This window comes from Paroedura picta, chromosome 1 (genome assembly GCF_049243985.1).
Source record: "Paroedura picta isolate Pp20150507F chromosome 1, Ppicta_v3.0, whole genome shotgun sequence".
Lineage (NCBI taxonomy): Eukaryota > Metazoa > Chordata > Lepidosauria > Squamata > Gekkonidae > Paroedura > Paroedura picta.
This window is the reverse complement of record NC_135369.1, coordinates 67,218,235-67,362,413: the sequence shown is the minus strand read 5'-3', so window position 1 is coordinate 67,362,413 and position 144,179 is coordinate 67,218,235. Positions and strand designations below refer to the sequence as shown.

Below are 144,179 nucleotides of genomic sequence, written 5' to 3'. Positions count from 1 at the left end.
CTTTGGGCAACTCTTCACACCTGGAGTACTGTGTGCAGTTCTGGAGGCCTCACTTCAAGAAGAACGTAGATAAAATTGAAAGGGTACAGAGGAGAGCGACGAAGATGATCTGGGGCCAAGGGACCAAGCCCTATGAAGATAGGTTGAGGGACTTGGGAATGTTCAGCCTGGAGAAAAGGAGGTTGAGAGGGGACATGATAGCCCTCTTTAAGTATTTGAAAGGTTGTCACTTGGAGGAGGGCAGGATGCTGTTTCTGCTGGCTGCAGAGGAGAGGACACGCAGTAATGGGTTTAAACTTCAAGTACAACGATATAGGCTAGATATCAGGAAAAAGTTTTTCACAGTCAGAGTAGTTCAGCAGTGGAATAGGCTGCCTAAGGAGGTGGTGAGCTCCCCCTCACTGGAAGTCTTCAAGCAAAGGTTGGATACACACTTTTCTTGGATGCTTTAGGATGCTTAGGGCTAATCCTGCGTTGAGCAGGGGGTTGGACTAGATGGCCTGTATGGCCCCTTCCAACTCTATGATTCTATGATTCTATGATTCTATGATTCTTCTACTGGGAAGGTGTTCCTGTGAAAGTGTCTCCCCCCTCCACATATCCCCAATGGCCTCATGGTGCTTCTTTGCCCCATTTACAATTTTCCCATCTTCCACGTTACTGGTCTCAAATCTTCTTTGTTGTGATGATCTTGGAACAACTGCAGTAAGCTCAAGGTGGCACCCATATGGAAAAGGAAAGTCTACATCTCTTCAGTCCTAGCCACATCAGCATTATTTTCCCTCCTGCAATTGCCTGTGATGGTTATGCCCAAACATCCCTACCTTGTCAATTTGCAAATTGCAAATCTCACATGACTTACTCATGAGTAAATATTACCAGGACAGAGGCTTTGCCTGGCTGCCCTGGGTCCCAGAAGGCTGGAAGGGGGGGGGGGTTGTTTCTGGGCCTCCTACAGCCCACTTCCAGAAGGCCTACAGAGGTTGTGCCAGGAGGTGGCTCCCCCCATGCCTGCCAAATTGAGAGAGTTAAAATTGAGTTAACAGTTTTATGCAAATTAACCTGTAGAATTGGCTGCTGTGTAGGTACAGAACAATTTGATATGACATTTAATTTGTACATCAAACAAATGCATCAAGGTGATCAGGTGAAAGGCTCTACTCACGTGTAAATGAATAGGTTGACCACATTGCATTTTAATGTCTTGTTACATTCATTTTAAAAATCTCAGCATTCTGGATTACTATACGAGTTCAATGGTCATTCATGAGCCTTGACTAATGACAGAATGTAACAAACTGGTGAGAGAGCCAGTTTGGTGTAGTGGTTAGGAGTGCGGACTTCTAATCTGGCATGCCAGGTTCGATTCTGTGCTCCCCCACATGCAGCCAGCTGGGTGACCTGGGGCTCGCCACAGCCCTGATAAAGCTGTTCTGACCGAGTGATATCAGGGCTCTCTCAGCCTCACCCACCCCACAGGGTGTCTGTTGTGGGGAGAGGAAAGGGAAGGTGACTGTAAGCCGCTTTCAGCCTCCTTCGGGTAGGGGAAAGCGGCATATAAGAACCAACTCTTCTTCTTCTTCAAAAGAACACTATGAACTTAGGGCCTGAAATGAGGTGAAACATAAATTTGAGTGCTGCCTGGTTCAGCTGAAAAGAAAATGGGATACAAGGGGACACCACAGACCGAATGAGTCCTTTGTACATCTAAAGTGGTTGACAGGTTAACTGTGTACAGCTCAACAAAGTTTTTTTTAATCAAAATTTGAGACACAGTCCTCTTTTTCAACCAAAAATATTCACATCCAGAGGCTTCTAAATATAAAAACTACCTGCCATCATGGAACCCATTCCCTGCATTGCTTCATGACAGAGTGATCTTGCCATACCTTCTTCTCAGAAGATAGAATCATAGAATCATAGAATCATAGAGTTGGAAGGGGCCATACAGGCCATCTAGTCCAACCCCCTGCTCAACGCAGGATTAGCCCTAAGCATCCTAAAGCATCCAAGAAAAGTGTGTATCCAACCTTTGCTTGAAGACTGCCAGTGAGGGGGAGCTCACCACCTCCTTAGGCAGCCTATTCCACTGCTGAACTACTCTGACTGTGAATTTTTCCCCCCTGATATCTAGCCTATATCGTTGTACTTGAAGTTTAAACCCATTACTGTGTGTCCTCTCCTCTGCAGCCAACAGAAACAGCATCCTGCCCTCCTCCAAGTGACAACCTTTCAAATACTTAAAGAGGGCTATTGTGTCCCCTCTCAACCTCTTTTTCTCCAGGCTGAACATTCCCAAGTCCCTCAACCTATCTTCATAGGGCTTGGTCCCTTGGCCCCAGATCATCTTTGTCGCTCTCCTCTGTACCCTTTCAATTTTATCTAAGTCCTTCTTGAAGTGAGGCCTCCAGAACTGCACACAGTACTCCAGGTGTGGTCTGAACAGTGCTGTATACAATGGGACTATGACATTTTGTGATTTTGATGTGATGCCTCTGTTGATACAGCCCAAAATGGCATTTGCCTTTTTTACCGCTGCATCACACTGCCTGCTCATGTTTAGTTTACAATTCACAAGTACCCCAAGGTCTCGTTCACACACTGTGTTACCTAGAAGCGTATCCCCCATCCAGTAGGCATGCTTTTCATTTTTCTGACCCAGATGCAGAACTTTACATTTATCTTTATTAAATTGCATCTTGTTCTCATTTGCCCATTTTTCCATTGTGTTCAGATCTCGTTGAACTCTGTCTCTATCTACCGGAGTATTTGCCAGTCCTCCCAATTTGGTGTCATCTGCAAACTTGATGAGTAGTCCCTCCACCCCCTCATCTAGATCATTAATAAATATGTTAAAAAGTACCGGGCCAAGCACCGAGCCCTGAGGTACCCCGCTACTCACCTCTCTCCAGTCTGATGAAACACCATTGACAACAACTCTTTGAGTGCAGTTCTCTGACCAATTCCCTATCCACCTGACTATCTGAAAATCCAGATTGCAGTCCTTCAACTTATCCATCAGAACATCATGGGGAACCTTGTCAAAAGCTTTACTAAAATCCAAGTAAACGACATCAACCGAATTTCCCCAATCCAGCAAACCTGTTACTTGGTCAAAAAAGGAAACCAGGTTGGTCTGGCAGGACCTGTTGGAGACAAATCCATGCTGACTTCCTTGGATCACCAAATTGTCCTCCAGATGTTTGCAGATCGCTCCCTTTAATATCTGCTCCATTATCTTCCCCACAACAGAGGTCAGACTCACTGGTCTGTAGTTTCCTGGGTCATCCTTCCTCCCTTTTTTGAAGATCGGAAAAACATTTGCTCTCTTCCAGTCCTCCGGGACATCTCCAGTCCTTAAAGAGGTTCCGAAGATGATGGACAAGGGCTGTGCAAGTTCTCTGGAAAGTTCTTTGAGCACTCTCGGGTGCATTTCATCCGGACCAGGGGATTTGAACTCATCCAGTGCAGCTAAATGCCTCTCGACAACCTCTCTATCCATGTTAACCTGCCACCCAGGCACTATACTTTGGCTACGGCCATCTCTAGATGTGCCTAAACACTTTGACCTGTGGGGAAAAACAGATGTAAAATAGGCACTAAGCCTTTCTGCTTTCTCTGCATCTTCCGTTAGAGTTTGTCCATCTGCACCCAACAGCGGGCCTATTGCCTCCTTTACTTTACGTTTGCTCCTCACGTAACTGAAAAATCTTTTCTTGTTACAATGGGCTTCCCTGGCCTATCTTAGCTCACTCTCAGCTTTGGCCTTTCTGATGATTGATCTACAGTGCTTAGTAACCTGTAGGTACTGTTCTTTAGAGCTCTGTCCTTCCTTCCATTTCCTGAACATTTTCATTTTCTTTCTTAGTTCCTCTTGAAGATGGTAAGCCCAGAGCAAGTATATGCACTGATGTAATGAGAAGTGCCTTATCATGGTTGAAAATATTGTATAAAGGATTATGGATGCGCATTTTGATATACTCAGTACAAAAATACAAGCACAAAATGCCTTATTGGTGTTTTGGAGGTCCATTTGAGATCCAGATATATATGAGAAGGATTCCACAATCTTTCTGAGGCTATGGGCACCTTGAGAATTTCCAGAGGGAGCGGTGAGTGCCACCCCAACATTGCTTTGGTGGGAAACAGAGCCAACCCCAACATGTGTTCCCAGGAAGCCTTCCTCTCCCTCCCTCCCTATACCTTTTGGGAAGATGGAAATCCGGAAGAAGAATGAAACTACACATTCACTAACAAAAGCCCAGCTGCTCTCCAGTCCTTTCCAGTCCTCCAGTTTATTCCCAAATATATGATAGGATCGATGGGTAATATGCATTTTGTAATCCTTATGAAGTTTTCTTCTATGCATTGCAGTAAAATAATTATCAAGATTTTTTTCTATTAATTTTATATCCTGTGAGGGATCCAAATTCTTCTATATGTTTCATTGTTTGCTACTTTGATTCTTGAGGATCCAAAATTGTTAAATCATGTTTTCTGTGTAACTTTTCATTTTAATTTCGGTGTCATCCACCTTTATTGTTTGTTTTCAGCCTGGAGAAAAGGAGGTTGAGAGGGGACATGATAGCCCTCTTTAAGTATTTGAAAGGTTGTCACTTGGAGGAGGGCAGGATGCTGTTTCTGTTGGCTGCAGAGGAAAGGACACGCAGTAATGGGTTTAAACTTCAAGTACAACGATATAGGCTAGATATCAGGAAAAAATGTTCACAGTCAGAGTAGTTCAGCAGTGGAATAGGCTGCCTAAGGAGGTGGTGAGCTCCCCCTCACTGGCAGTCTTCAAGCAAAGGTTGGATATACACTTATCTTGGATGCTTTAGGACAGTGGTCCGCAACCTTTTTATCACCGGGGACCACTCAACGCCGGGGACCACTCAACGCCTTTTACTGAGGCCCGGTGGGGGGGGGGGTAGTTCTCTACTCTCAACCACTGCCCTAATGCTCTCTGATCGCTATGGTAATGTTTAAACATCCTTTCAAAATAAGATACAGACACGCCACAACAATGAACATAAGGAACATTTTATTTTCATGGAAATTTTAACTCATGACAATGACAAATCAATGGGAACTCTGAGCTTTTTTCTCTGCAACGAGATAGTCCCATCTGGGAGTGATGGGAGACAATGACACCGGAAGTGTGCTGTAAAGGGCCGGGGGGGATGAAGTAGAGGGCCGGGGGGGGGGGAAGAAGGCGTCCTTCTGGGCCCACCTCCAATTAGTCGAAGGACCACATGTGGTCTGCAACCCACAGGTTGGGGATCGCTACTTTAGGATACTTAGGGCTGATCCTGCGTTGAGCAGGGGGTTGGACTAGATGGCCTGTATGGCCCCTTCCAACTCTATGATTCTGTGATTCTGTATTTTGTCTTATTTTTGTAACTAAAAATCCCAAGCTAAACAGTGATGGTGATGAGGGGCAGCCCTGGTATGTTCCTTTTTTTTTATTTGAAATTTTCCCATCAATTTTCCATTCATTAATATATTTTTGCTTGTTGTTTTCAGTATATGCCTTGCATCCCATTCAAAAATTCTGGGCCATAGTACATATTCTAAAGTGCAGTCAGTAAAAAGGGCCAAGTTTCTGACCTGCCTGGCTGACAATTTCATTTATCAAATGGTAGATGAACCCACAAGAGGTTCAGCCATACTGGACTTAATACTGACCAACAGGCAAGAGTTGGTGGATGAGGTGAAGGAGGTGGGGACCCTAGGGGAAAGTGACCATGTCCTCATAGAATTCCTTTTGAGATGGGGAGCCAAGGAAGTTTGTAGCCAGACGCGGATGTTGGATTTTCGTAGGGAAAACTTTAATAAACTCAGAGACATGATGAGTGTCATACCATGGACGAGAATGCTGGAAGCGAAGGGAGCATGTGAAGGGTGGGCGCTACTCAAACAAGAGCTATTGCATGCTCAATCAATGACTATCCCAGAAAGATGAAAACACTGCAGGAGCTCTAAGAAGCCTATGTGGATGAACAGAGAACTTCAAGAGGAACTAAGAAAAAAAAGGAAAATGTTCAGGAAATGGAGGGAAGGACAGAGCTCTAAAGAAGAGTACCTACAGGTTACTAGGCACTGTAGATGCTTAGGGCTGATCCTGCGTTGAGCAGGGGGTTGGACTAGATGGCCTGTATGGCCCCTTCCAACTCTATGATTCTATGATTCTATGATTCTAAGTCATATTATCAAAGACTTTTTCTACATCCAAAAATAAAAATGCCGCTTTTTTCTTTTTTTCTTATTCACAAATTCAGTTGCATTTATTATATATCATATATTGTCTTTCATGTGCTTCTTTGATACAAATGCTGTTTGATAATTATATATTAAATCTGGAATGCACTTTCTTAGCCTTTCTGTCATTATTGAAGCAAATATTTTGTAGTCTACATTCAATAGTAATATTGGTCTATATCAGTGGTCCCCAACCTCCAGTCTGGAGACTGGTATCGGTCCATAGATCAGTTTGTACTGGGCCACAACTCCCCCTCATCCTCCTCCCTGGCTGCTGCCTCAGGGGCTGCCCCGCCACTCTGCTGCTAGCTCACCTTTGGAGCTCTCCAGTGGCCACCATGGCTGGGGCTCCCCCTTGGCATGGCACTGTGCAGCTGCTGATTGCAGTGCCCCCCAGCGGGTGGTGGGGAGTCAGGGGCACTGGCGGGAAAGCAAGCGGAGCAGGGGTTCAGGGGCTCAGGCGCCCCCCCGGGCCTCAGTAAAATTGTCAAGCGTTGACCAGTCCCCAGTGATAAAAAGGTTGGGGACCACTGGTCTATATGACTAGGGTGATGTTGCTTTGGTGCCTTCTTATGTACGCCTCTTGCCACATAGTAGATATTGTCTTTTCTTCTTTTATCCCATTCATTATCTTCTGTAGTGGTATCATTAATCCTTCTTTGAAGTGTTCATAACACATTGCTTTTAGTCCATCTAGACCTAGTGCCTTGTCTCTTTTCTTTTTTTTTGCTTCAGAAATTTCCTGAATTGTTATTGATTTAAAATTCTTCTGAGTTCTGCTGTGAACTTTGTAACTGGGATGTCTTGTAGATATTCTCTTATTTCATTTTTAGAATCTGCTTTCTTTTTATATAATCCTATTAAAGCATTAACAGATAGTTCATATATTTATTTTTCTATGTATGTAACTTGGTCTCCTTTTCCCTTTCTTTACGCATGTTATTGCTCTTTTTTTCTTTCTCTTTCTTGAGACGGTAAGGCAGATACCATCCAAGTTTATCTGCATGTTCAAAATGTGTCTGCTTTTTTCTCTTCAGTCTCTAATATATCTGATTGATTTTAATTGTCTTATTTTTACAAATATAACTTTAAGATTCTTTTAATTCTCTTGCCCCAATTTTTCAAATTAATTGTTTTATTTATCCTGCTCTTTCTCTTTTCTTCTTTTCAGCAACTACTATGAGAATTCCTCTTACAGAAGCTTTATTTGCTTCCTAGATTGTGGATGAGAGCATTCCTTCTGTATTACTTTTTAAAAATTCTTCCATATTTTATTTGCATTTATTTTTTATTTCATCTTGTAACTAGTTGTAGAGCCCGCTGCATGCAAAAATGCAGCGGGCACATGCGGGAGGAAGTTTTGGGGGAGGAAGGACTGTGGACATGTGGAGAGGCCTTCCGGCCACTTGCCACCCCCACCTCCCAAGGCGGTGGGTCAAGGGTGTGTCAGGCGTAGTGCTGGCGGGCCCTAGGCTGGCTGCAGGTGACCAGGCGATGACGTGGCATGCGGCTGCACAGCCACCTCTTCAGTGGCACTGCTGCCGCTACCTCCTTCTCGCTGTTGCTGGCGGCTCCTTCTCTCCACAGCTGCCAGGTGGGTGAAGCAGTGGGACAGCAGAGATGCATTGGCTCCAGCAGCCAGGCTCATCTGCAGCCATGCTGCTGGAGAGACGAGCATAGAATAGTACAGATGCACTGGGAAACCAATATGGCAATAAAAAATATCCAAATTGGACTTATATAGAGTCATCTCTCTTCAGTTTCAGTTATTCTTTAATTCTTTTTCACACAAGTCCCGACGCGTTTCGCCTAGAGCTTTTTCAAGGGACGGTTTTTATATTTAAGGACCAACTTCAACTAATTAAGAAATCTCTTGAGAGAGTATAAGGTCATACAATAGCTAAACTTAGCTTGTGGCGTTTCAGAGAGATGAGCAGGCAGCTAGGGAGGGCAGTTGGCATAGGGGCCAGTGCACTCAGAGTGTGGCCAGCAAAGCTGCCCACACCCTGATTGGGCTGGATTCAAGTCCGGACACTGTCTGGAGGGCAGACACGCTCCCCAGGCAGTTTTCCAAAGATTAAGATGAACCATGGATAAGGATAACAGGGTGTCATTTTGACTCCATCTTCATCTTATCTTTTGTTTCACTGCCAATATGTGTGTTTACTAGATTTCTGATTTAACTAAATTTATTATTAGGCTTTATGATATCCAATACATATCAATTCTTATTTAGTTCTTATCTTTGAAACAGAAGAAGTGAAAAAATGCATGATTAAATGGATGCAAAATTTTAGAGAGCAAATATCTATGTCACAATGGAAACAGCTATGGGAGAAATAAATCATGTTTACAGCCAGTCATGCATGAAGAGACAACTAGTATAAAGTGTTTTTTGGATGGTATATCACTCCTAAGGATAATGAGAAAATGGATTAAAATTAAAATGGAAAATGTTGGAAATGTCAAGAGATAGATGGGACTTTTTATCATATGTGGTGGATTTCAAAAAAGTGGCAATTATTCTGGAAGGAAATACATGGAATAATACAAGATGTATTAATATTCAATTTTCATATGGATCCTAAGAATATGCTTTTGGGAATATTACCTAACAAACTACCAAAAGTATTGGAAGAGATATTTGAATACATGTTGACTGCTACTAGAATTATTTATGAACCAAAATGGAAAAGTACTGTCTGTCTACATTTACATGATTGGAATGCTAAAATAGCTGAATACGCAGTTATGGTTAGACTGTACATTGAAAAACAGATCAATCTCATGGTATGAGGAAAGATGGAGAGTCTACTATGATAATAGTTGTTAATCTATGAGTAACTTTTCAAAAAACTGTAACTATATATAAAATTAGAAGTTATAGCATATCCATTTAGATTTTCTTTTAAGTTTCCCTTTTGAAACAAATCATAGTGACTGTAGGCCATAACATCTTTGGGTCATAAAAAGTTCCAGCTCTTTAAAACTTCAATGGTTATTCTGAATTACAGTAAGATAATATTTTTGTTCAAAAATCAATGTTGATTTATAGAGACTACAAGGTATACATAGGAATAAGGAGTAACAATGAAAGTATGGCACAGTGGCAATATAACAATAAATTAATATAATTGCTACGTGTACAGTAATTGCTTTCTCTTCTATATGTCTATTTTTCCTTGAAATATAAAATATATGATAAAAAAATAAAAGCACCAGATTCCAATCTGGGGGACTGGGTTTGAAGTCTGGTGGGTGACCCTGGGCCAGTCACCGTTCTTTCAGAACAATCTTAGCCCCACCTTCCTCACAAAGCACCTGATATAGGCAGAGGTAGGGAAGGAGATTGTAAACTGCTTTTAGACTCCTTGGGATAGAGATTTAAATACCCACATTTCTTCCTCTACCTTACAAGTGGCCTGATCTGATTTCTGAAAGCTCAGCCAGCATCTGAAAGGGAACTACTAGTGGATGCCATGGCATCCAAGGGCACTATGCTGCAGAACTATGCATTAGAGCTGATGTAGTCAAACTGCGGCCCTCCAGATGTCCATGGACTACAATTCCCATGAGCCCCACAGGAATATGGGTTCATTCGTTGGTTCTGCTGGGTTTCTCTAACTTGGTATTGTTTTGACTGAACTGGCTGGTTTTGTTTACATTGGAGGTTTTTTGGCCAGAGCTTGTTTGTTTGTGTGTGTTCAGCTATTATTTACCTGGGAGAAAGCATGGATTTGTTTCTACTTCAGAAAACAGTGGAGGGTGGCTGAAGGATTAAGTAGGAGAGGCCAGATTTATTATTACACATAGTGTACTGGAGCTGAATTGTTATGTTGCCTGTTGCAGAAACTCTCTATAGTAAATAAATTTGTGGCTCATTATTTATCCAAATTGTTGGGACCTTTGGTCTAGACTTGGTCCTCAGTCCCTCCAGAAAAACAGAGCTGCAGAGCCTGCTTAAACAAAGGGATCTCTCAGGCCGTGTGCTCAGGATTCTTCCACTGCAATCCTAGCTGTGACCATCCAGTGTCACTAGTGAGCACATAGGTACAGTTTAGCTGCTTAAAAGATTAACAATTACCTTTCAGTTTTGACATCACCAAATTACTTGCTGATTGCACTTCCAGCACAAATACTGTTTTGGCTTTCTGTGTTTCATCAGCAATACTACTGTTTTTGTGCACTGGGTATGTCTGTGTGAGCCAATGATACCTGTTATGGAAATATTTCAGAATTATCTGCCCTAAGTAGATGGTGGTTGAAGAAGGTATGAGCAGAAAGATTCTTGGTAGGTAGGTACTTTGGAGTCACAGGAAAAATTCACATAACATACTAACAGACTCATCACAGACTGCACTCAGTTTAGGAATGACTGAACTAATAAGGCCTAAATCCTTCAAGCACAACACGGGCAAACTTAAATTAGGGTAAGTCTACTATAGGCATTCTCTCACTCAACATGGTATGGATCATGAAAGTTACCATTCCAATGAGAGCAGAGACCTATTGTTTCATTAGCTATTAGCATTCATACAATACAACATTTTCCCCAAACCTCCTTTTGTTATAGTTCAGCCTTGTAAAAGGAAAAGAAAACCCTCAATAGATTTAGAAGGCTAGATGCTTATTTAAGCTCATTAAGTCTGAAAAATTAAGCTGGAAGTTTCACAGAGCAAGCCTTTTTGTGAGATTTTCAATCATGCTAGCTGACTTTCCAATTACAGGCACTTTGCAAGCATCCATTCTACAAAACGGTCACCTGCAATGCTCAGTATTGATTTGGTCAAGACTAGGAAATTGTTTACTACATGCTCCCACATTAACTCTGACAACGTTGAGATGGCTATTGTTACGTTCCTTAGCAATATGTATGTTCCTAAGGTAGCTCTTGAGAATTCTTAGATAGAACTTGTTCCTCTTCCTAAAAAATAGGTGGAGAAAAATAACTGCAAGTGCTAAAATGGAAGACCGGATAGCATCTCAAGAAAATGTACTGAGGTTGGAGAGAGAGAAAAAAAACTACACCAGTTGCTTACCTGGAAGCCGGAAGCTGTGCTGACACAGAACTATTTGTGTTGGTCATCTGCAACCTCAACACATCATAACTGTGTTGCTGGACTACTTCATCATGAAAGTTGATGATACCAAGGGCCCTATTTCCTGAAGTTCGCACTAATATTGTGTAACACCAGATCAGTGAGGCACAGAACTGCACACCTCTATGAAATGTTGCAGGAAGAAGACATTGACCTGGCTTGCACAATGGAAACATCGTTGGAAGAAAATGATATGGTGTGTCTGTCCCAACCTAACCTCCTCCCCTGCAGTTAAACAGTCCTCCACCAACCCCATACAACTAGCCAGTGAGGGGACTTGGCTATTATCTTCTGTGACTCCTTCTACAGACTCTCAGTTCAAGCTATTATTGGATTAACCTTATGCTCCTTACATTAGCAACTAAGGATAGACTAGGGGAAACCCTCTCTGTGTCCACACAGTTATTGTTGGATGTGTTGCTGGGGTCTCCTAGGCTTATTCTTCACACATTGGATAATGCACTTTTAGTGTGCTTTTGCAGCTGGATTTAGGGGAAACCCTAATTCAACATTTCAACATTTATGCTGACAATACTTTATTGGGACTGGCTTTAATAGCTTCTTTGATTGCCTTGGGTCTCTCCCAAATTGTGACCGGCCCAACACATTAAAGAGTTCACACCTGGTCTTAATATTGTACACTGAACCTTTGACAAAATGTTTGGTGTCAGGGCAGGAAATTCCCCCTCAAGCATGATCTAACCAGTACCTTCTTAAGCCAAGGTGAATGTGACCCTGATACCCTACATGAGAGCAGGTCCAGTTAAAATTGTCTTCCCATGAAGAAAAAGAGTTGTTTTTTATACTGTACTTTTTAGTACATGAAAGATTCTTAAAGCCACATTCTCACTATGGCCCATTATGCAAGGCCGCCGAAACGGCGATTTCGGGTCACAGGGAAAATGCGGAGGGGGAAGATGTGAAGCAAACCAGTTATGCACGGGACGGGGTGTAACGGCGGCACAATCCAGAGCAGCGGGCGTCGAGGCATCAATGCGGAGCCAAGGGGAAGCGAGGCGAGCGCACCGCTGTGTCGGCAAGCGGGTGCCACATTGGAGGCAGACGCCAGGAAGGGCAGCTGCAGCCTGCACAGGCACAGCCCTGCCAGGTCCGATGGGCACAGGGGGGAGGGAGCAAGCAAGCAACTTCACTGCTGCCAGACCCTCCTCAGCACCAACGTGAGCTGCCTCCACGGATTCTGCTGTCCTGAAGCTGGACTTTGGGGGGGGGGGGTTTCTGGTGTCCGCGCATTCCCGTCCCCTTAGTTTGCTCCCAGTTCACCCCTCCCCTTGTTTGCTGCCCCGTTTCCTCTGCCCCCTAGTTCATCCCCTTTAATACTGTTTACCCCTCGCGTTTTGAGTTTGTCTTGCTGTTCACACTTGTTTGTATTACTGTTTTGCACTGTTGTATACTGTTTTACTATTTTATAAAGTTTGTCTGTTTGCATACACCCCCCTCACCTGTGCTATTGTTTGTGGTTGGGGGAGTTCGGGGATTGGTGGGTGATCGGTGCGGTGGCCTCTGTGCCATCCCTAGATAGGGACATGCTGCCCTCTGTTCCCCACCAGTGCTCTGCACCCTGGCCCGCTGCCTGTGGTGCTCCCCTGATCCCCCTCCCCTTTGGGCTCCCCAGCCACCTTTCTGTCCCTGTTCCCTTTGGTGCCCTCCTGCTTGCCGCGGCGTTCCAGCAGCCACTTCGATTGTGGCTCTGGTGCTCAACCCGGAACTCCCCAGTTATGCACACGGTGCCTTTGGCGCCGTTTCTGATTGGGCCCTGGTCGATGAAGATGAAGATCTTGAGGGATATTGTTTTCCCCACTTTTAATGGAGTTCAATCGAACCTTGCTGACTCAATAGAAAGCCTTGGGGTCATAATGAATGCATCTTTGTTATTGGAATGGCAAGTCAAAGCAGCTGCACTAAAGTTTTCCACCAACTCAGCCTAGACTATGAAATGGCTTCTTCCCTTGATATGGTTGATGTGACCATCTGAATCCGCCTGGAGCAGGCAAAATCTACAATTGTCTGTACATGTTTTTCTCTGTTTTGGCTCCTGCCTTGTGGAATAGCCTGCCCGTGGAGGTCAGGAAAGCTCCTATTCTTCTGGCCTCTGGCTTCTGCAAACTATGCAAAACTGAATTATTCAAGAGAGCTCTTCTGTGTAGGTAACAGAGTTTTACCATACAGACTGGTTCACAAAATTACCTTGATAAATGATTGGGACTTCTAAAATCTTAATACATTGGTTACTGAATGTCCCATTTTGTTGGAAGCACTGACTGACTCTGTGTCATCCACCCTGAGACCCTGTGAGAAAGGCAAACTATAAGTAGCAAAAATCAGTACATAGATATATTGTACTCTGCATTGTACCATAAAAAAAATGAAGCCCATGGCTAAACTAGTGATAAAAGGTAATATTCAGGTAATTCTTTCTGAACTGTAGGGCCTAGGATAACAGACATGTTGGATCACCAAGACGGAGCTGCACAGTCCTTTTATCCCTACATTCAAATGAGAAATGATATGATTTCCCATATGAATGATTTGAATGTGGAACTGCACCCAAGTAAGCACTTGCATTAAGAATTAACTGTTTTCTGCTTCACTTTAACCCTAGGATGTAGAAACAGAAGCAGTCAGAAGCACACTGGGAGGACATGCTGTTCAGCTGACGGCTTCTGTCAGCTCAGTGGGAATTAAAGGGTTCCATTGTGGTAGGAGGATGGCTCCTGTCATTTTACTCTTAGAAGAGCTTCCTCCTCTGCTCAAGCAACTGAAAAGAAGTTAGATTCTACACATGTACAAGTCACCACAGCTAAAGTGCATGTTCACCTCAAAAGAATTCTCTTTAAATATTGACAGTGAATCTCTTCCATATAGCAGTTGGATGAGCAAATATTTGTCAAACATTATGATGAACATCAGCGTCTGACATCCAAAGGTTTATGCTACAGCAGTCAATATCTGACAGTATTTGACATGTGAAAAGGAATATTTAACTGACAGCTGACATGCATTAGCAATCTGTGTTTAGCATTAGCTAATGAAATGTGATAATCCAATAAGTTTTATTATAAAACTTCATTCCTTTGCCAAAGCAAACTCTCAAAGTTAAGGATCAAAGGATGATTGCAAGACTTTTGACATGAAAAAAAAAACAAAATTGCACATGCACCAAATTTTGAATTTCAGTACAAATGTTTAATTAAGAACAGGCATGGAATAAAAATGAATGAAATGAAATGAGAATAAAAAGACCTGATTTTTACACCACACTTTTCACTACCTGAGTCTCAGAGCAGCTTACAATCACTTACTCTTCCTGTCCCCACAATAGACACCCTGTGAGTTGGGTGATGCTGTGAGAGCTCTGAGAGAACAGTGTCTGGCTCAAAATTACCCAGCCAGCTCCATGTGGAAGAGTGAGGAATCCATTTCTGTTCTCCAGATTACAGATCACTGTTCTTAACTACTACAACAAGATGGCTCTTTTGACTCTCAAAAGTTTATACCTTGGAAATCTATCCCAAGCCTAAGGTCTCTACTGCCAATTCACAGCCAATTAGCCCTAAGCTTAGCAGGCAGCACTGAAGGCAGTAAACAGCCTGCTTGCAGGCAATCATCCCATTGACAGATTTGCTTTCAAGGAAGTAACAATGCCTTTTTAAAACCTAAGATTGCTGACCTCTAAGTGAGGGCTGGTATTCTTCCAAAATTACACATTATCCCCAGACTACACAAATCAGTTTTCCTGGTGAAAATGGCTGCTTTGGAGTGTAGAATCTATGTCATAATACCCTTGCTGAGTTCCCTTCACTACTTAAACTCAGAGCCATTCCGCACCGGGATCCATGTTGCAAATTGTTTGCGGAATGAAAAATCGCCATTTTAAATAGTGGAATTCGTCATTATGCATACCTGCCTTTGTAGTGGAATCCAGTTGCGTTTCTATCGTTTCCCACAGGTTTCCGGTCTCGGCAAAAATTGCTAGCCAGGAAGCGATATTGCCGAGCTGTGTCCCGCCCCTGGCCGTCAAGCAGCCAATGGGTGGCCGTTATCATGCTCCCAAACAGCCCCTTTCCCTTTAAGGAAGGTTAAAAAAAAAAAAAACCACACACGTTGCAACGAATCTGCGTTGATTCGTTGCAACGGAGAGACCCATCCAGCTAGTAGGTGGTGTTTGAGCTGCCGTTTCATCGTTGCCACGCTCCCCCCCGAGTGAAAAAAAAATACCCCCCCTCACGGGCACGATTTTCGGCCGAAAATAGTGTGAAAAATAAAGGGAAAATAAATCAGCAAACAGGCCTCTATGTTGCTTGTGCTTGGTGACCTTAAACAGAGGGACTGCAGCCAGGGAAGCCTCGCTGGGTAAACGAAGGCTTGCCGTTGCGTTGATCTCCGCTCGCTCTGAGAAAAAAAAAATGGCGATCGCTTCGCCGGAAGATCAGAGGAGAGAGCCAGGGGGAGGGACTTTGCAGAAACCACAACAATGGTAATGCACAGAACTTTTCCGCTAGTGTTGCAGATTGGTTGCAGGAGTGTAGCGCTTTCCGGAGGGTGAATCCACATTTTGGGATTTCCCTGAAAGCGCTACAACGAAGCGCTTTTTGCGGATCGGTTTCAGGAGTGTTGCAGATTGTCAACAACGTTGTGCATAACGGCAAAACTGTAGCGATTTCAATTTGTAACCATTGTGCTATTTTGGACGAATGCGGAATGGCCCTCTATCATCCACAGCCAAATTTCCGGGAATTTCCCAACCCTAAGATAGCAACTTATTTTTATTTTAATTTTATTTTATCATCATTGTATTTCTATACTGCCGCTCCCAGAAACTGGCTCTCAGAGGGTCACAAAAACAGAAAAAGCAAGTTAAAAGTACCAGTTAAAAGTTATCAGTTAAAAGTACCCCCAATAAAGCAATAAAGCAATTTAAACAGGCACAAATACAAGTACAAAATGGTGGTATACTAAATTACAATCCTATACACACATACTTGGGAAGTAGGTCTCAGTGGTACCTGAGTAAGCATGCATAGGATTGTGCACTTAATAAAGACTCAGTGAATCAGAAAACTTGTTTATCCTTTCAATCTATATCTCCTTTACATCATTGATAATTCTTGAAGAACAAGTGAAGTGCCAGAAGACTAGAGGAGCGCAAATGTTCAAAAAGGGGACAAAAGAGGATCTGGGTAACTACCAACCCATCAGCTTGACATCTAGAACTATCAAAATTTTAGAATTAATAATCAAAAATTTGTCCTTGAGCAGATGGCTGTGATTACTAAATGCGAGCATGGGTCTCTCAAAAACAAGTCATGTCAGACTAACCTTGTTTCTTTTTCTGAGACTGTTACTGCCTTTCTGGATTAGGGGGATGATGTGGACATAGTTTATCTTGATTTCAGCATTTTTGATAAGGTTCCACGTAATATATTTGTTGACAAGTAGGTAAAATGTAGCATGGATCCTATTATTTTTAGGTGAATCAAAGTTTTAGGATGCTTTGGGCTGATCCTGCGTTGAGCAGGGGGTTGGACTAGATGGCTTGTATTATTAATGCTTATTAATGATTTTTCATGCTCTTGGAGAGGAATGACAAGTGGAGTGCCTCAGGAATCTGTCCTAGGCCCTGTGTTGTTCAACATATTCATAAATGAATTGGATGAAGGAATAGAGGAAATGCTTATTCAATTTGTAGATGATACTAAACTGGGAGGCACAGCAAATAGCAGAAGACATACAGGATGATCTAAACAGGCTGGAAAACTGGTCTAAAATGAATAAGATTAATTTCAATAGTTAAAAATGTAACGTTCTGCATTTAGATAGGTAAAATCATATGCATCATTATAGAATGGGTGATAACTGTCTTGGTAGTAGTATGGGCAAAAGTATCAGGGGTCTTAGCAGACCATAGACTGAACATGAGTCAGCAGTGTGGCTCAGTGGCTCAAAAGGCAAATGGGATTTGGGGCTGTATCAAAAGAATTATAGTGTCCAGATCATGCAAGGTGATGGTTCTGCTTTCCTCTGCTCTGGTCAAATCTCATTTAGAGTACTGTGTTCATTTTTCGGTACCCACAAATGAAGAAGGATGTAGACAAACTAGAACATGTCCAGAGGAGTGCAACAAAGATGGTGAAGGTTTTAGAGACCAAGTCATATGAGGAAAGTTTGAGGGGGCATGGACTGTTTAGCCTGGAGAGCAGATAAGAGGTCATATGATAACCATCTTCAAGTACTTGAAAGACTGTCATATAGAGGATGGGACAGAGTTGTTTTCTGTAGCCCCAGAGGGTCAGATCAGAACCAGTGGGTTGCAATTAATTCAAAAAAATGTTCAGCTAATTATCTGGAAGACGTTTCTGACAGAGCAGTTCCTCAGAAGAACAGGCTCTGCATACCCAGGGGAGTTCCAATAGCCACTTTGAAGTCACATGGCAAATTTCCTCCAGGCTAAATTGGCCAGGGATTCTGGTTTGGGGGGCATCATCTAGGCATGAACTTGAGGGCAGGTAGCTGTGAATTTCTTTCATTGTAAAGCGGGTTGGACTGGATGACCCTGGAGGTCCCTTCCAACTCTTTGATTTTTATGATTCTATGGTTATGTTAGTTAATTTTTATGCTTACTATAAATAATTCTGGGAAGGTGGGATTTATAGATTTGTTGGTCTACAGTGAACAGGAGATGTTTTTGAAGACATACTTTCTATAGTATAATCAATGGCCCTGTATTGTATTCGTTTGGATTTTATTCATATGTTGGATTCTTTTATTGCAAAAATAATTAATTTTAAGCGTTTTTAAAACCTGCACTGAAAAACGATTAGAGCCAAAATCCCTAGAAAGTTTTGTTTAAATTACTCTCTTCAGAAATTAACATTTTATCTCCTGTGACTTGTGATGCAATCTTAGTTATTGAGGTGCTGCTACATTCAAATAATTGATGCTTTTAAAATGCAGTCAGCTAAAGCAGTTTAAACTGCAGTTCTTTAACTAATGAATTGTCTCTTACTAGCAGTATCCAATGGAATCCATTTCCCAGACGAGGAGAGTCAACAATATTAATGAGAATGCAATGTTATCTGAATCAGTTACTTTCTACCTCCTTTCTTAGCCAATCACTTCTTGACATTTCCCATCAGTCTACAGTGATGCATTAGGAGTATAGGGAAGACTGCTCTTCTGGTTGCAAACAACCAAGATGAAAGAAATTCAAAAATCTGCTATTTAAGGCAGGCATTCCTATAATATTATAATAGAATATCACTGAATTCCAAAATAATTCCATTCTAAACATAGATAGTGGAGTCTCATTTTACAGAAGTGCCAAGCAGTGATTTGCATTGCTACAATTAAAGAACTCAGAGACCTACAAGGATTCATAGGAGACTGAATCAGACCCCCCTTCAGACCCATACAGAACCTACTCCCCACACTGTCTTCATTTTGTCTCCTTCTTTGTGTCTTGCAATCCCAACAGCATTTACTCTTTCCTTTCTTCTCTCCATCCAGTCAAAATTTCCTCTCCTTTGCTCTATTTCCCCTTTCCTCCCTCTAGCTTCATTTTCCCCTAACCTATCTTCCATAACTGTCCATCCAATTTATCCCCCACCCAATTCACCTCAGGATTCCAAATAAAATGCACCAGCCTTTTCAGGTTATCTAAGGTAAAGGTAAAGGTATCCCCTGTGCAAGCACCGAGTCATGTCTGACCCTTGGGGTGATGCCCTCTAGCGTTTTCATGGCAGACTCAATATGGAGTGGTTTGCCAGTGCCTTCCCCAGTCATCACCGTTTACCCCCCAGCAGCAAGCTGGGTACTCAGGTTATCTAGGAAACGACAAATTACGTTGGTGAAGTTGTCCACAATTGCCTAGGCAATCTGAAATGGCTAATGTGATCTCATGAAGTAATCTAATGAAATCTGAGCATTTAAAAAAATAACTCCCTCTTTTTTATTTAAGGGCTTCCCTCCTAAAAATCCCAGATTTGTAGAAACATAGCCTAAACGAGCACCTTGTCCCATTGTGTAGATTTAAGGAACTGGGGGAACCTGGGGCTATTTTACCCAAAATGCATACCCACGTGTCCCAAGACATGTGTATATTCAGCAGTAGGGAATTGCTTTGTGAGAGGTCTGGTAATGTGGCAATAAGGATTGCTTGCCAATGTTAATAAGGTGATTCCACCCTTTAGAACGAAAGGCAGAAAACAGTTGAGGTAAAATAATAACAATCTTTATTGGAAAGAAAATAATAAAAGGAAATAAGCAAGAATCTATCTAACACACTAGCAATCTAATGGATAGGAAAATAAAGTGGGAAAATGGTTGCAAGTATATTTACTTGTCTTGAAGAGGGTGGAAGCAGAGAGGGTGACACATTCAGTGCATAGGGCGTTCTGAATGGATCTGAATCAGAAGACACAATTTTGGCTTGGCAAAGCCACTGTTTATATATGTTTTTGGGAGAGGGGGCCGAGTTGTGGATGTGGCTGAACCCAGGTGGGCACATGATGGGATTTGGCATGGGGCAGGGTATTGAAAATCCAGGTTAGGAGATAGGCATTAATGGGCAACCCATAATGTCTAGCTATGTGTAGATGTTAGGGAAGTAATTTCCCTTGGCAGATAGGCTAAGAGTGGATTATAGAGGATAAACCAAGAAGCTTGCCCAAAAGCTTTTAGGCATACAGGACCCCGCCTGATCCCTTGGTCAGCACTACATTGGGGGGCAGGGGAGTGAGAGGCAAGCCGAATGTGTGCCCAACTGAAGCTGTCATTTTGAATGTGGCTGGGAAGATGGACTCTGGTCCTAGCAGGATCTTGGCAGACTTTAACAGTGCCTGGCTTTGGCATAGGCCTAGACTATAGAGGAGTGCCAATGGTTACAGGGAGACAGTATGCCATTCTATGTGGCAGGGTTTTGAGAGCCATCTTGGTATAGTGGTTAGGAGTGTGGACTTCTAATCTGGCATGTTGGGTTTGATTCCATGCTTTCCCACATACAACCAGCTGGGTAACCTTGGCCTCGCCACAGTACTGATAAAGCTGTTCTGACTTAGCAGTAATATCAGGGCTCTCTCAGCCTCACCTACCTCACAGGGTGTCTGTTGTGGGGAGAGGAAAGGGGAGGTGAATATAAGCTGCTTTGAGATTCCTTCAGGTAGAGAAAGCAGCATATAAGAACCACCACCACCACCACCACTGCTACCTCCACCTCCTCCACCTCCTCCACCTCCTCCACCTCCTCCTCCTCCTCCTCCTCCTCCTCCTTCTTCTTCTTCTTCTGTTATTAACAATAATAAATGGGAAAGAGGCACAGGACACTAGACATAAAAGCTGGAGAAATCTTGCTTCCTATGTTTGTGCCTAAATGAACCAATTGTCGCTCTGTAGCTCTTTATCCTGGGTCCAAGTCTGGCAAGTATGGCCTGGGACCAAGTCTGGCAAAAATTCCATTCATTTGTGAAGACCACCGGCAGTCCTAAATCAGATGATCTCTGTAAGTTTAAACAATTTCATGAGGTTGATGTGACAAAAAAAAATCTTGAACTCACACTGGAAGAGAATGACACTAGTCAATACAATGGTATCTTGGAAGTAGATAGATCCTCAGCTGCAGTTAGGAAGCGCACAGTCAGGCCACGAAGGACATGTTTTTGTTCATTCCCAGCATATGTTATTTAGAAATGCTCCATGCAGCTAACAAGGCACATAGCTGTTGATAAACCTTGTGGTGAAATAACAGTTCACTGCACAGGTGATGTCTATGGTATAGACCTTGAAATGCATAATTTTACCTTCCAAGGCAGGTAGAAGTCTGTAGAGCGACTCTTTTTTTTCCTAGTTAGTTCCCAGTCTTTCTTGGTGAAAAGGGCACATTAATAGTGGGTAGCCAACAAAAGAAATCTAGTGAAATTAGATAAGTAAGTTCCACATCCCAATGGCAGTATGAAGATGCCTATGGGCCTATTCTGTATTAGTCCTATCTTCCAGGAATCTAAATTTTAAATATCATATACATTATTAGCTATCATCATTATCATCTCTATGAATTAATTGTGTACATCTCTATAGGTTAAGGTGTCATCTAAATCCTTCATAGTGAGTGAATGAATGATTAATGGATCTTTTAATAAGGGATACTTGGAGAGTCTCATGTACAATAAATCAATTCATGCATTAATCATGATCTACAAGTTATACCTGCAATAAAATAGCCAGCCACTAGTTCTTTTGTTTCCGAGCATCTCCGGAATGACCTGATACATCAAGTAGACAATGGAGTTAGGCCTTGATTTTTTAGATGTCATTGTATCTATTAATCAATTTTAATTGTTTCATTAGGATAGGGAAGATATTTCTTCCTGTCCCTTGGGTGGCTTTTCCTCTGTTTCAGATGACCATAAGTGGATAGGCCCTAATGGGAACTTCCATTGTATCCATTCTATTTTGGTGCAGTTCTTCTGTATTTGCTCTGTATAGATATATTGCACTGGATGAGATCATCTGCTATAAAAAATGCTGTTGGGAGGATTTAAATTTAAGTTGAAATCAAGTTTAAACCAAACCTATCTTCTAAGCTTCAACCCTCTATCTGCATTGCCTTCTACTGCTGATATTTTCAGATGTTATGAAATTAGTTGTATATTGCCCAGAATAGGGCAAAGTACACTTCCTATGTTCCTGTCCAAAATTATTATGGCAAAAGGAAACCACACATCAGCCAGATGACATGATTCCTTCCTAAATCTGTCCTGGAAGATGTGAGCAACTGGTCACTACTGACACTATAAGGCATTACATCATTTGTCCGTACTATACAGTTCCATCCTACATATAACTGGAACATCACAGTTCAGAATCACAATGAAGTAACACCCAGTAATAGTGGAATTGGGCTATATGTATGCTGCCTGATCTTTCTTCCATATGCCCTGCCAGAAAGCTCCCTTCCTAAAAGCTTGCCTGGCACCTACTTAACTGGCATTTAAACACCAGGCAAAGGTATTTTTATTCATCTATGCTTTTAACTAGAGCTTTCTTCTCATCTCGCTTTCTTTAAGCCTGACCCATTTTCTTACCAGCTTTTATGAACAGCTTTTATGTTCATGTAGCTGAATTAAAGATTTATATTGGATGGTTATATTCAATTGTTTCATTTATTGTTTGTTTGTTTTATTCAAATAAGGGGATATTGGGGGTTGTTAGAAGATCATGAAGTGGTACAGTATACATTATCTGAATTAATAAGTAGATGAAACTGCTGTTCAAATATACACTGCTATAATACCACTAAAGAAGCATCACATCAAATGGCGCTCAAATATCCTCACCCAATCCTTTGAGAGTAAAAACTGGAAAAATTGCCCCTCTTCCATTGGTGAAAATGTCTTATGCTGGTGGAAAACAAGTTTGGGATTCAATCTAGTGTCTTTTAGAACATTCCTTCTCATCCCCCCCCCCTTACTGGAGCAGTTCACATCATAAGGATCTTAAAACAGACAACAGGTAGTGCAAGACCACTTGCAGCTCCATATTTATTTGCCTGTTTATCAGCCACTCCTGGTACAGTCTCAGGGTGGCTAAAAAACCATTCAAAACCCAGACAAAAAAATTAAAATATTAACAAGCAACTAATACCATTTTTAAAACTTGGTCTCCTTTAAAAGAATACTTCAACATGAGGTCAGAATAATCCTGGGACAGTTTTTATATCCAGGTTCTGATATTAGGGGAGGTGGAAAGGAAGAAGGCATTCTGTGCTAGCCTTGGCCTCAACCGTATGCCTTGTGAAAGAGTGCCATTTTGCAGACTGTTCAGAACTCTGACGCCTCTGTTAGGGCCTGGATCTCTACTGGCAGCTCATTTCTCCAGGCTGCAGGCAGGGCCACAAAGGCCCTGACTCTGGTCAAGACCAAACATAATTCTTTGGGGCCAATCCACCAGCATGTTGAATTTACAAAGCATAGTGCTCTTCAGGGGGTATACTTAAACCTTTTCCACATGGATACTGCCAAGGTGTGATGCCGCCTGCTTTTCAAACTGTGCACAGTTGCCATGATGTTTCTTGCTTTCTCACTGGAGTCTCTGTCTCACAACTCCCCCTGCTTTGTCCTGGATCTCTGCTTCCTGACAAGTCAGCTGATGGACCAGAAGTCATGACTTTCAGATTTTTTTTTCCTGTTTTGATAGATAGATAAAAGCCCTTTAGAAAGGCCAGTTATGTCTACAAATACCACCCTATTAAATAATTCTACACCTACAATGCAACTCTAAAAATCCAAATTATACAAAAGATATCCATTGTAATGCATCACAATAAGGCCAGAACAAATGTCAATCACTTATACAAAGAATTGCATAAAGATATTTTATCTACATATAGAATTATCTGGATTTGTCACAGACAATATTTTCTACATAAAACACCTTGGGCTGCTATTGAACAAGCATCTTTCTGTCTCCTGAGATTAGAGATGGGCTCTCTTTCTGCAACTCTCCCCTTCAGCTCCAGACACACCTCCACCTAAGCATTATTTTAACAATGCAAACATGAAGTGGACTGGGTGTAATTTAAGAGGGAAGGAAGGAAGGAAGGAAGGAAGGAAGGAAGGAAGGAAGGAAGGAAGGAAGGAAGGAAGGAAGGAAGGAAGGAAGGAAGGAAGGAAGGAAGGAAGGAGCCTCTGAAGTGCAGCTCCAGGAAGGAGGCTCCCTCGTGGACCCGGCAGAAAAGAGACTGTGGGTTTATCCACATTCCCTTATTATGGGGAATTCACCCCGTGACCAGACAAGCACTGAGCCACCAGAAATTTCTTGTGCAGAAAAGGCCTCAGAGAGGTGGTCCTTTAGGTACACAGGTCCTGGACCATATAAGGAATGGAAGCTTAACACCAGACTGCCGCTGAGCAAATGCTTTCTGCATTAATGAGTGGATGCTCACATGCACAGCATAGAAAGAACACTGGTTCTTTGCAGAAATAGATAGTCCTTTGCTTTAATTTATGCCTTGTATTTTGGAATTGTAGACCCGCAAGTCTTACAATATCCAATAAAATCATATCAACAACATTAAAACAACATAAGAATACTTAACATTTATTTCAGCTTCACATTAGCCTGAATTCCTCCCACTCCCATATTAATATTTACTGTCTAATACGCAGCCTTTGGAACTTTCCATTAGGATTTCATTTGATTCACTTAGTTTGCAACAAATTTGAATTCTTTCATTCCGAACAGTTGTCACCATTCATTAGAATTCACAGAACAAACAAGAAAAGCTAAATTGCCATAAACAAGAGTGGAGGCTAAGACAATAGCTGAAGTTTGCATGGATTGATTTTTTTTATTGTGGTTATTAATTTGAATACAAGTCAAGACTGAGATGGATGATCCAGATTTAAACTTTAGCCAAATAATCACCCCATCTCCCAAGCAGAGTATAAAAGCCAGCCTCTGGAAGCAGAGCAAAGTAATAGTGTCATTAATAGGAGAGCCAGCATAATGTAGTGGTTAAGAGCTGTAGCCTCTAATCTGGTGGAACCGGGGTTGATTCCCCACTCCTCCACATGAGTAGGAGTGGGCTAGTCACAGTACTCTTAGAGTTGTTCTCACAGGGCATTTCTCTCAGGTTCCCCCTGCCCCATCCATCTCACAGAGTGTCTGTTGTGGGGAGAGAAAGGGAAAGGTATTTGTAAGCTGCTTCAGGACTCCTTCGGGTACAGAAAAGTGGGGTGTCAAAAACCACCACTTTTCTCCTCAATGCATCAGAGGAATAAAGTCTCCTGGCTTTCCTGTCAGTTCCAGGAATCAGAACTACAGATCGGTAATAAGGCAACGAGAGACAATATTCCTGACATGGAGAACTCAAACTGTATAAAGAGGGTGTTTCTGGGTACTGAGGTACATTTTACATAAGAATCTTTATTTATTGGTGCTTCTTTGCAGAGAACAGAAACTCCCCTCCTGTCAAATTTTGGGAACAGGTTACATTAAGGTTGATTGAAGATTTAACACTTGAACTTCTATGAATGAATTTATTGCCTCCCATTTAGTATGGGTTCCTTAAGCCGCTACCCAATGGGAACTCATGGACATTTGAGCAGTCCCACCTTGCCTTCCAGCTCAGAGCAGTACTTAATATGGTCTGCACACCATGAACATAATGTGCCAAAAGATGCTGCCAATGCGCCTCAGTCCCCTGTGTTAGAGTACTGATACTTAGCTCATTGAACTACATACCAGCAAATTCAACATCTATTATCTTGTACAAAAAGGTAAATAATGACTAAACAAATTCATAAGTGCATGCTAAGGATTAAGTCATGGACCCAAAAATAGATGCTGGTGTGTATTAGCTGTATATTAAAAACTGACTATGCACAGAAGTTGTCATTTTGATCCAAAATTTGAAAAACATGACTGGGTAATTTTTTTTTAACCTCCCCACTGATTTATCCATAAACAAAGAAGTGGCATCAATGCTTCACTTCGCAAAATGCTGAAATGCATTCTGAAACTGCAGTAGGCTAGTACTGATTTGAAATACACAGTTGATATGAACCAGACTGTGGTATTGAGGAAGAGGGATATGAAGCTTCTTACTCAGCTTTCCCAAATCAAAAATTCTCACAAGCAATTTTAGCCCAAACTAGTGGCAAAACCAGTAATCTGTCCTGGGTCCCTTTTCCCCCTTCCCCTGTGGCAAAACAAGCCATCTGAAGAGGATATCTGAGAAATGATGTGAAGGACAATGACCCCCAATGCAACTGGGGCTTCCTCGCAACTGCTTTGGACAGTCAGAAGCAATGTCAGAAGTTCCACAGTAGGGATGAGAGAGTTCCCTCACAAACCTCCAGGATAAATAACCCAAAGCCGGCAAAGTGAATTGCACCAATCAGCAATTGCCATATGTCAGCACCCAATTAACTGCCATCATGTTTTGCATTTACTGAAGATACATAGCTGGATGTCAGGTTATTCGACTCTCTCTGACTATTGACCTGCAATTAATTTTGTTTGTTTTGTTTCTGTTATTTATAGTACATCTTTCTCACTGAGTCTCAAAATGGATTACACAGAATGAGTCAATACAACTAAAAGGATAGGACTTTCAATAAATAGTGAAATAGGACCAACGGGAAAATGAAAGGGGAAATAAAACAGAACTGAAGCAAAGCATAAGTGCTGCTATCATGACCCATTAGAGCAGTTGGTCCCCAACCTTTTTATCACCGGGGACCGGTCAACGCTTGACAAATTTACCGAAGCCCGGGGAGGGTAGTCTTTTGCCAAGGGATGTCGCCGCCGCCGCCTGAGCCCCTGCTCCACTTGCTTTCCTGCCAGTGTCCCTGACTTCCTGCCACCCACTGGGGGGCGCTGCCAGCAGCAGCTGCTCAGTGCCACGCTGAGGGGGAGCTCCAGCCATGGCGGGCTCTGGAGAGCACCAAAAGTGAGCCAGCGGCAGAGTAGCAGGGCAGCAGCCGGGGAGAAGGACAAAGAGGAGCTGCGGCCCAGTACCGACTGATCTACAGACCATTCATGGTCCCCGGACCGGGGATTGCGGACCACTGCATTAGAGGATGAAAAATAACATAGTAGAATCCAGTTTACAGTAAACTATACAAAGTAATATAGACCACAGTCCTTTTAATTTGTCCAAGTAACTTTGTGTATCATTTTGTATAGGGCTACCCTACTGGCAGTGTAAAAATGCCCTCTTGAATAATTCAGTTTAGTGTAGCCAGGAGTTCCTATGATGGTAGGATTGTCTGGCAGCCAGACAAGAGGCATTCAGAGGTGGTTTGCCATTGCCTGCCTCTGCATCATGACCCAAGTTTTCCTTGGAGGTCTTCCATCCAAATACTAACCAAGACTGACCCTGATTACCTTCCAAGATCTGATAAGGTCAGGCATGCCTGGATTATATCCAAGTCAGATCTAGAAAGCCGGAGCGTGGGAGCCTTTCTGACTTGCTCTGGCAGACCATTCCACAGGGTAGAGGTCACACTGGAGAAGGTACATATATGGGCAAATGGTGATTTTGCCTCTTTGTAGTGCTAGCAGTATACTATATAGCATGTGAAGATGGATGTCTTGCTTTCCACCATGAGTTCCTCTCACAGTATGAAAAGTGAAGTTGAGTCAGACTTGATCTAGCACAAGGCTTTTGAGAACCGAAGAATTCACTGTGAAAATGCATCCCTCATTTTAACAAATAGAAATTGCATGGTAACCCTCTCGCATCACCTCTGGGAGAAAAGGAAAGCATTTCCTTATTTTACCAATGGAAAATTAATCTGCCAGAAGCGAGAACTTAATCAAACATGGCACAGTGGTTTGCCAGTCAAGTCAGCATTTGAAGATCAATTTTGCAGTCTAAGTAACTTACTCTGCTGCCATTAGACATTTTCTCCTGCTGGCCATCAAATCTGGAGCATAAGCAATATTTCACAGAAATGGTAGAGATGTAGGAGACAATGGCTGGCATTTGAAGATTAAATTCACACAGCAACATATCCCTGTTCGTGTCTGCTGAATGAAATATGTTCACCTTCTAAACAACCAAGCCAAACTAAAGTGTTTAGGAAACTCACAAAATAGTTAATAGGATAATCCAGGACAGAAAAGGGCTGGAGACATCAGAAGGAAAAGGAATTAATGACTAAGTGATCATTGAATGATTTCAAACCACTTTGATAGATTTGTCCCATTTTGTGATACCTGCATATCAGTTCTGATCAAGGAGTTGACATCCTCAAAGGAAGACAGAGCTCAAATGCTTCCAAGAACAACAAAACACTCAGGTGAGATCATTTTCTTTCTTCAGTGCATCAAATGATCCCTGCTTATCCCTTTAAAGTATGCCAGTAGCTATGGCAACAAGTTAATAGAATTTTCCATTAGATATCCTTGGTTGCAAAATAAGTGGGCATACTCCTCTGACTTCTATAGAAGAACATGGGAATAAAAACTGATCCAAGTACTAGAAAGGGAGGATCATGAAGGTCATCTAATTTGCTTTGCTGTAATGGTCTTGCCATGATGGTCTTGCAGCAAGACCGAGGTGGTATCCATTTGGAAAGGGAAGGTCTACATCTTCCCAGTCCTACCCATATCAGCATTATTTTCCCTGCTGCAATTGCCTGTGATGGGTACTCCACAAAGCACTCCTCCCTTCTCTCATTGCAAATTGTATACCTCACATGACAGTTATGTGTTTGGTGTAATGGTTAGGAGTGTGGACTTCTAATCTAGCATGCTGGGTTTGATTCTGCACTCCCCCACATGCAGCCAGCTGGGTGACCTTGGGCTCGCCACAGCACTGATAAAACTGTTCTGACCAAGCAGTGATATCAGGGCTTTCTCAGCCTCACCCAAATCACAGGGTGTCTGTTGTGGGGAGTGTTGCGAGTTTGCGTTGTTTACTTGGACAGAGGTCCAACCACCAGCAGAGAAGAGATCACTCACCAACACAGCCAAGTTGTTGCAAATCATTTACAGTGATTTATTTACATCCAGCATCCAGCAATACATTCATCAGAGTTTCAGAATGTCCTGCTTAGCTCTCATTGAAGAAGGCAGACAGAATAACACAATGCACACTTCATATATACAGTTTAACAGCCAATCACAACAGTGCTGACTCACTCAGGTAATTAGCCACAGGTGCAACACCTTATTGCATCATCCCAATGCATTCCTATGGAGACTCAGGCTGACAACTAGAGACAAGCCTGGACGTGCCCGTTACATGCCTGGACATGCCCCTGGAATCCATTGCATTGACATAGCTTTATAGCATTGGCTGTATGATCAATACTTGACTGCCATATCCTGACACACCTCCTCAGGCATGTATTGATCACTCCTGGATGTGTCATTTTCCCCTTCAGCCACCATGCGCAAGGCTTTGCACAGTTGGATAAATCTATCCACACTTAGCGCCTTTGTAAAGATATCTGCCACATTGTTTTCTGATTTACAATGTTCCAACGTTACTAAGTTCTTCTTTACAGCTTCTCTTACATTCTGGTAACGAATGGTTATATGTTTACTGCGGGATTTTATCCCTTTGTCAACAGCCAGCTGGGTTGCTGCCGTACTGTCACAATACACCTTTATTGGCAATGGTGCATTAATGTCAAAATCTGTTAAGACTTGATTTAACCATTCAACCTGTAAGCACAATTCACTTAAAGCAGAAAATTCAGCCTCACATGTACTTGTGGCCACATGTGATTGTTTCAATGCTTTCCAAATTATTAGAGCACCAGACACATAAATTGCAATCCCTGATGTGGATTTTCCATTGAGGTCACCCCAACTTGCATCACTAAATGCCCACACCCTTGGATTATTATCCACACTTAGAGATAGCTTAAGGTGTACCGTACCTTTAAGATATCTAAGTATGCGTTTTGCTGCCACCCAGTCTCTCATTGTTGGACAGGAACATCGCTGACACAACAAATGAGTAGCATAGTATATATCTGGCCTACACCAAGTAGCTATATATAGCAAAGATCCCACAAGCGATTGGAAGGTTGTCACATCTTCCAACATCGCACCCTCTGGGTCTTTTAGATAGCTAGTGGTTATTGGAGAATTTACAGCCTTCGCTTCTAACATGTTAAACCTCTCCAGTAACTTTAGTATTTTCTTCCCTTGGAACATTTCATAGCCACCCTGGCCATCCTGGGATATATCAACACCTAGGTAATGCTCCACATTGCCCAGATGCTTGACCTTAAACAGTTGTTCTGTTGTTTTCACAAACCAATCAACTTGTTGCTCTGTGTTGTACAGAAATGCTAAATCATCCACGAAACACAGCAAATAGCAATTAGACCCAAACAATTGTATTTTATACATGCATACGTCACCTATACATTGTTTGAAACCCACACTGAGTAGTGCCTCATCAAGACATTTTCTCCATAAAAATGCTGATTGATGAAGTCCATACAATGCCTTGTTTATTTTTAAGACCTTGTGTTTGTCTTCCCCTTCAAAACCAGGGATCTGGGTCATAAATAAGTTTTCTGTTACCCTTGCATTCAAGTAAGCAGTAACAAAATCTGCATGATGTATTCTCATTTGATTTTGGCTTGCCTTTAGTAATGCCACTCTTAGCGTTTCTGCACGTAATGTGCTGGCAAATGTCTGGTCATAGTCTAAGTGTTTACATTGACTAAAACCACGAGCGACCAGACGGGCTTTTCTTAAGATTGTGCCGTCTGCTAACTGTTTGAGCTTGTAAATCCATCTACAAGATATCACCTTTTCCCCTGCTGGCAAACACATAGAAGTAAACACTTCATTTTCAATTAAGGATTTGTACTCAGTCTCCATTGCCTGAACCCAGGCCTCTCTCTCAGACTTGTCCAGAGACATGACTGCTTCATAATTCTCTGGTTCAGCATAGACGTTATTGATATAACCGTACCTCTGAGGTGGTTTTCCTTTTGTGGTACGCTCTGACACCCTAGGAATCACTCTTTCACCTCCTTCTGCTTGAGCAGAATCTTGCCTGTCAGCAGGAGACGAGGGAGTAGCCTCTTGCTTAATTTCAGTTTGGCCTTCAGAGCCATCTGTTAGTGGGAGAGATACCTTACCAGGGAAATCATTTGCATGAATCCTTGGCCAGCCCTCACTCTCACAAAAACCAGCTGAGCGACTGAAGCTCAAGGAATTATTTTGGTTTAGAAACCGATAGCTTTTCATACTGTTTTGGTAACCCAGAAAGGTTAGCTTCTGAGCTCTGTCCTTCCCTTTTCTACGTTTTGTTAGTGGTACATTTACCCAGGCTTTAGTGCCAAACACCCGCAGATGGTCTAGGTCTGGGTTTTTGGAGTATAAAACCCTGTACGGTATATTTTGTATACTGCTCGTCCATAGACGGTTTACCACATAGCATGCATTTTTTAATGCTTCAGCCCAATACCCCATGTTTAACCCTGAGTCCTTTATCATTGATAACATCATGGTTTGTAGGACTGCCCCACGTCTCTCAGCCAGCCCGTTTTCTTGTGGGGTTGCCACATTAGCCACCCTATGCTCTATGCCTTTGACCTTAAGCCACTTTGTGAACTCTAGTGACATAAATTCGCCTCCCATGTCTGTTTGGAATGCAGCCATTTCCAAACCCAGCTGCTTTTCAACCCTTTTAAGCCAATATTTGGTGGTCTGAAACACCTCGGATTTATGTTTCAATATATACAACCAGCTGAATCTACTATAGTCATCTGTGTAAATGACCGCGAAACGGTTTTTTGATAAACTAGGCTGATAAGGGCCGATAACGTCACAGTGCACCAGTTCCAAGGCTCTTACAGTCATTCTAGAGCTCTTTTTGGCTACGGGGAAAGCTTTAGATTTGGTTTGTTTACAGATGTCACAGTCTAAAAACACATCACATTTTTGTACATCATCCCTGCCTAACATAGCCAGTGTTTTGTTTATGACATTGAAACTGGCGTGGCCTAGGCGCCTATGAAGAAGGTGGATACAATTCTCATGGGGATTTTTGTTCAGGACCGCTTGTGCTTTGGCAGACTCATTTACAATCCTGTAAACATCATTATGCATCTCTCCTTGCACCAGAGTTTTATCACCCTTGCTTATGGTACACCTGTCCCCAAAGAACTGAACAGTGAAACCCTGCTTAGCCAATGAGGATACACTAAGAAGGTTATTTTCAAGCGAGGGTACATGCATAACGTGATCAAACACACACCCCAGGGCAGAAAATTCTACACTACCCTGGCAGCTGACTATAGAACTGCTGCCGTCCGCTAAGTTTACATGTTTGAGAGTGGAAGGCTGTACAGACTTCAAGAGCTTTTTGTCTGCACAGAAATGCTGGCTGGCGCCTGAATCAAGTAACCAAATCCCAGCAACACCACCACCCTCAGTTACCACCAAAGATGCTCCCTGCCTCTTCAAACAATCCTTACCCTTAGCCTTTTTGCTATTGTTCGGGCAATTTGCTTTTAAATGTTCCTTAGAGCCACAACCATAACAACGTCGGACCTTGTAAACACATTGTTCCTGGCTCTGCCGTTGTTTTCTCCCAGAGCTAAACTCTGGAATGCTGTCGCAGCCATTGATTCTCTGCTGCTCGCTTTTAACACCTGCGGTGCCAGGGGAAACCGTTCTTATCTCGTCCTGCCGTGCCTGTTCCTCGAGCAAACGACCCGTCACATAAACAAGAGTCAGCTTGTCTGCGTCGAGACTTTCCAAGGAAGTGATAAGCACGTTGTAATCATCATTTAACGAAGAGAGAAGAATGTAAACCTTATCTTCGTCCGGGAGCGTCTTGCCTTGTTTCTCTAGCTGCTGAAAACAGGCTGTCAATGTGTTGATGTGATTTCTCACCGACTCTCCCTTAGATAACCGGAGACGGTACATCCTCCTTGTTGTTGCTATCTTGGACCCTGCCGTTCTCCTCACGTATACTGACTGCAAGCTGTCCCACGCTGCCTTCGCCGTCGTACAGCCAGTCACGAAAATCAGCTGGTCATCTGCCACACTCAGAACGATATTCGCCAGGGCTTTCCGGTCCTTGTTGACGTCTTCTGGTGTGGGGGCTGCTGGAGGAGCTGACACACACTCCCACAGAGCCTCTCGTGTGAGATAGTGCTCCATCCGGAGTGCCCACACACTATAGTTTGTTGAGGTGAGCTTATCCACCAGCTGCGCATTCACCACGCATGCCATGCTGTCGTCTAGCCAAGACGCCTGGACTCCCTCTATGCTCACCTCCTCGGCCTTTTCCTGAGAGCCGCTGCTGCTTGCCTGGTCCGCTGTGCTATCCTCAGACTCACTGGACTTCCCTGCGTTCTGCACGTCCTCCAAGTCACTCTCGGTAGCCACAGACCTTCATCCACCTCCAGGCAACTGAGTTCTCTTTCTCTTCCAGCCTCAGTGGTGGTGCCTCCGGCCGCTAGCGCAGCGTGCTGGGCCCATAACCCTGTTGCGAGTTTGCGTTGTTTACTTGGACAGAGGTCCAACCACCAGCAGAGAAGAGATCACTCACCAACACAGCCAAGTTGTTGCAAATCATTTACAGTGATTTATTTACATCCAGCATCCAGCAATACATTCATCAGAGTTTCAGAATGTCCTGCTTAGCTCTCATTGAAGAAGGCAGACAGAATAACACAATGCACACTTCATATATACAGTTTAACAGCCAATCACAACAGTGCTGACTCACTCAGGTAATTAGCCACAGGTGCAACACCTTATTGCATCATCCCAATGCATTCCTATGGAGACTCAGGCTGACAACTAGAGACAAGCCTGGACGTGCCCGTTACATGCCTGGACATGCCCCTGGAATCCATTGCATTGACATAGCTTTATAGCATTGGCTGTATGATCAATACTTGACTGCCATATCCTGACAGGGAGAGGAAAGGGAAGGCGACTGTAAGCTGCTTTGAGCCTCCTTCGGGTAGAGAAAAGTGGCATATAAGAACCACTCTTCTTCTTCTAAACATTCCCAGGGCAGAGGCTTTTCCTCAGCACCCTGAACCCCAGAGGTCAGGAAGGGGGCTCTTTCTAGGCCTTCTGTAGCCCCCCACCTCCAGAAGGCTCACAGAAGCTGCTCCAGTCTCCTTCCCCCCTACATGTCCTCTGAGTTGAAAGAGGCCAGGAGGTTTGGACAACTTACTGGCAGCGCGGCATGCTCTGAGGCTTCCTACTCTTTCACTCAGCAAACATCTGAAGTTAGAGGTGGAGAGCTGACTCCTCTTATTATGCCCTTCTTGTCTTTGGGCTGCTTCCTGATCGGGTCTAAACTACCTGGCAGGCCATTCCTGGATTAGGGGCAATCAGGTATTTGTTGATTTGCCAGTTTGGGTTTTATAAGTTTTACTGATCATATGAAACACTGGTGTACATGCAGCAAACACGATTGTCATGTGGAATAATTGACTGAATGCTTTTTTAATGAGGTGTATACACTTTAGGCAGGTAAATATTCCATTGCCCTTCATTGTGCAGTCTTGTCATGTATGCTTATTTGTTAGCTATCATCCTGTGATTTATATGATACTAGAAAGAGAACCCACTGTAACTCAGACAGCGAGCGCTAGCGGGGCGCGGCAGTGTCGTGGCGCAGCGGGGCCGGCTTGGAGGGCGAGTGGAGAGCGGTGGCTGAAGTGGTGCCGAGTGGCAGGCAGCGGGTCACGGCCTACCTGAGGGGCTGGATGGGTCTGTCGGCAGCGGAGGTTTGCACAGGTCTGGCGGGGTGGGTGGGCGAGGTGCGGGTGGAGTGTGGGCGGGTTGGGGCTCATTGGCAGCGGAGGCCGGTTGGGGGGCGGCAGTGGTAGCGTGGGGCGGCGGCCAGTCGTGCGTTGGTGGGCGTGTGTAGGCGCGGCATGGCCGGGCTCCTGGAGGTGCATTGAAGTGCAGGGCGGCAGCAGGCGGCTGGGGGGTGGCGGGCGATCGGCTGGCGGCATGGTGACAGCAGCGGGGAGGTGGCTGTTCAGCAGCGTGTGCAGGAATGGCGGCAGCGAGCCTCGGGCGAGCAGAGTCGAGGGGGGGTGGATCGGGAGGCACAAAGCACCTCCCGATGCGTCAGTCCGGCGGCAAGGGATCAATTGTGAGCCTTGCCACCGGACTGACAATCGGAGGGCCCTTCCTCATCACGGACAGGGCCCTCCTTAGGTGCCCTTACCCGATTATTTAATCCACTCCGCAGGAGCGGTTAAAGATGTACACACACTTGGATGTCTGTACTCTTGTGTGACACTGAATGGTTATCCACTGTTTTAGTCTGATATCTGATATCTTAATACCCGGTACTGGTAACAGTGGTATTTTCTATCAATAACAAGAAGTGTTGTCTTGGGCTTTGGAGGTTCATAAGCATAAACTGATATTATGGATATTAGAGGCTATTCACTTCTGAGTTAGGTGAACAGAGGCCAGAAATCTGCATTCATGAGATTTTAAAAAAGAAATCTAATACAAAGCCTGGGAATTGTCACAGAGTCCTGAATAATCTAGAGATTTAAAATAATTTAAAGAGATATGCATAGAAAAAGAGTTGGGGGTAAAGAAATGGCTATGACCATAATTAAGAGAAAAAGGGTTTTTACTATGCATATTAAATAAACTCTTTATAAAATGGAGGTTAATACAATTTCATTCCATTATATGATTTATTTCTTTAAAATATTTCTATGCAGCCTTTTTGCCTCAATAGGGTACCCAAGGCAGCAAACATTGAGGTATTAAAGCATTAAAGCAGAATATTATTATTATTATTATTATTATTATTATTATTATTATTACTACTACTACTACTACTACTTTGAATTATAGCCCGCCACTCCCCTAAGGCTCGTGGTGGGTAACAACATATAAAACCCCTAATACATAAAAACATCCTACAAAAACAAATACACCGTCTAACCCAACCAACCCGACAGCGGCGGCATTCCCAGGGAGGAGACCAGGGAGCACTGCATATATAGCCCTGAGAGGGGAAGGGGGGAAGAGGGGCCCAATCTTACAAGGAGGCGCCAGCCTCAACCATTTTACATACATATGTAAAATATTTAACACATACAAATACAATATAAACAGGTAGGTGGACCAACAATGTTTTACTGAGGTACTCCAAATGAAAGAGAAAAATATTCATTCAGTGACAGGAAACAATGACAGAGAGACCTTATAATGTGTGTGAATATAAGTTGAGGACCCAAAGGGTAATGAGGCCTGTTGCAGAGAGCACTTGCTTTTCCTTGTTTTCCTTTCATTCTGTTCACTTATTGTCACCTCATGTCAAGCAAAAACCATGGAGATCTGGTTTCTTCTACTGGTATTCTTCATAAAGAGAGCGACTGAGAGTAAAGGAAGGCCGCAGTTGATGCAGTGGGAGGATGGGCCAAGAATGATGAGGCAGCATCTGGCCCGGGGGAATGTGTGCACCAGCTGGTGTACATGGCGCAGCATGAAAGGAGGGCTCACAAGGGCCTATTTATTTATTTACTTATTTATTTATTTACTTATTTATTTAGATTTTTATACCCCCCTTCTATACGGTTCTGGGCAGTTTACATAGAATGCCCCATGGTAATTGCATGGAACATTGTAACAAATATAACAGTCATAACGTAACATAGCGCTGGCTAATGTTTCTGGGGGAGAGTCAGGGCAGTCATCCATCAGGAGGAAGTGCTGGGTGTCATCTGCATATTGGAGGCAACCCAGCCAAAACCTCTGCACCAGCTGAACGAGAGGGCGCATAAAGATATTAAATAGAATAGATGAGAAGACTGCTCCTTGTGGGATTCCATATGTGAGCTGGTGATGATTACATTCAGGATGATAGCTAACAAATTAGATATTTAAGGTGCCTCGTGATGAAGCTCAGCCTCTCTGCCACAAGTCTGCTGCCGAGACAGCTTCCCTGTATTAAGTTTCTGATTGTTCGTATCACAGCTGTGGTGTAAAGGGGCAAGAGGGAGAGCTTTTGGTCCAGGGACTGGTTTGCATATCGGGACCCTGAGGTGCGGGCAGTCTCATTAAGAGACCAGCTAACACCGGGCCCAGCCTTACCTGGCTGGGAAGGTCAGGGGCCCAGTGCCAGGACCATGGCATGGTTGGATGAGGTGGTGTCCAGCAACTATTATACAGGCCTCCTTTCTCTGGGAGGGTTTATGGTGGCAAGAGACCTACCCTCCCAAGTGGACCCAGGGTGCTCCTGGAGCCCATAACAGCAGCTGGACAGCTCCAGGTGTTTGCTCTTCCCTCATGCCAGCCAACCCTCATTTTTACAGTTGGAATTCAATAAAGCTGTGTCCTTTTTACTGCCAAAGAAATGAATCACGTCTTGATTGGCTCTATGCCACCCTACCAGTCAACATGTAGTCCAGGGTCTTTTTTTTTTTGGGGGGGGGGGAGGTAATCAATATTCTTTTTAGGCTTTACATTACTAGTTAAGTATAGCTATCCAAAACTGTGAATCAGGAAGTCCCTGATCCAGATATTACGTGAGCTCTAAAGGTGGCTTTAAGCAAGCCAAGGTCTCTAGGATTTATACACTTACAGTGTGGTTTAGAAAGGTCTCTTGGATTTACACTCTTACAAAATTGGCTTGGAAATTTGCTGTATGAAACCCCAATCTCTGTAATGTTTTACTCAACATCAGGCAAACAACAAATAAGATCCAGTTGAGAACGAAGTATGAAAGGATATTTGAGAAATTATTAGTTTGGTAATCTGAGCTGTATCATTTATCAGCTAGTTTTCAGTGGTGCTGTGAATTCACAGTTCTGGCTCTGTAGGTTGCCAGAATCTAGTTTCTAGCACTTCATAAAAAGAAGCAAGGGCTGCAGTGCTAGACAGCCATATGTGCGGGGGAGAATCATGCATGCTGTGTGAGGTGTTTTCAAAGTTTTACTGAGGTCTATCACACAACTGCTCGGGCAAACTGGTTCTAAACTGAGAAGCAACATTCCCATTTAGTGGATAATTGCTACAGTAAAAGCCTTTAAAACCTCTCTGGCTGTACCGATGCTTCTGCTCCCATCTGAACATATGGATGTCTATATGTTTCAGAAGAATGGGTCTCTGAGCTGGATGTCTCTCATACGAAATTCCAGTTGGCATACATCCTAAGCTTTTACAGTGTAAGGAAGCTCTGATTCTTTTTATAGGAACCAAGATACCTTAGAATGATACAGTTAAAAGCAGAAGCATCCTAAAGACTAAGCATAGTTCTAAAAATGTGGTCTAAGTATGACAAAGAGATGTTTTAGAACATGTTGACGTCAAAGCACCAGGACTGGCCACAGTCCCCTGCTGGAGGCATAATGTTTTCTGTTGCAATGTGTAGAATGGCCCTAAGGAGACTTAGTTAAATTATACCACAGGGACTCAACTGATTGGAAAGGTATGTCAGCTGGAAAGGGCAATTCTTACATTGCTAAAAGCCAAAAAACATTTTTCTTTGTGAACTGTAGTCACTCGTGGTCTAGTGGCAGGATAAACATGACAGCAGAAGCCTCTGTAAAGGGGACATCAAGCTTATCAGGAGAAGAAATGAGGGCAGCCTGTATCTGACTGCCACCAGAAGAGGCCAAAGGCTTCAGGCTTCTATCTGTTCACAGCACAAGGGGCCCAGTGAGTGGCTGTGAATGACAATGGCCCTCATCAGAGAAGAATGAATGAAGACCAATAACAAAAGCAACCAGGCTCTTCATCTGGGAGCAGCACTCCCTCTTTATGCTTTTCAAAGCCATTTTTAGTTGAATGGTGGTATAGCTATATTTAACCCCAGCAAGAGGCTGCCAGGATGGCAGCTCTAGAGACTGAAAGCTTCAGCCCCCGTTTTAGAGGAGACCACAGCAATACCTGTTCCTTGCCAACCACACCCCCCCTGGAATGTATAAATAATAGGGGAACATGTTGCCCCCTCCAATTAATTTTTTTCAGTGGGAATTACAGCTGCAAAGGAATTTAATCCTGATCAAAAGATCACTTTCCATATCAGCCTCATCATAAGAATTCAAAGGATTAAAAATAGGTATGGGCCAAAAACATTTATTTTCACTTCTAAAGCTTTGTTTCCTCTTTGTTATTACACATTTATTAGTTATTATTGCAATGGTTTTCATTATCTGTAATATCTTCATTCTTTATCCACATTGGATGATGTCCTTGCGGACTATACTCCCTGTCCATGGGATCTTCTTTGTAAAGTTTCAGGGAGATGAGAAAAAATAGTCCCTGTTTTATAGAAAAATTAAACATAGATTTGTGATAGAAGAAGAAAAAGAAGAAGCTGAAGAAGAAAAACATATTGACTTGCCAGAGGGCATTTAGGCTGGAATAAGACGTGACGCACAATGTTGGGTATAACCATAGTCACAGCTTTATTATCTCCCCATGGGAGGGTATGCGCAGCATGGGAGATGGAGCCTGACCTAGCAGTCAGCAGACTGCACAAAAACCCAGAGGTGCCCTGGGAATCTGCACCATTCTCACCTGGGATAGCAGATCCCCTTGACTTCTGAAATCTGTCCTATGTGGGGGAGCCAACGGACACCTACCTCATTTGGCTATTTCCCAGCCAGCTGGCAAATGAGCCCCTGGCTGCCCAGTAGGATCAGCCACGCTCATTTACATGCCACCTCATAGTGTGACCCATACCTCAGGGAGTGCGATCACCCACAGGACTCCCTGCCAACCGGCTCCACCCTATGCAGCCCCGCAGCTGTGAAGAATTATTGACCGTGAAACAATCTCTCAAGACACAGAATAAAGCTGTATTCACATTGACATAGGGTGGGTGGGAGGGAAGCTGCTCTCCAAGGCGTCCTAGGCAAGATGCCCAGGACCCACACACATGGTGCCTTTTATAGGTATTGTGGTCTTGGATTGCCCTAGTGCCATGCGCACTGTGTTCCAGCAGTGCACCCGGCCCACAGGCTGCTTGGGCAATTGCATCCAGCTCCAGCCAGCCCTTTGTGGGCATCAACGAGTGGCAACGGTAAGCCACTTTCAGCCACTTTTTTTCTCATTCAAGGGGATTTTAGGAAAAGAATGAGCCAGGAAGGGGTGGAGCCTCTAGATGCAGAAGGGTGTAGCAGAATATGTGGAAAGCAGAAGATGTAGGTCATAGAAAGAGTAATAGCTACCTTCTATAATGTCCAGAAAGAGACAGACAGCAAGATGTTCTTAATGTGTATTGGGAGTATGGTTTTGGATTCAGGAACAGCACACACGTGGCTGTGGCCAAATATCTATGTTTAAAAACCCTATTTCATACCTGGAGGCTAAGGCCAAGCAGCTAGCCCCTAAAACAAAGGAGCTAATGCATTTATTAGGGTGAAACAAAAATGGAGACCAGGTAATTGCTCTGTCATTGTTGAGACAAAAGCCTTTGACTGAGTTACCGGTTGCTCCCATGACACTGATGGTTGCTTCAGGATGGACCCTCATATAACATAGGCATTCGAGCCTTTTGCTATGTTACCAACTTCTCACTAAGCTATTCCCCACTTCACACGTGTCCTTGACATGCACATTTTTGGTAACAATTCTACACATTGTTTAAACTCCTTACTGTGGATCCTATACTTCGTTGTCAACAGGATCCACTCCTTGCCGTCCTCCAAGTAAGTAAGAACCTTTCCAATACTTAAAGAAGGAACAGAAATGGTAGGGGTAGGGATGAATTATGGGAAAGAGTGACCACAGTTGTGAGAAAAGTACTTCAGCCTATCAAAGAAAAGCTCCCAAGTTCCATTATCCCTTCAATGACCCTTATTAATATAGGGTGAGGAAATAATCAATGGAAGAGGACCCTCATAGAAACAATAATGTTATTCTACATGCTCCAGAATTTTTCCAAATGAAGGTGGCCTCTAGCAAGAGAATGTATATTTCATTTACTGCATGAACACAAACATGGCTGGGTTAGTTTTCTGGATGAAACTGACATGTCTTGATGGATTTGTGACCAAGCAATGATTTGTTAAGAAGATGCAGGTAACATTATCCCAAGGGTGGTTTGCAAGCAGACTCCTGCTCTGCCCAACAAGAGATACCAGGGTTTGCTTTGACTCCTGTACTACCTCCCTATTTAAACATTATGCTATATTCTCAGCCTTCACATCATCATATAGGTAATATGCTCATCCCGAATATGGCTTATTATGTCCCTAATTATTGGATCTCCCACTGTCATAGCCTGCCATCTCAACCTCAGTGCATGTGGGTATTAATTCATCTCTTTATTCACGGACCTTTTCTAAAGGACAATTTTTCTCTGTTTTAGCATGCATTGTGTCCCCAGATTTCACTGCAACACTAGATCAACTGTCAGCAGGGGTGTGGTGCCTATTTGCCACGTTGTTGTCTACATATGCAGCTAGCTGGGTGACCTTGGGCTAGTCACAGTCCTGTTAGAGCTATGCTCATAAAGCAGTCCTATCAGAACTCTCTCAGCCCCACCTCACAGGGTTCCTGTGGTGGGCAGAGGAAGGGAAGGTGATTGCAGAAGGAAGAGCTTCAAAGAAATAGGCAGTATAGAAATATAAATCAATCAAGCAATCAATCAATAAATAAATTGTAAGCCACTTTGAGACTCCTTTAGGTAGTGAAAAACAGGGTATGAAAACTAGCTCTTTTTCTTCTTCATCATCATATCTTTCTGCTTCTTACAGCTTTTCAAGTCAGTGAGCTTAGATTCATGAGGACAAATTTAATCACTAAAGAAAACCCCAAGAGTTTGTTAGACAAACCATGGGCCAGCAGTTACTGTCCTGTAGATAGGCAGTTTTTGAAACTCTGGGAGGCCCTCTCCCCATAACTTGCTAAATTCATATTTTTATCTTTAAGGAGCTTGCTGGCATATTGCTACTGAAGACTCATGACTAGATTTCACCAGGGCCTCTTCTGCATGATGGATAAGCTGATGAAAACTCACTAAATACATTGTTGTTTTTCTGATCTCTGCACAGAACAGTTAATTTACTCCGCAAAACTGATTTTGCTCTGTATGGTGAACTGCCTCTTCAGTGCTTTAAGCATCTTTTAAGTGTTGCTTCTGAAAGATACTTTTCATCGATTCATTTCTCTCCTGCCTGCCTGAAACGGACTATTAGTCATGCAGAGAAGCTCCTTAGTTATGCAGATTAGTGACTGCATTAGAGAACAAAGCGGAGTTGGTAAAACTACAGGGGGCAGGGCTATGAATTGTTTCATGCAGAGAGCATTGCAACATAGTTTTTCAACAGACTATATTCAATGCAGAACAACAATTGTAATATAATAAAGCGGTCTAAACTGGTTGTTTTTTTAACTGTTTTATTTGGCTCTGTGCAGAATACCTCCAGTTCCTGTTCTAGTTAAGTGAGTTAAGAAAGCCAAATAAATCTTTAGTCTCAAACTAATTCAGGTCACTCAGCTGATTTAGTCTCTATGGGATACACACCTCAGCAGGTGAGTACTACACCTAGAAGCAATTGAAGGGAGTTAAATGTCATGTTGGCTTCTCTGGGGTATTGGGGTTTGATTTCACTGGCTTTCACTGACCACACAGAGTAAGTTATGGTGATAATGACTTTGTAATTCCAACACACACACACAACTCTTGGAACACCATCGGAAGGAAGGAGAACAAATACATGAACTGTTTGCAAGATCGTATTAAGATTATTGCACCACACAGAGAAGCAGCACAGTAAACAAAATGGTGCTTGACAGTAAACCCAACGGCATTTGACTGGTTATATGGCTTATAGTCTACAGTGAAAATTTCATTGGGAGAAAAAGATTAAGATTACAGAATATCTAATCCTGTCTCCACAGAGCTGCCAGTTCTGGGAACTTGCACAGAATCTTCTTTTTAAAAATCACACACACACACTTCCAGCTAGTAAAGAACTCCTGGAGGCTTATGACATTCTGTTATAATACAGCTATACATTATGGGTTGAACTCATTGATAATGACAAACTTTTATGCTATCTCTTGCTACATGGAGAATAGCTACTTACTTTGTACCTCACTACTCATGACAAGTCATTTCCCTGATAAAGAGGGATGATGTAAAAATCAAATGTCTTTTTGGAAGGATGATCTACAAGCTCTTTGATATAAAGTCTGCTGCTTTCTAATTTGTTACATAACTGTTGCTGACCTCCCCCTCCCCCCCCGCCCCCAAATCTGCAGCTGAAACTGATTACTGAAACTTCCAGATCACATATACTTTCTTTTCTTCCCTGGAGATGTAGATTTATTTTTATATTTCAATATACTTTTATCTAACTTTTGCCTCCTAGCTTGCTGTCTTGTACATAAATATCTGCTGATTAGTTGTTCAGTCCATGTACTTTGAAAACTACACTATGTGGTCTTGTTTGATAAGAAAGCAAAAAAGAAGTTATTTTCTGATTTAAAGATATTTTATCTCCCTTGACAGTTTTTTTGGCAGTTTTAAAAGTTTGAACAAAACAGTTGGCTTCCCCATTAGAGTGGAGATGGCAGGGGGCCCGAAAAACATGTTAAATTTTTATTACCCTACAAAAAGTTATTGGATTCTGAGGTGTAAATCCAAGCACTTTATCAGATATTAATTCTTTGGGAGACACAAAACTGAAATAAAGTGTCTTAATAATGACATAGCTTGAATTTACTAAGAACATACAGATTAACTTGGGTCCATTGCTGTTTGACATCCATTAAGATCTAAAACTAACACTGAGTCCATAAAATCAATGGCCTTTTCTTAGTCATGGGATGCTCAGTAGCCATAGATAGAAGGCTCAAATGTCCAACTGTGACAGCCAGTTCCACGGTCTCAGTGTCTATTATAACATCATTTTTTTCTAGGCTAGTCCTAGTACCAAACTAGACAAATTACAGAAGACCATGAATGGGTTCCCTGCTGTTCTTTCATACAAACAACAGCCACAAAGGGAGGTGGCTGTTCAGGTCAGGCCCTGGAAAGGGTGTTACTCTTGCCCTCCATGTTATTTTCATGAAGTATTTGCTATTTTCTTGATGCAGGAAAACATACTGGCACTTATATGTCTACCCCCGCAAAGGGTTAAATAATCTCTGGGGTCACTGAGTGTGAAAATGACAACTGAGAAAAGCTTTTCAACAACTCTGTCCTCAGCACCATGGCCCTGATCTCAAACAATGCTTCTGCTGCTGCTAGGTACAGTTTAAAGAACTGCAAGAAATCAATTCACATCATCATGTCTAGTTTGATTGTAAAATACGTTTGCATGGAGATATGTACCACTAAATTGTGCTTCAAGTTGGGGACCTTTTCCAAATCTGGATGGAACTGAACTTTCAATAGAACTGGAAGGAGACCAGAAAGAGATCTGAACTCCTGCTGCAAAACAGAAGAACATCCTCCAAGTACCCTTCTCCCATGATCTTCAGTCACTCTGTGAAACCCAGGCTTCAGTATGCTCCAAGCATGGAGCAGATGCCCTGCAAAAAGGTTGAATAAGGAGAAGCCACAGCAAATAAGTACAAAACAAGTTTAATTACAAGTGAGAGAGATGCAGAGGTCAAAACTTTTTCCATGGGCCGTAAAGCTGAGTGGAATTATGCTCTTTTTAACCCCTTCAAGCCTTCATGAGTGAAAGCAGCAGGAAAGTTGGAAACCAGATTGTAAATACATTTGTCTTGTACCTACTGGCTTGGCAATGCTGCCTGAGTTCAGCTGCCTTTGAAAATCACGCATGAGGACAACTAGTGCTGTTTCCACCCCTTGGCCAGGCCAGAAACTGCAATGGGATGGGTTCAAGTGTGATGCTTCCTGTAGGCTTGTAGCTGATCTGTTAATGCCTGCTCAATCACCTTATCTAGAAACAGCAACTATAAAACTGGGCAATAGTTAGTACTCCCACAGATCAAGCGATGGTTTCTTCAGCAGCAACCGAACCACTGCCTCCTTTAGACCCTTTGGGAATGTCTCTGAAGACAAAGACAGATTTACACTATCCTAATCCTCTCATCATCTGCCATAATGAACCATGGGAGGCAGGGATTTAAGGAACAAGTGGTTGGTCTTACTGAAGCCAGCACCCTATCCACATCAGTTCGATTTAGCCCCCTGGAGCTACCAGAAACTACTCCTCGAGATGGCCAGGGGGCCTCCAACTAATTTAATGTATCAACAGTTGGAGGGAGGTCATGGCAAAGAGCTAAGATTTCATCGGCAAAAAAGCTAGCAAAAGTCTCACAGTTAAGGGCCAGAACAATTTGAGTGCCCTCCTTCCAGGACTATAAGAGACCAAATTATTATTTTAAATAATTGAGATGGGCATGAACTAGTGGACACAATGGAAATCACTAAATACTCTACACCAAAGTGTCCTTTTTAGCCTTTTGGCTAGATTCATCATCTTCTAAGTATCTGAAATGTATCTCTTATGTCTTGGTATTCATAAAGGCACAAATCTTCATGAATCAGATTAGATGCAGTTCTCCATTCCCATCTGGTGGGCAGAGATGGTACTTGATCCTGAACTAGAGTAACTGAGAGCCCAGGAAAAAAGATCTTTTCCTTCAAGAGTTTAAAAAAAGGGGGGGGGGAAATCTATGACCAAGATGTTCAAACTAATTGCTGTATCCTTTCCTTCTATACTTAGACCATTTTTTCATGTACTACATTAAAAAGTTTTAGGGGTATCTCATGTTACAAAAGACAAAAAAATGCAAGTGTATCCCACAATCTTTGCATTATTATTTTCATATATTTGGGTATGTTTTTAGCCTCCCTGGTCAATATGGAAGTATCACTTTGGTCACTAATGCCAGGGTTTTCTCCTATCCTCCTTCTCTGTGTACAACTTACCTTCACTCCATCCCAACTCTGGATGCCAGTGAAATTGAAAAGGTAAGCTGTACAACGATAAATAGTTAAAAAGAGAACTAAAATACACACCTTTTCTAAGCCCTCTAAGACTGCACGGGTGATTCGGAACCTCGTTTCACTCATGACAGACATCTTGTTCTTGTTGGCAAAAGGGAAGCATCTCAAGAGGGATGTTTTCTCATGAAAGTTTCACTGGGGAAAGTCTAAGACAGTGGTACTCATGCATGTGTTTCTGGAGCATGGGGTGGGTGCTGTCATAAAAGCACCATGTGTTTACATGGCAAGAATGTAATTCTTCAATGCTAACCTGCCCCCCCCAATGAAAACCAGCCCGCCACGTTTACCAGGAGCTCAGAGAACACCAGTAAAGCCTGCCTCTAGGCATATACAAAGGACAAAGTTTCAGCCCTTTCTCTATGCATGTATGATTGTATAAAGGGAACACATGCAGGGAGGAACTGGAAAGTCTTCTCTCTTAAACAGGAATACTTTATTAACTACCGGTTATTGAACTAGAGCACAAAACAAGGGGAAATGATTGTCATGCTTAGTAGCTACACCAGATCTAAGGAAAGAAACAGGAGAGATCATATTACTAAACTTAACTATACAGAAGATCATATCTCATCTGGGATGTTGATAAGCAAATGCTGATCCTGACTCACATTTGCTTCACACACGGAAATCTGATTCCTAGCATTTGAACAATATTAACTGGATATCCCAGCCTTTTAACCCTTCCTGACCTAGCTTGCTGGAAGTTTCTTCTGTTCAGAATTAGGGACATGACTCTGATATGGATGGTGAACCCCTATCTTCAAATGACCTAAGGGTTACATCCCACACATCTCTATACTCAGCTCATGTTTTTACACCTGCTTTACAACTTGCAAGTAGGAAGAGTGCTTGCACTTGAAAGCTCACACCCGGAATAAATCTTTGTTGGTCTTAAAGGTGCCACCAGACTCTGATTTTATTGTGCTACTTCAGACCAACACGGCTACTCACTTGAATCCTTGCATAAATGTATCTCCACTCTTCCTGACCCCTGGTGCCTTTTATGGGTCTGTTGCCCTGGGAAAAGAAGCAACTCTCAGGGTCCCAAGAAACTCCTGATGAGCTTCAAACAGATATCTCTGTTATCATGTCAGGTGCTAAACTGGAGAATGGGGATCAGGAGAGTCACAAGTTTCTTGTCAAAGACCCACTGAGTGAGCATCACTGTTCTAAGCCTAGTTACTTCACTAGTGAGTGTAGCTCATGCTTGCAGCAGAATCCAAAATATATTTACTCAGAAGTCAACCTCACAGAATTCAATGGGACATGGTTAGGATTAAAGCCTACAATGGAGACAGCTCTGGTGATACCTTTTTTATCCAAAGGAAAAGTCTGTCCTCATTAACTCAGCTGCAAATGTAGTTCTGTGATTTCCAGCTTGTTTAGGGGCATCTTTTACCTCCAGGCATGTAATTGACAATCCACTGCTCTGTTCTGAAAATCACCCCTCCTTTCCTTTTATCTGTCCCGGTGTGTGTGTTTTTAAAAAATGTCTACAGTTTCTTTACAGAACCATTCCCCCTCCTTAACCTGTGCTCAAGCATTTGCATTGGCTGTTTATTCCCCTCCCCATGTGTCCAGCTCCTGTACCCACACACTCAGCATTTTTGACATTTTGCATTTCTATAATAGTAGACCCCAGGCTCATAGTTTTATTTTCTGTCAGGATAACACCCTTGCTTGCTTTTATCTTGTGAACTGGGGCACTGTGCATATTTAACTCATTTGCTCATTTTTAAGAACAGCCTCCGACTTGACAGTTATGCTCGCACACTTCCTTGGCTCAAGGACTGGTTTTGCCAGTATGCTCCTTTTCATTGCATATTAACGTAACCTCCAGACAATTTTCTTTCATAAAATTACCTTGCAAAATTGTTAAGTTGGCAACAGTTTGCTACATTCCTTCAACTGACTAAAAATATCTTTACAGGTTTACTTTCTTTTCTCTTTAATCTGCATGAAACTGGAACATTTCCGCAAAGCGCTGGCTGCTTTAAATTGGCACAAATGTAATAGTGTTTTACTAATCTATGCCCTTGGAGAATTCAGCCCATGTCAACTGGAAAGTCTGTGTGTATGCATTCTCTAGCTTGAGAGGAAAAGAAAAACAGAGAAAACTGCCATTCATCCATTTCAAACATTATGCAGGTGCAAATCCAAATTTGTCACTGAGTGTACACTCAACAGGATGTTGCATCCAAAAATACTACAGGTATTTACAAATAATCAGTTTTCACATTCACATCTTAGAGAGAGAGAGAGAGAAAAAGAGAGAGAGAGAGAGAGGTTCCTCTAAAATATTTCATGCATGAAATGGTAACTTAGAATGATTGATTAGAAGAACAAAATATTCCATACATTTCATATTATTGAAATCATTCAATAATATACTAAAAGGGCCAGTGTGGTAGAAGTGGCCAGACAAGGGCAAGAGCCGACACTATGGATCATGAGCTATTCACTCAACACCCAACCATCACAGAGATATGGGGCATGGCCTTGAAATGGCTGCAGTACTTTCTCCAGAGCTGGAAACAAAGGCTGTAGGTCGGGGAGAGTACCTCACAGTGGTACACCGTAATATGCGGGATTCCACAGGGAACAATTCTCTCCTTGATGTTGTTTAACATCTACATGCACCTCCTTGCCCAGCTAATCCAGAGTTTCAGGCTAGGTGCTATCAATATGCTGATGACACCCAGTTGTATCTGCTGATGGATGACCATCTGTCTACACCCACAAGTGCATTGGTCAGTTGCCTGGAAGTTGTGGCAAACTGGCTCAAGTGGAGTCAACTGAGGTTGAAACCAGCTAAGATGGAGGTCCTCTGGCTGGATCAGCATGCCCCAGGTGAGACAGCTCTCTGCTCTTGGCAGTGTCCAATTAAGACTTTCAACAAATGTCAAAAGCCTATGATCTTGGATTCCTTCCTTTTAATGGAGACCTAGTTCACAAATGCTGCCCACCAGGCTTTTTACCATCTCCTCCAGGCTCAAACCCTATTTGTTGATGCCTGACCTAGCTACTGTGATCCATGCAATGGTCACCTCTAGATTAGACAACTGCAATTCTCTTTTGTATCTGATTCAGAAACTTCAACTGGTTCAGAATGCAGCTGCCCAGTGGAGAGTGCATATTCAACCAGTGGTCTTCCAGCTGCACTGGCTGTAGATTGAAGACTGAATCAGGTTCAAAGTTCTGTTTCTTACCTTTAAGGCCCAAATGGTCTGGAATCTTTGTACTTGCAGGACTGCCTTTTCCACTAAATCCCCCAAAGTAACTTATGATTGAGCACATAAAAACTGTTCAAGATCACCAGCTCCATAGAAGTCAAATTGATCTCAGCCACAGCCACGGCTTTCTCAGCCCTAGCACCAGCCTGGTGGAATGCTCTCCTGAGCAAGATCAGGGCTGTTCCACCAGGCCTATGTTTGAGACCTAAAAATACTAATATCATAGATAAACAAGTGCTCAATATCTGTATACCATCTAGTATACAGATATACTGATTTTTTTTTGGGGGGGGGACTTTAGAGAGGCATGCTTTGTGTTACAATTCTGGGGGGAGGAGTTTTTTGTACACTTGTCCGCATGTTCGTTGTTCCAGAATGTTAGCCATTTTAAAAGAGACATTCCCATCCCCGGGAACAAGAGAGAGGTAGGCAGGTGAGAGGGTGGAATGAGGCAGCTGCCTTTAGTGTGTTTAAGCCTTCATGCCTTCCCTCTGCTGGTGGTCTGCTGGTTGCTCTCCTGTAGTTAGTGATTAATAGGTTGGGGAATCCACTTTATGTGATTCTCCAACTAGCACTTTAAAATGATGTAGCCAGCCGGTTACTGCCCAGATGCTGGATGTTGGTGACGTCATATGGAGCGGATGGAATATATGTAAGGTAAGCATTTCACTACATTTCACAGGTACAGAAATGCCTCAAGTTCTTGTTATTGTGTGTCTCTTGAAGACACACAATGTCATTCTATGCCAATACCTTTTAAGCTTCCATCCTGCAATGCTTGAGGAGAACAGTTTCAAACACTGGCTCTTTGATGCATTTGACACCTTTTCCAGTCATTAATGGCATGGACCTGTTGGAAAGAATCATTGCAAAATGTCATTTGTCCAGTTACAGGATGAGATTGTTTAACAATTGTCTTAGGTTCGAGTGGAAATTAATTGCGTTTAGCACCAAAAAAGGCCACATGATCCCACTGAACTGCCAGATCCAGACAGAACATTTGTAGTAGCCTGACAACTCTGCATTTCATGAAGAGGAACTAGAAACCCCTGTTTTTTCTGTAGGGGGCTGCAGCACCATTTTGGCTGACTACTAGGACATTGGGCTAATTCAGATGCATTAACTTCTACTCTAGAAACTCTTCTACTCTAGAAAAAGAGATTCTTTCCAAGGTTCTCTGGAGAGTTTTCCATCTATTAATTAGATGGGTTAGCTCGCCAAAAGGTAAATCCCAAACAATTTAATCAGGATGGTTTCCATTGATTCAATACCCTCTAGTTGCCTTCATTGTCTCATCCTTGGGGTCCTTTATCTGGTGATTAATAGAGAGTGAGGAAGGTTCAGTCACTCACTGAGAAGGTGAAACAAGATCAATGAGTACAGGCTCTTCTCTAGACTTTTCCCCTTCCAGTATTTGCCCAGATAGAGGAGACTTACAGTACAGCAAAAGCACTAACAAGGTGTATATTGTACCATTTGAGATGTGATACTTTAGACTATATTAAAGATAGCAGCCTTGAAAAACAAAAATAAATGTAAATGAAAAAATGAATAAAGATCCATCATGGTGTAGTGGTTAAGAGCAACAATTCCCCGCTCGTCCTCCACATGTAACCAGCTGGGTGATCTTGGGCCAGTCACAGTTCTTTCAGAGCTGTTCTCACAGAGCAGTTATTTTAAAGCTCTCTTGGCTCCACCTACCCTGCAGGATTTCTGTTGTGTGGAGAGGAAGGAAGGAGATTGTAAGCTGTTTGTGACTCCTTTGGGTACTGAAAAGCAGGATATAAAAAACAGCTCTTCTTATATGGTCCCTATAAATCAAACTTGAGACCTGTTTCACATATCACAAGTCAATTAGACATAAATTCTGGTTCAAAATAAAAACTAAAGACAGCTTTGCTTCCTATTTGGTGTTCCAGGAAATAAGTATACCATGATAAGGGAGTATATTTAAAACTATTTTAATTTTATTTATTTGTTTGTTTGTTTATTTATTTTGCAATTTATTTCCCACCACTCCCTGAAGGCTCGTGGCGGGTTACAAATGTCAGATAAAACCGAAAAAATCCCATTATAACCCCCGACATAAAAACCGTAAAATACAGCAATATCAAACAATCAAACAATATACAATAATGATGCGGCAGAAATATCATCCCATCCCTATCATCCCGAGCAATACCTCTGGGGGAGAGGAGAAGGGTAAGGAGGGGGCAGATGGAAATCGAAAGCCGCCACTCCTATAGGGGGGCCATGATCGTCCTTGCTGCCCGGCCTCAGCCATAGACCTGGCAGAAGAGCTCCGTTTTGCAGGCCCTGTGGAATGCTGAAAGCTCCCGCAGGGCCCACAGCTCCTCCTTGTTCAAAGAGAGATACCCGAAATTCACAGAATTTACACAAAAAGTCTTTCTGAGTTAGATTTTGTAGCACTGAAAGTTGAAGTTTGCCTAGTGTTGTATAGTAATGTCCGCATTAGTATACCTTCTGATTTCTCATTTAACTTCTCAGCAGCTGAAAGTTTGTTTCGCATCATAGCTCTTTAAAACACTGGAATGAAAACATGCAGGGATTTGCTGCTTTTTTGGTTGATCTGTCAGGTCATTAATTTTGGCATGGATTTTTTTTCAAGTGTCTCAGCTAATGAAAAGGTTTGGTTAGCAAACATGTTATAATCAAAAACTCCTTGATTCTCACAAGGAAGACAACCGCTAGGTGAATTAAAACCCCTTCTCCTCCTTGGTCTCTATGGAGAAGGACTTAATTATTCCACTACGGTATCACCAGAAGGAGCTGTCACATCATTGTTAAGACAGGAAGCTGCCACACGAAAATAATCATCTGACTTTATTTGGGGAGGAGTGGTGTTGCTGTTAATCAGTGATGCTCTCCTAGACCCCACGGTCCCCCTTCCTAATACTGTAAAGCGCATCCTCATAATTATGTCAGAAATAATGGTAACAAAAGTTTACAACCCTCTGTGGAGAAGCCCAAATCTAACTCAAATTAAAATAATACACTAAAATAAATAGAACAATGAGAGTTATTTAACGTAAGTTGGAAAAAGTTGCTGTTGCGGAAACTACAGCTATAGATGTGGATAAGGGTGCTCAATCTCTGCCTGTATGCCAGCTGCTGACCGAGCAGTGATATCAGGGCTCTCTCAGCCTCACCCACCCCACAGGGTGTCTGTTGTGGGGAGAGGAATGGGAAGGCGACTGTAAGCTGCTTTGAGCCTCCTTTGGGTAGGGAAAAGTGGCATATAAGAACCAACTCTTCTTTTTCTCCCCCCTCACACCCAAAGCTAGTTAGGCTACACTCAGCATTTAATCAGAATGGAAATAGAGAAAACATCCTGAAAAGAAAAGAAACTTGAGCCTATCTTAACAGCTGCCTTGAAACAAAAGGAAACCAGAGACCAAACCAGCAAGTTTGCTGTTGACTGCTATGCAGTTCTGGCCCTACCTATTTCCCTGGAATGGTGTACAGTGGAGTTCTGGCATGTCTCCTAGGATAGTGTGCAAGGGAATGTGAGGACACAGTCAGGGACTGTGGGAAATTCCAGGCTGTAGAATGCATGGAAAGGCTGATAAGATCTTTTTTATGAGAGACTGCAATGACCTTCTTCTGCTAGAGTTCACTCTTCTCCTTCTACCTCACAGAAACAGGCTCTCACCCAGGACAGAGTGAAGAAAACAGATAAGCATACATACTTTGGTGAGCTTTGTTGCTATGGGTGATCAGATGGCAGAGTAGTCCCCTTTGCGATAAAGGACAAACTCAGAGCAATGGTGGATGTCCTTCTTATACCTTGTTGCATACGTAACCATAGTTCCTCAGGATAACCATGAATAATTATAACATGGGTACATGTAATGAAGGTCTTCAGTGCAATAAAACAGACTGGATTATCCCTATTCTATCATGTGTGACTTTTGAGACATTTTTTCCAGTTGGCCACTGACCTTCCTGTTGAGCTAAGCTTGTAGTTTCTGCTATCTACAACACATATTTCTGACATCACATTTCTGAGAGACAGAATGGCATTTTGCTTTCTGAGAGAGAAAGCACTAGTAGATAGGGGAAAAGACTAGGAAAAGACAGAGATAGTTTTAATTTCTAAGGCCCTCAAGAGATCTGGCTAATCCAGTCCCTGCCCTCACTCTCCATCTGGGTAGAGCAGAAACCCCACAGAAAATGGCAAACACTGAGTTTTCAATGGAAATATAAATGTATGTAGATGTATATATGGTCAGTCAGGGTAAGAGCAAGGAAATGAACTGCATGTGAAGAGTTTTATTTTTAAAAAATGCTAGTGGCCAGTGCCCCAGTAGGAATTAATCAAGCAAATGGCACCTGCTCTAAGGATCTGTACAACTGAATCCCTTGATCCAATTTGCTTAAACCTTTGGTGGCTTTTCCATTAGAGGGAGGACTGCATCCTGTGCAAATGTGATGCCATTATTTTTATAGACAGCTGCCCCAGATCCTCCATAAATTCCCTATTGAAAGTAATGGTCTTGAAGCTCCATAACCCTCCCAAACGATGCAGATTTGAATCCCAAACTGGCACTGTCCTACACACACATAAGCAATTACGGGGGAAAGAACCCGCCCCCTCCAACCCTGGATATAAAAGTATAATAGATTTATTTTTTCTTGCTTCATTTACTTTCTCACTTCTCAGCTGACCAGCCAGGCTGGATGTCTCTCATTAATTTTAGCCCTGAGAACTAAAGATCACTCACTGCACAAGTTGCTTTTATTGGTGCTTCACTGCAGTCAATCCTGAAGTTTTCTACTATGTTTCAACTCATGTCTGAATCCTGTTGACTGGGTAAATAAGGATTGTTTAAAAAAATATCACCCGCTAGATGCTGTCTCACCCTAGGAAACACACTGTAGCTCAAGTCTGCTAGTTTATTCTATACACCAGTTTCATTTTTACAAGCAGGGAGGAAAGTGCTTAGCTTTATTACCCATGCAAAAGTCTGAAGGTCTTCTAAGAGAATTTAAACTGAACCAAGCCCCACTGGATATAATTAAGACGGTATGAAAGAACCAGTGCCCCCGTATAGGTTAGCTTCCTTGAAGAAATGTGTGACAAGATCAACTCTGTCCCTGTAACAGGGATATTATTGGCACTCCCTGTCAGGTGTGGCTAGCTGCTTCTAGAAACAACACTTGCTTTTTGCCCCACTATTACCCCAAGGCACCTTTAATCAGCATGGTCATCAGCAAGGAAGACCATGCTACCAGGTCTCATGCAGGGATTCTAACTACTCTTGAAGCAACTGCCTATGGAAGAACCATTGCAGGAGCAGCCACAGCCCTAGACCCTCATGTCATCAGTCACCTTGAAGACCTAGAGCAGGGGTAGTCAACCTATGGCCCTCCAGATTTTCATGGACTACAATTCCCATGAGCTCCTGCCAGCGCTTGCTGGCAGGGGCTCATGGGAATTGTAGTCCATGAACATCTGGAGGGCCACAGGTTGACTACCCCTGACCTAGAGGACTGAAGGGCAGGATATCAGTGTCTGGGGAAATCTTATGCAAACTTCTCTGGAAAAGCCATTGAAGACTTTATGGCTGGATCTGCACTCCCTTTTTTTCCATTGTCAATGCTGCTTAATTCACATTGATCTGAGTGAGAATCTTCCAACTTCTTTTTTCCCAACATGAGACAGACGTTGCCTTCTGCACTTAATTGTCTGGTTGCTCTCTCCTTCCCACTTGATTGAGGAAGCTAATAGTGTGTGTGTGTAGGGGGGGGGGGAGTTGTGGTTGTGTGAAGCTCCATCCAGCATCGAAGGAGCACAAGACTGGAGAGGGGTTTATTTCCTGCTTTTTGTCTCCTGACTCTACAGCAAGCTGGGAGAGGGGCAAGTGAAGCACAAGGTTGCTTGTTTATCTTTCTTTTCCTGCATGAGCGGCGGCAGGGGGAGGAGAGGCAGCAGCCTCACAGAGAATGAGGAGGGGAAAGTAAATCCAAAAGGCAGATATCTGCTCATAGAAGTGTGGGCTTTTGAAGCATAGTCACTTTAAAATGAAAATTTGGCTAAGGCATTAAAGGCTATGGCTGAGATGGAAAGTTTCTAGCTGTACATGCTGTGAAGAGAAGGTTTACTAACTGCACTGACACTGGACAGAAGCCAGTAGCCTGTTCCTTTATGCAAACTATTAGTGGGGAGAGGGATAAGTGATTTGTGGTCATGCTAGGCAATGTATCTATGAAAGTCTGCTTGCCCATGAATATCTGAGATTGAAGTAGAGTAGAGCTGACATAAAGTAATGATTAGAACAGAATGCATAAGAGAAACCACTTGCTTGAAGGAGCATGGAAAATAGCCAGAAGGAAGACAAATGGACAGGAATTGCTAAATCTTGTTGCTTCTCCTATTCACGTGAAGGAGAGACTGTTTTAAACCAATTTTGCCAGATCACACACTTGAGAGGCTATTGCTAGAAGATGGTGCCATGGATCTTTTGACATTTGCACTGATCACAATAAAGATACGTCTGACCATTCACTCAAAGAAGCACACAGGGAGAAACTCAGAAAGATAAAACCATTCTACAGGAAAGCAACTGCCACTTGTGAAAATTTAACTCCATGCTCTTCAGTAAAAATCAATCATTACTAAAATCCACGTGAGAGGTGAAATAAAATATCCACAATAAAAGTACAGTAAAATGATTCAGCAACAGTGATTGATAAAAACAGTTAAAATTAAAAGAAGTAACACAAGTAACTCTGCAAAATGCACATGAATAAAAGACTTCATATTTGGCAAACAGTTGTGAGGAGAGCATACCACACTCAAGGCACCATTACAGAAATGTCTGTTTCTGATCTCTAGTCATCTTAATTTGGAATATGGGAGACACAGAGCCAAAGCTGAGCCATATACAACATGAAGAAGAATCATGCTCTGATTTTTTATGAGGTCAGGGGTCACTGAAAATCTCTGCTTGTACTGGATTGTTGGATCTTCTATTCTGTGGTTGGGTGTTACTCTGTACAGCAACCCTATTGTCTGCACTGTCTTGTTCCACTAGCTTGGGATAAGTTTACATCTTCCTATTCCTGAGAGTCGTATAGAATCAATATCTTCATCTCTGTTCCAATTCCTTCTGTTCCAATTCTGCCTTAAATGAATTTGTTGCCAGATTTATGCAAAATACAACTATATGCATATGAGTGAACACATCTATACTTATTGATGAGGAAAAAGGGCAACTGGGAGGAAAAAAGAAAGAGGGAAAAACACAAGAAAGATTGACCTGCATCATATTAATCTTCTGAAGCTCCTGTTTACAAAGATTGTTTTGTGGTATCTGTCAGTCTTGAATTGTTAAGAAGAGTAGAGACTGGGCTGGCCTTTGCAACTCCTGCTTGTTTCTGTTAGTCTGGCATGTTACTTAGAAGGTATTTATTGAAATATTTAATTCATATCTTCCAGCAATTAAAACTGGGTTTGAGTTATGTTCCCCCCCCCCCCGATCTGGAATAAAAGCAGAGTGATAGGAAAGCCTCAGAACATTGTTTCAAGAGATGTGAGGTTTAATGGGGAATCCCACTGGGAAGATGTTCTTATTGACTTTACAGGGAAGCACTTTTAAATAAAAGATTGTCTTTTCAACTGCTGAGGTTTAAAAAGCAAAGTCTGTCAGATCAATAAGGAGACACATCTTGTATGCTGTTCCTGGAATATCCTTTCATGGTATAGAAGACCTAAAAACAAAATATTGATTTTTTCCCCCACTGGTTAGATTTTGATGGCCAAGAGAAGGTATCAGGAAATTATCAGAAGTTTCAAAGTCATGTAAAGTATGAAGGATAATTACTTATCTGGTTACAGAGAGATGTCTGCTAGCTAGAAACCAGCTACACCGAGGTGCTTAGCCCTGGTATCTTACTCTGTGTTTGAATACAGTAGTGGTTGTTATGGGAAGTGAGGTATTATTTGATCACCAGAATTGGTGAGTTCTGAAAAAAATGAAAAACCTTAAGTGTCAATCCTTATCCAAAAGGGCATGTGGTTATTCCTCTGAAAGCAGAATACAGGGTGCTGAACTGCTAGAAGTTGCATCTGATCAGGTTATGTTAAAATTTGTTAACCTTCCATAACAATGTTTTAATTAAGTGCAGAAAAAGAGAATGGAAATGTCAACATTTCAGTGGAAAGAAAGAAAAGGAGGGGAAGAGATAGAGAAAAAGAATGAAAATAAGGAGAAAGAGAAAGCAAGAGAGGAAGGAAAGAAAGACAGAAGAAAGGAAGAAAACAGAGAGGGAGAGGGGGAAGGAAGGAAGGAAGGAAGGAAGGAAGGAAGGAAGGGAGGGAGGGAGGGAGGGAGGAAGGGAGGGAGGGGATAGAGCTACAGACAAGCCATGGCCTAGATTCCAAAGTTGTTGTGGAGCTCCTCATTCATCTGCTCAGCCACCAGCTGCAGCTACCCTGCCTTATCAGTCCACCTGGCTCATCTGAGCCAATTAAGAAACCCCTGAAACATTATTCAGGGTTCAAGATACCATGGAAGTGGGATCTCCAGGTCCCAGCTGGAGGATGGTATCCCTGCCACTGTTCAGACATGCTAGCCTCCAGATGGGACTTGGAGAAGCCCCAGAATGCAGGCTGTTCTAGACTGCAGAGATCAGTTCTCCTGGAGGAAAAGGCTGCTTGGGAGGGGAAGGTCTCTGTGGTATTGAAAATACTGAATGGCAAGGAACTTACAGTGGGCATCTCAATCACTGCCTCTATGTCAGCTTTTCTCCACTGTTTTACCATTGAGAACACCATGAAACATTCTTCAGGTTTCAAGAAACCCCAGAAGTAAGATCTCCAGGTCCCAGCTGGAGGATGGCATCCCTGCCACTGTTCAGGGCCGCCAGCCTCCAGGTGGAACCCAAAGAACCTCCAGAATGAAAGCTGCTTTCCAGATTGCAGAGATCAGTTCCCCTGAAGGAAAGCACTGCTTGGGATAGTGGCTCTATATGGCACTCCCTTCTACACACACACAGAGAGAGACAGAGACAGAGAGGTTGAGAACACAGAAGCCAAAAATATTTCTTTCTTTTGAAACTGCAAACCTTCTTCACCACACAATCACCTCTCCATGTAGGAAATAACTGACTTTCTCCCTCCTTGAATTGCTCTGAGAAGCCATTGGCCAGAAGGTCCAACTTTAAAGGAAAAGAATCCCATAATAGTCAATGAGCAAATAAAAAGAGACTAACACCATCCTCCTGCAACAGCTTTTTCTGCCTGTGCTCTAGCTACATCTCTTTCAGGCAGTGGCAACATGTGCAGCTTGGTGTAGTGGTTAAGAGCAGCGGCTTCTAATGTGGTGAGCTGGATGTGATTCCCTGCTCCTCCACATGCTAGGTGACCTTGGACTCTTCACAGTCCTGTTAGAAACTGTTCTCACAGAGCTGTTTCTCTCAGAGCTCTCTCAGCCTCAGCTACCTAGAATCATAGAATCATAGAGTTGGAAGGGGCCATACAGGCCATCTAGTCCAACCCCCTGCTCAACGCAGGATCAGCCCAAAGCATCCTAAAGCATCCAAGAAAAGTGTGTATCCAACCTTTGTTTGAAGACTGCCAGTGAGGGGGAGCTCACCACCTCCTTAGGCAGCCTATTCCACTGCTGAACTACTCTGACTGTGAAAAACTTTTTCCTGATATCTAGCCTATATCGTTGTACTTGAAGTTTAAACCCATTACTGCGTGTCCTCTCCTCTGCAGCCAGCAGAAACAGCATCCTGCCCTCCTCCAAGTGACAACCTTTCAAATACTTAAAGAGGGCTATCATGTCCCCTCTCAACCTCCTTTTCTCCAGGCTGAACATTCCCAAGTCCCTCAACCTATCTTCATAGGGCTTGGTCCCTTGGCCCCAGATCATCTTCGTCACTCTCCTCTGTACCCTTTCAATTTTATCGACGTCCTTCTTGAAGTGAGGCCTCCAGAACTGCACACAGTACTCCAGGTGTGGTCTGAACAGTGCCGTATACAATGGGACTATGACATCTTGTGATTTTGATGTGATGCCCCTGTTGATACAGCCCAAAATGGCATTTGCCTTTTTTACCGCTGCATCACACTGCCTGCTCATGTTTAGTTTACAATCCACAAGTACCCCAAGGTCTCGTTCACACACAGTGCTACCTAGAAGCGTATCCCCCATCCAGTAGGCATGCTTTTCATTTTTCTGACCCAGATGCAGAACTTTACACTTATCTTTATTAAATTGCATCTTGTTCTCATTTGCCCATTTTTCCATTGTGTTCAGATCTCGTTGAACTCTGTCTCTATCTTCTGGAGCATTTGCCAGTCCTCCCAATTTGGTGTCATCTGCATACTTGATGAGTAGTCCCTCCACCCCCACATCTAGAATCTAGATCATTAATAAATATGTGAAAAAGTACCGGGCCGAGCACCGAGCCCTGAGGTACCCCGCTACTCACCTCTCTCCAGTCTGATGAAACACCATTGACAACAACTCTTTGAGTGCGGTTCTCTAACCAATTCCCTATCCACTTAACTATCTGAAAATCCAGATTGCAGTCCTTCAACTTATCCATCAGAACATCATGGGGAACCTTGTCAAAAGCTTTACTAAAATCCAAGTAAATGACATCAACCGAATTTCCCCGATCCAGCAAACCTGTTACTTGGTCAAAAAAGGAAACTAGGTTGGTCTGGCAGGACCTGTTGGAGACAAATCCATGCTGACTTCCTTGGATCACCAAATTGTCCTCCAGATGTTTGCAGATCGCTCCCTTTAATATCTGCTCCATTATCTTCCCCACAACAGAGGTCAGACTCACTGGTCTGTAGTTTCCTGGGTCATCCTTCCTCCCTTTTTTGAAGATCAGAATAACGTTTGCTCTTTTCCAGTCCTCCGGGACATCTCCAGTCCTTAAAGAGGTTCCGAAGATGATGGACAAGGGCTGTGCAAGTTCTCTGGAAAGTTCTTTGAGTACTCTCGGGTGCATTTCATCCGGACCAGGGGATTTGAACTAATCCAGTGCAGCTAAATGCCTCTCGACAACCTCTCTATCCATGTTAACCTGCCACTCAGACACTATCCTTTGGCTACGGCCATCTCTAGATGTGCCTAAACACTTTGACCTGTGGGGAAAAACAGATGTAAAATAGGCACTAAGCCTTTCTGCTTTCTCTGCATCTTTCGTTAGAGTTTGTCCATCCGCACCGAACAGTGGGCCTATTGCCTCCTTTACGTTTGCTCCTCACATAACTGAAAAATCTTTTCTTGTTACAATGGGCTTCCCTGGCCAATCTTATCTCACTCTCAGCTTTGGCCTTTCTGATGATTGATCTACAGTGCCTAGTAACCTGTAGATACTCTTCTTTAGAACTCTGTCCTTCCCTCCATTTCCTGAACATTTTCCTTTTCTTTCTTAGTTCCTCTTGAAGTTCTCTGTTCATCCAAATAGGCTTCTTAGAGCTCTTGCAGTGTTTTCGTCTTTCTGGGATAGTAATTGATTGAGCATGCAATAGCTCTTGTTTGAGTAGCGCCCACCCTTCACGTGCTCCCTTCCCTTCCAGCATTCTTGTCCATGGTATGACACTCATCATGTCTCTGAGTTTATTAAAGTTTGCCCTAAGAAAATCCAACATCCGCGTCTGGCTACAAGCTTCCTTGGCTCCCCATCTCAAAAGTAATTCTATGAGGACATGGTCACTTCCCCCTAGGGTCCCCACCTCCTTCACCTCATCCACCAACTCTTGCCTGTTGGTCAGTATTAAGTCCAGTATGGCTGAACCTCTTGTGGGTTCATCTACCATTTGATAAATGAAATTGTCAGCCAGGCAGGTCAGAAAGTTGCATGACTGAGGATGCTTCACAGAGTTTGTTTCCCAGCACACATCTGGGAAATTGAAGTCACCCATGATGACAAGGTCCTGCCGCTTGGATATTTTCTCAAGCTGCTCACAAAGTGCAGCATCCACATCCTCTCGTTGGTCAGGCGGTCGGTAGCAGACACCAACCACCACACTGTTTGTTTTCCCCTCGCTTATTTTCACCCAGATGCTTTCCACTGTAGATATGCTCTCCTTCACTAGAATTTCCTGACAGGTAAGCCCTTTCCTCACATACAGTGCCACTCCTCCACCTCGTCGATCTATTCTGTTTTTTCTGAACAGTTCATATCCATCCACCATTACATTCCAGTCATGAGAATCATTCCACCAAGTTTCTGTGATGCCTACTAGATCATACCTTTCCATCAGGATGAGAAGTTCCAGCTCTTCATTTTTATTGCCCATGCTTCGGGCGTTAGTATAAAGACACCTGAATCCTTTTACTTTTGGTTCCCTATGAGCTGGCCTTGCCGGTTGGGCTGCCTCCGATCGTTTTCCTTCCATACACTCCCTATGTTGATCGTCTCCTTCCCCTAGTGGCTTTATTTTAAAGCTCTCCTGATGAATCTCCCCAGGTTCCTGCCAAACACATTCTTCCCCAGTTTCGATAAGTGCAGTCCATCAGGTGCTAGTAGGCCTTCCTCAAGAAAGCCTATCCCATGGTCCCAGAACCAAATCTCTCCTGCCAGCACCAACTACGCAGCCAGTGATTCACCTCCATTATCTTCCTCTCCCGACGCATTCCTCTTCCCTTGACAGGCAAGATTGAAGAGAATACCACTTGTGCCCCCATTTGCTTGAGCCTCACAGAGTTTCTGTTGTGGGGGGAGGAAGGGAATGCTATTAAAAGCTACTCTGACTGATTATGCATAGGCCGGAATGCCTGTGATGGCGGCGACAGGGCTTCGGGGAAAATCCCCAATTATGCTCGATGTCACCGCCATCTGAGGCCTGACTTGACCCAGGACCTCAGAAGACCCGTGTTAACAAAACTAGTTAACCCATTGTGCAGTGGGGGTCACATGCCCCTGCCCCCCCCCACTGTCATTGTTTTTGAGAACTCCTAGCGCTGCCGGCCCTGCGTTATGTGTATGGGTCTGTTGTGCCAGGGCAGCCAGCATGTGCCAGAGAACCTCCTCCCTCTTGCATGAGCAGGGGATGGTGGGGCTTTTTGCCCTGCTTCAACAGAACAGCGGCAGCCCGGCATGGCTGCCACTATTCATTATAGATCTCTGAGACTCCTTTGGGCAATGAAAAGCAGGGTATAAAAACAACTCTCTTGTACTGGGAAGGTGCTATTGGGAAATAGTGTCTCCCCCCTCCACATGTCTCCATGGCCTCATGGTGCTTTTGTATCCCCTCTATAGTTTCCTTGTCTTCCATGACATTGGTCTCAAATTTGCTTTGTTGTGATGGTCTTGGAAAGACTGCAGCAAGACCAAGGTGGTATCCATATGGGTAGGGCAAGTCTACATCTTCCTAGTCCCACCCACATCAGCATTATATTCCCTGCTGCAGTTGCCTGTAATTGCCTGGTGCCTGTACTACCAAAACTTTCCTCCCTTCTCAGATTGCAAATTGCAAACCTCACATGCCTTACTCATGAGTAAACATTTCCAGGGCAGAGGCATTTCCTGAATCCCAGAGGGCAGGCAAAGGGCCATTTCCAAGCCTTCTACAGCCCCCCCCCCATCTCCAGAAGGCTTGCAGAGGCTGTCCCAGCCCCCCCCCCCGCCCGCCCGCCCGCCCCAATGTCCTCCAAGTTTAAAGAAGCCAGGATGCCAGGGCAACCAGGCAGCAGAGAATGCTCTGAGGCTACTCCTCTTCCACTCAGCAAACTTCTGAAACTGGCAGGAAGTTGGAGGTGGAGAGCTGTCCCATTGTTAAGCCCTTCCTATCTGAGGGCTGACTCCTGGTTGGGACTAAACTACGAGAGCAGGCCATTCCTGGATAAGGGTCAACACTTAGTAATGAGTAAACATTCCCAGGGCAGAGATATTTCCTTGGCACTCTGGATCCCAGAGGGCAGGCAGTGCGTTTCTGGGCTATCTGCAGCCCCCACTGAAAGAAGGCTCATAGAACAGTGGTTCTCAACCTTCCTAATGCTGCAACCCTTTAATACAGTTCCTCATGTTGTGGTGACCCCCAACCATAAAATTATGCAAGAAATTAAACCCAAACTTACCAATTGTGTGAAGATCCATTGTGTATGATTGTATATAAATTGGTTATTTTCCGGGTTTTCTCAGTTCTGCCTCTTGTCCCACCATGCTGATTGTGCTCTTTTCTGCTGCTCCAGGCAGGTGAACACTCTGGACCATTCTGCACCAGGATTTATGTGGCAAATTGGTTGCGGGATGAAAAAACGCCATTTTAAATTGTGGAATTCGTCGTTATGCATACCTGGCTTTCTAGTGGAATCCAGTTGCGTTTCTATCGTTTCCCACAGGTTTCCGGTCTCGGCAAAAATCGCTAGCCAGGAAGCGATATTACCGAGCTTGTCCCACCCCTGGCCGTCAAGCAGTCAATGGGCGGCCATTATCATGATCCCAAAAAGCCCCTTTACCTTTAAGGAAGTTTTAAAGAACACACACGTTGAAAGGAATCTGTGTTGATTCGTTGCAACGGAGAGACCCATCTAGGTAGCAGGTGGTGTTTGAGTTGCCGTTTCATCGTTGCCACGCACCCCCCGAGTGAAAAAAAAATTAACCCCCCCCGGCACGGGCGCGGTTTTTGGCCGAAAATACAGTGAAAAATAAAGGGAAAATAAACCAGCAAATGGGGCTGTGTGTTGTTTCGTGCTTGGTGACTTAAAACAGCTCTGCAGCTGGGTAAACGCTGGGTAAACGAAGGCTCGCCGGTGCATTGATCTCCGCTCACTTGGAGAAAAAAAATGGCGATCGCTTCACCGGAAGATCAGAGGAGAGAGTTAGGGGGAGGGACTTTGCAGAAACCGCAACAATGGTAACGCACAGAACTTTCCCGCTAGTGTTGCAGATTGGTTGCAAGAGTGTAGCGCATTCCGGAGGTGAATCCACTTTTTGGGATTTCCCTGAAAGCGCTACAATGAAGCGCTTTTTGCGGATCGGTTTCAGGAGTGTTGCAGATTGTCAACGACGTTGTGCATAACAGCAAAACTGTAGCGATTTCGATTTGTAACCATTTTGGACGAGTGCAGAATGGCCCTCTATCTTGATCTACCCTGCAAGGCTGTTGTGTGGATGGCGTTCCCCCCCCCCCAGCCAAGCTGCTTGCCCTGCCATGACCCCTGTGAAATGGTAGTTTGGCCCCCAAAGGAGTCTTGACCCCCAGGTTGAGAACCCATGTCACAGAGGCTGCCTGAGCTTACCCCCCCCCCATGTCCTCTGAGTTGAAAGAAGTCTGGATGCCAGGGCAATTTACTGGCAGCAGGGCATGCTCTGACACTGATTCTTCTTTCACCCAGCAAACTTCTGAAACTGGCAGGAAGTTGGAGAGCTAACTCCTTATTATGCCCTTCTTGGCTGTGTGCTGCTTCCTAATTAGGTCTAAACTACCCGAGTGGGTCATTCCTGGATAAGGGCCAAGCAGGTAGTGGGTGACTTGTCAGTTTGGTTTTTATAATTTTTATTGAAGATGATTAGTTATGCCTATGACTAATGAACAAAATGAGCAGATTCTTTTATTATTACTGTTGCTAACTAACAGCCAGTTAAATGTTTTGATTTGTTACAATATTTGTTTTGGATCAGAGTTATGGAGGATCAGGTACTATTCCTTGTTTTGGGGATCCTTGTGGGTCTCTGCAGCCCTGATTGCAACAAGTCTTTGAAGACACAACCTGCCAATCAGAATGCAAGCCAGAGAAGATGTAAACTGAGCAGAAGAGCTTGCAGGAACTCTGACGCAAAGAGAATGGTGGTGATTAAATTATTGTTCAACTCATTCTTCTTCCCCTAGGGAAGGCAGCTTACAGCAGGAGAGGGTAGGAAGCAGCAAGGAGGCAAGACTGGGGGCCATTCTGCATTCGTCCAAAATAGCACAATGGTTACAAATTGAAATCGCTATAACAGTTTTGCCGTTATGCACAACGTCGTTGACAATCTGCAACACTCCTGAAACCGATCCGCAAAAAGCGCTTCGTTGTAGCGCTTTCAGGGAAATCCCAAAAAGTGGATTCACCCTCCGGAAAGCGCTACACTCCTGCAACCAATCTGCAACACTAGCGGAAAAGTTCTGTGCATTACCATTGTTGCATTTTCTGCAAAGTCCCTCCCCCTGGCTCTCTCCTCTGATCTTCCGGCGAAGCGATCACCATTTTGTTTTCTCCGAGTGAGTGGAGATCAACGCACCGGCAAGCCTTTGTTTACCCAGCGAGGCTTCCCCGGCTGCAGTCCCTCGGTTTAATGTCACCAAGCACAAGCAACACAGAGGCCCGTTTGCTGGTTTATTTTCCCTTTATTTTTCACACTATTTTTGGCCAGAAATTGCACCCACGAGGGGTTTTTTTTTTTTCACTCAGGGGGAGCGTGGCAACGATGAAACGGCAGCTCAAACACAACCTGCTAGCTGGATGGGTCTCTCCGTTGCAACGAATCAATGCATATTTGTTGCAACGTGTGTGTGTTTTTTTTAACCTTCCTTAAAGGGAAAGGGGCTGTTTGGGAGCATGATAACAGCCGCCCATTGGCTGCTTGATGGCCAGGGGCAGGACACAGCTCGGCAATATTGCTTCCTGGCTAGCAATTTTTGCCGAGACCGGAAACCTGTGGGAAACGATAGAAACGCAACTGGATTCCACTACAATGGCAGGTATGCATAATGACGAATTCCACTATTTAAAATTGCGATTTTTCGTTCCGCAAAAATTTGCAACATGGATCCCGGTGCGAAATGGCCCTGGCTCTTCCCTCCACCTGCAAAACAGGCAGTGCACTTTGGCAGGCCTGGTTACCCCTCAGGTGGACTCATCAAACTTTGAACCTGCTGTTCCAAACAACAGAAACAGACAGGGCCAATGTGACTGACGAAAGAGTGACAACCCCATAAATGTCTTCACTTTTCCAAATTAATTCAGTTATACAAGGTCACAACATCTGTATTGCATTCATGAGTAAGAACCGAAGGGAAAAACCTTCTTCCAGTATTTTCTATCTGGCATCCAAAGAGAGGTTTATTAAAATATTTATTTATTTGATGTTTCTACCAGTAGACCCAGACAAGGCTAAATTAATTGTCACAGACATCTACAGAACTGACTTTTGTCTTGCGAAGTCAATCCTCTGGGATATTTGGCACAAACTCTGTAATGAACAGTGCAAACTTAGTAGACTAAACTTGAAGCATTAAAGTAGACATATATTTGCAACCCCCCCATCTTTTCCATATTCTTATACTTGATTTTTGTTAGCAAATCATAATTGAATATTCCCTTAAAGTAGATTGTAGATCAGTGTCTGCAATATCTCTCTACATTTGGAATTTGTCACTTTAGATGGGACAGTCTACATTGGATGAGGAGTGTGCAGGACAGTCAGCATTTTGCCATATCTGGCATTTAAAAGTGACATTTTGGTAGACAACCTACAATGTCAGTGAATATCAGTGCCAGATAGAAATATAGAAGTAAGACAGATAGTATAAGTTGTTAATACAAAGAGCAATAAAATATAGTCTTCATTTGTTACACTTAAACCCCCTCCATTAAGTGTCCCCTTTTAGTTAAGCTTTGAGTTTGGGTTGGGAGGCACTGTGGAGATATACTTAATAACATTGATTCAGCTTACATAGGAAATCGAAGACCCCACATTTACTGCACAATGGTATGAACTTTTGCCCAAAACTTATAAACTTTTTCACATTATGCCAATCATAATTTGAAAGACGGATTGCCCTTAGAATATAATACAGTTTATATCAATGTCCTCAATTAATTAGTCCAAAAACAGGATAATGTCAAATGTTACTATCAAGCTCCAGTTCCAAAATTCAAATGATGAATTATGAAATCAGATTCACAGAATGAAATTTAAAATTAACCTTATTTTAAAACGTTATGGAATTCCATTGTGTGGCTGTACAGCATTCAGAAGAGAAGACTGTAGCTTAAAATTATTCATTATTATTAATATCCTACTGCAATGCATAGTCAAAGGAAAGACCCGCGCATGTTACAGGCTATGCACTCAGCATAGAAAATGTGAGGTCCAGCGAGCTGCAGCAGTGCCTTGCGTAAGCTCAGTGGTCTCCCTAGAACCCCATCCAGAATGGCCTGAAAGGTGTGGAAGCTCTCTAACAAGCCAGCTAATACTGAAAGGGCTTGTTAAAGATACTTTGAAACTCCTACTCTATATCATTCATACACACACACACACACACACAATGTGTGCTATTATACAAGTCTAGGACATTACTATAACATGATGCTGCCTTTTTTCCAGTGGCTATACATTATTTGCAGGTATCCTGCAGAGAGCAATTGTATCCAAACGAGCCTGTCTGCCTCTGGCCATGCAAGGCATCATGCTGGGCTTGTCTCAGACTGAAACTGTTCTGTGCATTCATTAGCAGAAACAGAACAAATATATGTAACTGTCTTTCAAATATTCATAATGGGAAAGAACAAGAAAGGCAAGAGGAAGGAGGGGAGGAAACTACCCAGGTCCTTATTAATGAGCAGATATATTAAAGATCCAAGATTCATGTTTATAAGACAGGACAAGAAATTCTCTTCTGTGAATTCCAAAAAGCTACACACCAACTGGTGTAGTTTCCCTTGGGTTTCAACATCTCTGACAAGCTGGAAAGTGTTTAACTGAAGCATACACCTTGGATCAGTTACTTCACAAATGTGATCCACAAGCCATCCCCAAAGCATTTGGCTCCTAGAAGTCCTATTAAATCATGATTAAATATTTATTTCAGGAACAGGCCCACAGAGGACAGTCCATCAACTCCGTGCTTCAGCATGCCCAGCTGGAAGAAATAAGATGCCTCAAGTGGAAAGGTAGAAACCAGCTAAGAATAATTCAAGGGTCACTAAGAAATTTGGGGAAAAGTTGTCCATATAAAAGCTGGCTCAGACCTAAGGTACTGGCCACAGCAGTAGCAGAGGTCCAGCACGAGAGTAATGCTTGAGACCAGTGGCACCTTTAAGAAGAAGAAGAGAGTTGGTTCATATATGTCACTTTTCTCTACCCGAAGGAGTCTCAAGGTAGCTTATATTTGCCTTCCCTTTCCTCTCCCCACAACAGACACCCTGTGAGGTAGGTGAGGCTGAGAGAGCCCTGATATTACTGCTTGATCAGAACAGCTTTATCAGTGCTGTGGCGAGCCCAAAGTCACCCAGCTGGCTGCACATGGAGGAGTGGGGAATCAAACCCGGGTTGTCAGATTACAAGTCCACACTCCTGCTCTAACCAGCGTGGTGTAGTGCTTAGGAGTGCAGACTTCTAATCTGATTAGATGGGTTTGGCTTCCTGCTCCCCCAAATGCAGCCACCTGGGTGACCTTGGGCTCGCCACGGCACTGATAAAGCTGTTCTGACTGAGCAGTGATATCAGGGCTCTCCTCTCAGCCTCACCCACCTCACAGGGTGTGTGTTATAGGGAGAGGAAAGGGAAGGTGAAGTAAGATCATAGAATCATAGAGTTGGAAGGGGCCATACAGGCCATCTAGTCCAATCCCCTGCTCAATGCAGGATTAGCCCTAAAATGCTTTGAGGCTAAAATGCTAATCTTTGAGGCTAAGATTAGCCCTAAAATGCTTTGAGGCTCCTACAGGTAGAAAAACAGCATATAAGAACCAACTCTTCTTCTAAATTCCTTTTCCTTTTCCCCCTACTTTTTCACTCCAATCCCCCCTCTCTGATCTGTAATTTTGTGTAGTTTCTCATAATAATAATCAGTGGTAGTGTGTGGTAGTGGTAATGATCCATTAAGGGGCAGATCGTGGTTATACGTTTTTACTAATCTACCATTTTTTATCGTGCATGAATGCAACATGTTAGGCATTCCCACCTCCCCTGCCTTTTCTGACCTTGCCTATACTATCCTCTGACAATACTCCAGTCAAACAAACTTTGCAGATTGTATATTTTTGTGCACACTTTGTTTAAAGTGTGCACACTTTGTTTAAAGAATCGTACCATTTAGTGGGCAAATTGACAAATTAACATTATTACTCCATCTTAAATGTGCATGATACTTAACAGTGTAAAAACTGAAAAAGTCAGCAGATAGCACAGCAAAGCTCAACTCCAGCAACTTACTTAGTTTTCACTTGTTTTCCACAGCTACAACAGGAAAGGCGGAAGGCGTTTCACTCAGCAACAATGACTCGCCTGGTGATCCCTGACCCAAAAGAGGTCTGATTGCCTTCATGTTAATTGTTTCAATAATTTTAATCTGTATTTTAATCTTGTTGTGAATCATCTTGAGACAGCAGTGCCAGTAGGGCTGGCGTAGAAATCTATGGATAAATAAATAAAATAAAGTGGGGACTGGGTTTTGCTATCCTTCTGAGCCTTCTGATGCCAGAGTTGTGGGGAAAACACACCCCAAGATCTTTTGGCCTTAAGATTCTAAAGAGGAAGCTATCTTTTACTGTGAAATTAAAGAAGGATGTGCTGATTGAAAAAAGTACTCTGACCAGGAAGCGGCCTGATTTCCTGGATTCTCTGGAAAAATGTTTTAATGAACCTTCAGGGCTCTTCACCTCTTTTTGCCATAAATAATGAGTCAAGTTGGTAGGTCAATAAATAAAGCTCTTGAGATTTTCTTCACACAGTTCCTGGATGATGCGACCATGAATCAAGGAAGGAGCAATTGCCCATCTCCTTCCTCCTATAGGCAGAACTGTGTCAAGAATGCCACCTTGTTTGAATCAATCATCCTCCATCAGACCAATTTTAGATATGCTTATTTAGGTACTCCTTTCTAACATAGATTGCCTGCCTCATCCTATTATGCCCAGATCCTGAACTTCTGAACAAGTGGGAGCCTGAATCCTAAAATTGCATCAATCACATTACAACTAAAGGTCTGACTAGATTTTGAGGTTTTGGCCCAATGACATGATGGATTCTAATTCTCCATCAAATTATGTCTATAGTACACTTCTTCCACTGGTACCTGGGTAAATGCAGGTGCATAGGAAGAGCATCGCGTCTTTGTAGTTGGATTTCCTCCAGAACTATCTTCCACTGTCATCAACACAAAGTTACTAGATCTTCCTCATCAAGTAAGATCAAGTATGATTTCTTCTACTCCATTCTGTCTTCCATCCTGAAAGTAACTCTACATACCCTTGTATCCATTTACTTCTTCTATTTAGGTTCTGCATTCTGTAGTCAGGACTGGCTTGCTTTGCAGCCTGCCAATACTTTATCATTGCAAATTGGGTAATGATGCCTTTCTTGCTGTCCTAAAATTCATCCCTGCCTATTCAATAACACTGTTCAGGCAACCCATCATCCATCTTGTCTCTCTCAATTGGTTTGTTATGGCCTACCCATGTAGGTAGAACACAGTCTGCACTAAAAACAGGGCTGATCAAACAAGGCATACCTAATCATCCAGTAAACCCATGTAGTTTAGGCTCTTATATCATGTTGTTGTTGTTGTTGTTGTTGTTGTTGTTGTTAGGTGCGAAGTCGTGTCCGACCCATCGCAACCCCATGGACAATGATCCTCCAGGCCTTCCTGTCCTCTACCATTCCACGGAGTCCATTTAAGTTTGCACCTACTGCTTTAGTGACTCCATCCAGCCACCTAATTCTCTGTCGTCCCCTTCTTCTTTTGCCCTCAATCGCTCCCAGCATTAGGCTCTTCTCCAGGGAGTCCTTCCTTCTCAGGATGTGGCTAAAGTATTTGACTTACTCAGGGAACTGGACTCTGACCACAAGATGGCCTGCTGTGTTCAGTTTGCAAGAAGGATAGGGCCCTTCCCCTAGACCCAGACAGGCACTGCCAAGGCCTTGGAAGGTCATGATGAGGCTGTTTAGCTGGGGGTTGGTGTTGGCAGAGCCTTCCTGGCCCCCAGATGTGGATGGGCACCATCGAGGCCTAGAGAGGCCATGGCAGGGCACTTCAGGCTGGGAATGGGCATTGGTGGGTATTTCCTGGCCCCCTTGAATTAGATGGGCAGACCAAAGTGATCCAGTTTGCCAGGGGTGGGCTTTGGCAAAGTTTTTCTGCCTCCCCCCCTGGAAGCAGATGGGGACACTGAGGCTCCTGCAGGATGAGGCGGTTCTTTGGGGGTGTGGGGGTAGGCATTTTTGGTGGGTGGCCATTTACTGGCCTGCTGCCCCCAGCCCCAGGAGCTTTACTGCGAGGGCAGCCTTAGAAGCTGCACTGGCCTCCCTGGAGCTGTCCTGCAGGCCAGTCTTTCCCTCCCTCCTAGCCATCCTGCTCAGCTGGCTTACTTTACTGCTGTCTCTTCATGCGGATGGAGAAAAGGGGGTAAAGACAGTTGGGGGTGGGGCATCCCCTATATGATTCCAATGCATGTGATACCCTGGAGGGCCGAGGAGGAGGAGGTAGGGGATGACACAGCCTAACTGATTGGCCCTCAGGGGCATCACTCGCCCTGGAGGACTAATCAGGTAATGAGTCATCTAGGTGTAGGTTTTTTTTTTTTTGTCTTTGTTTTGCTAGAGGAAAAGCCTGTTGTACTGAGGAATACAATGGGTAATTGCACCTGTACCTGCACAGTAACGTTTCTGGATTCCAGCCTACCTCCCCTCTGCTCCCTGTGTAATCTTGGGATCCACAATGTAATCTCAAGAGCTGTGTTTGATTCCTGACCTCCTCCTCTGGAAAAAAGCTCCAATCAAAAAGTCACCACACCATGTTGGCAAGACAGTTGCTGACTGCAGAAGACTGTGAGTCATCACCAAGTGAGGACTGAGAGGCTGCTGACACCCTATATTAACTTGAGGCCAGGTGACCTGCTCCTTCTGCTGATGCCCTTAGACTGCCTGAATGAACCCTTGACTCATTGGACTGTGATAAGACAGTCAATGCATTCTGTCTGTCCTTTAGCATTCTGTTTTTGAAATACTGATTCTCTCTGCTTTCCTGGCAGCTTTTTTGTGATTCCTTCCAGTAGAGAGCTGAAACCTGAGACCAACACAGGAGGCAAAGTAAGCAGCTGGCTTCCCTCCCTTGCCTGGGGGAGATGGAGGGTGGGAAAAGGCTGAGGATGGGGCAACTTACTAGCAGAAGGACCTTTCCAAAAAGCCAGCACATCCTCCTGACAAGTAGCAGGAAGAGGAAGAAGACAGATCAGCTCCAAGATTGGCCCTCATTGGAAGAGTGCTCACTCCCTAGTGGTGGCTCAGCCACAAGGAGGGCCAATCAGATAGGAATAAATTTGCCAGCATGCACTTTGAACAGATTGGCCCTCACTGGCAGAGTACTCTCTCTCTATTGGTAGCACACCCCCAGGGAGGGCCAATCAAGTAGAGCATGAGTTGTCTGCATGCAATTTGAATGATTGCCCCTCATTAGCAGATTGCCATTTGAACCGATTGGCCCTCATTGGCAGAGTGCTCTCGCCCTATTGGAGGAACATCCCAGGTAGGGAGTGAGTTGTCTGCATGTAATTTGAACTCATTGGCCTTTACTGGCAGATTGCAATTTGAACTGACTGGCCCCCGTTGGCAAAGTGCTCTCTCCCTATTGGCAGCACATCTCTATGGGGGGGGGGGCAATCAGATATAGAGAGTTGTATGCACACAACTTCAACTTTATGATGTTTAGTGATTAGTGATGATGTGGTTTTATTAGCCAGGGTAGCGTGTTGGCCATCACAATTCTGAAAATCTGTCTATAGCAGACAGATTAATCAAAAACTAACTGTACAAACTGATCAATTGGTACTACTGGCATGATCCACATAAAAACTAGCATTCAAATTGGATTGGATGTATATGCAGTGCAAACTTATCACAACTAATATGCGAATCACAATTAATTTGGGATTCTAATCTGAAAATTGTGCTGGACATGGTTCTGCCAAGGCAATGGTCACAGAGAAGAAACTTTTGCTACTATCACTGTCATTTCATAAGCCTTCTAAGTATGATGAGATGAAGAGAAGTTCTCTGACACATTTATAGAGTCACTTGGAATTTTTCTTTTGTCACAGAAGAGGTAGATAATAATCTTGACAGATACAGCAAAGATGAGAGAGGCTGCCTAGAATGGATATGTGTAGATATGAGACATTTAAAAATTTACTACTCCAAGTACCATCACCAGGTAGGAAGAATTTACTGTCTTTGCCTTCCTTGTTCTCAAATAGCTGCCTTAAGAGATTTGAAACTCGAAATATATCTCATCTCCAGACAACCCACTTCAGACAAAAAGCTGGAGATTTTATGAAGTTATTGTTCTCTAAGGTAATTAAAACATTGATTGGATTTTTCTGAAGAGCAGAGGTACTGAAAGCAAATGGTGGGAAAATCATAATATTAAAAGAACCTCTTGCCACATCTTCAATTAGCCGTGTTGTCTCTGGCAAGTTAACTGCACGGTTCATTACTGATGAATACATGCCATTAAAGTAATGGACTAAAACCTGCAAGACAGGAATCATTCAGTGAAGGAAGGTGTAATCTCAGACCATTTGGTGGATGATGAGGGAGCAGCAAGTGGCTGTATTCTTGTCAGCTGTGACCAGTGACCAGCATGTAAGCTGAGAGCACTTGGCTCCACCTCATAAGAAGCTTTGTCTCCAGTGATAATACTATAAACATTTTTCACTGACTTTGCACTTCCAACAAAAGAAGGTATGTCAAGAAGAAAAGAAAAAGTCAACTTACATTCTGGTTAAGGTTGTAAAAAAAGTCAAAAGTTGACTGTGAGATGGATAGAGACTGGTGTAGCAGGCAGGTTCTGGCTTATGAAAGATCCAAGCATGACTGTTAAAATATAACATGCCAGATCTGTTTGCCAGAGAAGCCAATCAGATGACCTAGAAGATCAGAAGGATCAGAAACCAAAGTTTCCCTTGTACTGTCTCTAAATATGGGGTTCCATCCACCTGTAGGGCTGCTAGTCTCCTGGTGCTGTGGGAGATTTCCCACCCCTGCCTCTCATTTCACACTGCCATAGTAATATTGATGGTAGCATAATAGAACTTGAGAGTGATGACATGATGGCAACTGAGGGCCATGTGTGGTGAATGAGGGGCCAAGGGAGGCAAGGGTTACTGGAGAGGGGAACATATTATAGGTGTCTATATACCAGTGCTAGAGATCTCCAAGCCAAGATGGAAAAAGCTGGAGTGCTTGGTGTTCAATGACAATTTAGATATAGTAGGCATCTCAGAAACATGAGATATACCCATTCTTGAGTATAAGCTCCATAGACAGGTCTATAGACTGGTTGGTGCTGGTGTTTTTTTTTTTTTTTGTAATTTTATTATTTATTATTATGTAAAGCATTTACAGAAAAGTAAAAGAGGAAAAAAGCGACTAGCTGATATGGTTTGCCATCCTCTTTTAACATACATATTCAGTTCCTATCACATATTAATCCTAATCTAGAAGTTTTTACCATCTTTCTTAACGAAATGATTGTTAATACATATGAGAGTATAATCTGTTATAAGAATATATTCTATTACTAGCAAGAAAGCCCATTGCAACCAGGAATGCAATGGGCGCTAGGACCCAGGGGACACCAGGAGGTGCTTTTTTTTTCTGCTGCGTGGAGCTGTGAAAGGCTCCTACAGGGTTTTTTTTTTTCTGCTGCTTGGAGCTGGGAAAGGCTCCTACAGGGTTTTGTTTTCTGCTGCTTGGATCTGCGAAAGGCTCCTACAGGGTTTTGTTTTCTGCTGCTTGGATCTGCGAAAGGCTCCTACAGGGTTTTTTTTTTGCTGCTTGGAGCTGTGAAAGGCTCCTGCAGGGTTTTTTTTTCTGCTAGCTCTCGTGGGCGTGCCGGCTTGGAGCTCCTACAGGGGTTTTTTTTCCTGCTGCTTGGAGCTGGGAAAGGCTCCTTCAGGGTTTTGTTTTCTGCTGCTTGGATCTGCGAAAGGCTCCTACAGGGTTTTTTTTTCTGCTGCTTGGATCTGCGAAAGGCTCCTACAGGGTTTTTTTTTCTGCTGCTTGGAGCTGTGAAAGGCTCCTGCAGGGTTTTTTTTTTCTGCTAGCTCTCGTGGGCGTGCCGGCTTGGAGCTCCTACAGGGGTTTTTTTTCCTGCTGCTTGGAGCTGGGAAAGGCTCCTTCAGGGTTTTGTTTTCTGCTGCTTGGATCTGCGAAAGGCTCCTACAGGGTTTTTTTTTTCTGCTGCTTGGAGCTGTGAAAGGCTCCTGCAGGGTTTGTTTTTCCTGCTAGCTCTCGTGGGCGTGCCGGCTTGGAGCTCCTACAGGGTTTTTTTTTCTGCTGCTTGGAGCTGGGAAAGGCTCCTTCAGGGTTTTTTTTTCTGCTGCTTGGATCTGCGAAAGGCTCCTACAGGGTTTTTTTTTTCTGCTGCCTCTCGTGGGCGCGGCGGCTTGGAGCTCCTACAGGGGTTTTTTTTTCTGCTGCTTGGATCTGCGAAAGGCTCCTACAGGGTTTTTTTTTTTCTGCTGCCTCTCGTCGGCGCGGCAGCTTGGAGCTCCTACAGGGGTTTTTTTTTCTGCTGCCTCTCGTCGCGCTAGCGGCGAAAGGCTCCTCCGGGGGTGTTTCTTTTTTTTCTGCAGCTTCTCGGCGGCTGGAGTCTTGTGTTGTGTTTGCGGCGGGGGCTTCCTTGGGGCCGGCCTGACGCGGTGAGAGACGCTTCGCGCCTCTCACCACGTCAGGCCGGGAGCAACTGCGAGCCGCGCTGAGCGCGGCTCGCAGTTGCTGGGGCTGGGAATCGGAGGGACCAATCGGCAGGCGCTTCGCGCCTGCCAATTGGTCCCTCCGATTGTCTGTCGTGAGGAAGGGTCCAATTCGGACCCTTCCTCATCACGGACAGAGCCCTCCTCAAGGCCCCTTAACCATTTATTTAGTCCGTGGCGCCCGCGGCGCCACGGGCGGTGTACAGATTATCTTAAATGATATAAAGTCGGTCCCCTTCATATATTGGCCCTGACCTAAGAGTTACTGCTGCTGTCTTGTTAATACATATGAAGTATAGTTTGCCATCCTCTTTTAGCATACATATTAGCATACATATTCAGTTCCCATCACATACTGATCCAGATCTAGAAGTTATTACCATCTTTCTTAGCAGAGTAATTGTTGATACATATGAGAGTATAATCTATTATAAGAATATATTCTATTATTGTCTTAGATAATATAAAGTCAGTTCCCTTCATATATTGGCCCTGACCTAAAAGTTACTGCTGCTGTCTTTCCCACAGGAGACCAGGAGAATGCTCCACTGTTCATCACATCCTTCAGGTGGTCGCAGAAAATGAAATTGTATTTTTTCCCAAGGTGACGCCTGATGATTCCTGCATAGAGTATTTCTGGTTGTCCTTCTGTCAGGGCCAAAGAAGTCTCTTGCTTGATTCTTGCTTGCAGTCGCCTTTAAGTAGGCTCTGTATATTTTGTCAATCTGGATCTCTTCCTCTGGTCGCACAGAGATATCTCCTGATAGCTTCCTGCGTGCTGTCGCCTTTGAACAGACTCTATTTATTTTGTTGATCCAAATCACTTCCTGCTCTAAATAGACTTCCAGGTTTTCGGTGCTTTCCTTCCTTAAATCTGTTTTCCCAAGTTCTTCCAAGGTGCTTTTGATTTTTACGTCCCTAGCTCTTTCCCCCTCCTGTTCATTAACTTCCAGACATTGAATTCTCGTTTGAAGTATTGTTGGCTGAGTTGTGTTTTCATCAGCTGTTTTTTCCAAACCATCGGTTCTGTCTAAAAGCCCTTTCTTAGTCTTTTGGATTTCCTTTTCCACCTTGTTGACTGCTTTCAGTATCTTTGAGTTCCCTTCGCATAACAAATGGAAAAGCTGTGCCTTAGTTAATTTTTCCATAGTTCTAGGCAGTCACAAACTATAAACAGAAAGTCTCGTGAGGTCTCGCGGGAGCACGAGCTATCCAAAATTATCAGTTTGTCGATCTCCGTATCAAGTCAGCGTCCCTCACTGAACTCTCTCCAACAAAACTTTAAAGTCTCTCTTTTCTTTAAGCTCTCTCTTTGTTTGATTAGTAAGTGTAATTAGCTGGGAGCCTCCCACTCAACGAAAGAATTCACTTCTAAATTGGTGGAGGAGGGGGGAAGAGCTTGTGGGGGGAAAAAGGAAAAAACAGAAAACTCACAGTCTTTACTGTTGCAGACTTCGGCTCCTGTCAGTCTGGTAAAAGATGATCTGGGAAGAATGTAAGGTCAGCTGGTCATTTCAGGCTTAGAAAGTTATTTACGACAAGGGCGCCATCATGACCTTGAGCACATGCCGCGGCGATCCAGAGAACTCAGTCTCCACGGATCTGTAGGACCCTCAGGATGCCGTTCCCGGTTCCTGGGGTGACCGGCGAGCAAGATTTGCGTATCTGCTCAGGTCTACCAGGTGCGGTTGCTCCTGACCCTCAGTATGGCTTAAGAGCCGGGCAGAAGCCTAGCTAGTACGGCGCCATCTTCAGTCGTTCTCTCTGGTTGGTGCTGGTGTTGTATTGTAAATAAAAGGGGGCATAGGGAGAATCAAATGTTAGAAAACATTAGAGGAATTAACTCCCTAATAAAAACAAAATGAGAGAAAATACTGGGCCCAGCATTAAGTTGTGCATATAGAAGATACTGTCTTACCAGGGCTTCTTCTGCATGATGGATAAGCTGATGAAAACTCGCTAAATACACCGTTGCTTTTCTGATCTCTGAACAGTTGATTTACTCCACAAAACTGATTTTGCTCTGCATGGTGAACTGCCTCTTCGGTGCTTTAAGCGTCTTTTAAGCGTTGTTTCTGAAAGATGCTTTTCACCTATTCATTTCTCTCCTGTCTGCCTGAGACAAACTATTAGCCATGCAGAGAAGATCTTTAGTTATGCAAATTAGTGACTGCAAACAAAGCAGAGTTGGCAAAACTACAGGGGGCAGGGCTATGAACTGTTTCATGCAGAGAGCACTGCAACGTAGTTTTTCAACAGATTATATTCAATGCAGAACAACGATTGTAATATAATAAAGCAGTCTAAACTGGTTGTTTTTTAAACTGTTTTATTTGGCTCCATGCAGAATACTTCCAGCATCATAAATTCCACAATGCTCTTGACATTTTACAGCCAGCCAGAAAGTCATCTGCTGAATCAAGACTTGGCACTAACTTCTAGGAAACTGAATGCAGGGGAGCATCCACTCTTGTTACGGTTGTCTGCCAGTTCCTGGGAACTAGTAGCAGAGACCAGAGTTCCTCAGAGTCTTTGCCCTTCCCTTCTCATTTCAGAACACAATTCCTGAAGTGCTTATGCTGCCTTTAGCACTTGCAGTGCTAATATATACAGGCTGAACAGGCCAACAAAAAAGCTCAAAGCATCAGCAACTGTAATACAAAGGGCATTAAGCAGCATGGCTGCTTACTATGCTAATAGATGCATTGCAGATGCTTAACTCAGAGGCTTCCTGGGCAGGATGAGTTTCTGTGCAAAGTTCAGTCAGGGGATTCTGTTCCAGCTAGATCCTAGTGATTGAAGGGCAGCTTTAATGTAATGTTATCCACTCCCTCTGATGTTTTCTTTCCTCCAAATTTGAATCCATGTTATCATACTAAGCAGTAAATATATGGAGCCTCTATTAAATTATTAAAAATCAGCAGGAACCCACAAGGACTTGCAGGTAGGCTTGTGCTCCAGGGGCCTGATCCAGCCCGATTCAGCTTCAGCACCCATTAAAGTCAATGGTGTCATTGACTTTAATGGGAATTCCACCTTTCCCGGGGCCTGGGGAAGTGCGGATTTCAGTTACAGCCTCCAAACTTTCAGGGTAGCTCCAGGAAGCTCTCCCCTAACCCTCCCCCCTCTGAATTTCACTATGATTGGACCACAGGGTCCACTTCCAGGGGTTCCGAAAGAGGGACTCTCCATTGGATAGAATTACCCAGGTTATGGAAGTCAAATATTAAATTGTGCATTTTCAATTTAAACTGTATAAAATTAATTTTAGCTCTCTCTAAAATAGCAAGACAGGTTTGGGATGCTTTGGACTTTATTGCACCAAACCCAAATTATAAGGCCCAATGACATTTATTTGCCTCTATCTAATTTTGTTTTCTATGGCACCTGGTTGCATTATTGCTTAATTGATAAATATTGTTAATCTGTGAGCAATGTAAATGAGGTGAGATACTAAGGTATACTAAGAATTTCTAGCCTTTGTGAAGAAGTAGAAACTCTCCTCAAGAGCTCATTCATCCTCTCAAAACAAGTTTACAGTCTTCCATCCCTCACACCCTGCCAGGTCATAAAAATCACTCAGCCACAAATATGATGGGACTCAACTTTAGTTGCTCACCTACTTTCTTCTCTCATGAGAAGAAATACAGCAAGGGGGCAGACCACTCACCATCACAAATTGTAAGGCTGACACTCAGAATGGCTTCCATCTGCTGCATTCAAGAGCCAAGCTGCAGGTCAAACCATTTATCAAGAACTAACATTTTAAATGAAAGCTGTTTCTAGAGAGGAAAGTTTCCCAGTGCTCCACAAGAGGACTTGGATACCCCAAATACTTAAGATCATAGGGCATACTAAAAACTCCTCAAGCTTTATTTGATTCATTAAGGTATTGTCCTCTTTAGGGACAACATTTATTTTCTCTGACTGCTGTGAAAAAACTCTTGAAAAAAAACACCAAAGCAAACAAAAATAGGGTTGTTGCAAAAAAAAAAAAAATGGTGCAATAAGTGTATTCCACTCTCCCTGTATGGATCATGTAGGAAAAAAAATGACCCAGTATCCTGACATCATCCCATCATGAATTTTCTTGTCCTACAGCAGCTACCTAGTCATGTGGGACAGAGCTAGAGAAACATGCATCATGACAATGTCAGGATGTGGGCTATGGAATCATAGAATCATAGAGTTGGAAGGGCCATACAGGCCATCTAGTCCAACCCCCTGCTCAATGCAGGATCAGCCCAAAGCATCCTAAAGCATCCAAGAAAAGTGTGTATCCAACCTTTGCTTGAAGACTGCCAGTGAGGGGAGCTCACCACCTCCTTAGGCAGCCTATTCCACTGCTGAACTACTCTTGACTGTGAAATTTTTTTTCCTGATATCTAGCCTATATCGTTGTACTTGTAGTTTAAACCCATTACTGCGTGTCCTCTCCTCTGCAGCCAACAGAAACAGCATCCTGCCTTCCTCCAAGTGACAACCTTTCAAATACTTAAAGAGGGCTATCATGTCCCCTCTCAACCTCCTCTTCTCCAGGCTGAACATTCCCTATTGATTTTTGTTTTAATGAAGACTGAGAGTGCAGAGGAGTTGTTTGTTTGTTGTTTATTTATTTATATAATTTGTAGAATGACTTTCTCACTGAGGCTCTCCAACGGTTATGCAGCCTTTCTCAGAAGTTCATCAGCCACTGACATCACTGGAGCGCACTTACCCTGTTGAACTACAGGCCTACTCTCTTTCTCCACAATGGAAATGATAAGTGATTGATTGATTAATTGATTCCTGCATCTTACTTCTGTACCCCCTTCTCTGAAGGGGCATGTCACCATTTCTGGGGTTTCTAGAAACCTGAAAAAATATTTCAGGGGTTCCTCAACAGGGGTTCCTCAATATTTCAGGGGTTCAGGGATTCCCCAGTCAAAAGTTTGAAAAAGGCTGGTCTACAATCTTTATCCTTTTACCAAAGTATCTTTATGAAACATTGTGTCTTAATCCCCGGGGGCAGGGGTGGGGAGCTCTCTTGAATAGTTCTGTTTTGCATAGTTGCTATGCTGCCAAGAGGACAGTAGCGTTCCTGATCTCATTAGGCAGGCCATTCCATAGGATGAGGGCTGCCACAGAGAATCCACACATATGGGCCGTTGTTGATTTTGTGAGGGTAGCACCAGGAAAAGGCACTGCTCAGATGACTGAAGCTGGTGTGGGAGAGGTTCTGCATATGCAAGGGACCAAAACCATGAAGGTCATTGAACTGAACCTAGTAATTGATGGGCAGTCAGTTGATGATTGCAGAATGGGAGTAATGTACATGCTCTACCTAGCTACTGATGATGTTATTGCGCTATAGCTATCTAGCAATTTATTATTGCCATCATGGGGGCAAATGCTGCTCTCATGAGACTGAGGAAAGGGCTCTGTTTTTACGTTTGTGTTTTTTTAATGCTCTGGTCTATGACTGTTTAGATAAAGATTGATTGTATAGACTGAGGAAAGGAAAGGACGAGGAAAATGGTCATGGCATTTTGTTGCTACTGCAAATGCCTCCATGTTCACAACACCAATGAGAGCTACATGGGGAATCACTGCAGTCTCTGAGTCTCAGATGAATTGTAACAAAACTGAATCTAGCCTGTAGCTTAAAATCTGACACACAACATCTATTAAAATTGTCACAAGACACAGCAGCCTGGAGCCAGACAACCATCCTGTCCCCTCCCCCACCCCTTCTCCTTGTAACAAGAAAAAATGGGGGGTTGGGAATATCAAGCATCTAATAAGCTATAATGCACATCTAAGTAGGTCACACATACAAAAGGTGAACCTGAAGTAGAGGGAAACTGGGAAAACATCCACAGCTGTTGTCAGGATCAGGGCAAAGGGATCTGATTGATCTCTCTGGAATTACTCAGTGTGCAAAAAACAGCAATATTCTCTGACAGTGTTTACAATTTGCTAGAGAAATACTGAAGTATGAGTTAAGCTAATAACAAAGGACTAAAAGAATTCACATTTTATCATATGATGACCATTGAGTGAACCAGGTGTAAACCGTGATGGTGGAGTTAATCCTCTTTTCTTTCACAGCCAGTCCTGGTGATGAAAGACTTCAGTCACTCAACTGGGATGAGGTCTTTCAGGCTTGAATGATATGGGAAACCTGTCCCTGGGAATCAAGAGAAGGATAAATAACAGGATGTTCATCCATAAGGTAGGGAAAAAATTCCCTGCACAAAGAAAACTAGGTTGGAGAGAAGATTTCACCCTAAATTTCTTCTCAGTACACCAGTTTTCTATGTCAAGGGTTTAATTTTCTTGTAAGGAAGATTATTCAGTCCTGTGAACCCCTGTTGGCAATCAGTGTTGAAATTTAATTCTCCAGTGCACAGGGGCCCCAATTGAATCAGGATCACGGCATATGGGCAGTGGAAGCTTAAGCTTCCCCCATGCCATTTCCCTGATCTGAAAGGGCCCCATGGAGTCACCATTTGTTCTGCTGAGGAAACTTGTTTTTTTTAATTAAAATATTAAATTGTATTTATTTGTTTATTTAAGCTACATTAACTACATTAAGGAAACATGGTTGCAAAGGATCCACTGGCTTGACACGATCAAAGCCGATACAGGGATGACCATGAACCAACTGAAAGAGCCGATCATTGACAGAGATGTGTGGCAGAAGCTTTCCTATGGAATCGCCAAGGGTCGGACACAACTGAACTGATGACATGACATTATCTATAGACTGCCTTTCTCACTGGGACTCATGGAAATTACCGAATGTGAATCAAAACATACGACAGGATGGGACATTCAATAAGCAATGCAATCAGATTAGGATTGAAGAACCAAGCAGAAATCTAAAGTTGAAACTGAAGCAGAGTATAAGTATTAATATGACACATTAAATGATGCAAAATTACACAACAAAATCCTACCTACAGCAAGCTGTACACAGTCCTGACTCTCTAATGATTTATTCAAGTAGCTTTGTGAATCATTTTGTACAGTGCCACCCTATTGCCTACATAGTAGGGCTGTGCAAAGTCGACACACACATTCAGGCACTCTGTGAATTTGGTATTTCTAGCATACCAGGGGAACCTTCTATCCCATCATGGACTTCATTAACTGAACCAGTTACAGTATTTGCTGGCGTATAAGATACTTTTCCCCCCTGAAAAACATGCCTCCCAGTGGGGGGGGTCGACTTATACGCCGGGTGCCCTTCAGTTGGGATAGACATAGCTGCCCATAGTGGCCCATAGAACTATATTTTGAGTGGAAATGTTGAGGGGTCGTCTTATACGCCCAGTCGTCTTATACGCCGGCAAATACGTTAATTTACCTACTTAAAATTTGTAATGGTTTGTAGCTCACTAACTGGGCATACCACAAACCATCAACTGAAATGAAACACATTTTCCTGGTTTGTGCCCATCTGTAGTACATCTGAATACATCCATGCTAGGCAACCTCATGGACAGGCCTTTCTGCACACCGACTGTCCACTGAAACAAATTTATAATGGTGCTCAAAACTTATCAAAAGTCTCTGTGTATTCTCCAATTCTCCTTTTACATAAATTCAGTATCATAGTACATCATACCAATAAGAAGATTCCAGGCTATATGTTCTAAGTGTTCCAGTTATTCCGGTAGAGGTGTGAGTTTCCTTATATGACAGAAACCAGACTAATTTTATAGGCAGTTTTATACACCCCATGCTAAATAGCTAATTGGCTCAGTGTAGCACAGATGTGGCAGGTGTGTGAAATAACCACTTGGGTTTTTCCTCCTCGATTGATAGCACACAAAGTAATAAAACCCTAAAATTTACAATGTCTAAAGTTCTGCATATGAATCTGATGCATACCAAAGCCAAACGACAAATTCATTTAACTGAGTCTTACCAGAGTTCTATGTCTTGGTCCCCTGGGTCACGACACCTCTCTACATCAGCAGCACCCAGCCTTGTGAGTCCTCAAGGGTTCACTGCACATAAAGCAAATCTTTTAAAAATATATACAGATTTAATGGACCGTTTTTTAAAAAAGATATCACTATTCAGTTCTGCCTCTAGCTTAGCAATAGAGAAATAAAAGGCTAAGTTTTCTAATACATTTAGTGCTTGATATTAACATGCCTTCTTGAAGTATAAGAATTCCAGCTCAGAAGAATTCAACTCAACCTACAGAGTGCTCCAGCAACAGGTTTACTTGTGTACAAAGGCTTCCATTCCTTTAAACTGACACCGTATCAGAGATACCTTTTTACTTGAGCATCACTCAACACTGTGTGTCCTTAAAATTAAATGCACATGAATAAAGGATAAAGATGTATTTTTGAAAGCAGACCTTTGTACAATGTATAAAGTTTTATTGAGCTGTTTTTTTTAAAGGATATCATTATGCAGTACAGTCTCTATGGCTTAGCAGCAAATAAATAAAAAAGTTATTTTTTATTTAATACATGTATTTGATATTACACCTTCTTAGAGCATAACAATCCAAGGTGTAGCCAATTGTGTTCTATATGTTGTAGTCCATCATGATATAGCATAACATATCAAAGCATATTAGTATAGCACAAGCATAAAGTTAACATGGCTTCCCTCTGTCCTATAGTATTATTATAGTCTTTTTCCCACCGGTATCAGCTGGTCCTTGGGATCCTTGGATTTTTCAATGCAACTTTCCAGACAACTTGAACATCTGCTCCTAATTCCCCCCACCCACCTGATCATACAGCTGAGCACAGCTTCCAGGTATCAACTGATCACTTCTTGGCCTTGAAGCAGATAAGGATGGTATCTGCAGGAAGGCCCAAGCTATGGACAGCTGCCAACCAGAGAAGGCCTGCTAATAATCACTTTAGTCCTTGAGGAAAATCAGGGTACTTTGCCTCAAAAGTCTTTTCTGTTTTGATTGGCAATGGCTTTCCAGGGTGTTTCCAAGCTCTGTTTTCTGGGATCTTTAACTGGACTTGCCACAAAGTGAGCCTGGGATTTTCTGCTGTAAAGAGCTAGATTTGAATCCAGTATCACCTTAGAGACCAACAAGATTTTCAGGGTATGCATGTGAGGCATCACAATGGGTTTCTGCACAACTTGCAGTTCTTCAAAATCAGATTGGTGAGATTCAAAATTAGCACTCAATGAAAGGTAAGTAAAATAATAATAATAATTTATTCATCTGACAGCCTGTTGAAATTTCATTTGTTTGTTGATCATGGATTACATGGATATGTGCATACTTTTAAGAAACAATTCCATCTTTTAGAGACCACTGAAGAAGAGAGTTTAGTGGAAATGGCCTATATAATTTTTACCTGCATATTTTCTTACTTTGGTCTGTGTGATATTTTATATTTTTAATTTACATATGTACTGGGATTCTACTAGGATTGTATAATTTTTTTTGTAATAGTCCTTGCCTGTTCCACAAACTTTGTGGTTAGTCTAACTGCAGATATTAGTCAGGAGTCTGCTTCTGATCACCCACCCCCTTCAAATTTCTGTGTTGAGGAAAGCTGGGAAATAATAAAGTTAGGGATCAGAAGCTTAAGATCTCTGTTGTTTCTAAGCCTTTCCCAAGAACAGTAATGGGGGGGAGGGGAGGGGTGTGGATTGGAAACTCAATCCTAACTAAATTAAGAACAGTTTCCAACCCATCTTCCTGCTTCAAATTGCTGTGTCAGTGGAAGTCTTAAACACAGCAAAGTTAGAGATATGAAGCCTCTTCTCCCTTCACTGTGCTTCAACCTTCACATACAAATCAATTAGTGATGGAATGGATTGGAAGCCCAATCCCATTTGATCCCTCGATCAACTGAGAATCAGCTTCTGATCCCTTCTCCCCTAACAATCTTTCCCACATCACAGAAAGTTTGGCAGACATAAAATTTCTGGGATTAGGAGGTGAAAAGATGATTCTCAGCTGATTATGGAGACAGCTGGATTACAGTTTCTGTATCTTCCCCGCAAATTGCTGTCTCCTAGGAGAGTTAGACCCCAGCAATATTTCTCAAGAGGACTAGAAATCAACTTCCACTTTCTCACTATATACCTGATCCCCATGGCACTTTGCCAGCAATGAGGAAATCAGTCCTAGAGATGTAGTTCCCAGATGTCAATAGTCAACAGATTTCACTTGGGCTAATTTTATTACCACTACCTCAACAGTAGGTATGCAGTTTCCTTTTGAAACCACATATGAGCTGGAGAGATAAAATTAATTAAATAGTTTATTTGTATGTAAGTTTTATGAATAGTTAATGAGATAGCATTGTCAAAGGCATGTCTACCCACACTAGCTAGGATTTTCATCCAAGTGGTATGACCAATGGCCAGCTAACTATTTACAGAGCTGGTAACTATCAGAACAAGTACTGTGATTATGTGAAATGAAACTGTATCCAAAAGAGCTGAGCTATAATAACTCATTCAACCAAGCTGCCTCGTGTTAGTTATAATGTATTGTTCTCATAAGAACCAAAATTCTATCTAGTCCATCTATTTCCTAGAACTAGTTGCCTCTATGGTCACAGAGCATGATGGTAATTACTCTCATGATGTCATCCTCCTTCCTTTATGGATATTATTCATTATTTGCTATGCTTTAGACATCTAGTGGAAACATTTTTATTTAGCCAGACCTTTGTTGAGTCTTTTCTGGTTGTGCCACATTTCTTATCTGTTGCTTTTATAGATGTTTACTCAAAGCCCATTTTATTCTGTAATAAAATGGGCGCTAGGCCCCACTCCCCAGGGAAGCCTTTGCAGGACGAAGGCTTCCTGGGGCCTGGTGCACCGCGGCCACCCACCCGCGACCTGGGGCATTCTGGCAGCCCCAGGAACAGCCTTGCCACGTCAGCGATGCGGCGAGACTGTTCCCGGGGCCGGGAGAAGGCCAACACCCACCTGCCCGTGACCTGGGGCGTTCTCCCAGCCCCGGGAACAGGCTCGCCGTGCTGGCTGCCCTGGGAGAGACTGGCCGCTTTGGGTGCCGAAGTGCCCAACCCTAGTTCCCTGTTCTCCATGAGTCGCAGACTGTGGGGTGGGGAGGAGGGATGGTTATTCAAATCCAGGATGATTAGCCCTTCAGAGCCCTTTCCATGCTGTTGATTCCAGGAATAGAATTTACTGGCCTTGAGTGGTGGCCATTTGTGTGGTGTACTGCACACCCAGTGTACCCCTGGATGCCCTGCTAGACCTACTGGAGTCCAGTTCCCTGGACTGCTAATCGTGGGGTACTTTAATGTCCATGCAGAGCTACCATCCTCAGGAAATGGCTTTGACCTGGTGTCGGCCATGGCGATATTAGGACTCTCAAAATTTGTCACCAGTCCCACCTATCAAATAGGCCATACCCTGGATTTGATCTTCAGCATGAGACTAGAAGTGGAACTGATAGCAGCTAACCCCATTCCATAGTCAGACCACTATGCACTGAAGGCCTGGCTAAGAATACCACCTCCTCCTCAGTTGTGTACTGAGTTTGTTTTAGCACACCCAAAGAGACTTATGGACCCAAATTCATTCCCAAATGCTCTGTAGGACCCAATGACTCCCAGTGCTTCACTAAATGAGCTAGTCAGTGACTGGCATGACAGAATGCTGACTGCCACTGATGAGATCACCCCCCAATGCCCTCTCCAGTCCTGCCAAAAGCAGGCCCGCTGATATATGAAGGGGCTCCATGAAATAAAACAGGAACTGAGGCAGCTAGAGTGGGCTTGGAGGAAAGCTCATGATGAAGTATTGAAAGCATCCTACAGGACTTCCAGGAAAGCCTATGAGATGGTTGTGCAGTCAGTGAAGTCCTCAACTTCCATCTCATCCACAAATTCGCACCCAGCACAATTATTCAGGGCAGTTCAATCAATGTGGGGTGGGGAGACCAGAAGCTTAGAGTTTATACCAATGAACCTTCTCACCTCTTCATATCCATTTCCTACAGAACCTCTCAGTGCCTCCTATCCCCAATGTAAAAATATTCACCATTTATTTTATTTTTTCTTTTGACAGCCCATCGTCTCTCTCTTCTGTTATCTTTGGCCCAGCTGAGTTCCATAGAACCTTGTCTGCCCAGTTCAAAGGCACTCTTGGTCCCAGGGAACTAAAGGTAAAGGTATCCCCTGTGCAAGCACCGAGTCATGTCTGACATTTGGGGTGATGCCCTCTAGTGTTTTCATGGCAGACTCAATACGGGGTGGTTTGCCAGTGCCTTCCCCAGTCATTACCGTTTACCCCCCAGCAAGCTGGGTACTCATTTTACCAACCTCGGAAGGATGGAAGGCTGAGTCAACCTTGAGCCGGCTGCTGGGATCAAACTCCCAGCCTCATGGGCAGAGCTTTCAGACTGCACGTCTGCTGCCTTACCACTATGTAAAGCTTTTTCCTCAGCCACGCTGACCTTACATCTCCTTCATCTTATCAGAATTTCAGCAGCATTCCAGACTAATACTCATCCCTCATTAATCGGAAAGTTTGCATGCATTATATAACATCACAAAATTTGACAGATTAGTTGAAAGAAAACTATAAGTATAATTAATAATAATAACAATAAAAACTTCTGTTAGGCTTTGTGGAAAATGAAGACTCTTCATTATTTGTCTTTTGTGCACAATGCATTTTTAACACGCTGTTCTTATATTTTCAAGCTTTCCTTGGCAACCATAAGAGGTCAAAACAAAGGGAAAAAAACAAAATGATTGAGATTCTACAAGAAACCAGATCCTCCATAACAATGTTTATATTCGATTTAATTATATGCAGTGTTTTGCTTCACTTCCTGTCCTCACACACTGTGCTACTAAGGTACTTTGCAATAGATGCTGGGTTTCATGCCAGGTGTGTGCCTGCTGTTCAGTAGAGAGCAAGGCATTCCATATTCATCATTGCTACTGGGCCGTGTTGCAGACCAAGACAAGCGTATAGAATTCTGATCAAACACAAACTTCCTTTCTAAGTTGTATCTTCTCTGCACTTTTCCATGTAGTTTCCCCCAACCCCAATCCAATTTAGGATCTCTAGATTGTTGCCCAACACAGCCTTGAGCAGTTTTACCATGACAGTAATTTAACATGTACAATTTGCTCAAGGATAGAAATGCAATTATTAGGAAAGATATACCCGTTGAATTTCTTCTGCTGTTTAACCATTTAATGCACATAGGCCCCATCACAAAGGACAAATGAAACCTGATTCAAAGTCTTTTCATTCAGGGGTACATCCAGTGTTACTGTAATTTGCGAGTAGAAAGCCCCCCCCCAAAAAAAGAGAGAGAGAGAAAGAGAGAGAGAGAGAGAGAGAGAGAAAGAGAGAGAGAGAGAGAGAGAGAGAGAGTTATATTCATCACTAGAGGCAAAGCAAACTGCACCCAGGGAAACAATGGGCCCAGGGAAACACCCAGGGAAACTTGCACTGTGGCCTTCCTGGGGGCAGGCTACATGGAAAAAGCATAAATCATGGGAGGGGGAAGGAAGGAAGGAAGGAAGGAAGGAAGTCCAACCTGGGTCTCATGGGGTTGGTGGACAGCCTACTCCTTCTCCTGCCCCCCCCCCAACCCTTGAGGTCCTGCCTCCAAACTTCAAGGAACATTCCTAACCCAGGGATCATCAACCTCAAGATGTGGCCTGGAAATCTCCTTGAAATGGAGGTCATCTGCAGAGTATAGAAATCAGATCCCAAGAGAAAAATGGCTGTTTGAGAAGGGGGACTCTGCAATGACAACTCATCTTCAGGCTCCTGGAGATGAAAGGGCTGCTTGGGAGGGAGGAACTCTGTGGCACTGTGCCCCAGGGAGGTTTCCTATTCCAACTTAGACAGCTGGACACATTCCACCACCCAGGCTGTTTCACAAATATATAGAGGAACCATGGATAAGGATATGTGGAAGGAAATGTAACCACTGAAGTAGTTCACAGTTAATGGTGATTGCCTCTTCTCTTCAAGAGCTAACTCTTCCTTCTGAATTAGTAACATTTTAATATAGACATATTTTCTTAAAGAAATGATAAGTGGATGTGTAAATCAAGGACAAACTAGATGTTACAGCATCAAGAGGTCTGATCCATTGATGCCATTTTAGAAATGAATTCAGCCATTAAAAAATGCCCCATGGGCCTCTGGCACAGTGGAACCTGGTGAGATCGTCCCTACATCTTTTCAAATGCTGAAACAGCACCTTCCATGGCTTTTTAGGCACTTGAGTTTGTTGGGAGTGGACAAGATCAACTGATCTTGCTGTATCACAGGCCCTCATGGCATTTTTATATAGCCAAATTAATATCTAAAACGGCATCAGTATCCTAACTCTAACCCTGAGCTGTATGGAAGGGTAGTTTAAAAATCTGATGGACGGGACGGGACGGACAGATGGACAGATAGATAGTTTGGTCCTCAGTTAGGTACTTGGATTTTATCTGGATTCAGTGAGGCTTTTGGCAATGTTCCCCTTGATGTTCTGATGGGTAAACTGGAGGGCTCCAGACTGGATTTTCAGATGATTAAGTGGATAGGGAACTAGTTAGAAAACTGCACCTAAAGAGTAATCAATTGTATTTTATCAGATTGGAGGAAGATGAACAGTGGGGTGGCACAAGCCTCAGTACTGGGTCTAGTATTTTTCAACATTTTTATCAATAATCTGGATGAAGGGATGGAGGGACTCCTCATTATGTTTGCAGATGACTCCAAATTGGCAAACACCACACAAGATAATAAGTTCAATGAGAACTGAACGTGCTGGACAAGTGGGCAAATGAGAACAAGATGCAATTTAATAAGGAAAAGTGCAGAGTTCTACATTTGGGTCACAAAAGTGAGAAACATGCATACTGGATGGTAAGCAATGTGTGTGGATGAGATCTTGGGCTATTTGTGCACTGTAAGCTAAACATGAGCACACAGTGTGATGCAGCAGTAAAGAAGGTGAATGCAGTCTTGGGCTGCATCAACAGAGACATCACATCAAAATCATAAGATGTCATAGTCCCACTGTATACTGCATTGGTCAGACCATGCTTGGAATACTGTGTGCAGTTCTGGAGGCTTGTCAAAATGTGGACAAAATTGAGAGAATACGGAGGAGATCAATGAGGATGATCTGGAGACTAAGCCCTATGAGGAAAGTTTGAAGGACTTGGGACTGTTCAGCCTGGAGAAGAGGCGGTTGAGAGGGGACGTGATTGTTCTCTTTAAGTATCTGAAAGGAGGGCAGGGAATGGTTCCTATTGGCAGTGAGGATAGGACCTGCATTAATGAGTTTAAATTGCGTGTGTAACATTTTGGCTAAATATCATGAAAAAAATTCAGAGTAGTTCAGTAGTGGAATCGACTGCCTAATGATGTGGTGAGCTCCCCCACACTGGCAGTCTTTAAGCAGCAGCTGGACCGATACTTATCATGGATGCTTTAGGCTGATCCTCCATTGAGAAGGGGGTTGGATTAGATGGTCTGTATCAGGGAGTCTGGAGCCTCTTGTGGCACAGAGCCTCTTGTGGTGCAGAGTGGTAAGGCAGCGACATGCTGTCTGAAGCTGTCTGCCCATGAGGTTGGGAGTTCGATCCCAGCAGCCAGCTCAAGGTTGACTCAGCCTCCCATCCTTCCGAGGTCAGTAAAATGAGTACCCAGCTTGCTGGGGGGTAAACAGTAATGACTGGGGAAGACACTGGCAAACCACCCCGTATTGAGTCTGCCATGAAAACGCTATAGGGCATCACCCCAAGGGTCAGACATGATCCGGTGCTTGCACAGGGGATACCTTTATCAGGGGTAGTCAACCTGTGGTCCTTCAGATATTCATGGAATTGTAGTCCATGGACATCTGGAGGACCACAGGTTGACTATCCCTGGTCTGTATGGCCCCTGCTAACTCCATGATTGTATGATTCTACCTTCTTTCGTTGCTTCTGGATTGCAGGGTGAAGAGAAATTGCACATTTGTAATCTTATTTTTTTGGAATACATGTTCTTTTTTCACTTTATTTATGTCTGAGTGGATTTCTGTGACTCTAAACATGATAACTGGATAACTGGAAAAAGATATTATTTGTTAATGGGTGGCTTTACAACAAGGTGCACAGACACCTGTATGAATGGCAGAAGGCAGCCAGATCACCTCTCCCCTTTCCCAGTTCATTCCCCAACTCCAGAAAACAGAAAAGAGGTTGTGCTTGCTTGCTTTATTTATTTATTTTCTTATTTACTTATTTATTTGTTTATTTATTTATAATTTGATTTCTATACCACCGCTCCCAGTGAACTGACTCGCAGCGGATCACAACATATATATAAAAACATAGTTACATAGAAGTCTTGTAACAATAAAATCCCCAAAACTTAACCCAATAAAATAAAATATGGTTAAACAATAAATACAATAAAACAAGATGGCAGTTCCCAGCCTTCAATGCACTTGACTCAGTGTGCTCGAGTGGCTAGGGATATGGAATACACCAGGGCAGTTCAAACCATGGTCCATATAGGTCTAGTACCCAAGAACTAGGGGGGGGGGGAGTTTGAAATTCTCCAGTACTCATCATGCCCAATCTAAACCAAATGCCTGGCCAAAGAACTCCATCTTCCAAACCCAGCAGAACCTCAAGAGCTCTGACAGGGCCCTCAACTCTTCAGGGAGCTTGCTCCACCAGGTACGGACCAGGACTGAATAGGCCCTGGCCCTGGTTGAGGCTAGGTGTGCCTCCCAGGGCCCTGGGACCATCAGCAGATTCATACCCACAGAGTGAAATGCCCTGCGGGGTGCATAAGGAGGTAAGGGGTCCCACTGTTAGGAAGGGCCCAAGTCGCATATAGCATAAAGGTCAGTACCAGAACCTTGAACTTGATCCGGAAACAGACTGGTAGCCAATGCAGTTGCCTCAGCAGAGGCTGGACATGGGTCCTCCAAGATGATCTAGTGAGGACCCTAGCAGCTGTACTAGCTGTAATATTCTGCCTTATCCCAAAAATACCATGGACACTTTAAAGAAGATTTTATTTCAGGGGCTTTTTGCACGGCTTCAAAATCACACAATGGTTGCTAATTGGAAACGCTATTGATTTGCCTTAACGCACGACGTCGTAGACAATCTGCAACACTCCTGAAACCGATCAGCAAAAAGCGCTTCGTTGTAGCGCTTTCAGGGGAATCCCAAAAAGTGAATTCACCCTCCGGAAAGCGCTACACTCTTGCAAACAATCTGTAACACTAGCGATAAAGACCTGTGCGTCACCATTGTTGCGGTTTCTTCAAAGTCCCTCCTCCTGAGCCTGTCCTCCAAACTTCCGGCGAAGCGATCGCCATTTTTTTTTCTCCGAGCGAGCAGGGATAAACGCACCAGCGAGCCTCTTTCTGTTTAGAGGCTTCCCTGGCTTCAGTCCTTTACCTTTAGTCACTAAGCACAAACCACATAAAAACCCGTTTGCTGAAATAAAGTCCCTTTATTTTTTACACATTAATTCAGCCGAAAATCGGGCCCGTGAGAGGGGGGGGGATTTTTTTTTATCACTCGAGGCAGCGTGGCAACGATCATACGATCAAACGACAGCTCACATTAGGCAGCTGGATGGGTCTCTCCGTTGCAACGAATCTACCTAGATTCGTTGCTATGGGTCTGTTTTTTTTTTTAAACCTTTCTTAAAGGGAAAGGGGCTGTTTAGGAGCATGCTAACGGCTGCCCATTGGCTGCTTGACGGCCAGGGGCGGGACGAGCTTGGCAATAGCGCTTCCTTTCTAGCGATTTCTGCCGAGACCGGAAGCCTGTGGGAAACGCTAAAAAACGCAACTGATTCCACTACAAAGGCAGGTATGCATAACGACGAATTCCATTATTTTAAATGGCGATTTTTCATTCCGCAAACAATTTGCAACAAAGATCCCCGTGCGTAAAGGCCCTCACTTTTGACAATGTAGGTTTGTGGCCACGCTACAACACAGACCATACCATTTTAAAAAAAGACTTACTTGGAGCAGGAAATGGAGAGGGAAGGCTGGTGAGAGGGCAGGACAAAGCTGAACAGACTATCACATTTTCCCTCCTCCATAAGGTCTTATCCCTGGTTGCTCACTGGTTGCTCACTGGTGGTTCGTGCAATTTAGGGTGGTAAATCCACTTTTCTGGATTCCTTAAATCGTGACTTAAAAATGGCCAAATCACAACCCAGCTACTTGATGGCCTTGGGATGTTGGCAATTTCATGTGGAGGGAGCTCTATATGCCGCCAACATGTGAAGTTGTCCAGGAACATTTTCCTCATGCAGAAATGGCCTAAAAAAACCTATCAATATGGAAAGCTGAATTGAGAGCTTCTTCTTAGAAGTAGATTCTTGCTTGTGCCTGGCTAATATCTGGCTAAGATTCTTTTATGGATTCATATAATTGCTCCCCTTAATTATCTATGTAACAGTAATGGAGGGTATAACTTTCTGTTAGTCTGCGTTAAAATTATAAAATAGTTATGCTGTAATAAAAGATAAAATGGAATATTCTCTACCAGTACCACTAGATCTATAACATACTTAAAATATTGTTGAGGTACGCCTCTTGCCGGGAATTAAATGAGTATAGGAAAGCTAACAAGATATCCAGAGCCTCTTAAGCCCACAAATATATTTCAATCAAGCCTTACCCAAGTAATTCACAATATACCTGTGAAACTTGAATAGGCAGTGCCAAAAGTTGGTGAAGCCCTAATAATGAAAAGCCATGATACCACATCAATGGCTACACAAAGGGCATCTCTTCTATCAGTGGTGCCATATGCATCACTTCTGGCAGAATAGTCAAGAGGAAGCCTCACAACCTTGGGGAGAGGCTTTTCAAGTGAGTACTAGAGAAGAAAAGAAGGGAAGACGTTTCTCACTTATTAGTGTCTTCCACGTGCATTGCTTTTGCATAGACTCCATCACAATATCATTCCAATACAGTTTTAGATTTGCTGTTTTTTGCTGAATAGTGTGGACTATGTACCTTATTGCCAATCTTCTTACCTTTTTTTGCTACAGTTCTGTAGATTTTGAGCAGCCAGAATGGTGGTGGATGGGGCTTATAATTTCTGGAAAAAAAGAGCGAAAATCTCTTCAGAAATAGTTCCCTGTTGGCTGCTACTTAAGCAGAGATGGTAAAGTATTCTTTCTGGAAAATAATTTAATTCTCTGTCTCTACAGATATTGCTAATCACTTAAGTTTAGGAGATTTCAGAAAAAAGGTATGAAATGTCCCTTAGTGTTCTTTCAAACTGCATAATGATCTCTCTAAGAAGTAAGTGCAAAATTAAAAACTTATATCCCCTGATATTGAGTTGAATGGCTCATTAGCCAAAAAGAAAAGGCAATTGGTCTGAAATAGAAATGAGCTTAGTAGTTGTATCCCCCCTCCTCATTTGTTGCCAAAGCAATAATACTTTCAGATTTAGAATAGCCCTATGTGAGATCCCTTGATAGAACAAGATGGTGGTACAACTAGAAGGTCTCCCCAGCCTCCAATTCATTTGATTCGGTGGGCTCAAGTGGCTAGGGATAGGGTAGTTCTATATGGTCTAATACTCAAAAACAGGGGGGGGGGGTTTGAATTTCCCCAGTACTTATCGCACCCAGCCTCAACCAAATGCCTGGTGGAAAAGCTCCATTTTGCAGGCATTGTGGAACCTTGAGAGCTCTGACAGGGCCCACAGCTCTTCAGCAAGCTCATTCCACCAGGTAGGGGCCAGGATTGAAAAGGCCCTGGACCTGGTTGAGGCTAGGCATGCTTCCTAGGGCCCTGGGACCATCAGCAGATTCATACCCGCAAAGTGAAGTGCCCTGCAGGAGGCATAAGGAGGTAAGTGGTCCTGCAGGTAAGGACCCAAGCCGCATATAGCCTTAAAGGTCAAAAACAGAACCTTGAACTTGATCCGGAAACAGACTGGTAGCCAAAGCAGTTTCCTCAGTAGAGGCTGGACATGGGTCCTCCAAGATGATCTAGTGAGGACCCTAGTAGCTGCATTCTGTACCAGCTGTAATTTCCAGATCAAAGCCAAGGGTAGGCCCATGTAGAGCGAGTTAAAGAAGTCTAGCCTGGAAGTGACCATTGCATGGATCACTGTAGCCAGGTGTTCCGCTGACAGATAGGGCACTAGTAGCTGTGCCTGGTACAGATGAAAAAATGCCATCTGGGCTACCTTTGTGATCTGAGCCTCCATTGTAAGTGAGGCATAAAAGATCACCCCCAAATTCCTGGCCAGTGGTGCAGATGTTTCACGCCATCCAGGCCGGGTAATCGGGCTTCCAATTCCTGCCCTCTTCTCCCCAGCCACAGGACCTCCGTTTTGGAGGTTGACTTTTCCTGATCCATCCAGCCACTGCTTCCAAACAACTGGCAAAGGTATCTGGGGGAAGATCCAGCCGGCCATTAGGAGATAGAGCTGGGTTATCATCAGCATATTGACGATATCCTAGCCCATAACTGTGAACCAGCTGGGCCAGAGGGTGCATGTAGATGTTAAATAGTGTTGAATTATTTGTATCATTCTTGTTTTATGTAAACTGCCCTGAGCCTTCGGGGAGAGCAGTATATAAATATAATAAATAAACAATCATTTTGTACCACTCTTTGTTTGGTACCCACCCCCAGAGAATCTTGGAAACTGGAGTTTGCTGAGGATGCAGAGTATTATCCTGAAGTTCCCTCACAGAACTGTGTTTCCAAGGATTATGTGCAGTGATAGATAGATACAATGAAAGGATTAATCAAATGGGATTATTAATCAGATCAGATCTAGATATGCCTACAGATTTACTTAAACACTAAAATCCAAATCCATTCTGGAACAGATGAACAGCCTACCAGTGTCATTTTTAAGAGAGTCTAGACTCATTGACTTCAACAAACTTACATAGGTGTAAGTTTGCACTGTGCTGAATAATGCATTTTCATTTCCCTATCAACACAATCTGCTATTGGATTTTACTGAGTGGAATGGCAAAATCCACTTTCAGACAATCACTAAAGTAGACTGAAAGGGCATTATTCAGCCCTTGCAGAAGAGATTCCTTCCAGCTCTTTTACAGTTTAACATTTTTCCCTTTCATCAAGAGTTTAAGAGGATAAAACCTAGGTGTGGTGTTTGCCTCCAACCCCTGGCAACCCACACCATTTCTGCTGCCATTATGTGGTCTCTGTGCTTGAGTTATTGGTCTTTAAATAGCAAAAACCTTTCATCCCCCATGGATGCCTCTGGGATGGAGCAATGACAGCTCACATTCGGATTTAATCGTGTAAACCACATGGCCAAGCATAAAAGGGCAACGGGCGGCTTCATATACAGCATGAGAAAGAGTCCCTGTATTTCCTTCATGCTAATCCTCATCCCTCTTAAATCTCTCTGCTTGAGTACTGCTTTTAGTATACAAGCGACAAATCCTTCTCTTGGGGTTGGGCTGATCAGAGCCAGCTTTTGGTATGCAAAAGAGGCAAGGACTTAAAGCGCACAAACCCTGCAGGAGGAAAACAAGTAGAGCTGAAGCAGTGGAAGATTTTTTTTTTGTCTTTTGGTTTTAAACTTTTCTTTGTTACCAAAATGCTCTCTCTGGTGCAGACGAGGATCTTCTCCGCATGAGTTGCAGTTTTGTGTATTTGTCTTGCAGGAGGTCTGCAGGGGGTCATTCATAAAAAACTTAATGAATATTAATCAGTTCACAGATACATATGCTATGACTGCCCATCCACTTCCCTCCCTCAGCGACAAGATTTTCCCACCATTTTTCTTTCCCTTTACTGACTGAGTCACCCTAGTTATATGATTTATGCACACTTCAGAGCTGACTCCTTGTCTGACTGTGTGGGGAAATTCTTCTAGAAGATCTATCCCCATTTTTGGCCTGAATGGGAGTCTTCACCAAACTTCCTTACCAACTTTCTCCCAGTTTTCTGTCTGTGTTAAACTGCTCTCAGTCAGAGGTGAATTCCAAAACTGTCAGTATTTGATTCTTCTCAGTTAGGGCTGAAATCAGGGCCATTCCGCACAGCATTAATGTTGCTGAAGTCTTACCATTGTGTAACGCTATTTTTAAAAATATTATGCACAACACAATATTATGTACACAATCTGCAACACTCCCACAAAAATCACTTCATTGTAGCACTTTTCAAGGAATCCACAGAAGTGGATTTCCCCTGAAAAAGCCTGCTAGACTCTTGAGAACAACCTGCGACACATCCGAAAAAGACATGTGCATTCTCAATATAGCGGTAGCAAGCATGTCCCTCCCTAAGCTCTCGCACCCGAGCTTCAGGCATCGCGATCGCCATTTTCCCCCCCTTTAACCAGCAAAAGCAATGAATAAGCGATACTTGTTCGGCTGAAATCCCTCCACAAGCAATTGTCAGTAAAGTTTCCGAGCAAAATACAGCCCCCGTTCGACACTGCCCGTAATTTCGGCCAGAAATTGCACCGAGGGGGGAGGGGATTTTTTTTGTAACTTTAAGAGCATGTAAATGATTAAGCGCTAGCTCCTACGCCAGCAAAAAGGTCTTTCTGATACATCGAATGAACGAATATGGATTGCTACTGGTGTTTTCGGATTTTTTTAAAACAGTTTTTAAAGGGAACCACGAACACAACAGTTAATTGGCTGTTCTATTTGATTGACAGCCAGGGGCGGGAGGAAGAACAGAAAAATATTGCCTCCTTTGTTGCGATTTCAGTGAGACCAGAAACTTGTGCGTTATGAGAATAGCGCTAGTGGGAGAGCCTTTTTCACGAGAAAAATACCTGTGTGCATTACTGAGACCTGCCGCTATTAATTGCAGCGCTTTTCAATAGCACTCAGATTTAGCAACATTGCCCATTGTGCAGAATGGCCCTCAGATGGACAGTACTCAATTCAGCCAAGGCAATAATCTGACTGTCTCCTGAGCATGAATCTCACAAATCTTTCCCTGCACAGATGATACTGACCAACAGGCAAGAGTTGGTGGATGAGGTGAAGAATGTGGGGACCCTAGGGGGAAGTGACCATGTCCTCATAGAATTCCTTTTGAGATGGGGAGCCAAGGAAGCTTGTAGCCAGACACGGATATTGGATTTTCGTAGGGCAAACTTTAATAAACTCAGAGACATGATGAGTGTCATAGCATGGACGAGAATGCTGGAAGGGACGGGAGTATGTGAAGGGTGGGTGCTACTCAAACAAGAGCTATTGCATGTTCAATCAATGACTATCCCAGAAAGACGAAAACACTGCAGGAGCTCTAAGAAGCCTATTTGGATGAACAGAGAACTTCAAGAGGAACTAAGAAAGAAAAGGAAAATGTTCAGGAAATAAAGGGAAGGACAGAGCTCTAAAGAAGAGTTCCTACAGGTTACTAGGCACTGTAGATCAATCATCAGAAAGGTCAAAGCTGAAAGTGAGCTAAGATTGGCCAGGGAAGCCCACTGTAACAAGAAAAGATTTTTCAGTTATGTGAGGAGCAAACATAAAGTAAAGGAGGCAATAGGCCCACTGTTGGGTGTGGATGGACAAACTCTAATGGAAGATGCAGAGAAAGCAGAAAGGCTTAGTGCCTATTTTACATCTGTTTTTTCCCACAGGTCAAAGGGTTTAGGCACATCTAGAGATGGCCGTAGCCAAAGGATTGTGACTGGGTGGCAGGTTAACATGGATAGACAGGTTGTCGAGAGGCATTTAGCTGCACTGGATGAGTTCAAATCCCCTGGGCCGGATGAAATGCACCCGAGAGTTCTCAAAGAACTTTCCAGAGAACTTGCACAGCCCTTGTCCATCATCTTTGGGACCTCTTTAAGGACTGGAGATGTCCCGGAGGACTGGAAGAGAGCAAACGTTATTCCGATCTTCAAAAAAGGGAGGAATGATGACCTGGGAAACTACAGACCAGTGAGTCTGACCTCTGTTGTGGGGAAGATAATGGAGCAGATATGAAAGGGAGCAATCTGCAAACATCTGGAGGACAATTTGGTGATCCAAGGAAGTCAGCATGGATTTGTCTCCAACAGGTCCTGTCAGACCAACCTGGTTTCCTTTTTTGACCAAGTAACAGGTTTGCTGGATCAGGGAAATTCGGTTGATGTCATTTACTTGGATTTTAGTAAAGCTTTTGACAAGGTTCCCCATGATGTTCTGATGGATAAGTTGAAGGACTGCAATCTGGATTTTCAGATAGTCAGGTGGATAGGGAATTGGTTAGAGAACCGCACTCAAAGAGTTGTTGTCAATGGTGTTTCATCAGACTGGAGACAGGTGAGTAGCATGGTACGTATTTATTAATGATCTAGATGAGGGGGTGGAGGGACTACTCATCAAGTTTGCAGATGACACCAAGTTGGGAGGACTGGCAAATACTCCGGAAGATAGAGACAGAGTTCAATGAGATCTGAACACAATGGAAAAATGGGCAAATGAGAACATTATGCAATTTAATAAAGATAAGTGTAAAGTTCTGCATCTGGGTCAGAAAAATGAAAAGCATGCCTACTGGATGGGGGATACGCTTCTAGGTAACACTGTGTGTGAACGAGACCTTGGAGTACTTGTGGAGTACTAAACATGAGCAGGCAGTGTGATGTAACTTGGAGGAGGGCAGGATGCTGTTTCTATTGGCTGCAGAGGAGAGGACACACAGTAATGGGTTTAAACTTCAAGTACAACGATATACGCTAGATATCAGGAAAAAAAATTTCACAGTCAGTTAGTTCAGCAGTGGAATAGGCTGCCTAAGGAGGTGGTGAACTCCCCCTCACTGGTAGTCTTCAAGCAAAGGCTGGATACACACTTTTCTTGGATGCTTTAGGATGCTTAGGGCTGATCCTGCGTTGAGCAGGGGGTTGGACTAGATGGCCTGTATGGCCCCTTCCAACTCTACGATTCTATGATGCTAACCAACCAGATTGCTTGGGGCAGCCTGCCACTCAAGGCTCTCTGCTTCCGTGAAGAATTAACCAGTCATAGTCCTTTATTCTGTTTGTACAGCACTTTCAAGCTTTTAAAAAGTATAGTCCATCACATATAACTTTAAACCTTCCCATCTTGCATTCACACCATTTTCCAGGGTTGTAATAATTTTTCAAGAAATACACATTTGCAGTTAGGAGAAAATTCTAAGCTAATCATTCCTTTCATAATAAAAAGTACAGCGTATCTCTGATTATGTGAATATTCAGTGCATCTCCATATATTGCATATAATTCTTTGTGGAACAGTGATCATTCCTCCCCAAATGCAACCACTGAGGGACAGAAGCAAGAAGGGCTTTTTAACCCTTTCCTCCTGTTCTCTGTTACCACAAAACACTTTCTAAGCTGTTTTGGCTCCCATGTGAGGAAAGATATGGGAACCATTGTTAAAATGACAATGAAACTATGCATAACTCATTCAGTAGTTTCACTGTAAGAAACTATCATTTCATGCACAGACACACAGGATGAAAAGATAACTTGTGTTGGCTGGGTGATGACAGAGTGAAGTGACTCTACTGACATGCAAATGTCATAAATATATATAGTAGCAGATGTGTTATGGCTCATTCACACATGCAATTTGTCACTTGAAAGCTTGGCCAAAGACTTTCAGGACACCAGTGTTGTCATGTGACCTGGACCTCGGTTGGCTCTAGAGATGAAAACATTTTTCTGAGTTTAGGGATATTACTGGCATGATGTCACATATGAAGGAGGGGGGAATGATTTAAATGAAGCTTTCTTTGTCTTATTATCTTCATCTATGAAGGGACTCATGTATCTGATAAAAAGACACTGTTGCAGATACAGGGATCATTTTTATTCAAACTCCTTGATGACTGTCTGGGGAAGTATCATAAACATGGAATACCTGAGTTGTTATTGCAAGCAGTCCAGATGTAATCTAATCACCTCTTCAATTTTCATTAAAAAGAATCTGAAGCCTTATTTTAATAAAGTTGAAGGATTACAGTTCTCCCGACTGAAATCTATCCCATTTTAAAAACATTCTACAATAAAACCTTGGTGAAGGGACAGAGAGAGATAAACCAGTTGGTAAAAGTAACAATGGTACAAGGCAAAGGAGTTTTTCTTGCCAAATGTTCCACCCTTCTAATCCTTGAGTTTCCCATTCAACAATAAACATATGGAAAGCATATCTACATGTCAGCTTGAAAAGATATGAATCCACACTTCTGCTTGTTGTACTTAGGCTTCAGCCCACACTAATTCTGCCAGTGCTCCATCACAAACACCTGTTCCTGTCTCTATTTCTGTGGTATGGACAACTAGTGCCTTCTGAACAACTGGCTTCCAGGAAAAGCCATGGCAGAAATCCAATGCTTTAGGTTGAGAGGTAAAAACAGCTATTGAATAGTTCAATCAGTGCCGTGGCAAGCCCAAGGTCACCCAGCTGGCGGCATGTGGGGGAGCGCAGAATCGAACCTGGCATGCCAGATTAGAAGTCCGCACTCCTAACCACTACACCAAACAAGGCGTGGAGTTGCTTGTGGAGTGAAACATCAGCTCTTTATTAGATCACACCAACTGAACTGGAACACATAGCCAACCACTCAAACTTATATACAGAACCAGGTTCCAAGCAAAGCTCATATCTGGCTCCTTGCCATTACCCAGGTTTAAACTACTTGGACCATTCAAATGATCCAGTGGCAAAACAGATCCTGCATGCTATGCAATAGTATTAAATGTCCCTGCTGTTTGAACCGGAGTTCCTGATCTGCAGGTCTGTTTCACCACATACACAATACCAGCCCTAGAAAATGACCCCACCCTTGGTCTAACAGAGAGGGGAGGTAAGAAGGAAGAGGGTCTATCCATGATTCCACCCCTGACAGAATGAGAAGGAGCAGAGTCACCTTAGTTTCCACTTGTCTATTATCCACCCATCTTATATGGAAGGGGCAGTTTATGCTGCTTTATGTCAACAGCTATTCCTTTGCATTTTTGCATGTGGTTTAGCCACTGGCTCCATGGAAGTGAGGAGTAGCACCTGCTCACCTGACTTGAGGGGGACTTGTGGCAGTGCCATCCCACTTCACAGTGGGCCATTCTCATGTGAGGCTGGCCCCTACCAGGTGATGACCCTCCCCAAACCATCACCCCACAGGGACTTCCCCCAGGGGCTTTTGATGGCTAATCCCTTGCATACTTGGATGCTGATTAATGCTATCCTAATCGATCTTTATGAGCCTCTTGTGGCGCAGAGTGGTAAGGCAGGAGACATGCAGTCTGAAGCTCTGCCCATGAGGCTGGGAGTTCAATTACATTTCATCTTATTTGTCCATCTACTTCATTGTTCCTAACCAAATAAAAAATTGGACCCTGATTGGGTTGAATGGCAGCATAAAAATGTTCTTAATAAATACATAAATGCCCTGTTCATTGTGCAAATATAACAGCAATTTTGTAAGCAGTTTTTGTTCAGATTATATGGCAAGCAATTGAGGAGAAAGAGCTTCAAAAAGGCTGGAGCTGAGTTAGTTACTGCTGTAATACAATCAGCAAGTTATTTGGAGCAGGCCTACCTTGTAGGGCTGGTTGTTTTAAACTGCAAGGTCCTGGTCATGTGCTCAGCAGAGTCACACAATGGCTGCAGAACAGGACCTGAAGTTGATGCCAAAAGGCATGCCTGGAGTTATTGCCAATAACTCATCAGAACTTTTTGTTACAAATGGGAACTCCAATTTTCTCTTGCACAGGAAGAGAAGGAAACGGCTTTGTTCCCAGTCTGTCTGTTTTTGTCTGTCAGTGTAGCAGCTTGCTATGTTGTTGCTGCTTAGCATGCAGAGAACTTTTGCTTTGTAACTTGCTTAAGTTTGTGAAGCCCTGGTCAATCAATGAGCATGGTGTATTCGTGTAGCAAGTAAACTTTATTATTCTTAAGCCTATTTTGTTCCTATGCCTCATTGAAGCTAGACTAAGAGTGGAACCTTACGCAGTGGGAGAAAGGGCGATCATCCTTTCTATGTTTTTGTGACTTTTGCCAGCGCTTCCAGGTGGGATTGTAATGTTTGGGCAAGTGCAGAAGTTATTGGGGGCCACAGCCAGATCCACAACAGATTTTGGTGGCAGAGGGTAGGATCTGGTGTCCCCCTAAACACTGTAAAACAAATATTATTTTTGTTGTTTGTTTTGTATGAGTTACTTTCTTCCTGGCCAAATTTATTTTTATCTGCTCTTCCCCCTAGACGCTTCACAAAGTTCTGTTTCTGTCCTTCTCAGTGCCCACAGTGACAAATGAGAGTGTTGAGCAGAAAACTGGACTGAGATTTCTGCTATTTTTTCAATTTGCCTTCTCTGTTAGCAGATAATTTCTATCCAAAACAGCCATTTTCTCCAAGGGAACTGAGTTCTGTGGTCTGAAGATCAATGGTAATTCCAGATCTTCAGGTCTTTGGTGCCTTAGTATCATAGCTTTCTTAGTCTAGTTGGCAACATGTCAGCTATCTCTGGGTCCCTAGCAGATTGCAGTCATGGAGGAGGAGCAAAAAATTAATGCTCATTTCCCCTCACCCTGGTAGTCTGTTTAATAATTAATTGTAAATCATCTTGTATCTTGCCGATTCAAAACCCCCTGCAGAATATCATTTACTCATCAATGAATAATCATCAATTAGCAGGGCTGAAACCCCCCAGCATCACTACAACAGGGGCCTTTCCTGCATTATTATTTTTCCCTGCAACCATCTGATAGGCCAGTGCAAAGGGAAATGCGGGAGGGTTCACTAAGAAAACATATGTACATAGCATCACTTGAAATGCAAATTACTCTAGGATTCATCAAAAACTCTTATGATTTAGCTTTTGGACTAATCCTTGAATGAAAGCACAAAGGGATGACACCGCTTCCAATTCTGCATTGGAAGTTGATTCATCACAATCATATTACAGCTGTTCTCTCACAGAGCAGTTCTTTTAGAGCTCTCTCAGCCCACCTAATTCACAGGAGAGAGGAACGAAAGGCAATTGTAAGCTGCTTTGAGACTTCTTCAGATAGTGAAAAGCAGGTTATAAAAAACAGGTTTTCTTCTATGGTGCAGCGTGCCAATTCCAGCACAACCGTCCCTACCCTGCAACATCTCCAGTGGATTGCAAGCTGCCACTAGCAACTACACTGTTGATTCTATTTTCATCTGGCCCGAAATCTAGGTTTAAGAGTAAAGGCTTACAGAAGCATGTGCAGGAGGGTTCAGTTTCCAAAACCTTTTACTACTGGAAAAGAAGAACTTTACCGGAGAAGGCTTAAGGGCTGACAATTCATAACATCCAGGAACTCATAAGCCCCACCACTTTTCATTACACAAAAATAAGGTCTTTTGGAGGATTTAAGCCAAGAATAATCCTTTCTTTGAATACTGACATTGCAAACACTTTGCATATGTGCAGAGAACTTTTCCTTCACTGTGCAATAACCATACATATTTATCTTTCTGCAATTTGGGGATAGTATCATGACTGTTAAGAGAGATTTAAATTTTTGCATTTTACCCACATCCTTCTGTCCTGCGACATCTCAAAAGACAATATTACATTTAAACAATACATTAATTAAATTAACAAAGAATTCAGTACAAACAAATCCCCAGGATCGCTGATTGAATAGCATATTACAGATAGATGGCTTCTTCTGAAACTCCTAGGCTTGCCTCCTTGTTCTAATTACTGTACGGGTAAATTGGAGATAAGAAGAGATAATCCTGCACAGCTCAACTATATTTGCATTTAGCATATAGTTAATATCCATGGATTTTTTGGTCTTTCTTCAAAGCAACGTGATTGCAGATATACACAGATAGCTAGTGGTGTGTGTAAGTACGATTAAAGCTGCTATTCAATATGACATCATCAATCCCCAGCCAATAAGCTTCAGAATTTAGGATTTATTTATTTATTTATTTATAACATGAGTTGTTAGTCGTCTCTATTGGCGTACTGGCCCATGACGACTTACATCATAAAAATATAATCATTACAATACAATAATAAAATCCCATATATCCCAATAAAACTTCCAACACTGCAAAACATAGCAAAACAAGAAACAAGCAGCAGACAAACAGCCCATGGTCAGTTCTTCCTAGGCAGGCACCAGACTCTGTGCTGCAAATGGAATATCTGGAATGGGAATGGCATGCAGAAGGAGAAAAGAAGGATCTACCCACCCTAACCTCAACCAAATGCCTAGTGGAAGAGCTCCATCTTGCATGCCCTGTGGAACCGTGATATCTCCGCCAGGATCCTCAGGTCAACAAGGAGCACATGTAGGCGCTAAGACCAAAAAGGCCTTGTCCGCGGTTGAAGCTAGGCACACTTTGCAAGGGCCAGGAATTATCAGTTTATTAGTGCCCTCAGAGCAAAGTTCCCTGGAGGGGGGCATAGGGGGATGTTGGGGCCTGGCAGTCCCTATTCCCTATACAAGAATTCTCCCTCATCCATAAAATTTCTGGCTGTGGGCCAACCTGTAGCAGAAGAATTGAAAACCCTATATAGCCACAGCTAGTTTTTATTCTCTATTTGCCTACATGTTTCCAATTATTTTGTCGCGATGACTGAGAGAGAGAAGATTGATGGATTGTTGATGAAAGCTGAGATTTGTAAAATACCTGAAGTCCAATGTGCTAAAGAATGTAGATAATTGTTTTCTCACAGCTACATTTCTGTTCTGATTTATTTGTATACGAGAGTTCTTCCTGCTTACTATCTGGAAATAAACAATGCAGCGTAAAATAAATAAAAATCTAATATTAAATGCAAATAGATAGAAGTAGATCAGTGGAAAATGCCTTATAGTCTCTCACTCTTCTGCACATTGGCTAGGTACTGATGAGGCTGGGGGCAGTAGGGCTACACTGTTACCAGAATCAGGCTTACACATGTCCTGTGACGCATGTATTAAGCCATGGGGAATCAACAGAGTGAGAGGGCGGTAATGTAGCAAAAATGGATTGATTTTGCCAATGTTTTACAAGAACTCAAAGTAGACAAATCATAACAATCTTTATTAGAAGGAAAATAATAAAAGCATAAATATACCTAACACACCTATCAAGCAGTCATATAGAGAAGAATCAGGGTAGGAAAAGAGGGTTCAGTATAATTACTGTGCCTGTAGAGTAGAGAGTCAGAGATCAGCGACATGAGCCAGTGTGAAGGCCAGTTCCAATGGATCCTGAGTTGGAAGACAGAGTGGTTGTGTACAGCCATGGCTTATGAAGAAGAAGAGTTGGTTCTTATATGCGCTTTTCTCTACCCAAAGGAGTCTCAAAGCAGCTTACAGTCGTCTTCTCTTCCCTCTCCCCACAACAGACACCCTGTTAGGTAAGTGAGGCTGAGAGAGCCCTGATAGTACTGCTCAGTCAGAACAGCTTTATCAGAGCTGTGGCAAGCCCAAGGTCACCCAGCTGGCTTGCAAAATTAGAAGTTCGCACTTCTAACCACTACACCAGGCTGGCTCTTTATATAGGTTTTTATATAGGTTTTTGGGACGGGGGTGAAGTGATGTGGCCTAAGTGAGCACATGATGGAATTTTCCATGTTGGGCAATGCCCTGGCCAGGTCTGGAGATGGCCATTGATGGGCTTAGACAAAGACATTAATGTGTCTATGAAAAGGGAGCCATCTTGTCTCAATACATCTAGCTGCTGAGTTTGGGGGAAATATTTCCCATGGCAGAGGGGCCAAGCATGAGTTATGTGAGAGACAAAGAGGTTTGCCTAGGAGCCCCTGGGCAAATAGGTTTCAGCCAGGCCACTGGATCAGCAATACAATGGGGTGGGGGTTTAAGGGGAGACCAATGTTTGAGTCAGGGAATACCTGTGTCAGGCAGAGGCTGCCATTGTGAACCTGTGGCTGAGAGTCCTCTGATCTTCTCTACAGTAAAGGTAAAGGTAAAGGTAAAAGTAAAGGTATCCCCTGTGCAACCACCGAATCATATCTGACCCTTGGGGTGACGCCCTCTAGCATTTTCATGGCAGACTCAATATGGGGTGGTTTGCCAGTGCCTTCCCCAGTCATTTCCGTTTACCTCCCAGCAAGCTGGGTACTCATTTTACCAACCTCAGAAGGATGGAAGGCTGAGTCAACCTTGAGCTGGCTGCTGGGATCAAACTCCCAACCTCATAGGCAGACAGCTTCAGATAGCATGTCGCTGCCTTACCACTCTGTGCCACAAGAGGCTCTCTCTACAGTAGCCTCAACCAAAATACCTGGTGGAAGAGCTTCATCTTTCAGGCCCTGTGGAACTTTGTAATCTCTGACAGGGCTCTCAGTTCTTTCAAGAGCTCATTCTACCAGGTCAGGTCCAGAACCAAAAAAGCCCTGGACCTGGTCAAGGCCAGCTGCACTTCCTGTGGGCTGGGAGCTACTAACAGATTTGCACCCACAAAGCGAAATGCCCTGTGGGGAGCGTAAAGTAATTGCCATCCAAGGACAAGCAATTGGTGGTTCCTCAGATATGTGGGTCCCATAACACAGATAGCCTTAAAGCTTAGTACCAGAACCCTGAACTTGATGCAGAACACAACTGGTAGTCAGTGCAGCTGCCTCAGCACAGGCTGGATGTGGACCCTCCAAAATATTCCAGTGAGGACCCTAGCAGCTGCATTCTGCACCAGCTGCAATTTCCAGGTCAAGGACAAGGGAAGGCCCATGTAGAGTGAGTTACAGGTGTTAAGAATGAGTTGACCATTGCATGGATCACTGTGGCTAGGTGCTCGGGACAGATAGGGCACTAGTAGCCTCACTTGATATAGGTAGGAAAAGACCTGCCATGTTACTCTGGTGACCTGCACCTCCATTAATAAGGAAACATCCTGGATCACCCCCAAATTCCTGGTCTCAGGTGAGATCTTAAGTTGCACCCTGGCCAGTTTGAAAAGGCACACTTCCTGATCTGGCCCCTTCCTTGTCAGCAACAGTACCTCCATCTTGGAGGGGTTGGGTTTCAAGTGACTCTGCTCCAGAGTGAATCCAGCTACAGCTTCCAAACATCTGGCAAATTTTCACAAGGGTGGGGAGTCCAGCTGACCATCCATCAGGAGATAGGGCTGGGTGTCATCCACATACTGGTGACAGCTCAGGCCAGTAAAATAAATGGGCTGAAGTTGACAGTCTATAGTAATGTTTGACTTGTGGTCTCTAAAGTCCACATACATACTCATTGATCCTTTGGCCTACTTGACTAGAACAATTGGAGAGACCTACTTTGAGGAATTTATTGGTTCAATCCAGCTCTGCCCAATTAGAGAATGTTCCAGCTTGGTGTAGTGGTTAGGAGTGGTGGCATCTAATCTGGCAAGCCAGGTTTGATTCCCCACTCCTCCACATGTAGCCAGGTGGGTGGCATTCGCCTTGCCACAGCACTGATAAAGCTATTCTGACCAAACAGTAACATCAGAGTTCTCAGCCTCACCTAACTCACAGGGCATCTGTTGTGGGGAGAGGAAAGGTATGTTGATTGTAAGTTGCTTTGAGACTCCAGTTAGAGAAAACTGGCATATAAAAACCAACTCTTCTTCTTCTTAAGTGGTTATCTCAGTATAATGCTGTAGTGGTCTAGAAAAAATATATATTTATGCATTTATGTGAACTTACTATAGTTTGCAAGGCAAATGTTATACTGTTAAGAGTCCACAATAATTTGGAGATCATATGGAGTAGAGTTTTATGGGAATTCTGTGACTAAAGAAAGATGACTAAAGATTGTCTGTCCTTCAGGACCCAGGCAATGTAGAAGAAGGGCATTTTTCTTTTCTAGTGTATGCCTAATTGTTTCTATAGCAAGCAAATAATTACTGAGACAAGAATTCCATTGTTCCCATAGGAGTGGAGTTTCTCCAGGTAAAGAAATGAAGAAAGGTGAGGGAGGAATCTGTGCTATTGTGGTACTACTGAGAGCAAAATGAACTTTCAAAAAGCTGAACACTTAAGCCTATTATGTATGCACATCTTACTGCAGATTTTCTGAGCAGTAAGCCTTTAAGCTTGACTTGGGATTCTGTGCCCAGTTTACACACCATTCTTCTTCCTCTGGTGAATGCATTCTGCTGCTACAATTTTAAAAAGTGCACTTCTATAAATCAGGATGGTAACATCACTTGTGGTGTGTGTGTGTGTGTGGGGGGGAGGTGGCATCTAAAATGTTTTTTGAATTTACACAATTGCCCTATCACAGCTGTGCAGTAGAGTATAGCAAGTGTCTCTTATTTAAATCCTGGTGGTTCAGGTTTTGAGCGTGCACTTTAGCATTAGCTTGTTGAATGAAAAAAACAAAACAAAAAGGAATGCAGTCAAAGGTGGAGGGGACCTGCTGTTTAAATTGATAAGACTTTCTTTGAACCTAACAAGTAACTGCAAAGCCCAGTTTTCCATATTGTCAAGCACTAGGGGACTATCTGCCATGTTATCAGCCACCATGGAAAATGGGAAAAAATCACACAATCTCATAATATGGGGGAACCCATTGAATGTACAGAATGCATAGTAGAACCCACTGACAACTGCATTACAAACCTGGATGATTGGCAACACGGGTGTGTGTACCTATGCAAAGTTGTCTGGAATTTTACCATGCTTTTCATAGGACTGTAATTTGCTTGGGAGAGGAATTCTCTGACAGAAGCTCTGGAGAGCTTTTTAATCTTGTGCCATAAATGTTTAACAATGGTATTTTTGGAGATGCCCTCACACAGATACACAGTAATGCTAATTTTCTGCCCTTACTTGTAAATTTGCCTTGGTTTTGCGATTCTCTTATGTGATCCTGCACACTGGTTCTGATCTTGGCAGTTTTAAAAATTCTCTCCAGTGCCAACTGCACTCTTTCCTCCAAATAGATTGATCCCAAGTGAGTCTTACGTTTGGCGATTTGCAGAAGGTCAGTGTTGCTTGGCCGCCATTTTAATGTTAGGCTTCCAATGACTGCCAAAATGCCCCCACCCCCAATAAATTGTTAAGTAAAGAATTAAAGGGGGAAATGTCGATTTTTTTAGATTTCCCATCCTATTGTCTCTCTTTACATCCCATATCAATTTCATTCTGCGCTATTGATCCCCTTCCTTTATTCTGTTTGCATGCAGCACTGAACTCCCCTTCCCCACTGGGGATGCTACCATTTGCCTCCTGTCCATTCCCCCTTTCAATACTAGTAGGGAACTAAATCTCGCACTGCTCCTTTTAAACTTTCCCCTGTCATTTTAATTTTTCTTTAATTTGGTGATCTGAGACTAGCAATAGTCTCACATTGCTAAATTCATGCTGTTTGCCCCCCAGAATTACAAATTTAAAACAGCAAAGGAAAAAGTAATCAACAAAGCTTGTACACTGATGAAGGGGAGAGGAGAGAGGCTGTCAGAAAATGCAGAGTGGAAGGAATGACATCAGTGTGGGTGGGGGAGTGACCTTCAAGAGGCAGCAAAAGGACAGGGAGGGAATTCAAGGGAAGCAAAACAAGAGAAAGGTTGATGCTGGAGGTTGCCTGTAGAATTGCCAACCTTCAGTTGCAACCTGGAGTTTTCCCAGAATTACAACTGATATCCAGACTAGAGTGATCAGTTCCCCCTGGAGAAAATGTCAACTTTGGAAGGGTAGACCATAATATTAGTTCCCTGTTGTGCATCCTCCCCTCCCCACACTCTGCCCTCCCCAGGCTCCATCTCCAAACCTCCAAGAATTTCCCAGTCCAGAGCTGATCAACTCAGTTGCCAACACCAGATTGGGAAATTCCTTTAAAAATGCCTGGGAAGGGCAGAGAGGAGGAAGCTTAGCAAGGATGTGATGTTAGACACCTGTGAAGGCGCTGTTTCCTCCAGGGGAATTGAACTCTGTAGTCTAAAGATAAGTTTGTAATTCTTGAAGAACTCTAGGCCCTGTCTTGAGGTTGATAACCTTAGAGAAAGCACAAGATCTTTGTCATGTCTGTATTGAAAGAAACATGCCATAATAAATCTGGGTCATTTATATTCCCACCATTGGCATTATAATATGTATAACATGTATAACCTTTAAGGAGCACTCCCAAACAGGCAAAAGGATTTTGTGAAGCAGATTATCAGCAAACTGCAGGCTGTGAGCCACAAGAAAAGTTCTTCATCTTCAGTTATCCCAAAAGCTTTTGAAATGAATGGAGAAACATATTATGCAATATTTTAAAAGGTTGCTGTTGTATTGAGTGATTTCACACACACCCCTTCTGACCTTGTTAGATGAACTTTTAACAAAGCTTTGTTTAGTAGTTAAGAACAGAAGCCTGGAGAGTCAGGTTTGATTCCCCACTCCTACACATGTAGCCAGCTGGGTAACCTTGGGCCAATCACAGTTCTCTTGGAGTTGTTCTCACAGACCAGTTCTGTCAGAGCTCTCTCAGCCTCACCTACCTCACAGGGTGTCAATTGAGGGGAAAGGAAGAGAAAGGTGTTTGTAAGCTGATTTTGTGACTCCTTCGGAGTAGTGAAAAGCAGGATATAAAAAACAGCTCTTCTCTTCTTTAGGCATCGATGTAGAGAATTTCTGTAGAGAAATTCTGCCAGGATCTGCACTTAATATATTCAGTGTCATTGGGAGGTGCTTTGGGGTGCAAGAATACTATGGGACAATGTTGCAACTTGTGTGCACGCACATCTTTTAGAAAGTCAACAATAATGGCCAACTTTGAAAATCCAAAAGCAGGAGCTATAGATCCTCCCCCTGATATTAAAGTTCAACATCGTGGTCCCAGCCCCTGTCTTTGGCCCAGAAACAAAGTATAAGGAAGGAAAGCCAAAGCTGGTGTTTTAATAGTTGCATCATATTTCTAATGGCATAACAGTAAAAAAAATCAAACAAGACATTGTGTGTCTTATGGTTCTGACAGGATAAATAATGGACTGCAAAACCTTGGATCTAACCTGTCATGGATCTAATGAGGTGATGTATAGAGAGATGTTGTCTTAAAGGTAAAGGTATCCCCTGTGCAAGCACCGAGTCATGTCTGACCCTTGGGGTGACGCCCTCTAGCGTTTTCATGGCAGACTCAATACGGGGTGGTTTGCCAGTGCCGATGTTGTCTTAGCAAAGCTTAATAAAGAAGCAGCATAATTGTGAACAATGGGTTGGATCCTACAATTGTTTCAGAGGAAGGAGCTTGTGCAAGATGTCCTTCCCCACTTCCCAGTTCCCTCATCAGCTCCTCCATCCCCCCAAACTATTTGATGCTGTCTAAAGGACCCTCAAGGCCTTGTGATTCACAGACTACACTGAGGATAAGAATCTGGCCAAGTGGTTAGGTGGGGGAAAGCCAAAGGTAAACCTGCTGCATGTGCTGCTTTCCCATGTACAACTATTGAAGCCAACTCTAGGCATGAATAGTGTATCATTGTTGTGCTTAGCTTCAGAGTAAGTGAACCTCCACAAACATATTCAATGGTCATTTGACTGGCATTTTTCTGTAATGATTGGGGGAGTTAAATATATCCTCCCACACTACCACTCCCGATACCTCTCTCCAAGAAGTTTGGAGAAGATGGGACTGGGAGTGGAGAAGCGGTAACTCTGGAGACTTTTTACCTATTTTATGCCCACATTACCCTATTCTAATTAACTCTAGACTACTGCTTTTGCTTACACACTCCTTTGTTGGAATGGACAAGTGGACTTCTCACTACCGCCAGTATATACAGAAGCTGGGCAACTGTCAAGAAGACAAGCATGCCATGCATAGTAAACTGACACTGAATGGACAAAGTAAGCATCCATGTATATGTGCAAGTAAAAGAGAGAAAGAGATGCTTGGAGTACTGGTAATGATCAGGATTCCCTAATAACTATTTCACAGGAATCAACCACTGTGAGGTACTGAAGGTTCAGCCAACATTCATCAAGGTCATACTGCAGTGTCCAAGCTGAAGTTGGGACTCAGCTGAGATGTCTGTTCCCCTGGGCCAGTTCTCGAAATGATTAAATGCCACTGTTCCAAAAGAAGCTATTGTGAATAATAACATAGGTAGGAAAGTCTGAAAACTTCATGATTAAAACATGAGAGTCTACCTTACAGTGCATTGCACAAGAAAGATTACTGTGTTGCAGGAAGTGCCAGCTCTTCTTTCTGAGGCATCTCTGTCTCTCCTCACCTCCGCCTTTATCTCAGTAAATGGTTGTTTATTACAGAATGGAAAGGAGGAAATACGATGGGAAAGAGGTGTGCTCTGCACTGCCATTATTATACCTGCCACTCATCTTTTCACATGAGGATAAGAAATGTGATACACAGAATAAAAAAAGTCACATTCTAATAAACAAAGAAAAACGAGCCCATGGCATGGCTCGCAAAGCAATGTCAGTGAACTGCTTAGCCAGAAAGAATCTTCCAAAAGTCATAAATATCAGGTGTAAATTGGAGGAGAGGAGAAGACTAAATAAAAATCCATCCCTGTTGGCAGACATAGCCATACAATATTCATTTTTCTGAGTCCATAAAGCAAGTTTTGAAAAGAACCAGGCAATCCTATTTCATGTAAGCTGCGAATCTCTTTTAGTTGTGACACTCGTGATACAGTGAGGGCTCCGTAAGTTTGTAATTTTTCCTCCTTTTTTATTTTGATCACTGTTAATAATGGAAACTTCACATTGATGGAACTCCAGGCTACTGCATGCTGGGAGCCTGGAAGCCCAAAGAGAGAGGGAAATTGCCTGCCTCAAATTCAGCCATAAGTCAAAGAAAAAGGGGAAAAAATGAGAATGGCAACAATATGGATGCTATGGAATGTAAACAATAAATAGGTGCTCAGTCTTCCTGAAGAGAAGCGCAAGAGAAGAAGTCAGCTGCATCCGTGAAGGAGAGCCCTTGTCTCTCACCTTTAATATCTGCATTCATCTCTATATCCAAACACACACAAAAAACCTCTATTGTCTACAATGAAGCAAAGAGCTGCCATGTTTATTACCCATGATAAAAAAAGAAATTGCAATCCTTCCATTTCAAGAGTCTGAATTAAGGGGCAAGTGAGTCTCACCTCCAAGTGGGGGGGGGGGAAACCCGTTTATAACCCAAGAACATTCTCTGAGACTAAAGCTGAAGAAGAAAAGAAAAAAAGGTCACTCAGAAAGTACTTCGCTTATGAATGATACGATCCTATGCAAGCTTATCCTGTGACTAAGAATCATTAAATTCAGTGAAATTTACTTCTAAGCATCCATGAGATCAGGTTGCCCAGAAGCAGGCTAATTGATAGGCTACCATCAATCACCATACAGCAGTTGGCCACAGACCACTATCTCTTAGCAGCTCTTAGCTTGGCTGCTATTTCCGTGTGAGAAAGGGAATTGACCCTTAGTGACTCATTACTTGGAAGCAGCTCAGCTGGCTGCTGGAGTCACAGCTTACAATGATTTTTTCATTCTGCACTGCAGTCAAATATTGGAAGGTTAGCAGGGGCGTGCTCAAATACATTTGAGACCCTTGATGTAGTTCTCACACACCTGATTTTCATGAGCAGAATGGTATCCTGGCTTACCATAAATTACTACCGAGTGATGTACTCAAGACACAGGTGCTAGGAGGATGGCCATCTTGCATATTCTCACAGGCTATTCTTGATAGTGGTCCAGGGGCTAAAGGTCCAACTTCCCACATAAACTGACCTGGTTAATGAGGGTCTACAATAAGACTGGAGCTATGTCTAAGTAACAGCTTTATAATTATACATTTCAGCATAATGCATGAGGAATTCAATACAAAGCCCAAGAGAGGTGTAACATGGAAGGTTAGATTAATTACACTCGTTAAACTTTCTTTGCTTTACAGGTGAAATGGTGGCCAAATGTTTTGTCCCATTTTATTTACAATCTGAAAGACTCTCTAAGGACTTATTGCTTTCAGTCAAGATCTGGTTCACAGCCTCCTAGCTTGCTATCTCTACCCCTGTGAATTAGTTTCTGATGCTACAGCTTCACCTGCTTCTGTGTTCCTGTTCATGTTCAGATTCAGCTGAATATGGTGAGAACTCTTAATCTTTAATGCTGAACACACACACACGTGGATATCATCTGCCAAAAGACATTTTGTTATCTTTTTCTGCAGCACAACGGGAGCCTTACAGTTAAGCATGCCCAATAATATTTAACAGGATAAAAGTACTGCCTTCCAATTATCTTCATCGTAATGGACTTCTTAATTCAATAGTGGCCTAGCAAATAGAATCCTGCAGCCAAGGCCACAATGGCAGTGCCCATATTGTACTGTTTATTGTACTGAGTGTAGTCCATCCTTTGCTTTCACTGAGAGGGTGACAGCAAAGTCTGGCACTGCCAAGATGAGATCTCAGCTAACAGTGAGAGAATCTCCACTAGGTGAAATGGAATTTGCATGCATATGTATGGGTATGATTGGGTTTTCCAATGATATCTACCTGTCCTTGGATGGCAATGAATTTACAGATAGATTAGAAGAAGTCAAAGGGCATTCCACTTGTGACCTTGTTTAATTGAGCTAGTGGCCTTTAAGCCCTTCCAGATGGACAAGTATTCAGTAATATATCCGAGCAATCATTAGCACAATTAGTGCTAAGTAGATTGTTTGGTGAGAAGCACATCAGGATGGCTGAAAAAACAAAGCCTAGTGATTGAACTACAAATTATATGCCCTGCGAAAAGTTAGTCCCAAAATGTTGCAAACTCAGAACTTGCTTGAATTATGGGGAAGCCATCAACATTAAAACAACAGTCTAAACTCTAAGGAATCTATCCTTTTTAGGGCACAATTCAAAGTGCTGGTTCTTAACTTTAAAGTCCTAAATTACTTAGGGCCAGGGTACCTGAAAGACCATTCCCTCCCAAACTGGGCAATTTCTAGGGCAATCCTTCTCAGAGTAAAACTTTTCTAAGCCTGTTAAAGTCAGTGATCTTAAACCTGATTAGAATTGTACTATTATACCTCTGTCAGACCTCTTCTGCAAGACTACTAAAGGTCGGGCCAGTTGCAGGGCTGGTTGCAGGGCTAATCCACACTTCCAGATGAGGTTGGCACTGGCCCGGTTGTGGCCCAGGCCTGGCTGAAAGCAGGCCATCTGTTGCCCCACAGCAAGGGAGCACAGATATGTCCATGCTCCCTTTTTCATCCCTGGTGCCAACAGGGCCTATCTCAAGGCAGGCCAGTGTGGAAGGGGAAGAGTTGGGCCTTCCACACTTGGCTCCTCCCACACCTATGGCATTCCAGAAGAGAAAAATCCCAATTCAGCTCTGTGATGCTTCATGGCAGCACAAAGCCAACTAGGGCATTTTTATTTTCACAAAGGTGGGATTGCATTGTTACGCAATTCCACCTTCATGAAAATACCACCCCAGCTGCCTCGTCTGGAGGCAGTAATCCAGGGCAAACTGGATCTAATGGGGAAATGCTCCCCCATATGAACCCAGGAAGAGGTGGGACAAACTGCTCCTTGCAAAGAATTGGTGGCAACCTGGTGCAGTGGCACCAGTGCAGATGTGCCTCAGTCTCATCCACTAAAGTCACTTGCCTATTATTGACATGAAAATCAAAGGTTTTATTTATATTGCCACACCTTTCTTCAGTAGGCTAATCTAGATGTCACCAGGATATGTATTACAGCAGGTTCACCAATCAAACCTTATGAGAGGCATCTCAGGACACTCCCAAGCTATGAACATGCTACTTTTGAGAGAGTGCAAATCCATTCAAAACTACAGACATGTGAAGTAACAACTCTATCTGCATTGTTTCCTATGGGGGAAATGCCATGCTTTCTGCATTGCAAAGAAGCCATTAGCTGAAAGTACAGGAATAGCCTCTGGAAAAATCTTACAAATGCAAACAGAGTCCACAAGCCCAGCCAACAGAACCAATGTGAAATCAGGAAAACTTCGCAGAACCCAGGACCAACCATGCCACCCCAACACAAACAATGTCCAGTCAGAGAATCCAAGCCAAACCAACTTAAGCAAATGACACAATTGCAAGCCCAGCTCAACCAATGTCAAAACAGCTTTTGCCCAAAGCAATGACACTTTAATTTTTCTTAAAAAATAGAAACAGAGAAAATGCAAAATAAGTAAAAATTCTATAACAAGCCAAGACGAGAGAATCCAATACAACAGAAAAAGGCTCATTAAGCCCAGCTGTACATGGTCTCAGACCATCCCCTGGCTACTTGCCTGAAGTCAGGTCCCTCAGTATCCTCTTTGACCTACCTTGCCTTGTCTAGCAGGTCCTTCTCTGAACTAGATGACCTTTTCCGCACAATGCAGTTACTACTGATTTTCTAATACTGGAATCAGGTTGGGCATAGGTCTTCTGCACATCTGCCCCCTGTGTGATTTTACCATTGTAGAGTCAGTTTATTTTCTTCTTTATGCAACTTAAAATAACAATGGTTTTCAAAGGAGGGTGCAGTCATCATTGATGGCATCAGAGCATCCCTTTTTTAAAAAGGCCTTAAAATATTCATATAACACTGTAGTATTGTGCTGATAGTTTAAGAAGATTCTCTGAATTACCAGCTTTCATTTTTAAAGAAGTTTTTTTTCTCTTTCCCCTCACAGAGTTATGCCATGTTCCTTATATCTCCGTGAAGGAAGGGAGCAGAGCCTTAATTTAAAAAAAAATCATCACTTTACAGAACAACATTGTGGTAAAAGTAGTCTCAAAAGAGGGGTCAATTTTCCACCCTAGGGTGGGGAGCAAACTATAGGAACAAAAATGCATGCAGAAATAAAGGGATTTTGTTAAAAGCAGTATGAGGCCAGAATTGAAAACAATGCAGAAACTCCCTGGGTCACTATCCCCCTGGAGGCTGCCTTCAAGTCACAGGCCCTGTTTCTTGGCCACTGCTGGGCTTGGAGGTCCATCCTCCATCTCCTGGTGTGTGCTTCTCTCCTGATGGTTCACAGTCCTTCCTGGAAGGTCATCATTTTGCTGCCAGTTTCTTGGACCTCTCCCAGTCCCTGATCTCCCATCATAACCCATAGAGACACCCCCACCCCTGGGCAGTGTGGCTGATTGAACTGTCCTCACCCATCCCAGCACAGCCTTCTTCTAGCCTGGTGTAGCATCTACTTCCTCTCTGAGACCTCTTTGCTGCCTTATTCTCTCCTTCACCCTCAGGCACATGGACTTCTTTTAAAGGTGAAAGTGGCTAGAGGAGGCCACACCCTTTTGCTGGTGTCTTGGCATTCCTTCTGAACTAGCTGCATTTTCTTCTGGCCATACTGTTGGACCCCAGAGGGCCATGCAGGTGTCCACACCTTTTAGAAATGGTGCAAACCTTAACCAAAGAACCAGAAAGAAAACCACCACCACCCATTACAACCATACAGAGAGAAACAAGAAGACACAGAAAGACTTGAAATAATGTTTTAAACAATATTTTATAATAAAGTCCACTGTGGGTAAACCAGTCATAAATATATCCACAAAGTTAATCCAAAGCACAGATAAGACCAGAGCAGCCACAGCAGCATACAGAACTCCAAAAAAATCTAGTTCTGAAATTACATTTGCTAATTTTGATTTGGGAGATTCCTGGAAATTTACCAGGATGGGGTTTCAGGAGGGTAGGGAATGCAATGGAGAATGATGCTGTAAGCCAAGGAAACAGAAATATCTAAATGTACATCCCTAGTTCATAGTTTCCACAGCGTTCTGGGGATCTGCTGGAAGCTGAAACAGAGCTAAATATCATCTACATATTTTTGACAACCCAGCTCAATTTACATTATATACTGCCTATCTGGCTAGTCATTCAAAGAAGAAAAAGTACCATAAAACTGTTTCCAAGTGACGTTAAACCGGCTAAGAATGGATATTAGAAAATTGACTGTTATAGGAGGGGTTTTCAAGCAGCAAATCCCCTTGAAATCCCTCCTTCTTGTAATCTGAAAACTGAGGCACACAAAGGTTAGCATATCTATAGCCTTTATACTATGTTCATAGTTACTATTGTTTAGGTGAGGAAGGTAGAAAAGTATAAATAAGGTGAGCATCCAATTAATAAACAGATTATGGGAATTACTGTAAAGACACTCTGTTGAGATCTTATTATTAACTCGCATTGTAGCATGCAGATAACAATTGTGCCAAATGCTATGATTGAGAAGAGCTTAATTCTGGGTGTTCTTGCTTTGGAGTGTTTAATCTTGCAATCCTTTCTAAATTTACTCCAGCCTAGGCAGATATATATAATAACAACAGCAGCAGTGAGATAAAGAACCCTTCCTTTTCCTAGGCTGTCAGTTCAGCCCTCTAATTTCAACAGAGAATTTGCTTTTTAGAAAAATGACAAACATAAAATAAGCAATGTGAGTCATCAAGCATTTGAGAAACAAATTGATTTGAGTCTGAATCCTAGCTGTGAAGGCAGGTTGTGACAAATCCTCCAGCAAGAACCAAATGAGATCAGTTGCAGGGTTGGCTGGTCTGAGAAGCTGATGATAAGACTTCCATATTACTCTGCCTTGCTTAACAGATGGTATGACACCTCCCCTTCCACTGCCCTCCCTCAGAAGCAAGATTTTCCCTCTGTTTTTCTTTACTGATTGAGTCACTCTAGTAGTAAGTTTTGTTCTTTGCTGAAGAATTCTATGTGTTCCATCCTGTCACAGTATAATATTTTGGCTGTTGCCTCAGCCCAGGAATAACTTAAATGGCACTTGAGACACTTTGGCCCATTCCACTCCAGAAGAGCCTCTCCTGGCTGCTGCCGGTTCACTGTGGGGGGGGGGGCAGTTAGCCCTGCCTCTTCCTCTTTTATATATATATTATTTTTATTTTTGTTGTATATAAGTGCTTACAAAAGATAAAAAGAAAGAGAAAAAGAAACAACCAGCTGAGCAAGTAATTATTGATACATGTAAAGGTATGGTCTGTTATTATCTTAAAGAAGAGGGGGGGAAGAAAAAAAATAGCCAAGTAATTAATACTTATAAGGGTACAATCTATTATTATCCCAAATAATATATAGTCACTTCCCATCGTATATTGACCTTAACCTAAAGGTTACTGCTGCCTTTCCTAAGAGAGACCAAGTAATTGCTCCACTGTTCATCACATTCTTCAGGTGGTCGCAAAAGGTGAAATTATGCTCTTTTCCATGATGTATCTGCCGGCAGGTCTTGAAGTATTTGTGTTTCTTTCTTGTTGTCAGGTTGCACAGAGATATCTCTTGACTGCTTCCTGTGTGCAGTCGCCTTTGAGTAGACTCTGTTTATTTTGTCGATCCGAATCACTTCCTGCTCTAAATAGTCTTCCAAGCTTTCGGTGCTTTCATTCCTTAAATCTGTTTTCCCAAATTCTTCCAAGGTGCTTTTGATTTTTATGTTCCTAGCTGTCTCCCACTCCTGTTGATTAACTTCCACACATTGAATTCTCATTTGATGTATTGTTGGCTGAGTTGTGTTTTCATCAGCTGTTTTTTTCAAACCATCGATTCTGTCTAAGAGCTCATCTTAGTGTCTTGGATTTCCTTTTCCACCTTGTTGACTGCTTTCAGTATCTCTGAGTTCCCTTCGCATAACAAATTAAGAAGCTGTGCCTTAGTTAATTTTTCCATAGTTCTAAGCAGTCACAGATTATAAACAGAAAGTCTCGCGAGGTCTCGCGGGAGTTCGGGCGATCCAAAATTATCAGTTTGTCAATCTCCGTATCAAGTCAGCATCCCCCACTGAACTCTCTCCAACAAATCTTTAAACTCTCTCTTTTCTTTAAGCTTTTTCTTTGTTTAACGAGTGTATTTATCTGGCTTGCCTCCCGTCTGAAGAAAGGATTCCCTTGTAAATTGGTTAAGGGGGGGGGAGGGCTGGAGGAGGGCTCCAAAGAGTGGGAAAACAAACAGAAAACTCATAGTCTTTATGCCGCCAACCTTCGTAGACTCCGGCTCCTGTCAGTCTGGTAAGAGATAATCTGGGAAGAATGCAGGATCAGCTGGTCATTTCAGGCTTAGAAAGTTATTTACGACAAGGGCGCCATCATGACCTTGAGCACAGGCAGCGATGATCCGGAGAACCCAGTCTCCGTGGATCTGTAGGACCCTCAGGATGCTGTTCTTAGTTCCTGGGGCGACCAACGAGCGAGATTTGCGTATCTGCTCAGGTCTGCCAGTTGCATTTGCTCCTGACCCTCTGCTTGGCTCAAGAGCTCGGCAAGGACCGGGATAGCATGGCACCATCCCAGGTCCAGGTGGGGAAGATGTTCCCTGCTGGACTCGGTCTGCCCCGGATTACCACCTCCACACAAGGCAGCCAGAGCGGAGAGGTTCCACCATGTTTTCTGGTGGTGGGGGCATTTTCACAAAGGTGGGATTGCACAACAACAGATTTTTACCTTCATTAACATTTTTAAAAATGCCCCAGTTGGCTCCATGCCAGTGCAAAACACTGTGGAGCTGACTGGGATATTTTTTGTTCATAGGCAGGGGTGGAGCTAGGTCTGACACTTCCCCTTCCACACAGGCCTGGCCTGAGATAGCCCTCTTGGCACTCAGAGTGAAAAAGGCAACATGGATATATCTGCATTCCCTTTCCACAGGGCAATGGAGGACCTGATTTGGGCCAGGGCTGTGCCAGTACCAATGTTACATGGAAACGGGGATTAGACCCACTACCATACAAGCACTGGCCTGGCCTTTAATCCTCATGCAGAAAACATCTTTGAAATTCAAAAATAACAAGCTACTTGTTATTATATGTCAGTACTCCTCAAATAGGGTTGAAATCCAACTCAACTCAGTCGAGGCAGAAATCTGACTGAATGGCTCCTCAGCATACAGTTCTGAAGGCTTTTTCTGCTCAGCTGATGCTAACCAATCAGATTGCTTGGAGCAATTTGTCACTCAAGGTGCTCTATTTCTGTGAAGATTTAACCCTTAATAGAGCTTTAACTGTTTGTACAACACTTCTAAACTTTTTTAAAGTGCAATCCATCACAGATGGTTATGAGGAGAGATCTTTTTCCCAGTTCTCTCCTCCTCTTTTCAACATCTTTTATGTACCCTCTAGCCCAGCTGGTTCAGGGATTTGGGCTTGGGTGTGATCAATATGCAGATGACACCCAGCTCTATGTCCTAATGGGCACATTTGCCAGAAGAAACTAAGATTGTCTAATTCCAATCAATAGATTATCCCTGGCTCAAGAGAATTATGTCTGGCCTCAACCAGAGCCAGGAGCTTTTCCAGCCTAGCCCCAACCTGGTAGAATTTGCTCTCAGAAGAGCTAAAGGATGGAGCTCTTCCACCAAGCATTTGGTTGGGGCAAATGAACATTGAGACAACTGAGCAAATACCAACTGGGCTCCCTCTATGTGGATCTCCTTGAATCTGAAGTTAGGTTCAGATAAAAACATACTGCAACAAATCATTTGGTGAAATAGCTGCTATGATTGTTTTTTAAATTTTTATGATTTTATTATTATGCAATTTCATTTATAGATAAATGTAATTTTGTCATGCTGTTGATTTTATTATGTTGTAGTGTTGGATATTGAAAGCTGTCCTGAACTGGTTTGCCGGGAGGGGTGGGGGACAAAATAAAATATAAATAAATTAAAATAAATCTGGCACTCTCTACAGCTGCTCTCTGATGAGAATTGCAAAGGGTGCTTACTCTATCTTTTTGTTTCCCCTTTTAAGGGCTATCTTTTCTGTTACCTTGAAAGATCAACAGGAGGCAGCATTGGAAATTATGCTTATATAACAGCATCAAATTCTACACATTCAAGGTTCAGCAAGCACTCAGAATCCAAATCCAAACTTTCACATTTCATTTTATGAGTACTTTTTAACCAAACAAAGCTCAAAGCACTGCTTATATTAAGGCAATAACATTAAAGCACAACATTCAGTGCATCACAGAAGCCAATTCCAAATGAAGACAAAATGCCTCATTTTCTCTTTGACCTAGTTGCCGCCAAATGGCCTCACTATAGATTTACAAAGTCCTCATGTTGTTGGCAAATAGCCTGAAGACTTTGGATCAAGCCTACAATGGGGATTTTGTGCCTGGCCCTTCCTGCTAGTCACTGCACCCTGTGGGGAGAAGCAACTTCCCATGCCCGTTTGGCATCATACTGCCTGATGCAGCCACTAGGCACTCCCTTGCAAAAACTCATGCAATTTAAAAAACTGCGTGAAATTTTCACAGTACAGCCAGTTGTGGCTCAAAGACTGCATTGGGAGCATAAAAACAGTGAGGGGGAAGGGGCTTAGACTGCCTCTCCACATGCACTGTAGTCATGAGCAGAAAAAGGCTGGTGTACATAAAACTTGTGTTGGTCCTGTGTTGTTATCAAGCTTTCTAACATGCTCTGGAGAGGTAAATCAGTATCTGTGCTGTACCACTGTCGATGAACACTCCCACAACTGAATAGTCCTTCATACAAAGAAAAAAAATCCCGGCCAGTATAAAACTGACACAACAGGGGAAGGGACTCCAAACTAGCCTTCCACTTGACCTCTGCTGTAAGTTCATTGGTGTACATTTGCTAGGCTTTGTTGTATGGAAGAATAGTTAACCATGCAAAAGCCATGCCAAACCTGAGTCTGATGCAGCCCAGACACAGGTGTACCACCTCAGTGATAGCCAAGACTTTGCCCATTCCAGAGCCACACATCTTTTCATTGGAGGGAGAAACTTGCAATTTTGCCAGTTTAATTGTTTAATTGCATTTTTTCTCTTCATACATACCTCAACATCCTGCTTCCATTTCTGGCCAGTTAGATTCTTCCCTTCAAAGACATCATGGCATGAAGGGACCATAACTTACATAGACTGAGTGAAATACTACAGGCTATATTGAAAGAGAAAAATTTCTGCAGTGACATAATCAAAACATATAATGGTATTGAGCCTGTAGCCCAGGTTGGGCTCCCCTAAACCCCCAGGCCCTAGTAAAGTAAACTCTACCCCATGAACGGACCTTGGTTTTGGTGTTTTGGACTGGAGACAAGAAATAGAAGGGAGCCACCAACTGGGGTCAGCAGATAAGTTCTTAGTGGTTCCATCATGTTAAATCCAGCTGGCCTCAGCAAAGACTTGAGTCTTCATTTACTCCCCCTTTTTAGAATAGTTGGTTCTCCCTTTTCAATAAGCATGAAAAGTGTTTTGCTTCTGAAGGGCATTTTTGAGAGAATTAAGAGAACAAGCTGTTGCTTCTTTGCTGGGCTTGTAAATCTTGGGTTTATTGCTGATTTTTGCTGTTCTATTGTGGTTTTGACCTGCTGTTTATTATTAGCTGCTTTGAACAAACACATTTTAAAATAAAGAAATTAGTTTGTTTGAAAGACCATACCGCTCAGCTCTCTGAAATATGTGGGGGACAGAACACAAAGCCTAACACACAATTATAGGCAATTTATTCTTTATGCCAAGTTCAACAGGGAAATTGCTGCTGCCGTTGCTCCCATTACAAAGTACAATGCAAAAAGAAAGCAAAATGTTGAGATCACAGATGCTTCAAGGAGGTGGCATATGTCCCCTGATTGGTGTTTCTATTTTCTGTTTCTCAGAATACTATAGACTAGAAAACATTAATCACTGTGACATAGACATAGATGCTATAGATAAAATTGTCTTTTGAAAACACTAGAAATGTTTCAAATCCTTCAAAAGTGGGGAATGAGTATGATACAAAGTGGATTGCAAGGTTATTTGCACTCTGTACAACTCTCTCATCCCATGAAAAACCAATTAGGTGCAAACTGTCTGGAAGTCAATGTTACTGTGTTAGGTATTTAGGTCAAACAAGATTAGATGGAGATCATGACTTCTTAAACTCAAAATATATTTGCATGAAACCTTGACTTGGATCAGGACACACAGGGAAGAAAACGTACCGGGCTACTACTCAGAAATAGACACATATACCCTTGATGTTATTAGTGTGTTAAAGAAAAAAGGCAGAATTAGCTCTCTTTTTTAGAGGCCTCAATCTTAGTTCCAGGGCCTCAATACTGATTTACAAAACTGGAGGTAATACCCCTTCCCCCAAAAAACCTGACACGGCTCAATCTAAATCAGGACTGTGTGCAGGTTTCCAAGTGTCCACCTGTTTCATCTGCTAAAGAAATCTTATCCTGTATATCCTTATACATTCAGGTGTCTCTTGTTCATGCGTGTGGTGAAGTGATGGTCTTCATCTTTCCTGCCCATTAGCCAGATGAAAGTTGCCTTGTATTTTTTCCCCATTTTTAGGCATCTCGCATCGAATACGGAAATTCTGCTCCTTCGAGGAGTTCAGCCCACATGGTTGTTCCGTATTTTAACCCACAACAACCCTGGGAAACATTAGATTGAGAGAAGGTGCATAGCCCAAGGTCACCAAGAAGAAAAATAAGCAGAGCTGGTTTTCATACCCTGCTTTTCATTGTCTCTCAGTGGCTTAAAATCCCTTCCTCTTCCCACAACACACACCCTGTGAAGTAGGTGGGGCTGAAAGAGCTCTGGCAGGACTTCTCGGTCAGAACAACACTATCAGGGCTGTGATGAACCAAAGATCACCAGCTGGCTGCATGTGGAGAAGCTGAAAATCAAACTCAGTTTGCCAGATTAGAAGCTGCTGCTCTTATCTACTACACCACACTGTCTGTCTGGGTTTTAAATCCACATAAGTTTGGTCTTGGTTGATCTCTCTTGACATTATACCACACTATTGTTTTCATAGAATCATAGAGTTGGAAGGGGCCATACAGGCCATCTAGTCCAACCCCCTGCTCAACTTAGGATCAGCCCAAAGCATCCTAAAGCATCCAAGAAAAGTGTGTATCCAACCTTTGCTTGAAGACTGCCAGTGAGGGGGAGCTCACCACCTCCTTAGGCAGCCTATTCCACTGCTGAACTAACTGACTGTGAAAAATGTTTTCCTGATATCTAGCCTATATCGTTGTACTTGTAGTTTAAACCCATTACTGTGTGTCCTTTCCTCTGCAGCCAATGGGAACATCATCCTGCCCTCCTCCAAGTGACAACCTTTCAAATACTTAAAGAGGGCTATCATGTCCCCTCTCAACCCCCTTTTCTCCAGGCTGAACATTCCCAAGTCCCTCAACCTATCTTCATAGGGCTTGGTCCCTTGGCCCCAGATCATCCTCGTCGCTCTCCTCTGTACCCTTTCAAATTTTATCTACGTCCTTCTTGAAGTGAGGCCTCCAGAACTGCACACAGTAATCCAGTCTTACTTCATTTAGGTAAGTCATTGGAGTTTGTGTATAGGGGCTACAAAGAAAGGAGAAAGCAACAAGGGGTTCATATTGAAGCTTTGGCTAGTGTACAGGCTGAAGCCAGGCAGTATCTGGGATAGCCTTTGAAGCCAGTTTGGAAGCTGTAGTTGCTGCAGTCTGCTTGTTGGTATATGAGTGTAGGCAAGCGTATAGTTAACCAGATTTGTGCCAATTGCACTGGCTGCTGGTAAGCTTCTGGTCCCAAGTGAATGTGTTCATCATCAAGACTAGAGAGTTCCTTTGAACTAAGTCTGGAAGCTAAGTGGTTATAAATCGGTTCTGTATAGTCATTCTGGCAGGCTCCTATTAATGGTATCTTAGCATGCACACTTGGCACTAGTGAATATTTCCATACTGTCTTGAAAGGTCAAGTGTTACAGTAAGCTAAGAGCTGGGGCATGAAATGGTGGAGTCAGAGGTAGTAAACTGAGCTCAACTTCTTATTCAGAGGTAGCCAAAGGGAGGAAAGTGGAGTGGACTACTTAAGCCTGAAGGTGGAGTGATATATTTTGGAATGTTCCTTTACATCAAAAACTTCCCACAACAGAAAATGATGATGTTTATTCTATGAACTCTCCACCCAACTTCAAGAGGGTGGAGAGACAAGAAACTGATACAGGGTAATGCCCCAATGTCACTTCAGGGTAAGTGTGGGGCAATGCTCTAGAAAATTGCTAGACAATTAATTCATTGATGCTGTGACATCACTTTTGGGTACATGCCCGGAAGTGACTTCTCAGTATCACCCCCTCCCATTTTGTTCCCACTGCTTTACTAAGCAGCAGCCAAAGCCCAGGGGCTGGGATTGGATAAGTTGCATAGTGAGCAATCGGACTGCCATCCCTTGGCTGGAAACCCCTAGGGGAATACAGGGCTGGGACTTACCTGAACTCTCTTCTTATCTGAACTTATCTTTTGGTACCACAACATTATTTCTGGCTGTGTAACCAGAACTGAATGTATCATATCTCAGGATGCTCTAGGAATCACCTCAGAACATTTCCTTAAATCCTGTCTATGTGAACATTTGTGTTAAAAAAATGTTTGTATGTATGTATGCATGCTAGTGGGGGAAAAATCAGGAGATCAAGCTGGCAAAGGAAGAGAAGATTATGCATGGAGCAATAAGAAAACAGAGGAATGGCACCATCACCTCTAGGCCTGCCTACTAATGCCATGGGAATTATCTGCCTTGTAAACCGATTCAAAAGGGGACCTGAGGCTGTGATGCTGGGAGGGAAGAGCAGTGTGTAGAATGTAATTGTCTGTTTGTGTCAAACAGAATCCATCTTCCTTCAAGCAAAATACAAAAAGTGATCAGCCCGGGCCCAATTTCAGTAAATGAGCACATCTAGTGAGTTGCTTAGGGCTTGCTTGAGGCATCTTCCATTTTTCAGTACGCAGAAAAATCAAATCCTTTCCCTTAAACAAGTGGGGTCTTTCCTGGAATTGGAGAGGCCTGATGTTGCTGTTGAAATGTCAGTCTTTGATATATCGAAGTTACATCTCTGCAATACAACTTGGTCCTGAAGATAAACAAACACAACTTTTTAGGTTCTACCAGAAGACAGCCTCATAACTATTACAAAGCAAACACAGCTATTTTCATTTTATCTTTATGTTGTTGTGTCACTGCTGACAGTGAATTCAATCCACAAACTATACAGTATTCATGAGAATGATCTAAACTGGTCTACTCATAAGTAAGCCCCATTTTAATCCATGAAGCTTACTCCCAGGAAAATGTTCTCAGGATTGCAACATGAACACTTAGCATTTTGTAGCGTAACCTCTTATCGCCTCAAATAAAAATGTGTTTTTCTGGTTGTAGGGAAATATAATATGGGGAGGGGATTTAATGGAGTCTATTGCTAGATTTCACTTGTTCCCATACCTTTTGGTATACCTAATGTAAACTAAGAACCACTTTCTCTTAAACTAAATCATAGTATGATGTGGCTGCTACTAAGAAATAACTATTATGCATTTTGCCCTCAGTTCTCCCTTTTGGCCTCTCTAAATGAGCTGTTACACATCTGTGCCTGGAGATTGGAGGCAGACAGTAGTTGTCAACAGCCAGTAGGGTTTAAATGCAAAATAAACAGATCAGGGATGCAGCAACAGGAAGAGGGAATGCCAATCCTTTTTCCTCTTCCATTTTTGCAGTATCTCACACAGGCATTTCTGTATTCAAGTATTTAAAAGGATGCCATATAGAGGATGGAGCAGAGTTGTTCTCTCTTGCACCGGAGGGACGGGCCAAAACCAATGGGATGAAATTAATTCAAAAGTAATTCCGGCTAAATACCAGGAAGAGGTTCCTGACAGTTAGAGTGGTTTCTCAGTGGAAAGGGCTTCCTCGGGAGGTGGTGGGTTCTCCATCTTTGGATATTTTTAAACAGAGGCTAGATAGCCATCTGATAGAGAGGCTGATTTTGTGAAGACTCAAGGGGTTGGCAGGTTACAGGGGACAAGCAATTGGGATGTAAGTGTCCTGCATAGTGCAGGGGGTTGGACTAGATAATCCATGAGGTCCCTTCCAACTCTATTATTCTGTGATTCTAGGATACCTGAATGTTTATCTAAAAGTTGTGCTGGGGAAAAGAGGTAGAATGGGAGTGTGTGTGTGGGGGAAGTATTATTTGAATTCAGGTATATTTCTTCTGAAGCATATTGGTATTACCATACCATTATTTGGAATAAGGCATTTGGATTCAGGGTGTGCTTTTCTTGGTGTGTGGGTCCCCCCCCCTCAGGTTTCCAAATTTTTCCATTATTCCCCATGCAAAAACCTTCTGGCAGGCTGGGGGGCTGATTTAAGCATACAGGAACCAAACTTGAGTGAAGCTGCTGATGCTTGTCTTTTAAATTACATTTCAATTACATTGGACCAAGAAGTCCAATTATATGGGTCCCTGAACAGGGTATCCCAACCTCCCATTGTTTCCTATGGGAAAAACCTCCCAACTGTTTTTGGGGCAAAAATCATGCCTTCAAGCAGTAATCACTGGTTAAATGTCTAGTATGGAAGAATCAACAGCAAACCCAATAGAACCATTGCAGAAACCAGTGATCCCAGCAGAACCATGAGCCAATGTGCCAAGCCCAACAGAACCAAAATCAAACCAGATAATCTCTGTACTGGAAAAAAAGATGAAAGGGCGATTTTCAAATTCCAACAGAACCAATGTCAGTGTGCAGAAACCCAGCAGAACAAAGGTCTATTGTGGCATTGCAAGCCCAAGAAAGCCCAAGTCAAACCAGAGAACCATAGCAGAAAAAATTCAAGGTGGGGGTGTGGTTGCAGGTTCAACAGAACAAAAGGCAGTGTCCAGATGTCGAGCATAACACAGTGCTATTGGCAGTGAAAGTTCAACGTGACTAAAGTCAAGCCATAGAATCTCAGCAGAACAAATCCAATTGGGAGAGATTTTGCAAACCCTGCATTAAATTTAAAAAAAAAATGGAACACAAACCGAACAGAAAACAAAGAAACTAACAGCCTGGCAAGCTCATAGAAACCCCCAAAAGACACAGAAACAAAGGAAAGGGGGAAGAAACTGCCAGGAGACTGCAAATGATGGCTCCCAATCTTTCTGGTTAATCCTGAATATTTATGGGATATTTCTGGACCACTTTGTCAATATCCCAACAAATTTCTGAATATATTTGAGATACCAAATATATCCCCAAAATACCAATAGGGTATTTTTCAGGTATATTTTTGTCTCGGGTATATCCAAATGCCTACCCCTAGCGCAGACCATTTAAGATTGCAAAAACAAAAAAAATGGCACACTGAAAAGGATTAACACACATTTCTAAGGCCTGGTCCAAGTCCCCACTTCGATTGCATCTTCTACTTGCAATTTAAAAATCAAAGGGGATTGGGTTCATCATCTTTTCCAACTAATCTCCTACAGGCATTTTCCCCCATGCATGCACAAACCTTTCTTTTTTACTGTAATCTTAAGTAACACGGGTTTAGCAGGTTTTTGAAGGCAATATCAGCACAAATGCATATACCTTGAGGAAACTGTCCACATGCCATGGAGTACTGGCACAGACTGTCAAACCACATGCCCTGATAATGAGTTATGGAGCATCTTGGCAGGAGTTTATATAGAACTGGGAGGTAGTTATTGGTGCGGGGAGAGATGTCGGCCCCTGTAACAAGCATCCTGTGTTCTGCTGGATCTTGTGGGTGGGGGGTGCCAGGGGGTGGGAGGGTGCCGGGGGGTGGGAGTGGAGTTGAATTTTGACTTTTCATGATCACCTGTTGGCCATGCTGCTGGGAGAATTCCCAGGCTGGAATAGCTTAGGGAGGCAACTAACTTCTGCCATGCCCTCTGGCCTGCCCACTTCCATGCTGGGGCAGATACCTATGGCACCTGCCCAATGGAGGCCAGCTGCACTGGGCAGGTGCCATAGGTATCTGCACCAGCATGGAAGTGGGCAGGCCAGAGGACATGGCAGGAGTTAGTTGCCTCCCTAAACTATTCCAGCCTGGGAATTATATTCCTATTTACACTGGTATATATGAGAGATATCCTGGTGTAGTGTCTAGTCTGCTCTCTGAAATCTTTCTTTCATATACACTCCCTTAGGAATGTACATCCAATTCCACATTTCACCTCTAAAATGTTTTATATTCCACTGTGCCTTTTAGTGGGAAATGTCAAAGTATTGGAAACAATATTGCCAGTATAAGGGCCCTGGGCTGATAAAAATTTCTTTTCAAAAGTAAAAACCATCTTGTTCTCACACTGCCACCTATTGTCTACTCAGGTTTTCTGGCATTCTGTTGATGAATGAGATCTCTAGAAGAAGACTTTTGAAAACACATGTATGCGAGTATACAGTTGAAATCTTTAATTTTTTAAAAGCATAATCTGAGCATAGCAGTATTATAAATTATTATGCACAAGCTGAACTTTGACATTTTGATCTAGGAATTAGCCAGAGATGTGCTTTTTATAGTGTTGATTATAAATGCTGCTTTATGAAATAAATGAGAGTGACTTTAGTTTCAAATATTAGAAATCATAAATATGTGGGAAGATGGTGTTTCCCTATTTAGAAGACTTATTTTAAAATTTTATGTTGTTTCACTCAAGACAAAAATGCTATCATGAGCACATAAAGTTTACATAGCACTCAACATCATTCGTCAAGGGCCTAATGACCAGTTACATTTTTTAAAAAGAAAATGTACATTATTTATAGTCCTCCATTCTCACTTGGTCTCAAGACAGATTTCAATACAGTGAGTCAATACAATAGACAGGATGGGATATTCAGTAAACAATTCAATATGATCAGGGTTGTAGAACCAATCATAAATCCAAAGAAATCTAAACAGAAGCAAAGCAGAAGTATTAATGACAAACTAAATGATCCAAAAATTACATATTAGGGCCCTAATTTCTGCAAGCTATAGTAATATAGACTATTGTTCCTAATAATTTATATTAGTAACTCTGTTAGTACAGTATAACTCTATTGCCTGTGTAGAAATTCCTCTGGAATAATACAGAGTTGCAAAGTTTGTGGAAAGCCTTCCTAACCTCCTAAGGCAGGCTGTTCCACAAGGTGAGGGCCACAAGTGAGAAGGCATACGTGCCAGCAGTTGTTGATTTTGCCCATTTGCAGTCTGGTTGCTCAGATTAATGGAAGGGTCATGGTGGTACATAGGGTGAGAGGGTCCAAGGCTAAGAAGGCCTTCATATGTAATAGTATCATAAATTGAGCCAGGTAACTGATGGGCTGCAAGTGGAGTGACTGTAGAATATGCAGTCTGTATGCTCTATGTATCTCCTCATAATAGCCAAGCCTCAGTGTTCTGTACCAACTTGGGTTAGGGATTCACATTACAAAATTCCCGAGCTGCACCAATACACAGAAATTGTTGGTTTGGGTGATTGCTTTGGGTTTCCGGAATGGAGTTGAATGAAACATGCAGCAGCAGTGTTTAATTACAGTGATGTGAATGTACATGTGTGAACCAGTCATTAAACTTCATTCTGCTGGTGCAGTGGAATTGAGAGTGCAGAAATCTAGAACAGCCTTCTGTATGACAAATCTCCTTCCAGGGCAGAGTCTGCACTTACTTTGTTTATTCCATTGTCAATCCTGTTGAATTCAGATCAATTTGAACTCGGGTCTTCCTCTCCCCATGCTCCCCATTGAAACAGGAAAGTGTTCTGCACGTGGTTAGGAAGGCTCAGAAGAGAGGGGGGAGGCAAATGGAGACTCTTTCTTTGTTTTCTTGAAGGGGGGAGGAGAGGACCCAAGAAGTCAGAGGAGGGAGGAAAAAATCCTTTCTTTTCTTGAAGGGTGGGGAGGGGATCGAAGAAGACAGGGAAAAAAACTTCTTCGGGGAGAAATTAGGGGGTTCTCCTTTAAGGCAAGTTTGTCACATGACCACCTGTGGCCAATCATGGGTTCTCTACCACGGAGGAGAGCCCAGATTAAAAACAATGCGATTTTAAAATATATTGAGCATTAAAAGCACTCTAATATATCGTACAATAAAGGTCACTCCGGATCAATCCTTCTTGCTGCAGAAGGAAAATTTAAATCGTCCCAAATCCAAACGGAAATCGCATTCTGTGTAGAGGGCAGGGACTGAATCGACCTGGGGTTGGAATAAAAGCTCCATGCAGTTCACACCCAGTTCTCTCCTTTCCCTGCCCACATACATACTGCCCAGCAACCTGATGAACCAGACTGCCTGGGCCATTTGTTGGTGCCTTTGTCTTCAAAGGTATTATTGCTGCAAACAAGAAGCCTCTCTGCTATCCAATGTATTTCAGAGCCAAATTGACTTTAATAGCATTTTGATTTTCAGCTGTGTCAGTGAGATGGGCAACTTGGAATGAGATTGTTATTAGTCTCTTTTTCATGGGAAAGACATTAAAAAGCCATTTCAAGAGAAGCAATGCACCTGTGTCAAGCAGCAGGCTCAAGTTGCAGGGAAGATATTAGCCCTCACCATTCCCCTGGGGCAAAACCCATTGTTTACTTGCATCAGTTTTCTGTTATGCTTTGCAAGAAAAGTGACCTTAAAAGAACCTAGAGTTAGGGAGGTTATAATCACAGAGAGAATGCTAAGTGCATTCTATGACTCTTATAACCTATTCAGGCAAGAGCTCCTAAACCTAAATAGCTGCAAAGAAGGGAGAAGTTCAGCAAGTGCAGCTTTTCCCATGCAACTTTTCCTAGTCAAAGAAACTGGCAATGCTACAAAGCATGGTGATAATTCAGGTATCAGCAAATATTGAATACCAAATATTATTGCATTAAATACTGACAATATGCCAAGTACTGTTACTGTTAGGGTTGTGTGCAGCAGCGTCTGAATCAGCCATTCCAGGGCAGAGTCTGCACTTACTTTTTTTATTCCATTGTCAATCCTGTTGAATTCAGATTGCTTTGAACTCGAGTCTTCTTCTTCCCCCCCCCCCCCATTGAAACAGGAAATTCTTCTGCACGTGGTTAGGGAGGCTCAGAAGAGGGGGGGAGGCAAATGGGGACTCTTTCTTTGTTTTCTTGAAGGGGGGAGAGGATCCAAAAAGTCAGAGGAGGGAGGAAAAAATCTTTTCTTTTCTTGAAGGGTGGGGAGGGGATCGAAGAAGACAGGGAAAAAAATCCAAGGCCGACAGAAGTTGAGAGAAATTAGGGGTTTCTCCTTTAAGGCAAGTTTGTCACATGGCCACCTGTGGCCAATCATGGGTTCTCTACCACGGAGGAGAGCCCAGATTAAAAACAATGCGATTTTAAAATATATTGAGCATTAAAAGCACTCTAAGATATCACACAATAAAGGTCACTCCGGATCAATCCTTCTTGCTGCAGAAGGAAAATTAAAATCGCCCCAAATCCAAACGGAAATCACATTCTGTGTAGAGGGCAGGGACTGAATCGATCTGGGGTTGGAATAAAAGCCCCATGCAGTTTACACCCAGGTCAACGCAGCCAGTGCCATGCTGCGGGGGGGGAGAGGGGAGGCACAGGCACCGGAGCTCCATGCCTTCATGTGTGTGCCAAATTAGGCACCATCGCCTGTGCCTCCCCTCCCCCCATGGCACAGCGCTGGCTGCATTGGCCTGGAATGGCCGATTCAGATGCCACTGCACACAACTCTAGTTGCTGTCCACTACAAAATGCTACACATCATAGAAACACTAAATACCATTTTGCCAAATTAATTGATATTGTCAAAAGAGAAATGGTCAGATTGAACACTGACCTCCTTGGCATCTGTGAATTACATTGGGCAGATAATGGTTTCTTTTAGCTTGACAAGTTTACCATCTACTATTCAGGACAGGACTCCATAAGAAGGAACTGCATGGCTTTCATTGCAAGCAAAAATATTTCTCAAGCAGTTTTTTGATGCCCAATGATCCAGTCATGACAATTCAAATTTGTTCCAAGCCTTTAGATATCACAACTGTCCAAGTATATGCTCCGACAACTGATGCAACACAGGCAGAAATTGAAGACTCCTATACTGCCATTCAAGACACTTTAAAACAAAACAAGTATCCAAGAAGGATGTAACATACATAATAAGTGATTTCAATGCAAAGGTTGGCACACAAGCAGAGAGAGACATTATTGGCAACTTTGGACTTGGAGAAAGGAATGAGGCAGGTGATCATCTGGCACAATTCTGTCATGAAAATTGGTTTTGCATCATGAACACTTTGTTCAAACAGCATAAACATCGCCTATACACTTAGACATCACCTATCACAAATGGACTACAGAAATTGACTTTATCTTGTGCAGTTGACAATGGTCCAGTTCAATTCTTGCTGTCAAAACATATCCAAGTGCTGATTGGGGTTCAGATCATGACTTGTTACTGGCTAAAATCAAAACAAAACTTCACAACATCAAGAGAACATCAGGGTTAAGGAAGTTTGATGTAAATAAAATTACATTCACATATGCACTGGAGGTAAAAGATCGACTCCAACTCTTGGACACAACAGAGGAGATGCCTGATGAACTGTGGCAGGAAATTTAATCAACTGTTGTTGAAAAGCAGCCAAGCACAAGAAGCCAGGAAAAAAATCAAAATGGCTCTCAGATGAAACTCTGAGAATAGATGAATGTAGAAAAGCAGCAAAAGATGCAGGCTAAAGGAAGGAGACAAGAAAATTAAATGTGGATTACCAAAATTCAACAAGAATAGACAGAGAGGCTTATTGGAATCTGAAATGCAGGTAGTTAAAAGACAATTTCAAAAAAGGACACATGAGAAATGCTTTCATACAAATAAAGTGTTTCCGAATGCCATTTGCTGCTCACAAAAGCATTATCAAAGATAAACAAAGGGAGGAACTGATTGGCCGACAGAGCATTAAGAAGACATGGTGGGAATACATAGAAGAACAGTACAGATACAGAACGGAAGTTTGCTCTCTTCAAAATGAAAAAGAAATAGAACTTGAACTGGCCATTCTTGAAGAAGACGTTGAATGAGCCTTGATTCAGTTACCAAACAGAGCCCCAGGCATTGACATCATACCCACGGAACTTGTGAGATGTGTACTAATCAAAACCAGCTTTGTGTCAGAAAATATGGGAAAGTGATAATTGGCCAGAGGAGTGGAAACAATCTGTGTTCATTCCACTACCAAAAAAGGTTAACTCAAAAACCTGTTCCAAATAATGTACAATAACCCTCATTTCTCATGCTAGTAAGAACCTGCTTAAAATCATGCAACAACGTATAGCAACAACATTGAAAGCAAATTACCAGATGTTCAAGCTGTCTTTTGATGGGGACATGGCACTCATGATCACATTGAAAATCTGCGCTAGATTTTGGAAAAGTCGCGGGAATATCAGAAGGATGTTTACATCTGCTTTATTAACTACAAAGAAACTTTTGATGGTGTGTATCACAAGAAATTGTGGGAAGCCCTGCAAAATTTGGGAGTGCCAGTGAATTTCATCAAACACATGCAGTCACTCTGTGTAGCCATTGTATGTAATCTAAGTAGCCATTGTATGTATACCATTTGGTGACATTGGTTCAAAAAAGAGAAAGAATGTGTCAAGCTTGTATTCTTTCCCCCTTCCTATTTAACTTGTATGCTGAGATCGTTATGAGATAGATTGAACTCAAAGAATCAAACACTGGAATTAAGATTGGAGGACAGACTATAAATAATATTTGGTATGCTGATAACACTACCCTCCTGTCAGAAACTAAGGAAGGCCTAGAATAGCTGGTTACAAAGGTCAATGAAATAAGTAAGAAATTTGGCCTTTTCTTAAACACTAAAAAGACAAAAATAATGACCACTGCAAAAAGCAACAACAACAACAGACATGTCACAATATGATGATGAAGAGATTGAATGTGTTCAAGAATTCATTTTTCTTAGATCAAAAACTGATGTGAGTGGCAGTTGCCTGAGGGAGGCAACGGCTGTGCTCTGGGATTGCCAAGAGTCAGACATGACTGAATGGCCAACAACAAGATGACCGAACTATTTCAAATATTGCAAACAATTTTCCCTATATGGTATTTAAAAAATGAGATACAGAAAGAAAAGAAGGCTTGGAGTAAAATCCAATTTTAGATTGAGTTTCTATTACTATTAAGTCTGAGGATGAAAATGTAAACTGAAAGCTCCATCAGACAAGAATTCTCACCAATTGAGTCTTTTTAGTGACAGGTTGTCCTTTGATGCATGGATCAGGTTAGGAGAAGATATTATGGAGCCGGGTGGACCAGAAGGGGTAAGTTCAAAGGAACCCCAAGATCTTCTCCAATGGTTGCATAAGGACAGTAGATAAGAGATTCTCTTTAATGCCTTACTTTCTCCATGGATAGCTACTGGAAAAAATGGGTTTTAGCAGAATGAGAATTTGGACCACTGCAGTGATACAGCAGAAATGTGTATTTAACTTTAAGAAAAATAAGTTTATTAGAATAACACAGGGAAGGGTTACATGGAGAGAAAACAAAAAACAGCTTCACTCTCTCTGCTATTAATCTACTGCATCTTGTTCTCTCTGCTTACTTCTCTACATTCAAACTGATATCACATTCTATATTCAGCCAAGCTCTCCTATGCTTGATAAAGCTTGACACTAACTCTCTGGAACAAAGGACCTTTTCCCCCATAGGTTCCAACCCTTTAGGCCAGACGATTCTCTGCTCTGTTAATGATAGCTAACTTTAACACCTTCATGACAAAGGGTGGTATTTGGTAAAATACCCAACCATGTCCCATACACTAGACAATTGCATAGGGTGCAAGAGAAGAGGGGGTACCAGCCAGTCCTACCACTTGCCCACCCATGACATTTGGTGGATCCAAGTGGTGCCCCTACTTCCTATGGACAGCCCAACAGGATTCTGGTCCCTCCCCCCTCCTACCTTCTGTTGTGGGGTGAGGGCCTTCCTCCTTGCCTGACAGCACATTCCGGATTTTATCTAGGTATTTCTTTGGAGTAAGTGTTCCTGTAGCTGACTCTTCAGGTAAGTGCGAGACTGGAGTTCCAGTCACTCCCCTCTCCTAGGTGTTGAGCTCAGGGTTCCAGTGTCAAAAACTCAGGACATGTAATCAGCACTGACATGGCTGCTCCTGTGTAGGTGCTAGATGTCGAAACTGACGGGCAGGAAAGAAAGATACCACCTCATAATCCTCAGATTATGCTATTTGGCATGCGGCATCCATTTGATCCATTACTAGGGTGAAAGGCTTGTTGACTAGTTAACACTAGAGAAATTTGATGTGGTGCCAGTGATTGTAAATGAAGTCTTATGGCTGAGGCACATTATCTGTTGTCTTGCTGTTCTGAGGCCGTAAGAGCATCCTCACAGCCCATTTGAAGGCCAGTGCTTCTTTTTAAATGGTTGAATACTTCCACTCTGTAAGCTGCTTCATCCCACTTTCCTTCTTTCCTGGGGCAAGCATACCCTGATAGCCAGCTCTTCATTATGTGCTCATCTGGAGATCTTGCAGCTAGCTTCTGGCTTTTCTCCAGGTGCTCCTCTGGAGTAAGTATTCTCGCAGCCAGCTTCTGGCTTCTCTCCAGGTGAATGCAGGACCTGGGTTTTGGACAAAAGTGTATAAGAAACATTCATAGATTCAGTCATCACTGACAAAAGGATAATGCTAGAGCACATATTTCATGTTTTCAATAAAACAAGAGAGCCTGAACTGTGGGACACTCCAGGAGGTCGTTGTCATTGGCATCCTTATTAATAATTTAGAGGGAGATAGAGAGCCACATCAAATGTTTACACAGTCCTGACTCTGAGGGTTCTATCACATTTATCCCATTGGCTATTTCTTGTCCCAGTCCATGAGCTTTATTAATAAAGGAGGGATCTATCTAGGCTCATTTGCATGAACTTGAAGGTGGGGATAATAAATTCCAGCCACATGTATATTATTTATTACTTTTATTTATTAGATTTATTGGCTGCCTTTCCCTAAAATAGGCTTGGGGTAGTTCACATCAATATATGAACCAAAAACATTTTTTTAATAGAGGCAAGTGTTGCTTTATTTAATACTAGTAATCAAGCCCGCTGTGCCTAAAATACAGCGGGCGCTAGGCATGGGAGCCCCCGGCAGTCGCACTGAGCGCAGCTGCCGGGGGCCCCCTTGGTCGGCGGCCTGACGCAGCGAGAGGGACACACCTGCACCACTCAGCCCAGGAGGGACACACCTGCACCACTCCCTCCCAATCACAGGCAAAAATGGCTCCTTTGAAGGCTGGACTTTGAGGCATTGTACGATTTTGAAGTCCCACCTCCAAACCTCCAAGAATATTTCCAACCCAGGAGTAGCCAACCTCCAGGTGGGGCCTGGAGAGCTCCTGGAATTACAGCTTACCTGCAGAGTATAAAGATCAGTTCCCCAGGCAGAAAGGGCTACTTTGGACAGGGTTGTGGTTAAGAAGAAACATTTAAGGCCTCCCACACAGGTTGTTGTTGAATTGAAAGACTTGAGGCCTACTACACAGGGTTGTGCAGATGAAAAGAACCAGTTTCATCTGCAGAATAATGCTGTGCAGTGGCCTCAAATCTGCAGAGAGATGCAAAGAAGAAAAACACATGGCTTGGCTGTGCCTAACCCCTGGCCAGAGCAGTATTTTAAGTGAGAAGGGGCTTTTCTGTGGCCTCCCTGTCAGGCAACTGTTTGGCAGAAGGGGAAAGCCCCCCCCCCTCTCAAAAGGAAGGCCCTCAGGCTCCCCTGCGTTGCTCTTGGAAAGGCCTCCCTCCCCTCAGTCAGGGCCTGTCAGAGGCTCCTTCCCAGCAGGCCTGAAGGGAGGGGGAGGGAGGGAGCGCACTCACCAGCCTCCTGACAGCTCTGTCAGGGTTCTGAGGCAATTCACAGTTGGACATGACAGTTAGGGCAGCCTTGGGGCACAGCCTGTCCAAGCCTCTGTTCTCATCCCCCTTGGCAGCCCTGCTGACCTCCTCTCCCTGCGGTGGTCAGGAGCAGACTGGCAGCCATGTCTCCTGATTGCCCTGGAACTCTGGTCTGTCCTGGTGAGGGCTCAATCGGAAGATGCTTCACACCTTCTGATTGGCCCCTCCGCTTGTCAGTCCTGGCCAAGGGGCCAATCCGGGAGTTTTGATCATGGACTCAGCCCACCCCAACCCTCCTTACTGTTTTACTAAGAGGGACAGATATATAATTCCTTGGCAAAGTCCTTACTTCCACCAAGATATTGCCTTTCAGAAAAGAATAAATATAATGGAAAGCAATCTTGAACATTTACTGCCTGCTGTTTACTTGATCTCTGCTTAGATTGGCCACAATGGTCAGTTCTGCAGTTATCGAGTTATACTGTCATTTTTACAAGACAGGGAAAAGGTTATAAAATGTGGCCCCTGGAGGGTACAGAACACACACACTTGATATTGTTTAAGATCTTTAACTTCCGATCTTTCACTATTGTTCCACAGCTAAAGTAATAAATTGTCCCTCCTAAGTACAACCCATTACCAGTCTGTATCTTTTTCACCTTATGCTCAGACTCAGCACAATAACTGCATTACTCACAGTGGCTGCTTGTTTTCTATGCCCAAAGTGAGGGCCTACAAAGGGCATGTGTGACATCTGAGAATGTGTGCATTGCTGTGAAACATTTCCACTTCTGCTTGTGGCAAACAAGCCAGATTGCATTACTTTTGCACGCAGAATGTTGAATTTTTTATGTGAGAGCATGGAAGTGCCAAGCTGGAACTTGGACCACTAAAGAACTTCCTTAACCCCTATAGGGTGAAAAGTCTGCCTGGCATAGGGTTGCCAACCTCCAGGTGGTATATACCATCCACAAAAAGGAGAAAATACTGTGATGAGCTAACAATAAGTGGTAACTCTCATATATCATATATATAGCTTGCATTAATAAACACACTAAATCACAAAGATAATCTACAATAACAGCCATCAAAAACCCAAAGTCCAATAGCTTCCAATAAGATCTATTCACTGCAGGAAAAGCCTTCACCAGATTCACTCAATGTATGTTATCTTTTATCTGCCTGGTGGAAAGTTGCCATGGAGTCACAATGCCATTTTTGGCTGAAGCAAATGTGCCACAAAGACCGTTTATGCACTGGAGGTTTCATGCCGAGCTGCAGGCTGGAGTTTAAGTCATGGCAGGTTGTCCCACCTCTTCCTGCACCCACATGGGGGAGCATTTGGCCTGGTGAGCGTTGTCCGCCCCTGATTTGTGCTCCTGCACAGGAGCTGGGGCAGTTAAGTTCCCAGTGCATAAATGGTCAAAGATAAAAATCCTAATATAAACAAAGGACCAACAGAACTCCCAGGTATGGTTTTCTGTTTCATATATTTTCATTCAAGGTGCACTAGAACTCACAAAATATCTTCTCATCTTCCCATTAGTCTGGTGGACTGCAGCTTAGTATAATAATATTTGAAAGCATGCTGCTCTTATTCTAACTTTTATTGACAATTTCTCAAAGTATACAGTTACCTACTTAATCAAGGAGACAATCCAAGTGCAGGAGAAGCTGAAGGCATATGTTGCAATAATAGGTTTCAGAGAAAAACATTGGCTATTCACACAGACAATATGTGGGGCTTTTGACATGAAGGACTACTTGACTAAAGGAATAGAACATTGGTTCTCTGTTCCATATACAGAATAGAATGACATAGCAGAAAGAAAGACTCACTCCCTAACCAAGATGCATAGAAACAAAGCGACCTGAAAAATACTAGGGAGAAGAGTTTAACACTGCTACTGACCTACAGAACAGGTTACCTGCCAAAAGTGCCAGAATAATGCCATATGAATTACGGTATGGACACAAACCAAGTATGAACCACCTGAATGTGTTTGGGTCAAAAGACCATTCCTATGTTCCCAAGAAGAAATGATGTAAGATGGACATTTTTAAAGGAAATGCTTTATATTATTATTATTATTATTATTATTATTATATTTCAATGTATCCCTGCCACTCCCAAAACCAGCCCTGCTCATGGTGGTATAGAATAAAATACAATATGACATAATAAAAATACAATATGACCCCTCAACAATAACACTCAAGCCTCCCGGGCCCACAGAGTGAAGAACTGAAACTATCTGTAACACAGTCTACATTGACAAGAAGGAAAAACCTACAAATACAGAAAAGATAAACCTAAAAGAATCTAAGCCAAAGAATCTACTCCTTCCTTCCTCTTTATTTTTCTATCCCTTTTAAATAATTTGTACCCCCAGTCCTAATATTCAGTCATGAATGTCATCCCACCAAGTTTCTGTAATGCCTATTAGGTCATAGTTTCCTTCTTCTATTAGGACTTCTAGCTCTTCCTGCTTGTTTCCCATACTCTGTGTATTAGTCTAGAGACATTGTAATCCCTCTTTCATGTAAGAGTCATTGTAAATCTTGATTATTCTTACATGATAAGAACCAATACAGATAATTCTATAACAACTATGCATGTGCATTGGGTTGACCTGGCATCTGCCACACTGGGGCACTGGGTTCTGCTGGTGAGGACTAGTGCACTGATTGCACTGGTTCTGCTGTTTCTGCAGAAATGGCTTCTCTCAGTTTCTTATTCAGAGATTCTCAGATTTGACCATAGTCCTGTTTGGTTTTGGCACTGCCCCAGTGGCACTCATCCTGCTTGGTACACTGTGCTGGTTCTGTTGCTGGGCTAGCCTTGCAAAAATGACCCCCCCCCCTCATTTTCACTGCAGAGATTCTCTGGGACATTCTGCTGGGCTTGTACTGCTGCCAAAGTATTTTCCCTCATTGGAAACAATGGAGTATGAAGGCACCTTCTTCGAGTGCCCATAGAATAGGATCTCCTGGTCCGATATTTTTCAAGCTTGGGGGTTCTTTTGAGGAAAGATTCCAACAACTATGCTACAAATGTGACACCTCTACATCGAACTCTTCCCCCACCAGACCACTGAATAGACTCAGACTAGATTTGCCATTCATTTTAATAGCCCCATATGGTATAATGGAGCCAAAAATATTCAGTATTCTCAAATATTGCCAAACCTGAATAACAATACTGGTACTGGTATTTGGGAATATTTTGGGGATCCAATATAGCCAAACCTGGGAGAAAAAAATCTTACTCATGCCTAACTGCGCCCCAGAGCCCTATTCTATCCCAAGCAGAAAGCAAGAACTAAAAGGGCATATAACTTAAACAAATTAGAACATATTAATTTACTTATTAAGGAATTGTGTTTTTTTGCACTAAGCATATATGATACATTTCATCTGTTTTACAGACTGGAAATGCTGATATTAAAATTGCTGGGTGGAAAGGATCATCCATACCAGGGAATTCTAAATTTATGCAGAGAACATTACTCAATAAATTGAACAAAACTGTAGGATAATTCTTGAATCCTTGAAACAATATTCAAAACCCATGCAAAGTGACAGTTTGTTCAAGAAAGTGGGAGCAGGAAATTAGCAACATTTTTTTCCTGGGGGCAATATTTGGTATGGGGGTTATGGTATTTGTTTAAATTTCAGATTTTTCTGTAAACCTAAGCTTTTTTCAAGATTGTAGAAAGATCTGTCCTGCTTGTTCATGACTCCTGTCTCCAGATTTGGTGATGCTAAGAATTAGAGGTATTGACAGGCCTGGTTCAGAAGAGATTTTATGCCAATAAAAGATTACTGACTGACTGGTAAAACCTTAAGTAAGGTGACAGATTTAGTGTGGGTTCATTGTTACGTTAATTAAATTGGCAAGCATCCTGAGGCAGATTAGGATATGAACAGATAACCAAACC

General features: G+C 43.0%; 2 long non-coding RNA genes across 2 annotated transcripts; both read right to left on the bottom strand.

The window, feature by feature from the left end:
* Positions 1 to 22,922: 22,922 nt before the first annotated feature.
* LOC143838173 (uncharacterized) lies at positions 22,923 to 83,696 on the bottom strand. The gene is made up of 3 exons (XR_013231291.1): positions 83,621 to 83,696; positions 49,785 to 49,881; positions 22,923 to 23,552 (listed from the first exon to the last, which is right to left on the bottom strand). It is a non-coding gene; the product is annotated as an uncharacterized LOC143838173 (long non-coding RNA).
* Positions 83,697 to 83,701: 5 nt separating this feature from the next.
* On the bottom strand, positions 83,702 to 138,888 carry LOC143838137 (uncharacterized). The gene is made up of 4 exons (XR_013231254.1): positions 138,835 to 138,888; positions 97,268 to 97,343; positions 94,705 to 94,769; positions 83,702 to 83,719 (listed from the first exon to the last, which is right to left on the bottom strand). It is a non-coding gene; the product is annotated as an uncharacterized LOC143838137 (long non-coding RNA).
* Positions 138,889 to 144,179: the final 5,291 nt, after the last annotated feature.